Source organism: Pan troglodytes, chromosome 23, assembly GCF_028858775.2.
Source record: "Pan troglodytes isolate AG18354 chromosome 23, NHGRI_mPanTro3-v2.0_pri, whole genome shotgun sequence".
Classification (NCBI taxonomy): domain Eukaryota; kingdom Metazoa; phylum Chordata; class Mammalia; order Primates; family Hominidae; genus Pan; species Pan troglodytes.
Window position 1 is genome coordinate 39,444,841 of NC_086016.1, and position 140,049 is coordinate 39,584,889.

At 53.7% G+C, this 140,049-nt stretch overlaps 4 protein-coding genes and 1 long non-coding RNA gene across 19 annotated transcripts in view; 1 reads left to right on the forward strand and 4 right to left on the reverse strand.

Moving 5' to 3' along the window:
• Positions 1–31,431: 31,431 nt before the first annotated feature.
• LOC134809670 (uncharacterized) lies at positions 31,432–34,788 on the reverse strand. Its single transcript, XR_010155967.1, has 2 exons — positions 33,537–34,788; positions 31,432–33,385 (listed from the first exon to the last, which is right to left on the reverse strand). It is a non-coding gene; the product is annotated as an uncharacterized LOC134809670 (long non-coding RNA).
• A 1,151-nt stretch (positions 34,789–35,939) lies between these two features.
• Positions 35,940–53,708, reverse strand: MFNG (MFNG O-fucosylpeptide 3-beta-N-acetylglucosaminyltransferase). 9 transcript variants are annotated; one of them, XM_016938746.4, is made up of 9 exons: positions 53,199–53,708; positions 47,579–47,627; positions 47,055–47,157; positions 46,203–46,356; positions 43,751–43,836; positions 41,379–41,544; positions 39,310–39,395; positions 36,819–36,906; positions 35,945–36,189 (listed from the first exon to the last, which is right to left on the reverse strand). In XM_016938746.4, the coding sequence occupies exons 1-8, from the start codon at positions 53,451–53,453 to the stop codon at positions 36,840–36,842; spliced, it is 966 nt and encodes a 321-aa protein (XP_016794235.1). In that variant the 5' UTR covers positions 53,454–53,708; the 3' UTR covers positions 35,945–36,189; positions 36,819–36,839. The 9 variants fall into 9 exon arrangements, with proteins under 9 accessions (XP_016794232.1, XP_063663570.1, XP_063663569.1 ...); XM_016938743.4 differs by lacking the exon at positions 39,310–39,395 and having other exon boundaries at positions 35,940–36,189; positions 53,199–53,697; XM_063807500.1 differs by lacking the exon at positions 39,310–39,395 and having other exon boundaries at positions 35,940–36,189; positions 53,224–53,678.
• Positions 53,709–57,639: 3,931 nt separating this feature from the next.
• On the reverse strand, positions 57,640–87,937 carry CARD10 (caspase recruitment domain family member 10). 3 transcript variants are annotated; one of them, XM_054675924.2, is made up of 21 exons: positions 87,833–87,937; positions 86,690–86,941; positions 85,695–85,832; positions 83,695–84,020; positions 77,841–78,050; positions 76,094–76,249; positions 75,397–75,708; positions 73,761–73,952; positions 72,203–72,337; positions 71,754–71,869; positions 70,753–70,781; positions 70,164–70,287; positions 64,587–64,746; positions 64,018–64,129; positions 63,329–63,572; positions 63,086–63,155; positions 61,659–61,761; positions 60,197–60,355; positions 59,988–60,103; positions 59,308–59,420; positions 57,640–58,671 (listed from the first exon to the last, which is right to left on the reverse strand). In XM_054675924.2, exons 1-21 carry the CDS (start codon positions 87,870–87,872, stop codon positions 58,437–58,439), a joined length of 3,342 nt encoding a protein of 1,113 aa, XP_054531899.1. In that variant the 5' UTR covers positions 87,873–87,937; the 3' UTR covers positions 57,640–58,436. The 3 variants fall into 3 exon arrangements, with proteins under 3 accessions (XP_054531899.1, XP_054531898.1, XP_016794612.2); XM_054675923.2 differs by lacking the exon at positions 87,833–87,937 and adding an exon at positions 87,067–87,282; XM_016939123.4 differs by lacking the exon at positions 87,833–87,937 and adding an exon at positions 87,067–87,278 and having other exon boundaries at positions 75,397–75,522.
• A 40,816-nt stretch (positions 87,938–128,753) lies between these two features.
• CDC42EP1 (CDC42 effector protein 1) lies at positions 128,754–137,714 on the forward strand. 4 transcript variants are annotated; one of them, XM_016939126.3, is made up of 4 exons: positions 128,754–128,891; positions 133,909–134,031; positions 134,381–135,121; positions 136,417–137,714. In XM_016939126.3, the coding sequence occupies exons 3-4, from the start codon at positions 134,659–134,661 to the stop codon at positions 137,127–137,129; spliced, it is 1,176 nt and encodes a 391-aa protein (XP_016794615.2). In that variant the 5' UTR covers positions 128,754–128,891; positions 133,909–134,031; positions 134,381–134,658; the 3' UTR covers positions 137,130–137,714. The 4 variants fall into 4 exon arrangements, with proteins under 4 accessions (XP_016794615.2, XP_016794614.2, XP_016794616.2 ...); XM_016939125.3 differs by lacking the exon at positions 133,909–134,031; XM_016939127.4 differs by lacking the exons at positions 128,754–128,891; positions 133,909–134,031 and adding an exon at positions 129,222–130,118.
• An 842-nt stretch (positions 137,715–138,556) lies between these two features.
• The window catches only part of LGALS2 (galectin 2), a 15,322-nt gene continuing 13,829 nt past the window's right edge, over positions 138,557–140,049 (reverse strand). For both annotated transcript variants that reach the window (XM_009438352.3, XM_525588.9), the window contains 2 exons: positions 138,885–139,044; positions 138,557–138,721 (listed from right to left, as the gene is read on the reverse strand). In XM_009438352.3, the coding sequence (XP_009436627.2) occupies positions 138,572–138,721; positions 138,885–139,044 (310 nt within the window). In that variant the 3' untranslated portion in view covers positions 138,557–138,571. The remainder of the gene's footprint in view (positions 138,722–138,884; positions 139,045–140,049) is intronic.

Consider the following 140,049-nt stretch of genomic DNA (forward strand, 5'->3'; position numbering starts at 1 on the left):
GCCATGTGCTCTACATGAATTAAAGTCTCTGTGAATAATGACAACAATCTACGAGGTACTTCTGTTATTCTCATTTGACTGCAGAGGCTCAGAGATGCTAAGCAATTTGACCAGGATCACACAGTGAAGAAGAGGCAATGATTCCCCCAGGCTTTCCTGCTGATGCAGCCAGGCTGTGGCCACGAGACGCTGGGGATATTTTAGGCTCAAAGCCCCATTCTTAGCCCTACAATCGCTTGTCACTTCCCAGAGTCATGCCTTTCCTGAGGTTCTCTCACTGTAGAATCTGGGGGACTGACGGTCCCTGGGGAGGGGGATGCATTGTATATATTCCCAAGACTCCATGGCAAAGGGAGGGTTTGTGTGGCTGCTACCAAGTTACTCAGGCTCAAATCCCAGATGCTACCTGAATGCCACCTGGATGCCACCTGGGCTCCTGTCAGCTCTGCCTGCTAAACCTAGCCCCTCCTCTCTCCCTCACTGCCACAGAAGCAAAGGCAGGTGGGTCCCATTCACCTCTGCGTGCTCAGGGTCTGGCATGCAGATGGCACTCCAAAAATATTTGCTATGGAAAATGATCAAGTGTATGCCTGCGTGAACAAACGAAGGAAGAAAAGAAGAGGGAGTGGCCAGCATGAGGAGAGAAAACGGATGGGTGAACAGGAAGGCCGGTGAATTCAGCTCTGCCCTAGGGACCAGGGGTGGGCACTGGGCAAAGGAAATCTTCACACAAGAAGAGATGCTCCAGGAACCTGCCTGACAGGTGGGAGGAGCACGCAGGCAGGTCACCTGGAAGGGGCAAGGCGTAGAGGAAGCTTTGAGAGGGGGCAGTAAGAGCAGGCCACAGAAGAGGCCTTGGTCTCACTCAGATCCTTCCGGTAGTTCTGACTGGTTTCTCCAAAATCTCCCCATTTTCTCTCATCTCCTGCTTTCTGTCTGCCCTCATGCTTGGAGGCCATGGAACTCCAGCTCACGTGGCCCATCACAACTCATTCTCAGAGCAAGCACTGGCACAGCCTTGGCATCTGACACCTACCTGTGCCTTAGTTCTGCCAGGTCTGGCCAGGGCGGTGATAGGGACTTCCCCTCTCTTCCGCCATAGACCCAGCTCTGGTCACAGCCAAGACCCCAGCTCCTCACACCCAGAGGAGAAGGCTGGAGCGGGGCCTGGAGATGGGAAGGGATTTGTGAGCCAAGCGGGCTCCTTTGAAGTGGGACCTCTCCTTCCTACCAGGGGCTGAGTGGGACCAGGAGGGGAGCCTGTGTCAGGGCCACAGCCATGCAGGCTGGAGTCCAGGGCGGTCCCCAGACTCCTTGGAGAGGATAACAAGACCCCTCACCACGTAGGAGCGGCTCCTTTGTGCCAGGTTGTAGATATGCCACCATGTCCTCACGACAACCTGAGGGGAGGTCATCAGTCCCCAGGATTCATTGGTCGTAAGTGACAGAAACCCAACTTAAACCAGTTTGAACTGGATTACACTCAAAGATGATATCTCGACTCCCATAACAGGGCAGGCTGCCTTGAGGAAGACTGGGAAGGAGGGCGAGGCCATCTTGAATGCCATCAACATCCTCTCTTTGTGCTGTAGTTCTCTCAGGCCCACTGTCCCTGCTGCAGGAGAACCAGGAGCCTCCACAGGCCCAGACTTACGGCCTGACAGATTCATGGCCAGAGTGGGAAGAGCTTCTCTTCCCATTCCAAGCTGAACAATTCTAGGAAAGGACTCTGATTGGCCCAGCATGGGTCACATGCTTATCCCTTGGACCAATTGCTGTGGCCAGGGTGACCCAGCCTGGGTCAGGTACCCCCGCCCTTGTAACCAGGGAGAGGACCTGTCAGCAGAGGAACTGGGAGGGACCCTGGCCAGACAACAGCAACAGCAGCAGCGCAGGGACTTTTTAAAAATACATGTTTTATTTTGGAGTAATTCTGGATTTATGGAAACAATGCAAAGATAGCACAGAGAGTTCCCGGATACCCTTCACCCAGCTTCCCCTGAAGCCAGCATCTTACATAACCGTGGTACCTTTGTCAAAATTAAAAAATTAGCATTGGTGCATTACCATTAACTAAACTCCAGCCTTCATCCAGATTTACCTGGTTTTCCATGGATTCTTTTTCTGTTCCAAGATCCTATCTGGGACATGACATTGTATTCAGCCATCATGTCTCCTCAATCCTCTAGCCTGGGACAGTTTATTGTACTATGCTTGCTTTGCTTGACCTTGACAGTTTTGAAGGGCCAGATATGTTGTAGACTGTCCCTCAATTTGGATTTGTCTGATGCTTGCTTTTTTTTTTTTTTTTTTTTTTTTTTTTTGAGACAGAGTTTCGCTCTTGTCTCCCAGGCTGGAGTACAGTGGCACAATATCGGCTCACTGCAACCTCCACCTCCTGGGTTCAAGCAATTCTCCTGCCTCACCCTCCTGAGTAGCTTGGACTACAGGCATGTGCCACCATGCCCAGCTAATTTTTGTATTTTTAATAGAGACGGGGTTTCACTATGTTGGCCAGGCTGGTCTCGAACTGCAACCTCAGCTGATCCGCCGGCCTCGGGCTCCCAAAGTGCTGTGATTACAGGTGTAAGCCACCACGCCTGGCCTGTCTGATGCCTTCTTATCATTAATATGGGTCACAGTGGGGGAGAACAGCCCAGAGTTATAGTACATTGTCACTGCTACATGTCAGGGGGTACAGGATGGATCATTGGTGATACTAACCCTGGTCACTTGGTTAGGGTGGGGCTTCCTTCGCTTAACAGATAGGCCTTAAACTGAGGCCTGGAGAGGTGAAGCTGCTTGCACTGGAGTGATGGTAGGGCAGGAGGTGAACCAGGCCCATCTGACTCCCATTATCCCACATTCATTGGAGTTTTAGGCAGGGAAACTGAGACAGAAGCCCAGCTCTAAGAGTGGGAAGGTGAAAAAAGCTGTACCATGGAGCCTATTCGGTACGCAGCAAGAAAACTGAGCCCAAGACTTCTTTTTTGGGGGGTAAGGCCCCATCAGAATGGGCCTGGGGGCCTGGAAGCCATGGTAGATGCCAGCCAAGAGGAGTGGGGAAAGGAAACGGGGGCAGGCACGAGGACCATGGGAAGGAAGAATGAAGGAAGGAGGGAGTGGTGAGCACAACTGCTGGAGCAATCCAGGAAGTCTCCTTGGAAGAGAAAGCCACAATTTTAAGAACAGTCAGGAGAGCAGCTCAGGTGTGAGGTCCTTCCCAGGAGACAGAGAGTAAAGTATTTAAGACCACAGGCCAGGCTGGGCGCAGTGGCTCACACCTGTAATCCCAACAATTTGGGAGGCCAAGGCAGGTGGATCACTTGAGGTCAGGAGTTCAAGACCAGGCTGGCCAACATGGTTAAATCCCAGCTCTACTAAAAATACAAAAATTATCAGGGTGTGGTGGTGGGCATCTGTAAACCCAGCTACTCAGGAGGATGAGGCTGGAGACTTGCTTGAACCCAGGAGGCAGAGGTTGCAGTGAGCAGAGATTGCGCCATTGCACTCCAGCCTGGGCGACAAAAGCAAAACTCCGACTCAAAAAATAAGACCACGGACCTTGGAGTCCGAGAGGCCTGGGTTTAAACCCTTGTGCTACCACCTCCTGACTGGTGATCTTGGGCAAGTCACTGCTTCCCAAATTAATGGGGTTTTCTAGCCCCCAGGTCTTGCCTGTCCTGCTCACCTGTCTGAAACGGTCATTCCTGAACCAGCCCCTGACCTCCCCAGCCTGAACCAGCTACCGCTTTTGTGAAGCTCAGTGAAAAATGAAAATCTGGACTCTGGACTCCTTGTTCAAAAATTATTATGAATTTCAAGACAGCAATAGCAGAGCATTAAACCAAGCACGGGATCCTTCCAGGTGGGGAGCCCTGAGCGACTGCGCAGGTTACATACCCTTGAGGCTGGCCTCGTCCCCGGCCTCAGTGACCACCTGAGCCCTGTGATCTGATGTCCATATTTTCTCTGCAGTTCCTTAACTGTTAATCACAAGCTGTCTGCCGCAGCTGCTCAGACCGTCATATCGAACGGTTGCTTCACTCACACATGTGTTTTCTTGTCTTGCCCTGGGTGGAAGGTTAGATGCAATGGACTCCAAGGTGCATCCAACAGTTAAATTTGATGTCCTTTAATTTAATGGCTCTAATATTTTTCACCGGGAAGCTTCTGAGCTTAAAATGCTGAGTCAAGGGGTCAGAGCTTCCCCTGTGCGGTCTCAAAACCCTGATGATCCCCAGGCAGTTTGGAGGTTTCAGATGAAAGAAGGTTGTTAGAATTTCATTCACTGACATTTTGCAAATTTGAAATGTGAAATTAATTGTGATTTTTGCAGGAATTGCTCAGTTCTTCAAGGTGCTGTGTGTACTATACAGTCCATCCATCCAAAATGGGTCCAAAGGAAACCGGGTGCCATGGCTTATGCCTGTAATCCCAGCACTTTGGGAGGTCAAGATGGGAGGATCATCCAGCTCAGGAATTTGAGACCAGCCTGGGCAACACAGTAAGACCCCATCTCTACCAAAAAAAAAAAAATCAATCAGGCACGGTGGTGTGCATCTGTAGTCCCAGCTACTTGGGAGGCTGAGGTGGGAAGATCACTTGAGCCCAGGAGGTGTGGCTACAGTGAGCTATGATTGTACCACTGCACTCCAGCCTGGGTAACAGAGCAAGAACCTGTCTCCAAAAACAAAAACAAAAACAAAAACAAGGGGTTCCTCAACAGCCCTGAGCCTGGCTGGCACATTTTTACATGTTTTGCATAACTACTTGTTAACTTTGCATTTTCTCCCCTTATTATTGTCAAGAGGCAGAATATTGGAATCAACTGTACTCATCTCTTATCTCTTCCATGAGAACATATGCAAGTTGCTTAATCTCTCTGGGTCTCAATTTCTTTATCTGAGAAATGGAGATTAAATGAGTTCTATGTCTTCTGGTGATCGTTGCTAATTAGAAATTCTAGTGGTGCGAAAAAAAAAGGCACACCTGCTTTATTTTGCTCAAAATTTTGTGGGTCAAGAATGGAAGGGCTTAGCTGGGTTGTTTTTGCTTGGGGTTTTCATGCAGTTAGCCTCAGATGTCTGCTGGAGCTGCCATTATCTGATAGCTCAGCTGGGATGGGTACAATCAAGATGGTTCACCCGCACAGCTGGCACCTGATGCCTGCCATCGGTTGGCAGCTCTGTTGGAGCTGGTGACTGAAGTGGCTATCTGCAGCAGAGCAGAACCAGAGGAGCCGGGCTTATTACATGGCAGCCGACTTCCCCCAGAACAAGCATCCCGGGAGAAGCAGGAGGAAAACACTTGCCCTTGGAAATGACAAAACATCACTTCTGCTGTTTTCTATTGATATAATAGAGTCACTAAGTCCAGCCCACAATTAAAAGGAAGGGACATAGACTCCACCCTTCAACAGGAAGAGTGTCCAAAATTGGGGTCATGTTTTAAAACCACCACAGTATTTATAAAAAGCACTTAGAGCTGGGCGTGGTGGCTCATGCCTGTAACCCCAGCACTTTGGGAGGCCGAAACAGGCAGATCACCTGAGGTCAGGAGTTCAAGACCAGCCTGGCCAACATGGTAAAACCCCATCTCTACTAAAAATACAAAAAAATTAGCCAGGTGTGGTGGTGTGCACCTGTAATCTTAGCTACTTGGGAGGCTGAGGCAGGAGGATCACTTGAACCTGGGAGGTGGAGGTTACAGTGGCCCAAGATCATGCCACTGCACTCCAGCCTGGGCAGCGAGAGCAAAACTTCATCTCAAAAAAAAAAAAAAAAGCACTTAGAATAGTGCCCAGTACATAGTTGGCCCTACGTATTTCCTGTTGTATTAAGCCCCAAATGACCAAAATGGGTGGATAATGCAAAATGGTTGTTGAAACATCAAAGTGGGGATGAAAATATTAACAAAAATTCTATGATTCAGAATACAACACAATCATAAGGGCTAAGTAGGATTTTTATATGCCTGTGGAATGTGCTGGTTCGGAAATGTATGATTTTGCACAAACAAAGAAGAAAAATAAAAATAGAAAGTGCAACCCTAAATACCTGAAAGAGGAGACGCATCATACCTCTGACCGGTGTGGGCTCTCTTATCTCAGGTGGCTGGTGGTGGCTGGAAGCCTTTGAAATGTTTTCATGTTTCCCCTACAAAACAAGGTATCACTCCAGGGAACCATTGGAATTTTTTTAGAACAAGCACAAAATAAAACTTTCCAGTACAAAATTGATGACTTCCATCACTGAAGGCAGAGAAGCGACCAAAAGCACAGAGGTATTATTCAAAGTGGCTTGCCGTGTAGAAAAGCCAGGTACAAGCCATTCTATTGCCAAGACACTTATAAAGCTAGTCACACACTGAGTGACAAGTCAGAGAGAACAGGTTAGGCTACTGGCAGGTAACACTGCTGGTGGAGAGGGGCTTGAAATTCATGGCAAACAATATGGAAGGTCCATAATTGTCATATGTGCATGCCAGCAGATATTTCACTAGCAGATGAGCAAAGCTGCTGGTGAACAGGACGTATCAGACTTGGGTGGCAGGCACATCCCCCATCTTTCTCTTAACGGAGCCCTCGAGGAGGCAGTGCACCCTGTTCTAAGCCAGTCTTGAGATCCTGGTTCCTGATTTCCCAGCCTCCCTTGCAGCTAGGGATACCCATGTGACCCAGTCTGACCAACGAGATCTAAGCAGAAAACAGCTAGTGCATTTCTAAAGAAGTTTTTTCCTTTCCTTTTAAAAGACATGAGATACAACCAGTGGGGCCCCACCTTTCTTCCACCTTCTTCCTGTTTGGAATGCTGGTGGTGATGCTGGAGCCCACTGTGGAAGCCATCTTGTCCCACCTTGAGGCTTCTTGTCATGTGAGGAAGCCCCAACCCCTGCAGCAGACAGATGCCTCCTCTGCCCCAAAATTTCCTACTGCTCTTCCCCATCTTCACTCAAGCCATCCATGACCTTGCTTCCCATTTCACTGAGAGAGCAGAAATTATCCAAAGAGCCTCCACCAACACCTACATTCCTCTTTCCGAGCCTGATCCATCAACTCTGCCCCTCACGAAGGTCCACTTCCACTGTGCCCTATACCCAGCCCTCTTACTTCCTTAAGGAGGGCACTCCTGCAGTGTGTACCCTTCTTTCTCCTGCATTTTCATTTTTCTTTTTCCTTTTTTTGAGACAGGGTCTCTGATGCCCAGGCTGGAGTACAGTGGCATCATCATGTTTCATTATAGCCTTGAACTCCTGGTCCTGGGCTCAAGCGATCCTCCCACCTCAGCCTCCCAAGTAGCTGGGACTACAGGTGCACGCCACCACACCTGGCTAATTTTTTTTTTTTTTTTTTTTTGGTATTTTTTGTAGAGACAGGGTTTTGCCATGTTGCCCAGGCTGCTCTCGAACTCCTGGGCTTAAGCGATCCGCCTCAGCCTCCCAGGTAGCTGGGACTACAGGCATGAGCCCTGTACCCAGCCCTCCTGCATTTTCATTTTTCCTTCTCCAGGTTCATTACCATCATAACCACATGCATGTACTGCCATTTCTCCATCTTAAAAAACTTGTCTCGCGCATGCCTGTAGCCCCAGCTACTCGGGAGGCTGAGGCAGGAGAATCGCTTGAACCCGGGAGATGGAGGTTGCAGTGAGCTGTGAGCCGAGATCGAGCCACTGCACTCCAGCCTGCTGACAGAGCAAGACTCCATCAAAAAAAAAAAAAAAAAGTCTCAACAGCACATCCCCAGTTCTCTCCTTTCCTTAATAGAAAGAAGATATATCCAAAGGGCTCCCTTTTTTTTTCACTCCAATTCCTATGCATTAGGAACTAGACTCTCCAGGCTTTGCCCTTCCATGTCACTGATATGACTTCATCAAGGTCTCCAGGGACTCCAGCGGCCAGACATTCACCCTGCCTCTGACGCGCCCGTCAGCTACAATAGACTCAGCTGGTCACCCCCTCCTCCTTGAAGTGCTCTCCTTCTGGCTTCCAGGACACTAGGCTCTCCTCTCACTTGAATGTAAGCTCTGGAAGAAACAGGATGTTTGTCATCTTGCCCACTGCTGTATCCTCACCACCTAAAACAGTGCTTAGCAATGGTGGGGGCTCAACTCTCTTCATTGAATTCATGAAGAGACTGCTGGTTGTCCCTCAATATCCACTCTCCCCTTCTTCTACAGTAATATTAATAGTTTTAGCTGAGTCCATGGCTGCCTAGATAAAGACTACATTTCCCAGCTTACCATGCACTTGGGCATGGCCACATGACTGGATTCCAGCCAATGAAATGAGGGCAGAAATGAGTTGTGCAATTTCCTGTTCATGCCCTCCAAAGAAAAGGTATGTTCCTCCCTTTGTTTTTCTGCCCTTTCCATGGGCTGAAATGCAGATGTGATGGCAGGAGCTGCAGCAGCCATCATAAACCAGATGGTGAAGCCACCTGCAGGTTGAGGAAGATGGGTAACAAAATAAAAGGGACACCCGCTCAGCGTTGCTCACATTATGTTCAGATTGTCACTGACAGAGAAGTAAATGTCTATCTTATTTAAATCATGGTGATTTTGGCTTTTGTTACAGCAGACAGACCTGTACTCTGAGGAATGCACTGTTATTTATTAAACCAATTGTAGTTTGATTTTCCATAACTTGCAACCTGATCCATCCATCCAGGAGGGAAATGGGTACCACTATTTCTTTGGGTCCTGTTCATCACGTAACAGTGATGCTGTAAGGGAGGACATTTATGGGGTAAGTTAATGAATACTTTGTGAGATGGAAAGGGACTCTGGGAACCGGGCCGGCAGAGTGCCCCCCATGTGGGCTGCCAGGAAGGGCACCGCTATGTGGATGGAGGCACCTGCTCCAGAATGTCAGCACTCGGCACTTATTCACAGCGAGCAGCTGGTGGGCAACAATGTGCCTCCCAATCTTCATGCAGCACAGAGAGAAACTGAGAACATTACAGTTAAACCCAGGCCACTGAGTGGACATCGTTTTAGCCAGCTGTCAGAAGAGACGGGCAGAACAAAACTGCTTTTCCAACCTGAGCAACTCTCACTGTGGAATAAATGTGCATGTCAAGTTTTTTTAAATGAGGGGCAAGATTTTTTCAATCTTTTTAATCTTGCTTTTTAAAAATTTTTTTAATTTGTTTTGTTTTGTTTTGAGACAGAGTCTCACTCTGTCGCCCAGGCTAGAGTGCAGTGGCGCAATCTCGGCTGGCTGCAACCTCTGCCTTCTAGGTTCAAGCAATTCTCGTGCCTCAGCCTCCTGAGTAACTGGGATTACAGGCATGTGCCACCACGCCTGGCTAATTTTTCTTGGGGTTTTTTTGTGTGTTTTTTGTTTGTTTGTTTGTTTAGTAGAGACAGGATTTCGCCACGTTGGCCAGGCTGGTTTTGAACTCCTGACCTCAAGTGATCCGCCCACCTTGGCCTCCCAAAGTGCTGGGATTACAGGCGTGAGCCACCGCACCTGACCTAAATTTTTTTTTAATTTTTTAAATCTTGCTCTGCCAGGCACCATGGCTCATGCCTGTTTTCCTAGCACTTTGGGAAACCAAGGCGGGAGGATCACTTGAACCCAGAAGTTCAAGGCTTCGGTGAGCTGTTACCACATCACTGTACTCCAGCCTGGGCGGCAGAGTGAAACCTGTCTCAAAAAAAAAAAAAAAAAAGTCTCTGTCTGACACAATAATGCCATTGAAAACCATTCCTTTGATTTTAAGAAACATGACTCAGTGACACAGTCAGCACCTTGAATATTCTGACTCTGTCGCCTTGGAGCTAAAATACACTTTTCACATTTGATAAACTGTGGGGCAAACTTCTTGATCCCCGACAGCCTGACTCTGTCCCAATACTACATGTTTTTGTCCACTGCTCGGGGGAAGAAATCAATGACACGGCAATGAGTGTATTAAAAACCACATCCAAGCACTGCTGTCAAACAAGAAGGAATCCTCTCCAGTGTGAAATATTAAATACAACCAAAGCAGGGTCCAGGCCGTTTGTCTGGACAACTTTCCAGTTCTTGAGTGTGCTGTGTGGGATGTCTCCTCTTCTGACAGGTACTGGAAGGAGGCTTCCATGAGAAATCACCTTTTTGTCACTTCTGAGGCTGTGTCTAATCCCCAAATCCCAGAACAGGCACTTGCGGGCGCCATCTCTGACCACCTGCAGCCTAGCAAGGGGCTATTGGCTTTGGGGAGATGAAAAGTGCAAGGAAAGAAGCTGTCTAGATAGGAAACATGAGCTGCTGGCCGAACTAGCTTGCCATCGAGACAGCCGGGACCATTTGTCCACTCAGCAAACAATGATTGAGGACCTACTACATGCTGGGAACACAGGGCCTGGAGGCACGAAGGTGAACAGAAAAAAAAAAAAAAAAAAGACAGAAGGATTGCAAACAGAATCATCACTCTCAGTGACACAAAACCTTGTTTAAAAAATTGTGATAAAGGGCTGGACATGGTGGCTCACACCTGTAATCCCAGCACTTTGGGAGGCCAAGGTGGGCAGATTGTTTGAGCCCAAGAGTACAAGACCAGCCTGGGCAACATGGTGAAACCCCGTCTCTACAAAAAAAAAAAAAAAAAATTAGCCGGGCATGGTGGTGCGTGCCTGTAATCCCAGCTACCTGGGAGGCTGAGGTTGGAGGATGGCTTGAGCCCAGGAGGCAGAGATTGCAGTGAGCCAAGATTGTACCACTCCACTCCAGCCTGAGCGAAAGAGCCAGACCTTGTCTCAAAACAAAAAACAAACAAAAAAATTGTGATAAAATATACACAACATAAAGCTTACCATTTTTAACCTTTTTAACTTTTGTTTGTTTGTTTGTTTTTGAGATGGAGTCTCGCTCTGTCACCCAGGCTGGAGTGCAATGGTGCGATCTCGGCTCACTGCAACGTCCACCTCCCTGGTTCAAGCGATTCTCCTGCCTCAGCCTCCTGCGTACCTGGGATAACAGGTGTGTGCCACCAGCCCAGCTAATTTTTGTATTTTTAGTAGAGACGGGGTTTTACCATGTTGCTCAGGCTGGTCTCGAACTCCTGACCTCAGGTGGTCCACCCACCTTGGCCTCCCAAAGTGCTGCTGGGATTACAGGCGTGAGCCACTGCGCCGGCCCATTTTCATCATTTTTAAATACACAGTTCACTGGCATTTAGTACATTCGTGTTATTGTGCAAACATCACCACTGTCCAGTCCATTTCCACGCCTTTTTCATCATCCCCAACATAAACTCTGTACCCATTCAACGATAATTCCCCAGTTCTCCCTCCCCACCGCCCCAGGTAACCCCTGGTAACCTCTGTTCAACTATCTCCATGAATTTCGCTATTCTAGGTACTTTATATGCATGGAATCATATAATATTTGTCCTTTTTTTTTTTTTTTTTTTGAGATGGAGTCCCATTCTATCACCCAGGCTGCAGTACAGTGGTGCGATCTCGGCTCACTGCAGTCTCCACCTCTTGGGTTCGAGCGATTCTCCTGCCTCAGCCTCCCAAGTAGCTGGGATTACAGGCGCCCGCCACCACCCCTGGCTAATTTTTGTATTTTTAGTAGAGACAGGATTTCGCCATGTTAGCCAGGCTGATCTCGAACTCCTGACCTCAAGTGATCCACCTGCCTTCGCCTCCCAAAGTGCTCAGATTATAGGCATGAGCCACTGCACCTGGTCAATATTTGTCCTTTTATGTCCGGTTTCTTTCACTTAGCATAATATTTTCGAGGTTCACTCATGTTGTAGCATGCATCAGACTTTCCTTTTTCAGGCTGAATAATACTCCACTGCATGTCTACACCGCATTTTGTTAGTCCGCCCTGTGTTGATGAATACTTGGGCTGTTTCCACCTTTGGCTATTGTGAACAAGGCTGCCACAAACATAGGTGGACACATCTGTTTGAGTTCCTGCTCCCAGTCCCTTATGTGTCTAGGAGTGGGACTGCAGGATCATATGATGATTCTATATTTAACTTTTTTTTTTTTTGAGATGGAGTCTTACTCTGTTGCCCAGGCTGGAGTGCAGTGCCACGATCTCGGCTCACTGCAACCTCCACCTCCCGGTTCAGGCAATTCTCCTGCCTCAGCCTCCTGAGTAGCTGAGATTACAGGCACCCGCCACCACGCCTGACTAATTTTTGTATTTTTAGTAGAGACAGGGTCTTGCCATGTTGGCCAGGCTGGTCTTGAACTCCTGACCGCAAGTGATCCACCCCCCTCAGACTCCCAAAGTGCTGGGATTACAAACATGAGCCGCCACACCCGGCCCTATATTTAACTTTTTAAGGAACTGCTAAACTGTCTTCCACAGCAGTTGCGCCATCTACGTTCTATTATTAATTTTACATGTTATATTTGATTTAGTTGTTTTTTTTTTTTTGAGACGGAATCTCACTCTGTCGCCCAGGCTGGAGTGCAGTGGCACGATCTCGGCTCACTACAAGCTCCACCTCCCGGGTTCACGCCATTCTCCTGCCTTAGCCTCCCGAGTAGCTGGGACTACAGACGCCTGCCACCACGCCTGGCTATTTTTTTGTATTTTTTAGTAGAGAAGGGGTTTCACAGTGTTAGTCAGGATGGTCTCGATCTCCTGACCTTGTGATCTGCCTGTCTCGGCCTCCCAAAGCGCTGAGATTACAGGCATGAGCCACTGCGCCCAGCCCAATTTAGATTTTTTAATGATGACAAATCTGAGTTTACCTAATTGGTGGTGCACACGGGCACCCTGTGCCATCCTGTAGTCCAAAAGGTCACAAGTTTACGCGATGCTCCTCTGGAGTGTTTCAATTCTAAGATTCTGCAACTGAAGGCTGAAATTCTAAGATCTTTTCATGCTAGGATTAAGACCTGTGGCATTCCATTCTGAGGTTCGGAGAGACAGGATCTGTGAATTCACTTCCAGACCACCATGGTGTACATGGGCTCAGCCTGCCCTGTCTTCTCCACACTGCTTGGGAGGAAGGCTGCCAGAGGCTAGGCAGCTAGGGAGGGGCAAGAACTCACCACCACCAGCAGCTGCAGCCATGGAGCTGGGACTGTGGGAATGGAGAGGAAGAAGTGGAGATGGGGACAGATGGAGGAGGAAAGAGCAAGACCTGGGGACCCACTGGAGAGAGGACAAAAGTCCCAGATCCCCTACCTGCCTGACTGGGGCTGGTGCAGTCAATAGGAAGGGCTGAGAGAAGAGAAAACCATTCACTCATTCAACAAACATCCACTGAGCACTGGGATGCCAGCTGGGAGCGGGGCCTATGGGGATGGAATGACCCGGCCCTGCCCTGTGCCCACTCTTGTGTGTCTCTACTTTCACCGAGTCTAAGCAGCCTGCCAAAGGTCTCCCCAAAAGAACCACTGCCACTCAATCATAGCCACCATGCATGCGGGGTTCACCCCATGCCGGCTTCATTCTGAGCGCTTTACCTAGATGATGAATTCTCACCACCTGCGCTACTTTACAGGTAAGGTGACCACAGCTTAGAGAGGCTGAGTAGCTTCCCCAGGATCACACAGCTGGGGAGTGAAGGAACCCACACTCGCCACCCCAAACTGCCTCTCTACATGCACAAGCCTTCTCTGAGGATCCTGAAGGTGAGACGTGGGAAGGGACTGACACACATTCCACAGAATCGGAGGTTTCCAAGTCCTCTCAGGGGGGTTTCCAAGTCCTCTCATCAATATCCCTCCATCTAGCCCCCTCAGGCTGTCTCTGGGTCCCCCTTCCTTCTGCCCAGATCCCTGCAGCACCCACCCCACCCTCTGCAGCAACAAATTTCTCTTCCTTCTGGAAAGCAGTGGCTGATATGCCCAACCTACCATGGCGGCCTCCACAGAAAGCCAGGTCCTCTCACTCCCCGTGAGCAGTCAGGGCTGCTAAGAACAAACATTTTTCCCCTTTGTCACATAGAGTAATAGACTCTTGAAAAATCACATTCTGGGAGGCTCATGGCTGAATCTTATAATCTGAGACTCTCCATCAAAGAACCTCAGAGCCACCGACTAATAGAATCTCGAAGTCAGTGACTGGAGAATCCTACGATGCTGCACTCTCTCCATCACTGACTGGACAACAGCTGGTGTCACAGAGCAGGGCAGGCAGGGAGGCTGAGGGATCGGGGGGGCAAGAAAGCCTTGGGGTACAGAGGACAGGGTGGGGTGCTGGAGGGAGGCCCAGCCTGTTGTCATGCTGGAGGAAGCAGTTGGTGGGTGAGGCCTGGCTTTGTTACTGATGGTTTTTAATTATGTAAATCAGCCCAGGGCCTGCGCCTGGCACAGGCTTGGCATTCATCAGCTGGCAGCAGAATTAATCAATAAACAACCAGCTGGATGGGCCTGGGCACGAACACCCAGCCACGCCCCCACCACCCCTCCAGAGGGGTCCTCCCAGGTGGGCAGGGGAGGAGCTACATGGAAGCTGCCGCTCCCGGCTGTCAGTGCAGTTGCACACACGCACGCACATGCACCCCACGTGCATCGGCAGCTTGGACTCACTGTGCATTTGCACAGGTGAACACACCTGCACCTGCACATACAGAGAGGTGTGGCATACAAAGCACGCACTCAGACCCTCCACCCCCGCAGCCCAGCACACATGCAGGAATACAGCCGTAAGAGGCGAGGGCCTCGTTACAGCCTCACATTTCACAGCTCACAGCCACGCCATTCCCCTCTACAACCCGCCCTGGGAGGCTGGCTGGGATGGGCTGGGCTGGGCTGAAGCCCTCGTTTTACAGATGAGGAGACTGAGATCTAGAGAAGGGACTTGCTCAGCATCCTCCCCAGGGGTCCTTCCTCCCAACCCAACTCACTCCAAGGTACAAAGGGGCTGCAGGCCCAAGAGAACTGAGGAAGGAAAGTGAGAGGCACAGGCGCTGGTGGCCCCAAAGCTTCTAAGGCAAGGTCCCCTCCCTGAAAGCAGGGCCCTTGGTGACCTGGCAGAGAACAGGGCAGGGCAGGTGACCCAGTGGGGGCACAGGCGGGGGCCGGGCAGGAGCAGGCGGTGGAGCTGGGCACCAAGGCCCTCTCTGCTCTCCAGGGAGCCATGATGGATGGCTGCCTCCCAGCCAGCGTGCTCACTCCTGCTCCCGGGGCTGCCCCATAAATCAGCTCCCTCATCTCTGCCGTGGCTGTTCCTTGATCGCTTTTCAGCATCGAGGGGAGAGGGGGAAGTTCACCATCCCTAGCGGCAGGAGGGGGCTAGCAGAGAGGATCATAAAATTAATAGAAAGGTTTTCTCTTCCCCTTTTTGCCTTCTCTCAGCTTCCAGCTTTCTGCCAGCCTCTACCCCTCTCTGGCTGAGGCTCACTAAATACTGAGTGAGGAAATAGGACCTGAGGCATGGATGAATCTCCGAGACATCTAGCACTGTGTGTCTCTGCCGCAGCCTCAGCCATGGGGTTTCCTAGCAGCCCCCAAAGACAAGGAGAGGAAGCAGGAAGGTGTCCTTCCTGGTCCGAGCAGATCTCAAGTAGCTCTGGAAGGAGGCCAGGAAAGGGCCTTGAGTGCTAGGGACCCCTTTTAGAGATCAGCCTTTTGGAGCCCCCCACCCCTTGGAGAAGCTGATGAAGGCTGTGGGTCTCTGTGAAGGCCCTGGGAACTCGACGCCACACAGCGCAGCAGTCAGTAGTTCAGCCTCTGCGGCCAGCCTCCCCAGTCCAAGTTCAGGCTCTGCCACATAGTAGCTGTTTCACCATGGGCAAGCTGCTTCCCCTCTCTGTGCCTCAGTTTCCTCATGTGCAAAGCAGGGTGAGTTACAGGACCTGCATCCTAATCAACAGATACATATTCTTTAGAAGAGTCACTGGGGATTATAGAGTTAAATGCTCTAAATATTATCAAGTGTTATCATTATTAAAGACACTGGCTCTCAGATCTTCGTGTTCATTCGCTGGAGGCTTTTCAAACCCTGATTGCTGCCCCCTGCGTTCCTGTCTCAGTAGGCCTGGAGAAGGGCCCAAGGTTGCATTTCTAACAAGTTACTGGCTGATGCTGGGACACTGGTCCAGGGGCCACACTCAGAACCCACTAGAGCCCATGTTGGTGTCGCTGATCCAGCTCAGCCCCCTCACCACTCTACATCTTAAGAACTGAGGCCCAGAAAGGTGAGCTTGTGCCCAGGGCCATACCCAGTAAGGGTGGCCTAGGCCTCAGTCTACCACGGGGAGGGGTTCTCAGCAGGAAGTCGGAGGAGGGGACCTGGAGGTGGAGGCGGCTCCATCATGGCCACCACCCGCCCTCCTTCCTCCCCTATTCCCCCCAAACCAGCTCCAAGAGCAAAGAGGCAGAATTTGCCTTCCTGGCCAGAGGTAATCTTTTAATCTCTTTGGCTTTAATCTTGCAGCCCAACATAAACCCAAATCTGTACAGGGGAAGGAAGGGGGTGGGAGATACAGATCTCCTTTCCTGGGGAGGGGGTAATCTAGGCTTTGCCTTTCACTTTGCCACAGATCTCCCATACCATTTCCACCTTCCCCACTCCTGCTTCTGGGAGCACTGGGCTGGGAGGCAGATCCAATAGGGCATGAGGAGGCAGAGAGAGCAGCCAGATGGGGTGAGGCAAGGGAGATTCACTTGTTAAAAGGAATCCACTTTGATAGGCAAAGCTTGCTTAAACAAGACATGAAAAGCATTAGACATAAAAGGAAAAAATTACAAATTGGGCTTCCTTACAATTAAAAACTTATGTTCAGCAAAATACACCATCAAGAGAAAGAAAAATCAATCCACACATGCAGAAAAGATATTTCAGTACATATATCTGAGAAAGAACTAGTAGCCAGCATAAATAAAGGACTCCTACAAATCAATAAGAAAAAAAAAACAATTTTTAAGTGGGCAAAAGATATGAACAGGCACTTCACAAAAGAGAGTATCAAAATGCTCAATATATACTTGAAAAAGACACCAACCATGAGCAAGCAGCAGAGATACACAACTTGAAATTACCTCAAGCTGTCATTCACACTCGCCAGACTGGCAACATTTAAAAGAACAAAAACATCAAATGTTGGAAGGATGAGGATCAACTTTCTTATACAGTGAGTGGGAGTGTAAATGGTTCGGCCACTTTGAAAAACTGTTTGGCAGTTTCTTCCTGCTATGGTTTGAAGGTATGTGTCCCCTCCAAAATTCATAGTTGTCAATATGAGAGGACTAAGAAATGAGACCTTTAGGAGGTGAGGAAGCCATGAGGGTGGAGCCCTTCTGGATGGGAATCATGCTTTTATAGAGGAGGTTCAAGGGAACTGTTTGTCCCTTTTTGTCCCTTCCACCATGTGAGGATGTAATAAGAAAGCCCAGGCCCTCACCTGACACTGAATTTGCAGGCATCTTGATCTTGGACTTCCCAGCCTCCAGAACTATGGGAAATACATTTCTCTTATATGAATTACCCCATCTCAGATATTTTGTTGTAGCAAGAGGAAGGGACTAAGACACTGAAAAAAACTAAATAAACACCTATTCTATAACCTAACCATTCCACTCCTAGGTATTTACACAAGATAAATGAAAGCAGGCCAGACACTGTGGCTCACACCTGTAATCCCAGCACTTTGGGAGGCCAAGGCACGAGGATCACTTGAGGCCAGGTGTTTGAAATCAGCCTAGTCAACAGAGTAAGATCCCATCTCCACAAAAGAAACGTAAAAAGAAATTAGCTGGGTGTGGTGGCATGCGCCTGTAGTTCCAGCTACTCAGGAGGCTGAGGTGGGAGGATCGTTTGAGCCCAGGAGGTCGAGGCTGCAGTGAGCCAAGATTGTGCCACCTGTCACTGCACTCCAGCCTAGGCAACAGAGTGAGACCCTGCCTCAAAAAAAAGAAGAAGAAAAAGAAGAAATGAAAGCATATGTGTATACAATGAATGCAAATTCTCACTGACTAATTTTAGTCCCAAACAGAAAACAACCCAAATGTCCATCAACAGGTGAATGAATAAACAAATTCTGGTCTATCCCCACAGTGGAGTTCCAGTCAGTGATTAAAAAAAAAAAAAAAAAAAAAAAAAAAAAAAAAAAAGGATCAATTCCAGGCCCGGCGCTGTGGCTCACGCCTGTAATCCCAGCACTTTGGGAGGCCGAGGCAGGTGGATCACAATGTCAGGAGATTGAGACCAGCCTGGCTAACACAGTGAAACCCCATCTCTACTAAAAATACAAAAAATTAGCCAGGTGTGGTGGCGGACACCTGTAGTCCCAGCTACTCGGGAGGCTGAGGCAGGAGAATAGCATGAACCCGGGAGGCGGAGTTTGCAGCGAGCTGAGATCATGCCACTGCACTCCAGCCTGGGTGACAGAGCGAAACTCCGTCTCAAAAAAAAAAAAAAAAAAAAAAGGATCAATTCCTGACATACAAACCACAACCCGGATGAATCTCACAAGGCTTATGCTAAGTCCAAGAAGCAAGAGAACACTCTTTATGAATCTATTTATTTGAGGTGTAAGAACAGGAAAAACCAATTTCTAGTGATAGGGATTATAAAAGTGGTTACCTTTGTGGAATGGGAGGTCAGTGGCTGGGAAGGGACACAAAAGGAACCTTTTTGGGGTTTTGTTTTTGGTTTTTGGTTTTTGGGGTTTTTTTGAGATGGAGTCTGGCTCTGTCACCCAGGCTGGAGTGCAATGGTGCAATCTCAGCTCACTGCAAGCTCCGCCTCCCCGGTTCAAGTGATTCTCCTGCTTCAGCCTCCCAAGTAGCTGGGATTACAGACGCCCAGCTAATTTTTTGTATTTTTAGTAGAGATGGGGTTTCACTGTGTTGGCCAGGCTGGTCTTGAACTCCTGACCTCAGGTGATCCACCCGCCTCATTCTCCCAAAGTGCTGAGATTACAGGCATGAGCCACCATGCCCAGCCAAAAGGGACCTTTTTGGAATGCTGGGCATGTTTGATAAATGTATGTATATCATCGAACTAAACACTTAAAACCCATGCATTTTCTTTGCTTTTCTGTATGTACACTATACCTCAGTTGTTGTTTTTTTTTTTTAAGTTAAAGTAAAAAAGAAAAGGCACCACATTAGGAAATGCACTCAGGCCATCCCCCACCCCCTCAGGAATAAAGGACGCAGGGACCCAGCCCAGCTCTGCCGCGTGTGACTTCCACCTCATTCTTTAGCCTCCCTCAGCCTCTGCCTCTCCACAGTCTCCCCATCTGTCAAACGGGGATGAAAATCTCTGCCCACCCTACCCAATGTGGAGAGGACCAATGGGAAAATGGAGGCGAATGTCCCTTCATGATTAAATGTTCCCTCTCATTGTCACAACCCTCATGACACTCTCCCAGGGCCCAGCAGAAAGGGTGAGGAGCCAGGAGCATGGGCTTGGTCACTGGCCCTGCCGCAGAATCTCAGGAAGCCATTCCAGGCGGCCTGCCACCTGCGGGTCACCGCATCCGCAAGACCCCAGGGTCCCTCTATCCTGACCTCCCAGATGGACCACCCAGACCTGCCAACTCAGAGCGATGCCTGGAGTGCCAGATGACTGTACTGCCACTGCTATCGCCACAGTTCCTCTCGGAACATACCTGCAAGGCACAGAGCCCCATGCCTGGCAGCCTTCTCCTTCTCTCCTTAGACCCCTCCATGACTGTCCAGCAGTCTTGGAGAACCTCCCTCCCCAAGAAAGCAGAACCTCCCTCCCCAAGGCTGGAACTGCCACAGGACACTAAAGGAGAAATAAAACCCCGAACTTGCAATCAGCTGAAGGGGTAGGTTTCCAGTGCTCGCCTGTGGGACTCCTTCCCCCTCACCTATCTGGCTGTTTGAGCTGAAACAGTCACAGCACTTGGACAAATAGACAGGTTGTACCTTGCGGTACACAGGAGTCTACTGCGTGCTGTGGCAGAGACTGTGGGGGGCCCCTACCATATCCTGTCTCCCACCTGCCTTAGCAACAAACACTTGGATGGCAATGTGCCTGGCCAAAAGGTTCCGTTTCTCAGCCTCCCTTGCAGCTAGGAGTGGCCACTGAGGGCCAAGTGTAAGCTGTCAGGTGGGACAGAAGGGAACATTGGGGCCAGTGTGTGCCCCCAGTCCCTGCTGAAAGTTAGACGTGATGATGGAGGCCCAGCAGCCATCTTGGATCATGAGGTGACCTTGAGGATGGAAGCTGACTGCTAAGGCGGGTGGGACTGAAAGAGAGGAGCCTGGGTCCCTGAAGACACCATTGGGGCCCCCACCAACCCAGGACGCCTACCCCCGACGTGTTAGGTGAGAGAGTGAGAAGTCTGGATATGGTTTAAACCACTATTATCAATATTTCCAGCCTCTGTTCTCAGCAAAGGGAAATAAGCCCTGACTGATACCCAAACCCCGTGAGGTAGATACCACTGTGCAACCCCTGCCCCTTGCACCCCCGTTTTACAGATGCACCCCCAGCCTCCCTTCCTCCCTCTGTGATGTCCGTGATGCCCAAAAGACCAGCATTCCATTCCCAGCCCCCTGACGCTGTGAGTCAGCCTCTGCCAGACCTGGAGTGGGCCCCACGGCTGCAATGTCAACGGTGCTCCATGCAGATGGCTGCGGCTCGAGCTGGTGACACGAGCGCTGTTGAGAAAGCAAAGTGCTGTCATGGACAGCGTGCCCTGCTGTAGAGATCAAGGGGAAGCCGGAGAATATTTACAAACCACAGAGAACAGACACACGAAGTGAATACCAGTTGGGTATAGTAAAAGCCTCTTTTAAACCTGTCCTACTCTTTCTTTGCCATGTGAAATCAAGTCGCTGGCAAGAAGCTCTCCGGTAAGACTAAGGTTTGCAGCTCTGCTGCAGGAAACACCATGAATTCCACACCGTGACCACGTGCGGGGCTGCCCTGCAATGCAGGGCACAGTGGCTAGGTACTTGGCAAGGACCCTAGACAGCCTGGGCTCACATCCCTGCTCCGTGAACTGGTTAATCTCAGGGCAAATTACTTCACTTCTTTGTGCCTTAGTTTCTTCATCTGTGAAATGGGCAACAGAGGGCGGCTGATCTGGGAAGAGCTTAGAGCGGTGCCTGCTACACAGGAGGGGCTATTAAGGATCAGCACCATTCTCAGGTTCACGGTGAGAACCTAATTTCCTTATTGTCTGTTTGTTATAGGAAACTGAATTTACTCACCAGCATTGGAACATTCCATCCGCTGAGTCACACTCACTTCTCTTATCATCATTAACCCTGCGTAGGGGCTCCTGGCGCCAGAAGGAGCAACCCAAAGCTCTTCGTCTTGGTGAGGTTGATGCAAGTAAAAATAAGTGGTGATTATAAGTGATTCATTTGTCAAACGCAAGGTCAAGGGTCCCAATTTGTACATGTCACTAAGGCAGCATCAAGAAGCTCCCCACATCCCAAACTGTCTCCCCTCTGACACTAGTGGAAATTTCACTATCAGAGCCAGAGAACTCCGAGGAGGAGAAGCAATTTCAGAGCACAGCGTCTTAGAGTAAATGAACATATCGAGGTCAGCTGGGGGGCTTCGAATCATGGCAAGGAAAGGGAGGGAAGGCCAGGGGCAAGTATTTGGACCCTCTCAGGGTGGTTGAGGATTCTGCAGCCACTAAAGGCACACACACACATACGCGCACGCGCGCGCACACACACACACACACACTGGTAATCGCTTTACCCCAGCAGTAGGGGCTTAAGCCTCTATCTAGGCTAGCCCCACCCCCGCCCCCTGCTGCATTAGCCACCTCTGTCCCAAGGCAGGATCCCCAGAGGTTCAACAAGGAAACCCTGCAGGGCTGGAAGCCGAATGCAATAGAGAGTTAGCAGCCACCAGTGGTCACACCCAACTCACACACATACACACTCACTCATGCACTCATACACACAGACAACACACTAGACTCAGACACCCACCGAGCTGTCTCCCCAAAGTCATGACAAATCCAGAGAGAGGTCCACAGAATTGTCCTATCCCAGAGAAAGCCACAGAAACACAAGTAGCTGGCACCGAGATACTCACACTCTGCCCCTGGGATCTCTCTGCCTGGGTGCCCCCGTTCCTGCCCCTGAATAGACAGACATTCTGCCCAGGGGGAGCCAACCCCAGTCAGGGTTTCCTCTCCCCACCTCTCCTTTCCCAGGTACGCAGGCCCCCAGTACGTTTTCGCCTCCTGTACCTCCTCCATTCGTGCCCCTCCTCGCCCGGGGACTGTGAGTACCCAAGAACAAGGACAGTCTGCCATTTTCCTGTGACCTCCCCAGCTCCCATGGCAGGAGCCGCAAACCCCCGCGACCCTTCTCGTAGGGTTCACGCCTCATCCCAGCTCCTCGGAGAAGCTGGCGGCTCTTCTCATTTTCCAGTGAGTGCGTGAAAATACAGATTAAACCAATTAGGGAAAAGTCGTCAGAGGGCAAGGCGAGAGCCACCACTGCACCTAATCATCAGCTCCAGCAACGCACAATGAGACAGACTCACAGATTACAAATGCACACAAATTCCAAAGTAGGAAGGGGGTGGCAGGATGGGGGCAGGCGAGCTCCATTTTAGATTCCCTTGTTTTTGTTTAGATGGCTTTCCTCTGTTGGCAACACACTTCCACCTTCATGCTCCCAGGAAAAGCAGGTAGGGTGGGAATGATTGCAGAAGGGGAACATGAGGCCCAAGGGACTGGTAAAGGACAGTTGCAGAAGGCCCGGGCCACCCAGACTGGTCTTCTCCTGGCTGGGCTGGAGGTGGGGATATGAGGGCCAGTCCCCAGGAGAGCCCCATTGGCCTGAAGGTCTGCTCTCTGTCCCACTCCTCTCCCTACAAAGAACCAGCATGTGCCTGAGAGGCAACCTTGCCCCTCACCAAATGGCAGGATTATTTAACTGATGGCTGCTGTCCCCCAGATGGTCATGTTTGTTAAATCTGGTAAGGAGACGTGCTGTGTGCTTTTCTTCCCCCTGGCTGGGGAGGATTTTCTTAGAATCTGAGTGCAAGGGGCCCACTTTCGTGCCCTTTTATCCCATAAGGCCCCTCCCAAGCCTAGCCTGGTCCCCTCAGTGGCACCCCAGTCATGTTAACCTTCCAGCCAGGCCTGCCTTGCCCTGGTCCAGGTGAGAAGCCAGTGGTGATGCATGAGTGCCCCCTGCTGGTGATGTTCTGCACTGTCCACTGGGACTCCTACCCCGGATCCAGCCAGGTAGCAGCATTCCCCACACACACCTCCAGGACTGCCTGGCTGGGTGAAGGAAAGGGTGGGCACCTGTGGGAGGAGCACAGAGCCCTAAGAATGTGCTTCATAAAGGCCCAAAGAAGCTGGGAACAGCTCCATTCCTGTTCCAGCAGCAGGGGGTGTGACTGTGGGTGGCAGGTAGACACTGAGCATTTTCCAGCAGGGGGCAAGGGAGGGTGCCTGTCATTGCGTATGGACTGTCAGAGAGACTTAGCATATGTGGGATGGAGGAAGGAAGGAATGAGTGAATGAAGGAATGAATGAACTCTTTATTTCCTAAAAGGTCATGTGAATAACACTAGTAAACTATCAGCGTAATTTTTAGATAATAGCGATGAACTTCTTTAAGAGTTATGTATCTAGTTTGATTGTATCTGATCCATCAGATTCATTAATATTTAAAACGAATGTCTTTAGATACAAAAGGGTCCATGTAAAGAAAGACATTAGGTAAATAACATGTATGTACTCTCAGCTCCTAGCATGGGTATTCAATAAATGCTAGTAATGAATGAAAAATAAACAAATGCATGTACAGCTGACAAGGCAGATCATGGATGATCAGTATAGGGCAGTAGGTCCCACACTTAGCTGTACCTTGCCATCACCTGGGGAGCTTTAAAGATTATCTCTGGGTGACTCTGTGTCTCTGAATCTCAGGGGACTGGGGAGGAAGATGGTGCACCCTGGGCAACGCTCAGAGGAGGAGAAAATCACCGGCTCCCAATTTGGGCAGCGAATCAGAAGCAGCATGGATTCACTGCCTTTTGAAATAGTGAAACTGCCATCATTGGAGAAAGGCGAACTGTGGTTAGGCGACCTGGGATTCCTCCGCTGGGAGAGAGGTTGAACTAGGTGAACTTGAAGGTTTCATGCAAGGAAAGAGAAGTGAGCTGATATTTATGTAGACCAGCTTCCAGATTGACACTAAGTACAAAGCTAATGTGTATTTACTATGGCTTTAATCTATACTGATTAAGAATGTCTCATTTATTCACCTGCACCTCATGTTTTACTTGGCATGTATCTTTATTATAGTTAATATAAATATTACATTAGCAGCTTACAGAACATATAGAATTTGCTGTCCTGAGTTTATTTACAAGTTAGTACCTCATTTATGAGACTTTTTACCCCTTGAGAACATCCGCCTTCTTCTTGAAAACTGTGACTGGTTCATTATAAACATATATTCGTATAATGGAGTTAATGGGGTTATCATCTGTTTATCTCTTTTAATTAGGCCCTGATTTGCCCAAACAATTTCAGTTACTTTCTTGATTACAGTTGGAGGAGCATGTGGTTTGGTGTGGGCTTGGTAAAGAGCTGCTGTCTGCTTCTCTAAATCCACATATAGTATCATATGTGCAGGCTGAATTAATATTTGATATGTGAGTTGTTCCCTTATCTTGTTAGATACTCTTGATAAAAGAATTCCCACTTATGAATTTTCACGGATATACCTCTGGAAAGGAATTGAGAAAAATAAATGTTGTGCTATTTGGAAAGGTTGGGAGACACATTGCAATCGAGTCTGAGTTTTGATATCAGCTTAATGGTATTCGAATAGTAGCTTTTTTTTTTTAGCTTTGAGCGGATTTTTAAAACATAAAGCATAAATAGATTTGTCATAGTGCAGGGTCAAAATTAGTTCTGTTGATGGCAAGTTATGCAATATTAATTGTTTTATGAACAAATGCAATTAAGTTGCAAATCCCTTGACAGAGTGCAATGTTAGGCCAATGTTTTCATCAGTATGAGGAAATGTCAGATTAGCTTCCCCAAGGAAGACGAAATCTTTGGCACCATGCCGAAAACATACGTGTTTGTTTTATAGCTGCGCCATGCTCTCTTACATGACTGGTGGGAATAAAAAGGGACACATTCACTCTCAAGGACAATTGGACAGCGTCTACCGAAATGATAAATACACCTTCTTTTTTTTTTTTTTTTTTTTTGAGATGGAGTCTCACTCTGTCACCTAGGCTGGAGTGCAATGGTGCGATCTTGGCTTACTGCAACCTCCGCCTCCCGGGTTGAAGTGATTCTCCTGCCTCAGTCTCCTGAATAGCTGGGATTACAGGTGCACACCACCACGCCTGGCTAATTTTTTTTGTATTTTTAATAGGGACACGGTTTCACCATGTTGGTCAGGCTGGTCTTGAACTCCTGACCTCGTGATCCACCCGCCTCGGCTTCCCAAAGTGCTGAGATTACAGGCGTGAGCCACTGCGCCCGGCCATAGATGCACCTTCTCTTTAATCCACCAATCCTCCAATATACTCACATCTGCACTTAATAACACGTGTATGAGAAAATTCACTGTAGCATTGTTTGAAAAGCACATGATTGGGAAAACCATCCAAATGCCCATCCATAGAGGACTGACTGGTCAATAGAAAACTGTACATCTATTATGTGGAATACCATGAGGCTGTCAAAAAAAGAATGAGGACTCAACAACAACAACAAAACCACCTGAATAAAAACTGGGCAAAAGAGTTGAATAGACATTTCTCCAAAGAAGTTATACAATGGGTGGCCAATATCACCTGCAAAGATGTTCAACATCCCTAATCATTAGGGGAATGCCAATCAAAACCACAATGAGGTGCCACTTCATACCCAAGACGATGGCTATTTTAAAAAAGATAAACAGGCAAATGTGGTGGCTCACGCCTGTAATCCCAGCACTTTGGGAGGCTGAGGCAGGCGGATCACCTGAGGCCAGGAGTTCGAGACCAGCCTGGCCAACATAGTGAGACCCTGTCTCTACTAAAATTGCAAAAATTAGCCAGGTGCGGTGGCACTCACCTGTAGTCCCAGCTACTCGGGAGGCTGAGGCAGGAGAATCACTTGAACACAGGAGGTAGAGGTTGCAGTGAGCTGAGATCATGGCACTGCACTCTAGCCTGGGTGAAAGAGTGAGACTCAGTCTCAGGAAAAAAAAAAAAAGAAAAGAAAATAATTGTTGGCCATGATGTGGAGAAATTAGAACACTTGTGCATTGCTGGTAAGACTATAACATGATGCTCTCCTATGGAAAACAGTATAGCAGGTCCTCAAAAAAATTAAACATAGAATTCCCATATGACCTAGCAATTCTGGCTATATGCCCTGAAAAACTTGAAAGTGGGGACTTAGACAGATATCTGTATACCCACGTCATACCAGCATTATTCGCAATAGCCAAAAGATGGAAGCAAGCCAAATATCCATTGACATGAATGCAGGAGCAAACTGAGACATATCCATTCTATGGAATAGTATGCTGCCATAAAAAGGAATGAGGTGCTGATATATGCTACAAACATGGATGACCCTTGAAAACATTATGATTAAACATTACAAAAAAGTTGTGGTGATGGTCACACAACATTGTGAATAAAATCAATGCCACTGAATTGTACACTTAAAAGTGGTTAAAGGCCAAGCACAGGAGGATCGCTTTGGCAGGAGGATCGCTTGAGCCCAGGAGTTCAAGACCAGCCTGGGCAAAATGGCAAGACCCTGTCTCTACAAAAAAAAAAAAAAAATGTAGATTTAAATTAGCCAGGGTGTGGTGGCATGCCCCTATAGTTCCAGCTACTCAGGAGGCTGAGGTGAGAGAATGACTTGAACCCAGGAATTCAAGGCGGCAGTGAGCTCTGATTATGCCACTGCACTCCAGCTTGGGCAACAGAGTGAGACCTCGTCTCTTTAAAAAAAAAATGGTTAAAATGTTTAAAATGGTAAATTTTGTTATATATATTTTAATGCAATTTTTAAAAATTAATAATGTCATTTTTTAAAGCGTGGAAGTCTAGGGCCGGGTTCAGTGGCTCACACCTGTAATCCCAGTACTTTGGGAAGCCAAGGCGGGTGGATCACCTGAGGTCAGGAGTTCAAGACCAGCCTGGCCAAGATGGTGAAACCCTTTCTCTACTAAAAATACAAAAATTAGCTCTACTAAAAATACAAAAATACTAAAAATACAAAAACTAGCTGGGCATGGTGGCATGTGCCTGTAATGCCAGCTACTTGGGAGGCTGAGGGATGAGAATCACTTGAACCCGGGAGGCAGAGGTTGCAGAGAGCCGAGATGGCTCCACCGCACTCCAGCCTGGGCAATAGAGCAAGACTCCATCTCATAAATAAATAAATAAATAAATAAATAAAGTGAGAGTCTAAATCCCCTCCCTTTGAATATGGGTTGACCTTGGCTACTGGATTCTAACGGCATGATGCTGCCTGTCTTCCTAGGCCAAGTCATAAGAGGCCCTTTGGCTTCCACCGAGCTCTCTTAGCTGGGAGCCCTAAGCCAACATGTAGGAGGCCAGCTACCCTGCAACAAGATACTAGAGAGCCCTCATAGTCGTAGGAAATGACGTCTGCCCAATGCTGGCCCGATAGGACCAGCTGTTCCAGCCCCAGCTATCAGGGTCTGCCCGGCCTGGGCCTCAGACAGGTGAGAAAGCCTCCAGATTGTCCCACCCCACTTGGGGCCACCTCAGCCAACACAGTGCAGAGGTGGATGGAGCAGAGAAGAGCTTTCTCACAGAGCCTGCCAAATTGCAGATTCATAAGCAAAATGAATGTTGGTGCTGTTTTATGCCATGAGGTTTGGGGGTGGTTTGTAATGCAGTAGTAGATAAATGGAACAGTGAACATATTACTTATGTATTTGAATTTGTTTCAATTTAATTTAAAAAGCATCAGATTTAAATAAAATGAATTTAAACTACATAAATGTCTCTTGCAAACCAATTGGTAAATTGGATGGTTTTCATTCTCATGGTTTGCATCTTGCCTCTATAAAGCTATTAAAGGTGCAAAAATGTTTTCACCTGAATACTGATAAAAGCTTGGAGTTGGGGGGTGGTCAGTGAGGTGGAGTGAGGGGGAATATAGTTCTGTCGGAGGGCTCTCTACCCAGAAGGCAAGGGCAGGAAGGAGAAAGGTAGCTGGGGCTACATACCATGAAGGGGCAGGTTTCCAACCTAGAAAATTAAAGACAAACCTGGTCAGCAGGTCCTTGGAATAAAACCCAGAATGTGGAGGAGTTAAGTGAGTGATTGATACATCACCTGAGATGGGGTTTCAGGAGGCTTGAGAAGGGAAGGAAGTTATATGGCCTAAGACCAGGACCCCTGAGGAGCTAAAGGTATTCATTAAGCGCAGGTGGCTCCTGCCTGTAATCCCAGCACTTTGGGAGGCCAAGGCAGGTGGATCACCTGAGGTCAGGAGTTCGAGACCAGCCTGACCAATATGGTGAAACCCCCATCTCTACTAAAAATACAAAAATTAGCCAGGCATGGTGGTGGGCGCCTGTAATCCCAGCTACTCAGGAGGCTGAGACAGGAGAATCGCTTGAACCCGGGTGACAGAGGTTGCAGTGAGCCAAGATCGTGCCACTGCACTCCAGCCTGGGTGACAGAGCAAGACTCTGTCTCATAAAAAAGAAAAGCAAAGAAATCCATAATGTATCCTCCCCAAGGATTCTCCACTGTCCCCTTCCTGTTTATTTCCTTCATCACCCCATCATCTCTGAAATTCCTGCTTGTTTGCACCTGCTTGATATCTGTCTCTCTGTATTTGTCAGGACAGGCTAAGTGCTGCAACAAACACCCCAAAATTTAGGGCCTCAACTCAAGACTAGTATGTTTCTGCTGCTTGCAACAGTTCAGTGCCACTATTTGATGAACAGACTTCCTCCTGCTGTTTCGGGTCCTGGGCCCCTCCCGCCTCCAGGCTCTGCCCTTCTTGCACCCAGAGGCTTCTCTCACCAGCCAGGGAAGAAGACGAAAAGAGATCATCTCATGGGGGAGGGCTTTATGGGCCAGCCCTGCAAGTGGGGCACATCCATCAGGCGGAACTCAGTCACATGGCCACCCTCACTGCAAGGGAAGCTAGAAATGTCGCCCAGCTGGGGGCTCAGGAGAAAAAGAGGAGCCATGTCTGCCTACTCTCCCAGTATCAGATCCCAGGGTGCTAGCTCTCATCCACCTTATTGTCCGTGTCTGGCACTGTAACTGGCATATAATGGGTCTTCAGCAAATGCAGAGTCTATGAGTAAATGAATGGTGCTCAGGCTGGGTCCTGGGAACCAGGCCAGGTGGGCACTTTCCTAGTACATGCTGGGGGGCGGGGCGGGGATAGAGGGAGGGATGCAGTCACTCCCAGTTCTCAGATCAGGAAACCGAGGCTCTGAGAGTGAAGCCACATGCACAAGGCCACGCAGCTTGTCAGTGCCAGTTCTCAAATGCAGGAAGCCTCTGCCACCAAATGTCTGTTCTCTCCACTCCCCTGGCTGCCTCTCTAACACGCACACTGACTGGACTCAGGGTCTGGTTATCTTCAAGGCTGCTCTCCTTTCTAACAACCAATGAACCATGTTTGACAAGCTGCAGGTGGCTTGAGGCAGCGGCTGTATCTCTCTCTCATCCCTACATGCCCTGTGGCTACCAGCACAGCCCTTGAACACAGTAGGTGCTCAAACCATGTTTGGGGGATTAATTTGTTCACACAGGCTCAGGCTTCATGCTTTGCTGCTTGCACAGTATGGGGGTCACTTACAACTTATAAAAGAGATCGAGGGGATATTTATTATACGGCCCCTCCCTGTGCAGAGTCGAAGCTGTCTCTGCAGCGAGACCATTGTCCTCCCTGAAACTTGCTCCCGAAGCAGGGACCGGGGCTGCGTCATGTGGGGGTCAAGACCACAGGTGTCACCTGGCCCCCATCAGGATTAGACTGTGGATCCCTGCCACATACAGAGACTGACCTTCCTTGCCCCCAGCTAGTCAGTCCCAGGAAAGAGAGTCGATGGAAGCGGCAGTGTGGCTCTGTCCGCGGTGCTGAACTATCCTCTAACTCCCTCACCTCCTTCTGTAACCCAGCAGCAACTTATGACCTCCTGGGTGGGGGGCAGGTAAAAATACAGATTCCCTGGCCCTTTCTTTAAAGATTTGGGTTCTGAGGGTCTAATATGGAGCCCTGGGATCTGTTTTAACCAACTATCCTAACTGCTTATGATTCTATCCAGCCATTTTGGTACTGGACTGAGTTTGAACACTGACCTCAATAATCAGCTGGTCTTCATGGAGTGCCTGCTATGTACCCAGCACTGTGCCAGATACTGTAAGGCACAGAGCTGCATCAGGCAGGGTAGACGTGGGGAGGGAGGGAGAGAGGCAGCCCCTTCTGCTTTGTGTAGACACAGCACCAGGCACATACCTGGCCTTTATCCTGCAAGATGAGATACATAGGCATGTGAGAACGGTAGTTATCATAACCATAACCAGCATCTGTATCTTTCCTTGGAGTCTCCACGGCCCTATCTGCAAGGCACAGTATGACACATTCTGCTCCTTCAGATCTCGTGGCCTAGGACCCAGACACAACGCCACTTCACACATCAATGTGCCTGATTCCTGCCGCCCTGAACCCCCCAGAATGTAGTCCTCCCTCCCTGCACCATACGGTTGCTGATTATCGTTGTTTACATGATGTGCTATGTTTTCTTTTTTTTTTTTTTTTTTTTTTTTTTTTTGAGATGGAGTCTCACTCTGTTGCCTGGGCTGGAGTGCAGTGGCGTGATCTCTGCTCACTGCAATCTCCACCTCCCGGGTTCAAGCGATTCTTCTGCCTCAGCTCCCTGAGTAGCTTGGATTACAGGCATGTGCCACCACTCCCAGCTAATTTTTGTATTTTTAGAAGAGATGGGGTGTCACCATATTGGCCAGGCTGGTCTCGAACTCCTGACCTTGTGATCTGCCCGCTTCGGCCTCCCAAAGTGCTGGGATTACAGGTGTGAGCCACCGCGCAGCTGCTATGTTTTCAATCATGTCCCAACTGGGATTGGGACTCCCTATTGAGGGCAGGGCTTGCACCTGATTGTCCCATGTAGCATCTGACACAGGGACCCATCCCATCCCCACTTCCACCTCCCTGACCCCTGCTAGAGGAGGCGAGCAATTATTGGAGGATGAGTAGGGAGAGGAATGTGCCCAGGGGATGTGCTCCTGGGTTACACAGCAGCTGAGACAAGTGCTCAGAACCCAAAGAAATCAGGGTGGGCCTCTGGGAAAGCAGGCAACAGGCCAAATGCAAATCAGGCAGGAGCCAGAGTTGAGTCAAGGCCTGGCTTTCCTTTCTCCGGGTGTTTGGGGCTAACAGGAAGTGGGGTCAGGACAGCTGTGCCTGGTAAAAACAGATGTTCTCTGGGCCTGAATGTGGGGCATGGAGGAGGGGGGAACTGGAAGGAGAGGGCCACAGCCAGAGAAATGAAATATGCACAGACCGACTTTTATTTATTCCATTTTACTTTTATTATGGAAAGTCTCAAACCCCTACAGAAGTAGAGGGACTGGTATGAGGCACTCCCACGCACCCATCACCCAGCTCTAACTGCCATACCCACTTTGCCATTCTCATTCCATTCCTCCCTCAAGCCCCTTTTTAACAAAAATGTCAGACATCAGATCATTTCACCCATGAATATTTCAGAATGTATCTCTCACACACTAGCACATTTCTAAAAATAAGCCCAACATCATCACCATACCTAATACAATGAACCATTCCTTAAGATCCTCTAATATGCAGGCCATCTTCAAATTTTCTCGTTTTCCTGAAAAATGCCTTTTTAGGGTTCGTCTGCTTGAATAAAGATCTAAACAAGGTCTTGTTTCCCAGGCTGGAATGTAGCAGCGTGATCTCGGCTCACTGCAACCTTTGCCTCTGGGTTCAAGCAATTCTCCTGCCTCAGCCTCCCAAGTAGCTGGGATTACAGGTGCCCACCACCACACCTGGCTAATTTCTGTATTTTCAGTAGAGACAGGGTTTCTCCATGTTGGCCAGGCTGGTCTGGAACTCCTGACCTCAGGTGATCGGCCCACCTTGGCCTCCCAAAGTGCTGGGATTACAGGTGTGAGCCATGGCACCTGACCCATACATTGCATTTTGGTGCTTTATCCCTTAAATCTATTTTCCTCTCTAACAGTCTTTTCTCTCTTCCTTTTTATGCCCTTTTACTTGTTGAGGAAACCAGGCCCTTCGTCATGTGAGACTGTCCTCATTGTTGATGTGGCAGACCGAACCCTCGTGGTGTCATTTAACATGTTGCACTGTCCTCCTGCTTCCTGTAGACTGGTGTTTAGGTCCAGAGGGTTGAGGTGATGTAGGGTCAATCATTCTAGCAAGCGGACTTCCTGGGAAGTGCTGTGTCCTTCCTATGGGATCACATCTGGAGCATACTAAGAACGCTTTCTGGGCGATACTAAGAAGGCTTGGTGCGTTCTGGTATTGCCAGCCTGATCCCTCCATTAGGAAGCCCCACTGCATTGCCTCAGTTATTTCAGTACCTTCCACAGCATCTTAAAACACTGACAGAGCTGGAAGAGATCTGAGAAGTCCGTTCACTTATGTTTCTGTTCGTTCCTCAAATATTTGTTGAGGATCTACTATGCCAGGTCATGAGCTACAGGGAACAGAACCAAGGGGATCCCTGACCGTGGAGCTCACAGCCAGGTGGGAGTAGACAACAAATACCTGGAAGGCAGGTCTGCAAGGGTGACGGGTTATGAGTGACTATAACAGGAGGTGATTGATGACCACCAGGTGGCTGCTGTGTGATGGGAGTGGGGAGCCTCCCTAAGAGGTGGGACATGGGAGCTTGACAAGAACAAGCCAGCTGTGCAGGAGTGAGGGTTGCAATACAAGGAGAGGCAAGAACTGGTGCTGGCAGAGAACGTGGCACCTGCCACAGCAAGCAAGGAGGCCATTGTGCCAGGAGCCAGTGAGCAGTGGAGAGAGGACTACAGGAGCAGCGAGGAGGCTGCTGTGATAACAGCCAAGGTAGGGAGTGGAGGTGATGGCCAGCCCAGTACCCCAACCTCTTACTGCTGATAACGTGAGCTCAGCAAGGACAGAGAGGTGCTACTTACTGAACAACTACCCCGCATCAGGAGCTTTCTATGCAGCATCTCAAAGCCTCACAGCCTGCTGCATAGGAGCCACTGTGCCCATTTTACAGATGAGAGGCCAGTGAACAGTGAAGCCACCTGCCTAAGGGCATAGAGCCACAGGTGGGCAGCAGGGTGGAGCCCAGGCCTGAGGAGGTTGTCCAACTCTTCAAAGTTGTCCCGCAGCGAGATGACCACTGCAGAGCCAGGCTGCCTCCAACCTTGGCTCTGGCACCGAGAAGACCTGTGACCTGGCCCAAGGACCTTCTCCCCTTCTGTGCCTCAGTTTCCCAATCTGTAAAACGGGAATAACGATTGTACCTACTTCAAATAGGTGGGAATGAAATGAATTAATTTATATCAAGTACTTAGAACAGTGCCTGACCCCCAACATGCATTTGATGGTAGATATGTATGTTTATAGTTCTGCTGGCATCAATACTTACAGAAGGGCAAAGCTGAGATGATAGGTCACCAGCCTCCCGGGGTGGAGTCCACCTCACTCACAGCAGGAGCAGGTGCATCAATTAAAAGATTGCCAGGGCCGGGCACGGTGGCGCACATCTATAATCCCAGCACTTTGGGAGGCCGAGGAGGGCAGATCACTTGAGGTCAGGAGTTTGAGACCAGCCTGGCCAACTTGGCAAAACCCTGTCTCTACTAAAAATGCAAAAATTAGCCAGGCGTGGTGGCACGTGCCTGTAATCCCAGCTACTCAGGAGGCTGAAGCCCAAGAATCACTTGAACCCAGGAGGCAGAAGTTGCAGTGAGCCAAGATCATGCCACTGCACTCCAGCCTTGGTGGCAAAGTGAGACTGTCTCAAAAAAGAAAAAGGTTGCTGGGAGGAGAGGAGACCTACCTTGGGCCCCTGCACACTCCTTGCTGGGGATAGGGGCTGGTTGAGGGAGCCATAGACCCCTATAGGAGATCTCCAGGTTCCTTCTGGTGTCTGCCCCAGGCCAGGGCTCCTGTTCTGGAGTCACTCTCTGTCCCTGTTATCATGGGGGCCTACCCTCAGCCACCTAGCCGAAGGATCAGTGACCACCCATGGTCCTCAAAGTATCCCATCCACATGCACCCTAAAATGGGCAGGCAGAGCTCAGGCTAAACGGGAGGAAGCTCAGCGGCAGCTATGTGCCCAAGGGGCATGGCAAGGCCAAGACTAGGTGGTCTAACCTTGCTACCCCACCCCACACTCAGCCCCTGCTTCTGGGGCCCAGATGGGTCACTTCAGCACAGGGCACAGGGAGCTTCCTAACTTCCCAGGCAGACACGCAAAGAGTTAAACTCAGACTCCCTCCTTCCTTCATCCCAATTCTGATCCTTGCTGACTCTGCTCCCCCTCCCTACCCCCAGCTATTCTGGGACAATGGAGGCAGCAGATGGCCCGAGTCCTGTTCCCTCCACCCGACCCTCAGGATCTGGGAGCAACCCGAAAATCTGCTGCCGCGTCTAAATGCGGGCCGATGAGCAGCCTTCCCTGGGTGGGGTGGGGAGGACGGCGACTGTGGATGGCACCATTCCAGCCCCACGGGGCTGCAGGGCCGGGGGCTGCCCTCACTCGACTGGCATCCCATAAACCCAGCCCTGGGCCAGCCCAGAAAGAAGCGGGGCTTTGGAGAAGCACAAGTGGCCGGTTGCACCCAACTCACTGTGTGACCACAGCACGTGGCAGTCCCTCTCTGGACCTCTCCTCCCTGGAAAACAAGGGGCTGGCTTCAGGTGCTCAGTGGTTCCAGATGTCCCCAACACAGATGTAGCCAGAAGACAGTTTCTGATTCTTCAAGGGTGGAGCCCCTAGCCCTGGCTCCCTGGATCAGGGCCCCTCTGGCCCTCGGGATCTCTCCTCCTCCTTCCCCATCTGAGAGCCCCACTGTGACCCCAACTCCGAGAGCATCACTGGGCATGACACAGACCTCCCCTCTCTAACCCTCCCCTGCCTATGTGCCACCATGCCTGAAATTTCACCATGATCACTTTCATTCATCCATCCACCTCCTTGGGATCCGAAATTCCAAGGGCACTTGCATTTATTCAGTTCCTGCCCTTGGCTGTCAAATCGCCCTTTGGCACCATTATCTGATACCTGAGGCTAAGTCCCTCAGCCCTGAGTCTCCATTCCGCCTTCCCTGATTCTCTGACCTCCCCCAACCCAGGCCCTGGGGGCAGAGAAAAGGAGGAACCACTCCACACCTCACAGCACACACGCTCACATGTATACATCATGTACACATGTGCGACACAGCCACAAAAACACACACCACAGGCCGGGCGCGGGGGCTCACGCCTGTAATCCCAGTACATTGGGAGGCCGAGGCAGGCGGATCTCAAGGTCAGGAGATCGAGACCATCCTGGCCAACATGGTAAAACCCTGTCTCTACTGAAAATACAGAAATTAACTGGGCGTGGTGGTGCACGCCTATAATCCCAGCTACTCGGGAGGCTGAGGCAGGAGAATTGGGAGAACTGCTTGAACCCCGCAGGCGGAGGTTGCAGTGAGCCAAGATCGCGCCACTGCACTCCAGCCTGGTAACAGAGTGAGACTCTGTCTCAAAAAAAAAAAAAAAAAAACACATGGACATCTTTATGCACAGACACATGTAGAAGGTACATGCCACACACACACACACCTGTGTACTGCCTCACACACCAGGACTCACAAACCCACTAGTAACAGTCACCATCCACTCTGCCCTTCCTTTCTCTGTGCCAGGCTCTGTAACATGGTCTTTGCACACATCATATCACACCACCAAAAGTGATCACCATCTCCACTGTGATAGACAGATAAAGACCACACCCCGTCAGGAACAATTTGGCTGCATGTAACAGAAAACTGGACCAAGAGAGACTTAAACAAATAAGCATTTAATTTTCGTACAGAACCAGATGCTGGAGGGAATAGCTGTGGATGATTGTCTTGGCCTTTCCTTCATGGTAGCAAGGTGGCTGCCCCAGATCCAGCCATCACACCCACATTTATAGCAGGAAGATGGGGAATGGGCTGCAAAACCTTCCCCAGAAACATCTCTATTGGATTTGCTTAGTTCCCTCTGGCCAGAGCTGGTCCCATGGTAGCCCCTAACAGCAAGAAAGGCTGGGAAATGAGCAAAAAGGATCATCACAATTGGCTGGGACCCGTTATGCTCCATCATCTGGGCCCCGGCATGCTGAGGCTCCAAACAAAATCTGGTCCTGTTCACAAGGGGTGGGGAGCAAGGAGCTTTGGGAGACTGGTTGGCAACAACAGCAGGTGCTGCAGACCCTGGATTCTGCCATCATTCCACCCATGTCCCTTCAGGAACTCGGGACACAGATGAGGGAGGCAGGAGTGGGCGGCCCAGCGCTTGAGCCCCAGGGGAATGACTGAGAGACATTAGCCAGGGCCAACGGCCAGACCCCACCCAGAGGCCATGTCACTGCCTAAAGGGTTAGGACCCCTGAGCCCCAGCCCAGCTCAAGTGCCCCCTGCCCTTTTTCAATTCAGCCTCCTGAGGGAGTCTAGCCCCTGGAGCCTCTCTGGCCACCACCTGGTCCACCTGGTCCCCTGGGCTGTCTAACTCACCTCCCAGGGGCCTGGGGTGCCTTCAGTGCCAATTGCCACTCAGATCCTGGGCTTGCCAACCACCCGAAGGCCCTGCCAGGGACTGCCTATCACAAGACACTTGCCAGGGACCCACAGTGCCACCTCGGGAGCCAAGGCACACCCAGAAGTCTCTGCCCAACCTTTGCCCAGCAGTTCAGGATTCATCGGGCACCCAGCTGGGGACACCAGGGTGTATCTGGATAGAGCAGACAATGGAGGGAGCGAAATCTGCAGAGAGACCAGAAAAGGACAGGATGGTCACCCCCCACTTCTGCTCTCAGCCCACTCTCCTAGGTGGACACATGCCACAGAGGCGGTTTGGAGCAGGGTTTCTCTACCTCAACACCACTAACACTTAGGGCCAGAGAATTCTTTGTTGTGGAGCTGTCCTGTGCCTTGCGAGATATTTAACAGCATTCCTGGGCTCTACCCACAAGATTCCAGTAGCATCTTCCTGAATCATAAGAATCAAAAATGTCTCCGACATTGCCAGACGTCCCCTAGGAGACAAATCACCCCCACTTGAGAACCGCTAGTTTGGAGAAACTTCAAAAGCCAGAGAAGCCATAAAGAGACCTCAGCTGAGGCCAATCATCTGATCACATGCATCTGAATCTCTAGGTGGCTCCAGATCCATTTGGCAGTAATCTATGACTTCTAGAATCTTCGAGCTTTGAGGAAATTTAACAGCAATTCTTAAACCTCTTGTCAGTATAGCTACGGCTTACACACTGCTGACGGAGAGCTCATCCTACTAGAAGGCAGCTTCGTTCGTCTTGGAATTTTGAATTTTTGTTCCTATATCGAGCCAAATTCTATCTCCTTGTAATATCCAACTTGTTCAACGCAGCCTTGGCCGCAAGGGCCCTCAGCATCATGGGAGCCCTCTGCCCCAGGACAGGCAGCACTGCAGAACGTCAGGGCCAGGGGCCCTGGTTCCTCCAAGCATCACAAGCGTCCAGACAGAGCCTACAAAGGCCTTGGAGAGGCCCCTGCCACATCCCCAACCAAATTTGACACCATTCCCTCCTCTTCTCCACATTCCAGTCACACAGTCTCCCGTTCCTACCTTGAGCAGGTCAAGGCCTGTCTCCTGCTATCAGGCCTTTGCATATGCTGTCCCCTCTGCAGGAGTGATCTGCCACCTGCTCTTCTCCTAGCGAACTCCTGCTAGCCCTTCAGGTCCTTCACGTTACCTCCTCAGAGAAGCCTTCCCCGGCCAGCCCCTACTCCCCAGTCAACATCAGGGCTCTGACTTACTCTCCCATAACAACCTATACTGGCATACTCACCCTACACACACAGTGTCCCAGACTCCCCGTCCCCCAGGACTCCCTCTGGACAAGTCTCTGTCACTCAAGTGGGCCCAGAGTTCACCTCATGCCCTCCTCTACTCGTTACCTCCCTGAGTCCCTGCTAAGTCTCCAAAGGCAGAATCAGGGCTCCTTCCCCAGTTCCCAGACCCATTGCATGTCACTACAAGGAGCAGAAATGCAAATAGAAGGGTTGGGGCTAGTCCAGCTGCCCAGAGATGGAACAGACTGCCACAGGAGGGAGGAACTCCCCATGGCTGTAGGCATGCAAGGTGAAGCCAGCCCATCAGTTGGCAGAGATGCTGGGAAGGGGTCAAGCATCAGTTCTGGGGTTGGACTGATGGGCCCAGAGTCCATGTGTCCCCTCCCCCAACTCCTCTCCACCCCCATCCCGCCACCCCTGGCCAGAATCACAAGTCATAGCTGGGCCGGGGGCAGCGGCTCATGCCTGTAATCCTAGCACTTTGGGAGGTCAAGGCAGGCGGATCACTTGAGGTCAGGAGTTCGAAACCAGCCTGGCCAACATGGTGAAACCCCGCCTCCATTAAAAACACAAAAATTAGCCAGGCATGGTGGCAGGCGCCTGTAATCCCAGCTATTCGGGAGGCTGAGGCAGAAGAATTGTTTGAACCCGGGGGGTGGAGGTTGCAGTGAGTCGAGATCGCACCACTGCACTCCAGCCTGGGCAACAGAGCGAGACTCCATCTCAAAAAAAAAAAAAAAAAAAAAAAGCCACAGCTGGCAGGTGCTGGTGCATGGAAAGGAAGCTGCATATCACAGGCTATGCTCCAAGACTGCTCTAGACCAGTCAGGAGCGGATTTGGGTGGCCCATCTCCCCGTGGCCAGTTCTGGGCAGAACTGGAAGGTGTTATTCCAACCCTTTACCTGCCTAAAAGAAGCATTTAAGAGTATCAAAGAAACAAGGAGTCCAAAAGAGATAAAATAAAAATCCCCCACCAGAGCCTGAAGTTCCACCATGAGAGCGTTGCCTGTGCTCAGGGAAGGCAATTCAGCCTTCCAGGGACTCCCAAAGAACCCCAGAGGATTGGGGCTGGGAGAGCTCTTCAGATCCATCATGGCCAGCCTCCAGGTGTTACTAATGGGAGACTGAATCCCAGAGAGGGCAAGACACTTGCCCAAGGTCACACAGCAAGCCAGTGGCAGGGTCAGAAACTGAAATCCACTCCCTCCACTCCTAGCTCTGTGCTGTCAGCCACCAAAGCCTGTCCCACTCCACTCCCTCCCAGCTCCCCCATGTTTGGATGCCTGGACTCAGCCCCCACTCCTCCCATCCAAGGTTCCAGCCCCCAGACCCACCTGGAGGGGTCCTCCTCCGGGGAGAAGGGGCCCTGTAGCTTAATGACGTTGAGTTTCCCCTCAAAGACACCGTAGCTGAGGGTGACCTGGGCAGGGAGATAGAAGAGTGTTGGGGCATCACACTGGGGATCCCCACAAGGGGGCAGCATCCTGGCACAGGTGGAGGAGGGGTTTTAAGCTGCAGGGAAAGCTGCCCGGGAACCTGAAATTCCCCGCTGGTGGTGGGAGCCCACCCCACGCCCCAAGGCACTTCACAGCTGGAAGAGCACTGCCATGCCCTTAATCCCATTTGCTCCGTCAAGAGTTGAGCTCCCCTGAGAAGCTGGAACAATACCCCCATCTACAGATTTGGAAACTGAGGCTCAACAGGAAAAGGCAGCTTTCCAGTAAGCTGCAAGCCTGGACTAGAATGGAGGTTTTCTGAGACTCACTGGAGGGCCTTGGCACATCCCTCTTCACCCGGAGCCCCTACTCCACCAGGCAGTGACGACATGGATCATGATTTCAGCTCAGAGGCTGTAGAGCACAGTGGTTAAAGACTGTGGGCATAGGGACCACCCAGCTAGGGTTCCAGTGCCCCTCTGCCCCATATTAGCTGTGTGCCGTGGTCAGTTCAGCTCGCTGGGTCTCATTTTCCCCATCTATAGAATGGGGATAATGTTAGTACTGACCTCATGTGACTACTGTGAGGAACCAGAGAGTTAAAGAAGGGTGGCTGGGTGCGGTGGCTCATGCCTGTAATCCCAGCACTTTGGAAGGCTGAGGCAGGTGGATTACTTGAGGTCAGGAGTTCAAGACCAGCCTGGCCAACATGGTGAAACCCTGTCTCTACTAAAAATAGCCAGGCATGGTGGTGGGTGCCTGTAGTCCCAGCTACTCAGGAGGCTGAGGCAGGAGAATCACTTGAACCCGGGAGGTGGAGGTTGCAGAGAGCCAAAATCGTGCCATTGTACTCCAACCTGGGCAACAGAGCGAGACTCTATCTCAAAAAAAAAAAGAAGGGAAGGACCCCAGTGTGGTGCCTGGCATTGTGGGTACTCAGGATACCCTAACCATTAGGATGCCCTGGTTTGGGCTGCCTCAAATCTGCCTCTCTTTCCTGGCTTCAGGCCCTGCCATCCTAATGGGACCAACCTCACACCCCAGTTCCAGGCCTGGCCAATCAACACTAACTCCAGGTGCTGGTAGGAGATGGGTCACCTGACCCAAGCCCAGTCATCAAATCAATGAACGCCAGCCCGGGGATCTGAAGGAAGGAGGCGCTCTCCTCCGACAGTGGGGGGAAAGCTGGGGCTGCCATCTTGCCAACATGAGGGCTGAGCCCACCTGAGGATGGGCCAACTTGGGGGAGAGCTTCTCAGTTATGTGAGCCAACAATTTCCTTTTCAGGTTAGCCAGTTCATGTTGAGTTTCTGTCACACTGTTGGGCAGGAGATCCCGGGGACGCTCCCAGCCAGGACCATCTACAGTGTCAGAGGGCAGCCTCTCCGAGGCAGAGCCAGTTGGACCTGTATCACCTGCCAGGTGGTGGGATGGGGTCCCCCTCCTCCCCCAGCCTAACATAATGCTGAGCATCCCCCCAAAGACCCATTCCATCCCGGTAACCTCAGGGTTGGCAGGAACAGCACTGAGCAATGGATAGGGGAGTTTTGATGAAGGAAGGGGCTCCTAACAGGTAAAATTAGAAGAGCCAGCTGGGCTCCCCGGGAGGAATGTGGGGAGGATGGAAGACTGAGTAGAGGTATGGGTGGAGAGCAGGGTGGTGGAAACCTGAAGACAACCTCATCTCATTTGTTCAGGTCCTTCCCGGCATTTGAGGACCAGATCAAAGAATTTCAGCTTCACAAATGCTAATCCTTGAGGGTTAGAGGTGAAGGGGTTGAGTCCCTGTGTACCCTTAGGGTGTCCTTTGCCACCCTAGGCCTCAGTTTCCCCATCAATAGGGAACACCCAAGACCCATAATCTGGAGTTCCAGGTTTCTTTCAAACGACAGGAGGGAGGGTTGGGGGGACCCCATGTTCCTTTGGTTCCCCTTCCCATTTGCCACCTGCCCCCAAGGCCAGCTCACCTGTTCTGGGAGCTGTGCAGTCCTCAGCAGCTGCAGGGTCTCCAGGTGGGAGTGAAAGAGGGGGCTGGGCTGCAGGCGGCCGCCCAGCTTGCACTCAATGATATAGCCCATGGTGCAGTCATCAGGCAGCCGGATGAGAGCAGATGTGTCCATGAAACGGGAGCCACTGAGGGACAGAGCCAGACTGCAGACGCTGGCCCAGGCCCTCCACACCCAGAGCCGTGGGCCACCCCATGAAGGCCCTCCACTGGGACAAGCTGGCAGAGCAGAGCACCTGCCTCCTGCATACTGTATGACCTTGAGCAAGTCAGGAACCTTGGGGAGCCTCAGCCTCAGTCTCCTGTTCTGTGAAATGGGGATGCTAATGGCCGTGTCTTCGTGGAGCTGTTGTGAGCATTAAACAGGGAATGGGAAGGTGATGCCCTTTATAAATGTAGCCTTTCCTTCTCTCCCTGTCTTGTCATTCATTCATTCACTCATTTATTCATTGCTGGTGCCAGATACCATGCTAGGGCTGAGGATACAGAGATGAGAAAGAAACGCTTCCTGCCCCCAACAGCAGCCCCTATTCTGGCGGGAGACAGAGCAGGGAGCAGGTCTTTCAAAGAGTGGTGCTAAGTCAGAGGGAAGCATGCTGCCTGGGGCTACAGGGAGAATCAGGCGGGCTTTCCAGAGGAGGTGGCGGCTTTTTTGTGTTTTCATTTGTTTGTTTGTTTGTTTGTTTGTTTTTGAGACAGAGTCTCCCTTCATTGCCCAGGCTGGAGTGCAGTGGTGCAATCTCGGCTCACTGCAATCTCCGCCTCCTGGGTTTAAGCAATTCTCCTGTCTCAGCCTCCTGAATAGCTGGGACTACAGGCACCCGCTGCCATGCCCGGCTAATCTTTGTATTTTTAGTAGAGACAGAGTTTTACCACGTTGGCCAGGCTGGTCTTGAACTCCTAACCTCAAGTGAGTCACCCACCTCAGCCTCCCAAAGTGCTGGGATTACAGGCATGAGCCACCTAAACAGAGTCTTGCAGGATGGGCTGGAGTCAGCCAGTGCTGAGGGGAGACAGGAACAGAGTCCCAGGCATGGACTTCAACTGGCCGCGTATACCCCATTAATGCCGCTGCCCTGGATGCTTGTCCAAGGGGCAAGTGGGTGTGGAAATCCAGCCTGTACTCCCCTCCCCAGCCTGCACTCCTCTCCCCAGCCTGCACTCCCCTCCCCAGCCTGCATGCCCTCAAGCTGCACCTGCAGGAGTTGGAGGGAGAGGGCTTTTTCTAATTCACACAAAGGTAATTTAGAGTTGGGCAGAAGCCTGGGTGGGGGCACCCCAGGCACACGGATGACCCTGGTCATGTGTACACACACAGTTCTGTGGACATGCCCCAGGACAATGAGCCCGCTCTTGTCCAGTATGAATTGCCTCCCAGCCAGGGCAAGGCAGGGCAGGCTTGGGTAGTAGCGAGGCTTGCAGACCTTGGAGCCAAACCCAGCAGCTGAGTGACCTTGAACCTGGCTGACCTCAGACTGGCTTAATCTCAGTGCCTCAGTTGCCTGAGATCTAGAAACAAGACTAACGCCACCTTCTCCCCCAGGTGTTGTGATCCTCTTGATGGAGCACAGAGCTGGCTCAGAGTCAGTCCTCAATACAAGGGAGTGGCTGCTGATGGTGCTGTTAATAATAATAATAGCCCGGAAAGACCTCCAGAAGCCAGGCCTCGCCACTTCTAGAACACCTGTGTCCCACCCCCACCCACACTGCGGCCTCCACTACCCCTGAGATCCCCTCATAATATTAGGAGAAATATCATCTCCCTTAGATGATATTATGAATAATATCACAGGATGTACACCCACTGTGATATTAGGAGTAATATCATCTCCCTTAGATGGCCCAGTGTATACTGGACTGTCCCAGCTCAAATACCACCTCTTCCTGGAAGCCTTCCCTTCTTCCCTCACCCAGAAGGCCCTTCTCCCTCCTCTGAAGACCCTTAGATTTGGCCTTCACCTCCCCTACGGCATTGACCAGTCAGAAAAGGGCGGTAAATAGCACCTACCAGGGCCAGCCCAGACATTTTCTCATTTAACCCTTACTACACCATTGGCCACTGCATTATCAGGTCCATGCGCCGACGGGGGACTGGGGCTCTTGGAGATGACATGACTTGCCTGTGAGTGGCACGTCATGCGCTCAGCCGTGCAGCCCCTGAGGGCAGGTGGCAGGTGGCTTGTTCACCACCAACTGCCGCTCTGTGACACACGCAAATGAGGAGCAGCTTCTCCTGAGCTCACTCTCAAAGCCCTTCCTGCTGCAAAGGCCCCTCCTGTACCCCAGCTGCCACCCCCTCCCCGCCTTCCTGCCCACCCCTGGGTCTCTGCTTACCTGGCCCACGGAGCCATCTTCAAAGCCAGTCTGCGATTGATGCAGAAGCCAGCACCCCCAGTGGCAAACCAGAACTGTACCAGCCTCTGAGGGAGAGGAAGGCCAAGGGGCAGAGTGAGCCTGGTGGCAGTTGTGGGGAAAAGGGACAGCCAGACCACCCTTCACCCCCAACCAGCATGGCTCAAAAGCCCTTTATTTTGAATCTCACTAGAGTCTTGCTACAACCTGGCATTATTGCACCCATTCTATAGATAAGAAAACAGAGGCCCGAAGTCACATAGTTAATTATGAGTGGTGAGGTCACTGATCAGACTCAAGTCCAGCTGAATTCCAGTTAAAGGGGACAGGTGTTGTTTTACCCACCCAGCCACCATGCCCCTTTCCCCTGAGAAAGGTCTCTACCTCACTCCATGTGGCTTGGGAGGGGCTGCCGAACATGGCACCTGCTCTCCTGGGCCACAGAGGTGGGCCTAGGTTGACGGGGCCTGAGTGTGCATAGGAAAGATGTGGCTGGGAAACAAAGGTCGGGCTGTGTCCAATACAAATCACTAACACTTTTTTTTTTTTTTAAGAGACAGAGTCTTGCTCTGTTGCCCAGGCTCAAGTGCAGTGGCACCATCTCTGCTCACTGCAACCTCCGCCTCCCAGGTTCAAGCGATTCTCCAGCCTCAGCTTCCCAAATAGCTGGAACTACAGACCTGCGCCACCACGCCCAACTAATTTTTGTATTTTTTAGTAGAGACAGGGTTTAACTATTTGTTGGCCAGGCTGGTCTCAAACTCCTGACCTCAGGTGATTCACCTGCCTCGGCCTCCCAAAGTGCTGGGATTACAGATATGAGCCACCGCGCCCGGCCTCAGATCACTAACACTTTCTAGTGTTGACTTCGTGCCAGGTCTCATTCCAAGGACTTGGAGAGATGACCTCATTTCATTCTTTCTTCTGTGTTCACAACCACTCTTTGAGTAGGGGCTGTTATTACCCATTTCACAGATTAGGAAACTGAGGCACAGAGAGGTGAGGTGACCTCAGTCAAGGTCACAAAGCCAGGAGGTGGCAGGGCTGCCGTGTAAACCCAGGGAGTCAGGCTCCAGCGTGCAGTTCTCCACCCCAGAGGCAAACTGCTTAGGCAGAGGTGAGTCGCCAGCAGTGAAGTGGTGTGAGAGCCTGGGGGACCCCCTGGCTCCCCTGGAATCACTCATACACAGAGCCCTAGGGCCCAGAAGAATTTAATTAAGGCTCAGAGGCTGATTAGCTACTGATAATTAAGGCTCTGTGTTTTCTGCTCTTGGTTTTCCTAATGAAGCAGATGGGGACCTGGGAAGGGAGGTTGAGCCCTGCTGTGTGCCCAGCTCCTGCACCAGGCACTGCCTCCAGAGAGGGACCTCCCGACCTGCCTTCTTCCTGGAGCCAAGGGAGCCCGAGGGCCAGGACCACTCTAACACCTGATGCCCAGGGGGTCCTGGGGACAGGGAGAGAACCATGCAATATTTGGGACATACTTATACTAAAAATTTCCTCATTATTTATGAGAAAGTCAAGTTTAACTGGATGTAGTGGTTTTTCATTTATTTGTTTAATGAATCTGGCAACCCAAATCAGTGTCCATCCAGGTCAGGAACTGAGGCGGGTACAGAGCCCCCTGTTTTGCCAGGTGTCGACTCTTCAGTCACAGGCTAGTGGAGGTGTCTGGAGAGAGAGGGTGCCCAAGGAGGGGAAGGTGGGGAAGGGTTCTGGGGCTCAGGTGGCAGCAATCACCCAGCCACACAGTATTCAGCAATTTTCTTTTTTTTTTTTTGACGGAGGGACGGAGTCTCGCTCTGCCGCCCAGGCTGGAGTGCAGTGGCACAATCTCAGCTCACTGCAACCTCCGCCTCCTGGGTTCAAGCGATTCTCCTCTCTCAGCCTCCCGAGTAGCTGGGACTACAGGTGCCCGCCACCATGCCCAGCTAATTTTTGTATTTTTAGTAGAGACGGGGTTTCACCATATTGGTCAGGCTGGTCTCGAACTCTTGACCTCAGGTCACCCACCCACGTCAGCCTCCCAAAGTGCTGGGATTACAGGCATGAGCCACTGCCCCCGGCCATTCCAGCATTTTAACAACCTGCACACCTACATGGGGACACCAGGTGACTGGGAGCCCTGCTGTGGTGTCACGCAGCCTCAGCTCACCTGGATGCTCCCTGAGTGACCAGGACAAGCCGTGGTTCCTGGGGGATGGAGGCCTCACTATGTACTGTGTCTGTGCCACGACTGCATGATCTCAGTCTCCCCATTTCACAGAGGAAGAGACTGAGGGTTGAAGAGGGGAAGCTACCAGCCCAAACCCACATAGGGCCAAACCTGAAACCCAGAACCCCTCTCACCTCTCTAGCACAGCCCCACCCCCAGGACCGGCCCGGCCCTTGGGATCAGCGGGCCAAGGGGCAAAGGAGGAGGAGAGGGACCCACCGTGCGGTTGTGGGGCTGTGGCTCTGAGGCATGGATGGGCCGGTTCAGGCTGGGCCTTCCCACGTAGACGTCGTGGGCCAGCGGGAAGGCTCTCAGAAGCTGCAGCAGCGCCCTTGGGTTCACGTAGTTGTCATCGTCCACGTGGCAGAACCACCTGTAGGGATGAATCGGGGACAGTGAACTTGTTGGGGGGGTTCCAAGCCAGGGTCCCCAAGCACCCCCACAGTCGGTCAACAGTGATGGAATGGGGGTAGGGGTGGGAGAGGCTGACATTTAAGGCATCTGTTTTGTGCCAAGTTGCATATTGTGTAAGCTCATGAGGAGAGTACCCACTTCACAGTTGAGGACCAAGACTGAGAGGTTAAGACACTCGCCCTGGCCAGGTGTGGTGGCTCACGCCTGTAAGCCCAGCACTTTAGGAGGCCGAGGCAGGTGAATCACCTGAGGTCAGGAGTTCGAGACCAGCCTGGCCAACACGGTGAAACCCCGTCTCTACTAAAATTACAAAAGTTAGCCAGGCATGATGGTGGGCATCTGTCATCCCAGCTACTTGGGAGGCTGAGGCAGGAGAATTGCTTGAATCCAGGAGCGGAGGTTGCAATGAGCCGAGACTGCACCATTTGCACTCCAGCCTGGGCAAGAAGAACGAAACTCTGTCTCAAAAAAAAAAGCCATTTTCCCAAGGTCACATACCCAATCATGAATGTCAGGACTGGAACCCAGCTGGACTTCCCAGCCATCTGCCCACTGCCTGCTAGAGGAGTGGGGGCTGAAGTCAGACCCCAGGAGGCCCAGGGGTTATTTTCACTGGGCCCAGACCACACTTATCCCCAGAGACCCAGGAACACTCGCCTAAGCCCACTGGCCAAGAAGGTGTCGAACTCAGCAGCCATCTTGCAGGACAGAGCTGGGTGGCTGTGTTCCGCGGAGCAGTTGGTGACCACAAGGTGGGACCCTGGAGAAGTGAGGAGGAGTCAGGGGACCCTGCCCAGGTCCCCCCTTCAGAGCCCTGAACACAGAATACAGAGCAAGGCTGGGCTACAGGGAGTCTGGAGCAGCCCACCCACTCCCATTTTACACATGGTAGGACTGAGACCCGGGGAAGGCAGACCTGCCCAGGACCACAGAGCTAGTGGACAGCAGGCTGGGCTGGGACTCAGGTGTCCAGGGCCTTGTCCAGCACCGCTCTTCCCCATACCCACACCCACACCAGTTTCCAGGGAAGAGGCCCACTTCCCTCCTGGGCAAAGGGGAATCTCCACATGCCAAGGGTGGGCAGCCCATTTCCTGGGAACCCTCAGGCCAGGGCACAGCCGCCCCAGCTTTCCCAGGCAACAGCTAAAGTCCCCCACCACACCCAGGCCGGGCAGAGTTACCCAGTCTCTCCTGGAGGCCTTTGTCTGGGCTGTCGGTGAAGACAAATGTCTAGGAAGGAGAAGAAGGGGTCAGGACTCACATCGGCCCAAGGGACACCCCAGACCAATCCACAGCCCACCACCACCAGGCCCCAGATGGACTCTGTACTCCTCCAGTGACAGACACACCCCTCTCATGGTCACACGCTCCTTTAGGACAACATACAACACACACAACCCAGCTTTTGTAGACACACAACTTCAGGGTGTACACAGCCCACAGTCTAAACACATACACTCACCCCCTTTCCAGAGCAGCACCACAGGGACCCAACCACAGCCACACACCTGGGCAGCATCTCACCCTCTTCTATCACACACACACACAATCACACACACACACACAATCACAGCTGCACTCGGCTCCTCCACAATCACATAACACAACCTTAAACCCATTTTCAGGACACAAACTCTATGTGAACAGACCACGCCCACACCATGGGACACCACGCCACTAGGGAGACGTCACACCTTCACAGCCACACAAACCCCCTGTGCAAGCCATCTCGGAAATGCTGCCTCACAACCCAGTCCAGCTCTCCCAGATTGGACACGCACTTGCCCGCAACGACCCTCAAACCTCACGAGGCAGGCGTTGTCATCTGTTCCCTTCCCAGATGACAAAAAGGAGGCTGAGTGATGGACCAGGATTGGCAAGTGCCAGGCTGAGATTCAAATCCGCAGGCCCTGGACCTCTCCCCACCGCCTCCCAGGCAGCTAAAGCTGCTCAGCCCCTACATAATCCAAGCTCAGACTCTGAATGAGAGGTAGAGGAAGTACATGGATGTGACAAAGACAAGCCAGGCTGGGGACAAAGACAAGCCAGGCTGGGGACTGGTGTCCTTCCCATTCCACGCCCGGCCCAACATGGCAGAGCTTCTCAGCTGCCCAAGCGGGTCCTCTCACCCATTGAGCATCAAGGGCCTTTGAGGGCCTCCCCGGCCCTGGGACTGCCCGGCCCAGGACTCAGGACAATTCCGGACCCCTTCTAAGTGTCCCACCTCTTTAAAGCCCTCCGACTCTCTCAGCCCCCACTGGGGCCACACTCGTGGCTTAACCCTGTCCTCCCTTGAAGCTCACCGCCTCCAACTGCAATGCTCCCCTCTGCTTACCCAAAATCCCCTCCCTCCTTTCCAGGAATTAGCCCTTCAGATCAGAACAGTCCCCGCCTTGATCCTCAGTTTACCCATCTACAAAAGGGGGACAGTAGTGGCTGTGAGAATACAACAAGATTGTGTGTAAAAGAGCAAGGAAGAGTTGACAGTGAAGTCAGGCTCAACTACTTGTATTTCAAGGGAAACTGAGGCATAGGAGGCCAGGAGGCCAGGAGCCAGATTTGACACAGGAAGGGGCAGGAGGGAGCCAGGCTATCTCCCAAGGCCCATGGCCACATCCCTGCTTCTGAGCCACTATCACCTCTCACTGGACTATTGCAAGACTCTGCCTTATTCCCTCAGATATGTTTCCCTGCCAGGACCAGAATCGAGTAACACCCAACTCCACCCACCAGCCACTAACACCTTCCATGGCTCCCTACTACTCTTGGGATAAAGGCCAGCCTCCCTAAGTGTGGCCAGTGAGGGGCCACCTGGCCACCCTGCCTGATGTAGTCTGATCTCATTACTTCCTGTCCACCCCTGGGGCTTCTCTCTCTGTCTCTCTCTCTCACACACACACACGCACACACACGCACGCACGCATACACACACACACACACGCACGTGCGCACGCCTCTGATCCTCTGCACATGCTATGCCCTCTTTCCACCCTCTAGCTCCCAGCTCAGGCATCACCTCCCCCAGGCAGCCTTCCCTGACACCCCTCCAGCTACTTTAGAGGCCCCTGCTATGTGTTCCTCAGCCCTCTGTTTCTCCTGTCACTAACAGCAGTTAGCAAAACTCCCTGGTTACAGAAATTTCTCTCCCCGTCTCTTCCACCAGACGATGGCAACCTGGAGGCCACAGGCTGGGTCCAATTTGTCTCCTTGTTCCGGCACCTGGCTCTCCTCAGGAAGGCCTGTGCAGCATCCACCCTCTGAGCCTCTCTCCCTGGGGTCTGTCTCCCACCGTCAGATTTAGCGAATGCTGGAGGTCTCTGGATTTCCGCAGGGGGAAATGTTGGTGGTCCAAGCCTAGACCCTGGTCCGCTTCTCCATGAAGCCCACTCCGTCAGTGACGCCATGCAGCCTCTCAGCTTTAAACACCATCAGGGAGCTGGAGACTCGTGGACACCACCAGCCCTAGCCTCTCCCTGAGCTCCAAACTGTCAAATCCCCTGAAACCATGACGTCTCCTGGGGGCTTAACACATCAAGACTGAGCCCCCGTTCTCCCCAAGACCTGCTCCTCCCTCTCACTGGTTGGGACCCAAAACCTCAGACTCCCCGCTCCTCCTCTCTTCCTCTCACACCTCTTCCCGAGCCTATCATCAATTCTGCTCACCAGCCTCCAAATCGTCTGGGACGCTGCTCTTCCCTCCAGCCCACCCGGCCACCTAGTCCCCGCCACTGTCGTCACCTGCTGCCTGCTTTGCTGCAGGCCCTCCTCCCTGGCCTCCCTGCTCCCTGCCTCCACCCCAAGTCGGTTTTCAACACAGCCTCAAGGGATCCTATAAAAGAAACCAGGCCTTTCCTGCCCTGCCCTCGACAAACTTTTGCCACCAAACAGCCACCAGATAGTGAAACACTCTCAAGCTTGGAGCATGGGCCAAATGGGCTGAGGACTGTTTCCCGGTGAAGATCTAGTAAGCCTGAATAAAGCAGGAGAATAGGCACTTTGGGAGGCCAAGGCGGGTGGATCATTTGAGGCCAGGAGTTCAAGACCAGCCTGGCCAACATGGCAAAACCCCATCTCTACTAAAAATAGAAAAATTAGCCGGGCGTGGTGCGCATGCCTGTAGTCCAAGCTACTCAGGAAGCTGAGGATCACTTGAAACCAGGAGGCGAAGGTTGCAGTGAGCCAGGATCGTGCCACTGCACTCCAGCCTGGGCAACAGAGTGAGACTCTGTCTCAAAAAAAACAAAATAAAACAAAACAAAACACCAGCAGCCGTGAACAGAGTGAGGGAGAGAGCCGGGAAGGGGAGTCCAGGTCCAGAGGGGGCGGGGGCACAGGAGAGGGCAGTGAGGCTGGTGCTTTCAGTCCCTGGGAATCCTAAGGTTGGCACAGAGCGATGGGCAGAGTTTCTTTGGAGCCAAGGGCTGCATTTGACTTGTTTAAAGAGGGGACCTGACAATGGTGAAAACTTCACAGGCAGCCGCGGGAAACAAAGGGACACGCAGCCTGCTGGGGCAGGGGAGGGGTGGCCGGGGACCATCTGCTGCAGAGGAGGGGAGTGGTGGGGCTGCTGCCACCTCTCCCCCCAACAAGGGGACCATAGGGAGGAGAAAGGCTCGCCTTGAGCACAAAACCCGCCTCCCCCAGCCCACCCCCTCAGCCCAGGACAAAGGCCGGCACACGAGTCCCGGCCCCTGCCACAAGGCCCACCTGCCACCCGACCGCCCTTAACCAGCCAGGCGGGCGCCCAGCGCTGCAGTTAACCAGCTCAGGCCCGGTCCAGACACTCCTGCCCCGTGCAGATGGGGAAACTGCGGGCCGAAAGGGGAGGGCCTTGGCTGAGGTCACAGAGAGAAGTGAGCCAAAGGGTGAGAGACGTGGGGTAGCGAGCGAGGGCCTCCCTGTCCTTCCACCTCCTCCTCCATCTCAGCATCCTTCCTTCTTTCAACTGCAAGGACAAGATTTCTAGAGTCTGCCCCTCACCCCTTGGGTCCAGCTGAGTGGATTCATCTCCCACTTCGGCCGAACCCTGCTCAATGTTTGCACTATAAGGCGGGAACATCACGGCCATCACAGCCAATCTCTGGGGCTTACTGTGAGGGTGAAACAAGCAACTCGCCTGGTCTACAGCCCTGAGCAGCGGCACAGCTGCCAGCACCCCCACTCCCACCCCACTGCCTGATTCACATGTGGGATCGAGCTTGGGACATGAAAGGGGTTGTTCTTGTCTGCATTTGCTGGCCTGGTACTGCCAGGCACAGCCGCCCAGGCTGAAGGCCAAGGACCCTCTCCTGTAGCCCAGTGACCCAGGCCTCACAGGGTTCCCAAGTCTCAGCAGGGGAGAAAAGCACCCAACCAGGAGCAAGGTTCTAGGTCCCACTGGGCTCTGTCCCCTCAGGCCTTCTGCGTGACACCACGCCAGCCAGCACTTCCTCCTCTCTGGCCTCAGTTTCCTCATCCGGGGCAAGGGCACCACCACGGTGATGGAGACAAGACAGGAAAGGGCCGTGGGCCACGTGAGGCCACGCTCCCGGGTACACAGACGCATAAACAGGAAGGCCTGCGGGAGGGCCCGCCTTGGCGGCTTCCGCAGGAAGAACCAGGATCTCCCCAAGATGAGAAGCCGTGTGGGGCCCAGAGAAGAGCTGGGGTGCTGGGGGCCAGCGGGGGAAGAGTTAATCCCAAGTACGAGGGCAGAAATCAGGGCAGGGTGCCCCTCCCCAGGAGGGCCTGGCCTCTGCCAGCCATCCTCTCCCCCTCCTTTTGGTATTCCAGGAGGTCTCGACTATCTCCAAAGACTCAGTCACTTCCTCCCTCTGAGCCAGCCGCCAAAGAGGGGACGGGTGTGTGTGTGTGTGTGTGTGTGTGTGTGTGTGTACCCATTCTCCACCTCCCCCATCAACGGTCCCTAACACCGACATCACTAACTTTGCTTAAGGAAGATACTGGATGCGAGGAGGGAAAGGGCTGGAAGGGACTTGGCTCGCCGGAGCCGCACAGCCATGTGACAGACATGCCTCTTGTCACACACATCTAGCACACTCCAGCTCCGTGCGTGTGAGCACACACACACACACACACAATCCCACGTGCCAGGCAGGCCTCCCCGACCTCCGGCCCACCACTGCCTCAGCCGCCACCCTCGTGGCACGCGCTCTCCTTCCCTCCTTCGGAAGCAGTCCGCAGGAAGCCAACACAGGAGGCCAGACATGGCGGCCTCGGCACACCCGGGGCAGCAGAGACACAGCGGCAGGGGCTATCGGGAAGGCCGAAGGGATGCCTCCCCCAAGAACAGACCCCACCTAGACATTCTCCTCCCGTCCTCCACCCTCAGAGCCTGGGCAGGACAGCACCTAGGGCCTGGGTGGGACAGCCTGGCCTGGGCACGGGTCTGGGTCAGGACCTCTTGGAGGCCTCCACCCCAGCTGCCCAGCACCCACCATTACCCCTGATGCCAGGCTGGGCCTGGGTGGCTAGGAGCGAAGCCCTCACGGGAGCGGCTAGGAATAGAAGAACCCCCAGGAGGGACCCGGGAGCCTGGAGCAGGGGCCCAGCCTGGCCCCCAAAAGTGGTGGAGCGGTAGGACCTGGGTGCACCTGGAGTCAGGACCAGTACAGGGCACAGGCAGGGCCGCAGGCAGCCCCTAAAGCCCGGAAGAAGGAGAGAGGAAGAGGATCCCTGATTAGGCAGGTATTGGGCAGCTTCTCCCATGAGGCAGTCAGGGACCCCAGCCCAGTAGAAAGGCCTCTGAGAACCCCTTAGGCCAGGGGCCACCCCCAGGGCCCAATGTCACCCACTTGTCACCTGTTCCCTGGTCCTGGAAACCCACGTGTCAAGCAGCAGCTCCAGGCGCAAGCGGTGGAAAGCCCGGGTCGTCTTCACTGCAATGAAGACATCGTGTAGCTGTAGCTCAGGGGGCCCCGGGTTCGGCTGGCGGAGCTCGGGGGTCTCCTGTACCCGCTGCGGGGACAGGTTCAAGTGGTACCGCAGACACAGGAGCCCCATGCACAGGAGGGTGAGGAGGGCTCCAGCCAGGCCCCGCGGGAGCCGGCACTGCATTGGTTGGCCCTGGGACCCCAGACAGCTCAGCCCCCAAATCCCAACCAGACAGGGAGGGGAAGCTGGTCAGGCAGGGGCTCCAGCAGAGGCAAAAGTCTGGCAGGCATCAGGGGCTGGCAAGGAGGGAAGAGGTAGGAGCTGAGGCTCTGGACCCAGAGGCTGAGCCATGGTAGCACGATCTCGACCGCCGCCAGTCCTCCACCTGCTCCCGCTGTCCGGCCTGCCGCAGCCTCCGGGACCGCCTGGCCCCGCCCCGCTTAGCCCGAGGGGCGGGGCCAGACGAAGGGAACCCCAGACAGAGGCGGCTGAAAGGAGGCACCAGCAGAAAGGGCAGCCCCGGCTCTGCCAGCTGCTGCGGTGGGAGGAAGTCACAACAAACCCTCCGTGCCCGGTGGAAGGGAGTGTCCTCCAGCACCGTCCACTCCCCCAGAGAGCTGTCAGCTCGGCCCATTCAACACCCATTACTTTGGTGTCCTGCTTCACCCAGCCCCCAGCTTTTGCTCACAGGTTTCCTCCGGGATGCTCTCCCATCTTCCATCAGCCTCACCCACATTCCCTCCACTAGGCTGAGTTCTATCTGGACTTCAAAGCTTAAGGGTTCCCTCCTCCAGGAAGCCTTCCGTGATAACCTCTTAACCTCTGGGGCTCCCACAGTTGTTCGCTCAGTTCCTGAGGTCTTCACAACAGCACTGGGACTGTCGTTCCCAGTTTATAGCTGAAGACATAAGGCACAAAGGCACAGAATGAGCAAAAACGATCCAGCAATTCAGCCGCAGAGCTGGCAGAACCCAGGTCTCTCTGTTCCTCATCTAGTTCACAGGAGGTCCCCTGAGGGCACCTGTCCAGCTGTGCCCCAGCCCATACCCGACCTCACTCCGCAGTCTCTGGAGCTGCCTCTCTCCCAGCACCTGACCAGTGGACAGACAGAGGGCCTTCTCCAGCCACCACCTCCATCTTGATTCGCACAAGCTCACTCACGCCTCCTCCCTCCTCCACTCAGAGCCTGCACTGGCTCCCATTTTCTTCAGAACAAAAGCCAAAACGCACACAGCAGCCCACAAGGCCCTGCGTGAGCTGGCTCCCAAGTTACTCCCACCCCATCTCCTGCTACTCACCCTGCTCCACTCCAGAACCTGGGACCCTCGCTGGCCCAGGCACCTGGCCACCACAAGACCTTGGCACTTGCTGTTCCCACCTGGGCCCCTCCCTAGAGACCTGCACGTCTCACTCCCCCACTCCCTTCTGGTCTTTACACAAAGGTCACCGTCTCTGTGAGGCCTTCCCTGACCACGTAATTAACATTGCAACCCCTCGCCGCCTCCTTCCCAGCCCCCCAGGCCTGTCCCTCTCAAGCCACTTCACTGTTTTCTTCATCACACTTTTCATCTTCCAACATTCTGTATGTTTAACTAAGTTTCTGTCCTCCTCATGAGAATATCAGGGCAGGATTTATTTTTTGATCACTGAGTCCCTAATCCCCAGTGCCTAGAACAGTGACCAGCAGACAAGAACTCAATCAATGTTAATTCAACACAACAAAGTACCAGGTGGCTGGCAAAGGGAAGTGGCCCTGCCGGGCTCAACCCTGCATGAGGACAGCTGGGGGAGAGGAAGGGAAAACCAACCCTTTGAATGACCTTCTCATGGGCCAGCCCCCAGCCAGGCCCCTTCACAGGCCATATTCTCAGAATGGTGATGATGCCAGCCTTGGTGATGATCCCAGACTCTGTACCCCACAGACCAGGTTTAAATCCTGACTGGGGGCTGGGCGCCATGGCTCACGCCTGTACTCCCAGCACTTTCGGAGGCCAAGGCAGGCAGATCACTTGAGGTCAGGAGTTCAAGACCAGGCTGGCCAACATGGTGAAACCCCGTCTCTACCAAAAATACAAAAATTAGCTAGGCATTGTGGCAGGCACCTGTAATCCCAGCTACTAGGGAGGCTGAGGCAGGAGAATCACTTGAACCTGGGAGGCAGAGGTTGCAGTGAGCCAAGATAGCGCCATTGCACTCCAGCCTAGGCAACAAGAGTGAAACTCCATCTCAAAAAAAAAAATTCCCAACTGGGCCACTCACTGGCTGTATGACTCTAGGAAAGTTACCTTCATCATTTCTAAAATGGGGACAAAAATATGACTTGGTGACGATTACAGGATGAGTGGGCTTCTCCACCCCACAGAAAGGATGCTTGACACGGGGAACAGGCAAAGGCAGCCAAGTCACAGGGCCCCTGCCTTTCCCCAGGCCAAGCACTGGGCCAGGCTCACTGTGGGGCAGGGGGAGGTTCATGTACCCAAATGCACACAGCCCAGTTTCCATGCCCAGAAAGCCACAGACATCGAGAGAGAGCCACACAGACACCCTCGTCCCACCACAAGGCAGAACATGGCACGGGCCAGGAGAAGTCCCAAGGGCTGGGAGGACCTGGTGGTGGGCTTCATGGAGATACGTAATATCTCAGCCAGGCTTCAAAGATCAGGAAGATTCAGGCAGGGAGAGCAGCCCAGGCAGGGGCCACATGAGCAGAGGAGCACAGCTAAGGGTAAACTGAAAGGCCACTGCCACTGCCCGCGGTGGGGAGGATGTGGCTGGGGGGATGGGAGAGTCAACACCTGGGAAGGCCTGGAGTAGAAAGCGGCATTGCCGCTGATTCCCATGCAGGGAGGCTGCCCTTCCCCCAGGGCACCGCCTTTGCCACTCAGGGTCCAGCTCCCCAGCCCCTACCCCAGTGGTGACAGACTGGCAGGCCTCCAAGTCCAATCTGCACCTTGTTAAAGACACCCTGTTGTAGAGAGTGAGAAGACCTTTTCCCAAGCAATGGCTCAGCCCCAGCCACACGTGCTCACCTAGCCGTGGCCAATCCGTACCTCCATGCTCACTCCACCATCCTGGCCTCCACTCCACAGGGGAGGGCCCTGGGCCCAGAGAGGCCACCCGAGTTGCCAGGGTCTCCTGGCTGACCAGAGCTTTGGGTTTCAACCAAACTACAGTGCCCTGCGCACCCTGCACTCCATCCTGGGAAAGCCTCTCTGGGTTCCCGGGACAGCCTGGGCCCACCGTCCACCCTGGCCTCATACCCAAGTACCATCATCCTGCATGGTCCAGTCTCTGAGACCCTCACCACCTCTCCCCTACACCCACTCCTTGTCTCTTCCCACTAAAGGTGGGGCTGTGGCCCCCTGATCCACACCCCAATCCCCTCTCCCAGCTTCTCCATTCCCTTCTCCACCCACCACCCCAAATCCCCAGCCCTGACCCCTTCTTAAGCATTTTTCTTGTCAAACATGGAGATCCAGACCCACCCCTGGAGGCCACAGAGCCCCTCCTTCCTGTCTGCTCCTCTCTCCTCCACTGTCCCTGCCCCCCACCCCCTACTCCAATTGGCCTCAGCCCTCTCTAAGTCAACTCCAAACCAGAGCTCCCATAGCCCTGCTCCCACATCCTGAGAGGCTCCCACAGCATCCAGGGCACAGCCCAAGCTCCTTTGCGCTCCCAACCCCACCCCTGGACTTGCCCTTCCCAACCTCATTTCCGACCCCATCCAAGGTGGCCAGATCCAACCCATGTGCTGCCTCTGAGCTTTCGCCCTTGAGGCTACCCTACCTAGTTAGTACACCCACACCCCAAGCCCCAGGGACCTCCCCAGCCTCATCACTGTGGCTGAGGACAGTCACCTGCACTTGGACACGTAGGTCCAATAAGTGGTTCTTGAAGAAAGGAATCCCAACTCCCAAGCTCAAGTGGCACTTCTTCCAGTAAGGCTGCCTGGATTGCTCCCAGTGGGAGCAACCATCCTCTCTCCAGTAGAGTTGTCTCAGGAACCTGCGTGCATACCAAGGGTTTGCTCTTGAGCTCCTGGGCTCAGCAGCCAGGCCCCTTCAGTCGGAGGCCACACCCTGCCAGTTTTGGTGCCCTGCTCCAGGGGACACTCCTCTGATGATCAGCTGTGGGCAGGGCTGAGCGTTGGGGTGGCCCATCTGTGGGGCCCTCCTCTGGTCATTCAGGGGCAGGTAAGGTGACGCCAGCACAGATGGCGGGCGGCTCTGGGAAGAGGCAGGCGGGAAATCCAACCCTCCCGACAGGCAAGCCGGGACCTGAAAGGTGGTATCCGCCTGAGCTGGGAGACAAATGAGGAGAGTGATGGGGGCCCAGGCCAGGGATACAAGCAAGCAGAAGGCCACCAGCATCTATGACAAAAGTGTTTAATGTTCCATAATGTGCAGCTTCTAAGTGAAAAAGGCCCGTTAATCATCCACGGGCCGTACATTCTCATGACAGAGCAGCCGCCCTCCTCGGCCCCCCAAGAGGGAGGCGTAGGCAGGGAGTGGGCCTTGTGAGGCACGGTCCTGAGTGTGCCCGCCAGGAACGCACGCGTGTTAGTGCCCACATGAAACAGGGGTGGGGCGTGACATTTACACAGGAGAGAACCACAGACACCCATGTGAGGAGACACGAGGGGCACAGGTGACCGTGGGCCAGGGAAGACCCCAGTCCATGCATGGCTGAATCCATGAGGAGCGTGAGCTGGATGGTGGGAGTCACGCGGTAACGGGCTCGGGTCTCCTAGGAGCAGAACAGGCCCAGGTCCTCAGGAGACCTCGTGCCCAGGGCAGCGGGACAGACCTGAGCCTGCCCATGAGAACTTGAGTGTGCAAACCTGCGCACAGGTGTGAGAACAGACTCCAGGGCGAGTGTTTAAGGAGAAGACACAGACACACATAAGACCCACTAGTGGGAATGTGGAGACCCCAGCAAAGGTGGGGAGGCCCAGAGCAGCAAGTAGAGGGGGGTGGGCGCTCTGTCCCGGGACTCCCACAGGCTCGGCAGGGCCAGAGACAGCCTTGGGGGTGAGAGGCCAGAGCCAAGGGCCCTGCATCTGAGAGTCCAAGGGTCTAGGAAGGCTCAGGGTGGGAGGGCCCAGCTTCACCACAGACACCAGGGTCCACGCTGGCTTGGGAAGAAGGTGCAGGTATCAGATGAGCCTCAGGCCTCACTGCTGCTGGGGCAGCCTCTGCTGCTGCCGCACTCCACCCACACGAGGCGGGCCTGCTCCTGCAGGATGCGGCCGCGCACCACCTTGGCCAGCTCCTCTGCGTGTCCCCACTCATGGGCGGGCACCTGCACCCAGGAGCAGGGCAGCCCCCAGAGCACCTGCTCTGAGCCACGGCACTGCCGCAGCAGCTCTGAGTCCCGCCAGCCCGGCCGGCCCAGCAGACCCCTGCCGAGAGAAGAGTGAGCAGCGGTCAAAGTGGGGGACCAAGACAGAGAGACAGGGAGAGAGGGACAGACAAAGGGGGAAGAGTCAGAGAGAGAAGATGGACAACCAAAGAGAGACAGATGGCAGATGGAGATGGAGAGAGAGAGAGAGAAGGGGAGGGAGAGACAGGGGGAGGGAGGGGGGAGGGAGAGAGAGGGGGAGAAGGAGGGGGGAGGGAGGGAGGAGGGGGGGAAGGGAAAGAGGGGGAGGGGAGGAGACAGGGGAAGGAAGGGGTGGAGGGGAGAGAGACTGGGGGGGAGGGAGAGAGGTGGGAGGAAGAGATGGGGGAGGGAGAGAGAGGGGTAGAGAAGAAGGAGGGGGTAGGGAGGGGGATAGAGAAAGAGGAGGGGGAGGGAGGAGGGAGAGAGAGGGGTAAGGGAGAAGGAGGGGGGAGGGAGAGAGAGGGGAGGGAGTGGGGAAGGAGAGAAGGGGGAGGGAGAAGGGGGGAGGGAGAAGGGGAGGGAGAGAGGGGGAAGGAGAGAGAGGGGGAGGGAGAAAGAGGGGGAGGGAGAGAGAGCGGGGAGGGAGAGAGGCATCCTCAAGGAGGAAGCTCTCAGGTCCGAGTGCCCTGCCCACTGCCCCACCCACCCACCTCACCTGACTTCCCGGACATTCTTCTCAGTCACCTCCACGTGGATGACGATGGGGTAGATCTCGTTCTGCACCAGCTCCCGCACACCCCGAGCACCCAGCTCCAGCAGGCAGTGCTTCTGCTCGGAGGATCGAGGCTACATTGTACTCCTGGGCCACAGACATCAGCCTCCCATGCTCTGCCCCCAGATGGGTCCCCTATCACCGCCTTCCCAGATGCAAGTCCTGCCTCCCCACCCAGAGGGACCCTGGCAACGAGGAAGGAGCCCAAAAGTACAGACAAGAGGCCTGGGCTCATGGGGCAACCTGGAGATACAGACCTCCCCCTCAGGACCTAGGCCTCCCCACCCGGAGGATGGAGCTGACCCAAACCCACCCACCACCCGCCACCTTATAGCTGACTGCCAGCTCCCAGGATAGTGGCAAGTTCAAGGATAAGGATGTGTAGGTGAGCTGTGTCAGCCAAACACCTCAAGGGGGGCCCACATGCAGTCAACTGCCCCCACCCACCCAGGCAACAGGTGAGGAAACTGAAGGCCACAGGAGGGAAAGAACTTGGCCAGGGCCGCCCTGCCAGTGAGCAGCAGAGCATGGCCCGCACTCAGACGCTGGCGCTCAAGCCCAGAACAGCAGGACCCGCTCTGGGCCACCTCTGTGAGCACCCCAGGCCAGCCCCCAGCACCCACCTTCCCAACAGACTCCTGGATGGCCCGGATCCTGCTGCCTAGCCCAGGGGTGGCAGGCTGAGCCTTGGGGGCTCCAGGCGCTGAGGATGGGCACAGTTCCTCCCCAGAGAGGCTTTCTGCACAGGGAGTGGAGAGGGAGAGATGAAGGATCCATGGGCCCGGCTGCCCAGAGGGGCACCCAGCCTCCCCTCCCCGGCACATAGTCTCACCCGCTGGGCACACTTGGAAGTCCAGCCGGGAGCTGGGCAGGTCTAGCAGGTTACGGATGAGCCGGGGCGCCAGGCACTCAGGCAACAGCACCACGGGCCGCAGGGCAGACACCAGTAGCGGCCGCACCAAACTGTAGGGTCTGAGGCTCCGCTCCGGCTCTGTGGCAGGGGAGGGGCGCAAAAGAGATAAGGGCACAGGCAGGCAGCATACCAGCTCCTGATACCCCAAAACCCACCCCGCCACCCATCCCTTCCTAAGTCCTGCTGCTGCTCCTCCTACACATGCACGCACACACACATACCCCCCCACACACACACACCCTTAGTAGGACCGACGGTGGCAGTAGGCTCCTCCCTGATTCTCCGCCTCATCCCTGCCCCCTACAGGTCATTCTCCATCCAGCAGCCAGAGAGGCTTTAAAAAGCAAATCAGATCATGTTAACTCCCCTGCTTTCAACACACCAGTGACTTCCCAGATTCTCAGGAATAAAAGCCACATCCCCCACGTGGGTGACGCAGTCCTGCCTGAGAGCCTGGGGAGGCTGCCAGCCACTGACCCCACACCACCAGCCTCCACTCTCCCTTCAGCTGCCTCCAACCACAGGGCCTTTGCATGCCCTGGGGCTGCCCAAAGCCCCAGCCCTGCACCACTCAGCCCAGTTAACCCTTGCCCTCCCTTCAGAGCCTAGGTCACACCTTCCCTGGTCCCCAGACAGCAGGGCCCCTGGCATGTGCCCCACGGCCCCCAGTTCTCCACTGCACACCTCACACTCTCTCATTGTGTTCATAGGTGGGATTATCTGACTCTCTACCCCCTAATTAGACAGCAAGCTCCATGAGGGCAGGGACAGTCACGTCCCCAATGCCTGACAGAGCTGGTACTCAATACTCACCTGCTGTCCCCAACACCCTCCAAGCACACCACACACAGCCATGCCTCTGTGCCTTCTGCCTGGAACGAACTCCTCTTTAACTTTGAAGGACCCCATGGAAACTCCCTCTCTTCCAGGAAGTCTTCCCTAACTACCCGCTCCTCTTGCCCCAGATTTGCTACTCCCTCATCTGAGCTCCCCCAGCCCCTTCTACCTGTCTGGCCTAAGGCCTCACCCTACTGCCTCCGGGAACCCCCCGGGTCCTCACAGCACCTGCCACCACACACGTGTGAGAAGCACCACTACACACACTCTGCCAGAAAAGAACAAGCCAGTATGTGTGCAAACCCACAGTCACAGCCACGTCTGCATGCACCTCCCCGCAGGGTCTCCCTCAACCTTGGCAATCACCATGGCAGGTGGGGTGGTCTTGTCTCTCAGGCCCCCAGCATGACCCCCACTCCTGTTGGAACCCTTACAACAGGCCCTTCCAGGCCAAAGAGGCCACCCAAGCTAAAGGACACCCAGCTGCACACATCCCTGGACAATGGGAGCAACACGGGATACAGCTTTGCCCCCGCGCACTCACCTGCACAGGGCTCCAGCAGCAGCTGATCCGGGGAGTCCGCTGCAGGCGCCCCCACGGGCTTGGGCCTCACCAGCCGCAGTTGGTCCAGGGCTCTCTTCTTCAGCTGGGAGGGTGCAGGGACAGAGGAGCATCTGAGAGCTCAGCCCCGCCCCCTCAGGGAGAGGAGGAAACAGGACCCCTGGCAGAGCGGGCCCCATTGCCACTGTGGTCCAGGCTTGCCGGAAGAGCCCGGGTCAGCAAAGATGTCCTTCTCCACCAGGCCCTCCCCTGCCCCTCCCCAGCCCAGCACAGTCCCCCAGGCAGATGAGAGCAGCCATCCCTGTGGCCCCAGGGAAGCCAGCCCGTCTGAGCCTGGTGGAGGAGCCTTAGGTATACCCCCCAAGCTACAGATGGGGAGACTGAGGCCCAGAGACCAAGAGGAACCAAATGTCACATACGAGGCAAACTTTAGGGTCTCTTCCAATGAATTAGCAATGTGACCTTGGTAGGAAAATTAATGAAACCAATAAAGATGGCACTGATTTTACCAGTACCTGACAGGTCTCAAATGCCTACAACATGACAGACACTCACTAAGCCCCTGAGGGGCACTAACTCACGGAAGTCATCTCCTGCCACGCACAGCCTGACAGGCAGTACAACCCCCGCACTTTACAGATGAGGAAACAAGCCTCAAGGAAGGTTCAGGTGATTGTCCAAAGTCACACAGCTGATAGGTGGCAGAGCTGGGGTCGAATGCAGGCTGCCTGGCTGGGGCCCTCGCTCTTCCTTTATCTGATGGCTCTGAGCCTCACTTGCCCATGTGCACAGCAGCGCTGGCCACGAAGCCCAGCCACCATCCAGGCGTTGGAAAAGGAGACATGACTGCTGGTTTGTTTGTTTTTTTTTTTTGAAACGGAGTCTTGCCCTGTGGCCCAGGCTGGAGTGCAGTGGTGCGATCTTGGCTCACTGCAAGCTCCGCCTCCCGGGTTCACTTCATTCTCCCGCCTCAGCCTCCCAAGTAGCTGAGACTACAGGCACCCGCCACCACGCCTGGCTAATTTTGTTTTTGTATTTTCAGTAGAGACGGGGTTTCACCGTGTTAGCCAGGATGGTCTCGATCTCCTGACCTTGTGATCCGCCCGCCTCGGCCTCCCAAAGTGCTGGGATTACAGGCGTGAGCCACTGTGCCCAGCCCGTCAAATGCTTATTATGTACCAGGGGTACTCCTGCATACTAGGCACGCTTTACCTCATTTCATCTCTAAACTACCCTAGACGGTGAGCTCTGCTGTTCTGTTTGCTGGGCACATAGTAGATGACCAATTAAATCACCAGGGAAGGAGGGAGGGAGTGTCTTCCTAGGTTGCCAGAGAACAGAGCCTGCTAGCTCCCTTTTGGACCCCACCCTTGGGGCCCCCCACCCACTACCCGCCCAGCCGTGCTCACATTACTGCGGGGGCCTCGGTGCCGGCTGGAGGGCAGGCATTTCTCCTGAACTTCTAGGAGCTGCTGGGCTCTGTGGGAGGGAGTGACATCATGTGTGTAGGAAGAAGGAAAGTTCCTCATTTCTCCTCGAACCCCCCGCCCTGTCCCAGAGGATGGTGAGGGAATGCAGGTGGAGGGAGAGCACCCCCATCTGAGCCCTGGCTCCCAGGGGGACCCCATCCCCAGCTCCTGGCTCTGCGTCACCTCTGATAATTGGGCACGGTGCCCCGGTCCAGGTCCCGCAGAGTGAGGGGGTCAACCCGGGTGCAGAACCATTCCTGCCTCCGCTTGTATGCCGAGTCCACCAGTCGAAGGATCTCTTGGGCTTTCACGCAAAGGGCATGGGGATCTGCCCTCTCAGGTAAGGTGAGGTTGGCACGAATGTAGAAGGGCTCGGCACCTGGTCCCTTTGCCCAGGCTTCTAGGGCCTCGTGGAAGGACTGGCAGGCTGGGCATGGATGGGGCAGGGGGCAGCAAGGAGGACAAGAGGAGGATGGTGAGGTCCAGGATCGGCCTTGGTGGGGCCATAGACATGGCCCTCTCGAGGCCTGAGTTCTCAGGACCCGACCTTCACCTTCTTAGAATGACTTAGGTCCAGAGGGGGCAGGGACTTGCCCAAGGCCAGTGCCTTCTAGAAACAGAGCCAGGACTCAAACCCAGGTCTCTGGACTCCTAATGTAGTGCTCCTTTCACTGTAAGCTGTTTACAGAGGGAGGCATAGAGAAAGGGCACAAGGACAGACAGAAGGAGGCATCAGCAGGCGGGGAGCCAGGAGAAGGGCAATTGGGGCAAGGCTGGTCCCTTCTCAGGTCCTTGGTCCCTCCCCACCCCATGCACCACGGGTTAGAGGACCCCTCTGGGGCCAACAGCTCCGACTCCCAAGACAGACTTACCCTTCGAGTCCATCAGGGAGGGGAGTGTGGACCCCTGATTCCAGAGCAAGGTTCTCTGCTGGGCCTCGGCTTCCAGGCACGCCCCCTCCAGACCAGCAGCTTCCACCCTTTGCTGGGAGAAAACCCAGGCAGGGAGGGAAAGAAGTGAGCCTCTGAGAGTAGAGCAGCCCAGGGGCTGGAGGAAGACCAGGTGTGGGGGTGTTTCATGCCTCACAGTTCAGATAGCGCCCCCTCAGAAACTGCCATGCCCAGCCCAGTCAGACCCGTCCCCATCCACAGGACGCCCCCATCCACAGGACTCCCCAACCCGCCCAGCTCATCCAGGTCTTTCTCGACTTGAAGCGCAGGAATGTAATGTGCTGTCAGTTGGCTCCACCTCCCAGTCCCTGCCCAATCAGACTTCAATTAAGCCTGGCTGAGCAGGCAACCACAGCTAATCACTGAGCCCGCTTCGGCTTTGACCAATCCCCAGAAGCTCCGCCCGGTGATCTTGAGCCACCAATTAGGGGATGTCCAGCCTGGGCAAAAGCACTGACCCCACCCCCCAAGCTCAGGAGGCGGGGCCTCACCTCTCTTGGTTCCATCCTGGCCGACCCAGGCCCAGACAGCACCCTGCGCACCACAGCCCCAGACCATCTGTCCCCATAAAACGACAGTCCATCTGGTCCCTTGTCCTGCGGCTCTGGGCCCCCTGGGGGGCTCCGGCCAGACACCCGAATAGCCAGAGACCTGAGAAAGGAGAAAGGAGATGAGAATTGGAGTCCAATCAGTACTTGGATTCAGTTCAGCATTCTTGGAAAACCACAGTGATTTCATTTCCCAAGTATGCCATGACTCCCACCCCCAGGCCTCTCCATCTTCTGTGCCCTCTTCCTTGCCTTCTCCACCTGGGAAATGCTGATCATCCTTCAAATCTCAAGTCACAAGCAGCCTCTCCCCTGGACCTGGGCACACGGTGCAGTGGAGCCTGCGTGCCACAGAGCACTCCAACTTTGCCTTGCCACGGCCCTTTTGTTTCCTCCATCAGAACAAACACCTTCAGGACCAAACTTCTATACTGTTCCGCTCTGTAGCCCTGGCACCAAACCCAGTGTCTGGCACACAGCAGATGACTAATAAAAGCTTGTTATATAGCCAAGCGCGGTGGCTCACGCCTGTAATCCCAGCACTTTGGGAGGCCGAGGCGGGCGGATCATGAGGTCAGGAGTTCGAGACCAGCCTGGCCAACATAGTGAAACCCCATCTCTACTAAAAATACAAAAAAATTAGCTGGGCGTGGTGGTGGGCGCCTGTAATTCCAGCTACTTGGGAGGAGAATTGCTTGAACCCAGGAGGTAGAGGTTGCAGTGAGCCGAGATCGAGCCACTGCACTCCAGCCTGGGCAACAAGAGTGAAACTCTGTCTCAAAAAAAAAAAAAAAGCTTGTTATGCTCACAGTCTGAGGAGGGAGGTCACCATTAGCACGTGGCACAGATCCAAAGGTGGTTACAACCAGCCGTGGAAGCAGAGAGAGGCTTCCCACGTAAGAAGTACCTAGGCTACACGCTGGTGAAGAATAGATGCACTTTGGTGACAGATGGAGGAAACAGAGTTCCAGGCTGAAGGAATATATCAGAGAAAAGGTGTGGAGGACAGAACACAGGATGCGTGGAAGAATTTAATAATAACAATAGCAGCGAACACTTCCTGGGTGCTTTCCATGTGCCAGACACCATGCTGAGCTCCTTGCCCTAATTCTTATTTTACATCCTGGGAAGCAGCTCCCAGGAAAGGCAAGCTGGAGCCACCCTTTGGAGGGCGTGGAACAGAGGCGTCTGGTTTTCCTCCCATGGGCAGGAGGACCACTGACAATTAAGACGTCACCAAAATCCCCATCATGGTAGGGTTCTCCCTGTCCCTGGATGAGAAAAGGTGAGGCCTTGTGGCCAGGCTCAGAGACAAATGGACCCCAAGTCCCCTGCCAGACACCTTGGCCTGGAGGAGGTGGGGAGACCAAGGTCAGCAGGTGTGCTGGCTGGAGAGGCAGCGGGGCGAAGCATCTCCATCCACCCCAGCAGCTGCAGCCCAGACACAGCTGCACTGCCCCCTGCTGCCAGCCTGGGGAGGGCAAGGCTGCAAGGACCTCCCACCCAATCGGCACTGCTGGGGAACAGCCCCGCCCTCTCAGGTAAGACACAGAGCCAGGCCGAGGGGCTGGACAGATGCAGGCATGGGAGGCATCATTCAGTGCCGCATGTCCTGGCTGCATCGAGGTGGCATGGAAAGGGGGCAGGCCTGAGACCTGGCCTGGCTATGCTGGCCCTGGCTTTGTGGCTGGAGCACACGGTCCGCTCCAAACCCCAGGGCAAACTGCACCCTAGCCGGGGCAAATGAGCCGGCTGCTGAGCGTCAGTTACCGCATGCATAACACGAAGCTGACAATGACACCCCTTGCCCTCTGTGGGTGTTGGGGGGTGGGTGGGGGGGTACATGAATAAAAGATAATGCAGGGAGAGGTGGAAACCAGAGGACTCTGGGGCCTCCAAACTGCAGGCCTGGCCCTTAGTGGCTGGTAACATTCACTGGGTTGCGACTGGGACAGCTGGATAATGCTATGGAATAGAAAGTACAATGCTATCCCCCACCCCGCTCCCGCCACCCCAGGTAAATCCAATTATTATCTCATGACCTTTTTGTTCCAGGCGTGTGTACCGGGTTTCTCTCACTGTGGGTTGTGGTCAGATGGTCCGAGAAGCACAGCACGCAGGGTGCCAGCAGGAACTCTGGGGTCAAACGGCCCAGCTGCTCAGCCGCTTGAGCCTCAGCTCCACCCGCCTCCCTGGCTACTCGCTGAGTTTAGACATGGGCAGCTCTCAGAACAGGGCCCAGGAGACACTAAGTGCTCTGTCAAAACTAGACATTTACTGGCATCAGGTGTGATTCACAACAAATCACCTCTCACTTGCCTCAGTTTCCCCACCTGTTTCAAACCCACAGACAACTGACCATCATGGCCTCTCCAGACCAGAGCCCAGTAAGCAGCTGGCATCCAGGCTCTTCCACCAACCCTACCCACCCCACCCACCTCTACTCGCTCCCTCCCCCACACCTCTCCCCTCTGCAATGCAAGCATCAGGGCTGACCTCAGCTTTCAACTCAGGTTTTTCAGGCTCTTCTTGACAACTCCTGCAGCTCCCTGAAGACCCAGCTCAGGCGCCCCCTCCTCCAGGACGCCCTTGCCAACCTCCTCAAAGGACCAGTGACTTCTCTGAGCCTCTGCAGACCAGGAATACCTGCTCCCAGCACTCCTCGGAGTCTGCAGAGCCCACAGGGGCTTGCCCAGAGCAGGGTCCAGATAGGGTTCCTCCCAGCCCCCCGCCTCAGCAGACAAGCAGGAGGGGTAGAGAAAGGACACAGCAGGGAGAGGGGCTGCCTGCTCCCCGCTCCTGGGACTGGCTGACCAGCTGGCTGCCTGTGGGGTACTAGGAAGCACAGTGTCCTTAGCTACCAGCTCCCGGCCCCCTCCCCAGTCAGGTCAGGTCACAGGCAGACAGGAAGGGGGCAAGTCTGCCAGCTCTGCCAGCTCTGAGCAGTGACAGGCCACATGGACTCAATGAATGTCCCCCAGGGCCCCGTGGGAAGATATCTGAGTAGCCTGCGTGCCTGCTTGGTACCAGGTCAAGGACCTGATGCTGAGACTGAAGCATGCCACACAGATCACCTCAGTCAATCCTCCTGACAACCCGATGGTTGAGATAAGGGAAACTGAGGCACAGGAAAGTTAACTTGCCAAGAATGGGCACAGCTAGTGGGCCGTGGAGCCAGGCAATGACTTATGGGAACCCTCTCTTTGCAAGGACAGAAGGTGCCAGAGATCCCCTGGGGCCACGTGAGCGAGCTGGGCAGTGGTGAGGCTATGCTGGGGAGACGGCACCCCAAAACCCTCCAGTGCTCTCCATGCTCTGCCTCTCTCACCCAGCACCTCACTTGCCCCATGAGTTCTCCCTTGCTGTCCCCCACCTGACTGTCAGCCCAACCCCCGGTCTGCCCCAGCCCCCCACTATCCACCATCCCCTCCCGGCACCCAGGCTCCAGGAGCTGAGAAGGGCAGGGCAGAGAGGCTGAGGGCAAGAGATGGGCAGGAAATGGGAAAGAGGAGAGAAAATGCCCAACATGGTGCCCAGTACAAAGTGGGCACACAATACGGATGTGAGATCTCCAACAGCTGAGACAGTGGGGAGGCACATCGGAATCTCCAACCAGCTCCGAGGGGCCTGTGACTTGGGACCAATTTCTAACTGTCTCTGCACTTCAGTGTCCTGGTCTGTGTAACGAGGTTAAAATTCCAGCCTTGCAGAGCTGCTCTGGGGATTAAACAACAATGGCCACAATAATCATAGCTAACCGCGAGCATATGCTGACATCCACCGTGAGTGTGCTAAGCATTCTAGAAGGGATACTCAAACCCCCATAGTGACCCTAAGGGACAGGCACTATGTGAGCCCATTTTACAGAGCAGGAAACTGAGGCACTGGGAAATTCAGAGACATGCCCAAGGTCCCACAGTAGCAAGTGCTAGCACCAAAGCCAGCTCTTCCCACCTCGCCATAACACAACCCCAGGAGACACACAAGTTGCCCCGACCTGGGACCTGTCCGGGCCCTCATCTCCCTCTCCCTCTCCTCTCCGCCTGTCTGCCTCTCTCTCTCTCTTTCTCTCTCTCTCTCTGCCCACCACCTCTGCACCTTCCCCAGCCTGTGTTCTTCCCCAGGAACCTCTCTCCTCCCCAGGAACAGCATGGGCAGCAGAAGTGGCCCCATGTGATCGTGGGGCCTGGGCGGGGCTGGGACGGAGGCTCCTGCTCCCTGGCTGCATCCTGGCGCCCCCTGGACAACAGCCAGGACCCCTGCTGCAGCCCAAACTGGAGGAAGGGAGGAAGGGCCGAGGCGAGCAGGAAGGGAGGCGCCTCCACCCCTTCCCCGAGAAGCACGTCCTGCACAGGCAAAAACAATGTCTCGCTGAGCCCACTGCCGGGGGCCAGGTGGGGGCAGGGCCTGGACACTGGCTGACCAAGCCGCTCCGGAGGCCAGAGGCCCTGGTCCTATGCTGTACCCATCTGCTGCGTGACCCATCCCTCTGCACCCAACACCTCCACATTCCAGCGCTGACAGTCCATGTTTCCTATGCCCTTTCCAAAACCCAAATCTGATCAGGTCACTATGAACCCAGACCTGGTACTTCCCAACTGTGGGACCCTGGGCAAGTTGCTTAACCTCTCTGAGCCCCAGTTACCTCCTCTATGGAGCAGAGATAATCGTCATTATGCCTACTCCCTGGACAAAGAGCATGTTGTAAAACAGCCAGCAGCTGGCCTTGCAGTTAATAACTAAACCCTCCCACATTTCCCAGAGTGTACAAGCCAAAGTCCACACTTTCCCAGCCTGACTCAGGAAGCCTTGACTTTCGCCCTTCCCCCTCGCTCCTCCTCCACAGTCACCGGATGCTCTCCCTACCTGCCCTCTCCTCACAGCTGAGTTCCAAGACCACAATGGCCGTGCAGCCCCCGCTCTGCCCCACCCCTCCCTCAGATACACTGGCAGGTGTGAATAGCGGCCACGCACCGGCCACACTAACAGCACGTCGCCTACAGTGCACTCTGCACTAATGGGCTTTGTGACTCCTGTTATGGACCTGTGGCTGGCCCGGTCACAGGGGCTCCTGAGGTGACCCAAGCCCACCCACAGCATGAAACTTTGCTGGGTGGCTCAGTCCCAGGGACTCAGAGCCAAGGGACTGACAGGCAAGACATTGGGACAAGGACAGCTTGTAAGTGACAACTATTACTAAGCACCTGCTACATGCCTGGCAGAGCTGGGTGCTTTGCTTCTGCGAGCAGAGCCCTCAAAAGACCTCCATGCAAAAAAGGTCATCATCTCCCTTTAGCTACTGAGGAAATGGAGGCCCAGAGAGGTGAAGGGACCAGCCCAAGTCACAGGGACGATCAAGAGCGGCAGCAGGATTGGAATCCAAGGGCTGCCAGTGTCTACAGATCTTAATCTTCCAACAGTTGCATAAAACAGGGGCGAGCCAATTGCTCCTCCCACCTCACTCCTGTTCCCCTCTCAAGCAATCACCCCAGCTCCACCCACCGCAGGCAGCTACAGTACCTGTTGAGGAAGTCCAGGCCACAGCCCCGAGCCAGGAGGCCTTCCGGCTTTCCCAAAGGCCACACGCTGTCAGAGGATGAGGACGAAGAGAGGCCAGGGGACCAGGGCTTAAGTGTCACACTCCCTGGGGAAAAAGAATGAGGTTCAGGGGTCTGGCACTGGGAAACAGGGATGGCCAGGGTCCATGACAGGGACTGACCCCCCTCCAGCCCAGGACCCAAGAGGCCTTGGCAGGTTTGAGGCCCCAGGAGCACATCAGACCCACTGGGCTCAGAGATAGGTCAGGGCCCACCAGGCTGACCCCGCAGTTTCCCAGAAGAGGGTGAAAGGTGGCCCAGAACTGAAGAGCCTCATACATCACAGCCGGGAACAGGAGTGAGGCCCAGGACTGGGCTCGGGGTGAGAGGCTGGAACCAAAGTCCCCAGGGGCCTCCCAAGCACAACCTTCCTGCCTGGCAGGGGCCACGGCGGGGCTTCAGGGAAGGGGATGCAGGCCAAGGGTAGCGCAGGTGGTGCAGGCTTCAGGTGGGCTGCAAAGCCACCTCCCCCGACCAGAGGAGCCCTCCCCACGGAACTCAAGGGCTGTTACCTGTGATGTCTGACATGCTGCTGAAGGATCTGGGCAGAGAGAGGGCAGGGAGGGGGCAGGAGGTGAGGCACAGTGGGCACTCTGCCCCGCTCCCTCCTCCTGCCCCCACACCAGATAAATGTCTCACAGCCCCCAAGCAAATGCAGGCTAGACTCAAGGCAGGGTCCCAGGTACAGGGCACCCATGCCACCTGGCTCCCCTAAACTCCCAGGGTAAGAAGTTAATGTCCTGGCCTCTGTCCAATGTTGTTCCACCTACAATGCCCTGGCATGCCCTTCAAAGCCAGCTCTTTCAATGCCACCTCCTCCTGGAAGCCACCCCTGATCTCTCACCCCTCACCTCACCCTCACTTGCCACCTTTGTGGTTTGTGACTCCCAGGTACGCCTCCTAAATTAAACCATGACCTCCTCATCAGACGCCTCCTTGGGACAGATTTACGCAGATCAAGGCCATACTGACCACAGCCTCCCAGGGCCCAGCCTCTCACCAGTAAAGGAATAAATCAAGGGCTGCTTACAGGGGAAAAGCAGTGACAAGGATCGCGCCCCAGGAGGCAGGCTATCTCCCGCCCTTGGTCTTGCCACCAGAGGGTGCGCCTTGGTTTTTCTGGTCCCTATTTGCTGCTGATGCCCAAACCTGGGGCCTGGCTTTCTTGCCGGAGGTCCCTGATACCTTGAAACATTCTCCACGCCCCCTAGTCCTGAACCATCAAGCTTCTCCTTGGCTATAGGATCTTCAAGGCTTGACCCCCAGTGACCCTCCTGCCAGGATGCTTGGCTAGGACTGAGTGCGCTCTGCCCATCGGCCTTGTCTTAAGCCTGACCTTGGTCGCCCCTGTGACTCACAGGACCTGGGTTTCCAGAGCTCCAGCCATCTGAGGGTAATAAAGGGAAGTGACTGCCTGGACCTGACTTTGGCATTGCAGATTCTGGGAGGTGGCTGTTCGGGAAACGGCAGCCCCACCTCCCTGGGTGTCTACTGCTATCCCCAGCCATCTCACCTCTTAGGGGGTGCGGGGTCTTCCTCACGCTGCCGGCGGAGGATGGAGCCGGCACTGGGGGGGAAGGGCAGGATGGAGAGCCGGTTGATCTCCTTTTCACTGTCTGTGGCTTCCTCCTGCAATGCCATGAAAGGGCCTGGGTCACCCCCACTGCCCAGCATCATCCCAGTCCTCAGCACACCTGGTTTGTGCCCATTCCACAAATGAGAAGTAGGGCCCAGAGCAGAAGAGCGGGCTCTGCAAGATTATAGTGTGCGGGTGGCTCCCCAGGCCTCCTGGCACCTATGCCTGGCAAGGAAATGGTTCTGGGTGAGCTTCAGTAAAGTACTTGGCCTCCCTGCACCTCAGTGTCCTCACCTGTGAAATGGATCCTTCAGAAAGCACTCTCCACATTAGTAATAATGCTATAGCAGTGTCCCCCCTTATTTGGGATGGGGCAGTTGTCTTACCGAGTTGTGAGGCTCAGGTCCCCCCATGAGAGCTGCCTCCCCAGTTGCTTCTGGGCCTCCCAGAGGGGAGGGGAACTCGCTCAGGCTCCAAGTGCTGCTGAGGTTGGAGCACAGGGAATGGGAGGAGGCACAGGCCTGGAAGAGGGAGAGGAGAGGAAGGAGGTGAGCAGTGCTAGGCCCGCGCCAGTCACAGTCTTTTACTGAGCACCTGCCATGTGCCAGCACAGGGACAGATCCCTGTCCTCAGGGAGCTCACAGCCTAGAGGGGGAGATAAACTGTAAACCCAGCAGACATGTGAACACAATAGCCCCAAGCTGAGACAATAGCAGAAGGAAGGTGCCCGGGGCATGGAAAACACACAAAGACCCCACCCAGCCTGGGAGTCCAAGTACTCTCCAAAGAAACTGTGGTTTGAACTGAGAACTCAAGGGTATAGAGGCGCTAAGTAGGTCAAGCTGGGATGGTCCAGGCAGATCAACAGCATGTGCAAAGGCCCTGAGGCAGGACTGTGATGCATTCCAGTTGAAAGACTGGAACCCACAGAACCAGGCGAGAGGACAAGAGGAACCCCACCCGCAGGGCCTCTTGGCCATGAAAAGGGACTCTGTCTTTACCAAACAGCAAAAAAGCCACTGGGGGTTAAAAAAAAAAAAAAAGTCTTGGATTAATGCTGACTTTTCCTATATTCCTCCAGGCCCCAGTGCTTCAAACACCAGGCCTGCGGAGCTCACTGTCAGGAAACTCAAAATAAGAAAACGCAGGCTGGGCGTTCGCACCTCTAATCCCAGCACTTTGGGAGGCTGAGGCAGGAGGATCCCTTGAGGTCAGGAGTTTGAAACCAGCCTGGCCAACATGGTGAAACCCCCATCCCTACTGAAAATACAAAAAAAAACTTAGCTGGGTATGGTGGCAGGCACCTGTAATCCCAGCTACTAGGGAGGCTAAGGCACGAGAATAACTTGAACCTGGGATCCAGCCTGGGTGATACAGCAAGATTCTGTCTCAAAAAAAAAAAAAAAGGAAAAAGCAGAGCTCCCGGCAGCAGCCTGAGGACCACGATCCAATTTACAGTGGGTCTGGAACTCCAGCTCCAGTGCTAGCTGGCTGTGTGGCCTTGGGCAAGCCCCTGACCCTCTCTGGGCCCTGTGTGATGAGAGGATTAGACCAGCTGGTCTCTGAGGGATGCTTAGGCCCATGTTAGTCCTGACTAGCTGGTCTCTGAGGCCCAGGTTTTGCATTCTAACATGCACACAGGCACTCAGGCAGCCAGCCTTCCCCAGTTAAATGCAAAGACCAGCTCCAAACTATTCTTAGTGTCCCAGAAGCAACCCCAGAAACTCAGAGACCAACATGCCCCCCCGCCTGCTCACCAGCCCACACCCAGCCCAGCCTGGGTTCAAGTTCCCGCCCCTAACTGAGGACTCTTCCCACTTCCCCCAGGCTTCCTCCCCTGGCTGAGGTCTCCCACCAGGGCCGGCACGTTCCCAGCCCTGGCCAAGAGCTCCTGCCAGGACCCCAGCCTTCCTGCCAGGACCCCCACAATCTTGACCCACTCACCTTGAGGCAGGTGCCACCCTGGGCCCGCTGCAGCTGCACCTCCAGCAGAGCCTTGGTGCCCTCCAGGCTGGTGAGCGTTGTCAGCAGCTCATCCCGCTCCGCCTCCAGGCCCCGCACCTGCTTGCGGTACTGGTCCTTCTCGATGAGGCTCTGTGAGTACTGCAACTGGATCCGGTCACGGCTCTGGATGGCCTAGGGTTGGGGGAGGGGAGGCAGCAGCTGAAGGAGCCACCTTGGCCCAGCTTTCCTGGCCTATGACTTGGAGAATGGGGACAGTAAGGAGAACGGCAGCTATCACTTACTGAGCACTGTGTGCCGGGCCCTGAGCTAAATTATCAGCTCATTTAAATATCTTCACACTAACTGGCTAAGTTAGATACTATTAATATCATTATTCTCATTCTGCAGACTGGGGAAACCAAGCCAGGAGCGACAGAGCTGGGATTCAAATCGGGCAGTCCATCTGCAGAATCCAGGCTCTCACCATTTCACCAAGAACTGAAAACTTTTCCACGAGACCTGCTGTGTGCCAGGGGCTTCACTCCCAGCATCCCAGTCAGTGGAGAAGCCAGGAGTCAAACCCAGCCCACTGCATCCACAGTGAAGACCAGGGGCTCCAAAGCTGGGCCCATGGTCCAGACCTGTCACCCATGCCTCAGAGAGAGCCGGGGGCAGCCCCATAAAATGCAGATTCCTGGGGCCCACCCCAGACCACCTGAATCAGAACGTCCAGAGAATGAAGCCCCAAATTTGCACTTTCAAGCTTGCCAGGGGATTCTGAGGGCATTTCTAATATGCAGACTCGGCTGGGCATGGGAGCTCATGCCTTTGATCCCAGCACTTTGGGAGGCTGAGGCAGGTGGATCAGTTGAGCCCAGGAGTTCAAGACCAGCCTGGTCAATATGGTGAAACCCTGTCTCTGCTAAAGATACAAAAATTAGCCAGGAATGGTGGCATGCCTGTAATACCAGCTACTTGGGAGGCTGAGGCAGGAGAATCACTTGAATCTGGGAGGCCTCAGTGAGCTGAGATTGCACCACTGCACTCCAACCTGGGCAACAGAGCTAGACTCAGTCTCAAAAAGTAATAATAACAATAATATATAGACTTCAACTCCTCTAGTGGGATTCACACCTGGTTAAGGACAAAAACCTCCTGCCCTTCCCCGCTGCACATGGAACCTCACACAAGGAGGCTCGGGGGCCTGGTGGCACTGGCCGGAGGTCCTCAGCCCACCCCACAACCTTGGCAGGAGACAAGGGTCATAGTGCCCAGGGACTGAAAGCCAAAACTTTTGAGAATTTCTTCATCGGCTTCTATTTGTAAGCACCCCCTCTGTGCTGGCCTTGTCTTTGAGATGGAGAGAACAAGGGATTCAGAAATGAAGACACCAGGACCAGCTTCTGTAACTGCCACAGGAGCTCAGATGAGGCCAGTGGGTCCAGGGTGTAAGGTTGGTACCTCAAGGGCTCCAGGTCCCCTGTCTGGTTCCCCCAGCCTTTGTGCCCCGTCCTAACCCAACAGGGAGCGGCTAACGTCTCTTTCTACCATTCTAGTCCCCTCCATTGGTCCTTGTCTCCTCCCATATGGGAAGCAGCAACTGGCCCAGGGCCTCGTACACGCAGGCTGGGCTCACCTGGTCTCGCTCCTTCTCAATCTCCTCCAGTTGGGCCAGGACAGTGGCCATGCGGTGCTTGTACAGGTCACAGTCCTTCTGCAGCGTGCGGTGCTTGAGCCGCAGGTCTTCCATCTCCTGCAGGTACTGAGGGTGGCACGGGGCGGGGTCAGACCACAGGGCTGGGGACCACGAGAAAGCTAACCAGCAGGTGCCCAGGAGGGCCAGTGAGAGACGCTCACCAACAGTCTGAGACCCAATAACAAGTCCCCTCCTGCCCAGTGGAGTGGTCTGAGCCACTGACTTTACCTCACAGGCCCTCAACTGCCTAATCTGTAAAACGAGAAGAATGATCATCATTTCACCCATCCGGCCACCCTTGGCCTCCCCACTCAAACTGCAACCGGCCCCTTCCCCAGCTCTGCATCTCCCACGGCGCTCATCGCCTTTGACTACATGAAATAGCTGACGTGGGACTGTGTATCTCACATACTGCCGGTCCCCCTGCTGGAGTTCCCCCTCAAGGAAAAGGCACCTTTGTTTTGCTCACTGCGGCGTCTCAAGCACCTAGAAGGGTGCCTCCGTCAACATCTGAGAACGAATGAATGCAGTTCTCAGCGCGGCGCCTGCATCAAGCAGATGCTCAGGGAAGGCGTGAGCACACTGGCCCTGCCTGACACCCTCCCGCACAAGGGGCAGGGCACGGGCAGGGCCCCACCTGGTCGCGCAGCTCCTCGGCCCACTGCAGCTCCCCCTGCACGGCGTGCAGCTTCTGGCACAGCTCCTGCCTGCTGTCCTGCGCCTCCCGCCAGTCATGCTCTAGGATGTCCAGCAGGATGCGCTCGGAGCCCGGGGCCCCCGGCCGGCTCGCCTCCTGGGGATCACAGGGCAGGGCCACCTCAGGGTCTGGCTAGGGGCCCACCCTGGGTGTGGGAAGGAAGGGGACACGCAGCTCTCAGCCCTCCAAACCCACCTGACCAGCTCTGCCATGCTGGCCCGGGGCCTCGACCCTCTCTGGATCTCTGTCTCCCCATCGGCAGAGTGGGTGTGGCCCCACAAGCCCTACCCACCCTCCAGGGAGTATCTGGGGTACAAGTAAGCTAATAAGCTAAGTGGATGAGGGTGTGACTGGACAAGTTCAGCCAGGATTATTCCTAAACAAGCACCAGGCACACACTCGTGCTCTGGCCCTCACCCACCATCCAGGGCAGCAGACGGAGGCCATTCCCAAGGCCTACTCCCACCCCCATGACTAGGGGTCTTCAAGGGGCTGAGCCTGGCCCATACAGGTAGACCCTGGGCCCAAGATCTTGCCCCCAGACCCACACCCCAGCCAAGTGCCCCAACCCCATGAAACGCACTGGCTCCCATCCCCCACTTCCTGTGTGGAACAATGGCCAGGAGGCAGGCCCATGCAGCTGCTGACCTGCCACTGACCTGCCGCAGGACACTAAGCAAGCCCTAGGGCCACCAGGCCACACCCTCTACAAATCAAATTAAAGCTGGGGCCCTTTCCCCAGAAAAATGCTCACACTCAAAATCAGGGGGGCAGTTTTAGGGAGTTTGGGGACCTTCTGGAGGCTGCTCACACACCCTAGACCAGACAACCAGGGACAGCCACGTGCTAAGGGCCCTCAGCTCAGAGCTTCAGGCAAGAGGCTACCGGGACTCCATCCAGATCTCAGATCCCTGGTTCTGAAATCCTCAGCTTCCCAGGCCTTGGGAGGATAAGCAAACAGCAAGAGGGCCTGTTTTCCGGGTCTGACCCCCACCCCCACTCCATGTCCACGAGCCCTGGCCCTAGTACCTGCTGCAGACCCTCCTGACCTCCCCCCAGCCTGTGCCCATGAACCCTGGCCCTGGTACCTGCTGCAGGCCCTCCTGACCCCCCCTCAACCCCCATGCCCATGAGATGAGCCCCAGCCCTGGTACCTGCTGCAGGCCCTCCTGACCCCCCCTCAACCCCCATGGCCACGAGGCCCAGCCCTGGTACCTGCTGCAGGTCCTTCTGACCTCCCCCGACCCCCATGCCCATGGGCCCCAGCCCTGGTACCTGCTGCAGGCCCTCCTGACCTCCCCCAGCCTGTGCCCACGAGCCCTGGCCCTGGTACCTGCTGCAGGCCCTCCTGACCTCCTGCCAGCCTGTGCCCACAAGCCCCAGCCCTGGTACCTACCGCAGGCCCTCCTGACCACCCCCCACCCCCGTGCCCATGGGCCCCAGCCCTGGTACCTGCTGCAGGCCCTCCTGACCCCCCCAGCCTGTGCCCATAAGCCCCGGCCCTGGTACCTGCTGCAGGCCCTCCTGACCCCCGCTACCCAGCCTGTGCCCAGAAGCCCTGGCCCTGCTACCTGCTGCAGGCCTTCCTGATCCCCCACCCCGCAGCCTGTGCCCACAAGCCCCAGTACCTGCTGCAGGCCCTCCTGACCACACCCCAGCCTGTGCCCACAAGCCCTGGCCCTGGTACCTGCTGCAGGCCCTCCTGCAACTCCCGCAGCGACGCTGTCAGCCGCTGGTTCTCAGCACGCAGCTCGGAGACAAGGTCCACATTGTCTGGCTCCTTCTCCTTCTCCTTCTCCTTCTCCTTCTCCTCTGCCCCAGGGGGCGGGCCCCTAGCCCTTCGAAGCAGTGCACACTCTTCCTCCAGCCGACTCACCTTGAGCTTGAGCTGATCCACCTGGAGCCCAAGACATGGGTCAGCCCAGAGGGAGACACACTGGGAGCCACGGGTTACAGGGGTGGGAAGACCTGCTCCCTCACTCCTGGGTGCCTCCCAGATTCCCACAGAAGCCGAAGCAGGAGTCCTCCCCAGGCTTGTCTATGAAAACAGGACAGGCTGGACAGATATAAAACAAACAGGGCTGAGGAAGGAGCAGTGGGTAGCAAGGCCAAGGACACCCTCCCAGGGGAATCCACTCTAAGAACTTGTGGGCGGACGTGCTGCATCACGACACGCTGTCTGTCCCGCACTTCTGACACTGACTCCCGTCAATTTAGCCCAGTATTCTCATGGCAGAAAAGGAGGAGGGCCGCGTCAAGAAGAAGTGGGGCCAGGCACAGTGGCTCACGCCTGTAATTCCAGCACTTTGGGAGGCTGAGGCGGGCCCTCAGCGGATCACCTGAGGTCAGGAGTTTGAGACCAGCCTGACCAACATGGTGAAACCCCGTCTCTACTAAAAATACAAAAATGAGCTGGGCGTGGTGGCACATGCCTGTAGTCCCAGCTACTAGGGAGGTTGAGGCACGAGAATCATTTGAACCCAGGAGATGGAGGTTACAGTGAGCCAAGATTGCGCCACTACACTCCAGCCTGGGCAACAGAGCAAGACTCTGTCTCAAAAAAAAAAAAAAAAGAATAAGGGAAACCAGGCCTAACACTTTAGAAGGCCAAGGCGGGCGGATGGAGACTAGCCTAGTTAACACAGTGAGACCTCGTCTCGACAAAAAAAATTTAAAACATTAGTTGGGTGTGGTGGTGCGCGCCTATTATCCCAGCTACTCAGGAGGCTGAAGCGGGAGAATCACTTGAGCTTTGGGAGGTTGAGGCTGCAGTGAACCATAATCGTGCCACTGCGCTCCAGCCTGGGCAACAGAGCAAGACCCTGTCTCAAAAAAAAAAAAAAAGAAGAAGAAGAAAAAGAGAGGAGGAGGGAGGAGGAGGAGGGAGGGGGAGGAGAAGGAGGTGAAGAGGAGGAGGGGGAGGAGGAGGGAGGGGGAAGAGGTAGAAGGAGAAGGAGGAGGAGGAGGAGAAGGAGGTGAGGAGGAGGAGAGGGAGGAGGAGGGAGGAGGAGGAGGGACGGGAAGGAGGAGGGAGGGGGAAGAGGTAGAAGGAGAAGAAGGAGGAGGAGAAGGAGCAGGCGGGAGGAGGGCAGAGTACGAGGAGGAAAGAAGGAAGAAGAAAGAAAGAAGGAGAAAAAAAAACAAACAGGGTCAGACCCCAGCTCCGTCTCTAGCTCAGTGTGACCCTGGGCAAGTCATGGCCCCTCTCTGTGCCTCAATCATCTCATCTGTACGGGGGGTGTGAGGGGAGAGGAGAGGGCAATGGTTTTGAGAGTTGAGGGCCTCATCCAGTCCGGGAACCAGATGCTCCCCGCAACAAGCCAACATCTCACCTCAACACACTCTCAGAGACTCAGACTTGGTCTGGTCCACCCTGAAAGGAATTCCTAACAGAGCCTCCACTCCAGAAGATGTGGCTGTTGGTTCATCTCCCTCAAGAGCTCCACGTCCAGGATTCAGGTTTCAATTTTGCTGCTTCTAGGCTCTGTCATCCTGAGCAAGTCACTTACCTCCTCTGGGCCTCAGTTTCCTCATCAGTAAAATGGGCCCAGTCAATCTCCTGGCCCCATCATTTGCCTCCCAAAGGTGTTGCAAGAATCAAACAAGACAGCAAGTGGGCAGAGGCCTCTAAACTGTGAAGGGCTACAGAGCTGCCACAGTGTGACCGTGGCTATCTTCACAGCTTCAAATAAAATCCCGTGCCCCTAACCAATCACCAGTTCGGAGTGTGCAGCCAGAAGTTGGCCTGGTATGGGGGGTGGGCAGCTGTGGGGTGACCACCAAGCTGGGAGCAGACGTGCATGGCCAGTTTGCTGGACTATGAGTGCACTCAGCCAAGCGTGACGCATGTGGGGTCTGAGGTGGCCAGACAGTGACAAGAGTGGCAGCAGGTGGCAGGCCATAAAATGAAGTCATTGTTGGGAAAAGGTCACAATGACTTCTGGTGCTACAGTCAGGCATGCAATATTTGGTGCCCTAGGAGTCCCCTGGCCTCTCTTGGAAAGTGACTTGCTAGTCCCCCAGCCTTGAGAGGTTAGAATGGCACCCCCACACACACACACACACACATACACACATACACACACACACACACGGGTCTGGAGGCTGGGTCAGGCAATTCTACAAATTAACAGTCCACTCCTCCTCCTCCGCAAGAGACTCAGAAAGAAATTCATGACTCCCGCATTCCTTTCCACTCACAAAACATGCTTTGTGAACAGCCAGAGAAAGACAGCTCGTTACAAGCACAACTGTGGTCACACCCTCTCGGCAAACCGCAGCCACACACCAGGGCCTCCTGCCTGACCCCTGGCCGGCCGGCTTCCCTGATGAGCTCAGAGGACAGGACACCTGGGAGTCTCCGACGAGCAACAGGAAATACGGATGCATTTAATCCCGGCGTACAAACTCACTGAGCACAAAATTATAGCGTTCATTCCTTCAGTTTATGTTGCTTAGAAATAACAGCTCATTAAATTTGCACCTTATAAAACAGGGTATTAAATCCCAGCCGCCACACACCTGCCTATGGGAGGTGGGGACGCAAGCTGCCAAGCCAGGCACGATCAGGTGCTCTGTTCAGATCCATCTGCAACACCTTTGTTAACTTTGGAGCAGAAAAGCTCCAAACATAAATTATAAATTAAGGTCAATTTATAGTAGCTAAGTTTAATTTCACTTCTTTTTTGTTGTTGTTGTTTTTTGAGACAGAGTCTCGCTGTGTCGCCCAAGCTGGAGTGCAGTGGCTCAATCTTGGCTCGCTGCAACCTCCACCTCCCGGGTTCAAGCAATTCTCCTGCCTCAGCCTCCCGAGTCCCTGAGACCACAGGTGCCCGCCACCACGCCCGGCTAATTTTTTGTATTTTTAGTACAGACGGGGTTTCACCACGTTAGCCGGGATGGTCTCAATCTCCTGACCTCATGATCCACCCGCCTCAGCCTCCCAAAGTGCTGGGATTACAGGCATGAGCCACTGCGCCTGGCCAATTTCACTTCTTAGGTCCCTAAAATAGGAAAAAGCAGCCACTCTGCCTAGAGGCAGATGACCTGCAGACTACAGAGGCACCTCCGACCATCTCTTTTCCATCCCCCTCCCCTGTCCCAGCAGCCCCCAGATGGCCACACACGCAGGACATCTCCCAATCCCATCACACCCAACCCAAAGGTGGGACAAGCCGTGAGGGCTGCAGCCCCTCCCAGTACCCCCAGCCTGCAGCCCTCACGCCGTCCTCTCTAAGCAGCAAATTATTTCTTCTGAGAAAACCCTACAGCAAGCCCCATGTCTGTTTCAGAAAAAAGGGGAAGCCCTCTGGGTAAAGAAAGGGGAGCACTCCTACCTGCCAGCCACCGCCCCTCAGCAGTGCTGAGAGCCAACTCAGAAATCCTTCAATCCGGCTGAACACAGTGGCTCATGCCTGTAATCCAGCACTTTGGAAGGCTGAGGCAGGCAGATCACCTGAGGTCAGGAGTTTGACACCAGCCTGGCTAACATGGTGAAACCCCATCTCTACTAAAAATACAAAAAAAAAATTAGCCAGGCATGGTGGCACACACCTGTAATCCCAGCTACTCAGGAGGCTGAGGCAGGAGAATCGCTTGAACCTGGGAGGCAGAGGTTGCAGTGAGCAAAGATCTCACCACTGCACTCAAGCCTGGATAACAAAGCAAGACTCCATCTCAAAAAAAAAAAAAAAAAAAATTCCTTCAATCCCAGGACATTGGGAAAGTGCTCTAACCAACTTCTCTGTGCCTCAGTTTCCTCCTCTAGAAATGGGGAAGATAGTGTTGTCCACCCCAGCGTAGGGTGGCTGGAAAATTAAAGGGGTCTGTGCATGGCAAGCACTGAGGATGGTATCTATAAAGCACAAGGCCATTTTATAATTGTTACATCATCCTTATCTGTGATGAGGATGAGGAAACTGAGGCACAGAAAGGAAAGCCTTCCCCATGCCACATGGTTTTTCGCAGTAGAGCAGGCCTGGGACATGTCCCTGTCCCTGCCCATCACTCCTCAGAAAGCCTCCGTCTCCTGCCACACACCAACCAGGCCCTCGAACGATAGCCTCAAGGTCATCTCACAACCTCAAACCAGCCACCTACATCCTCAAGCAGGACCAGCAGCCTGGACCCTTCAACTGGTGGCCTCAACACCCCCATCAGGGCTCACCTCCCCAAGATATCGACCCACCTGGCGTGCACAAACCGAGGACTGGCACACCAGTGCACCCACATCTACAGCCTCACAGCCACCTGCAATGCTGTAGCCACGGCCCAAGGCTCCTGGGGTAGGGAGGCTTCAAACTCCACGGTCAGAACCCACTGTGCAGCCTCGAGCAACATGGCTGGAGAGAGCCTCCTGCGTGCCGTGCGGCTGGCACTGCTAAGCCCTTGACGTGGATCAGCTCATTAAATCCTTGGAACAACGCCCTGTGGCAGTCAAATACTGGTATTATCCCCCTGCTGAGTCCCAGTCAGAAACCAAGAAAGTGAGATGCAGTAGGAGGCACAGCCTCACTTGCTGCTGGAGGGAGTCAGGTGAGACTTCCCCACACAGGGAGTAGGTGGAACAGCAGCGTGGGAAGGGGGCTGGCACTGGAGCCAGCCGGACCCGGTTCAAATCCAGGCTGTGCCGCTTCCTGGCTCTGTGACCTTGAGCAAGTCCTTTCACTAATCTGAGTCTCAGAGTCTGTATTTGCAAATGAGGGCTTGGCGTATGGTGCTTTGGTGAGGATTAGAAGACATGATGTTTAACCTATGTGGCTCTTGATAATAATATCAACAATGGCTACTGATGACACAAGTTGTGAGCAGTGTGCTAGGGACTGTACATGTTTGAAACTGTGTCTTAAACTCACCGGGCCAGGTACGGTGGCTCATGCCTGTAATCCCAGCACTTTGGGAGGCCGAGGCAGGCAGATCACCTGAGGTCAGGAGTTCGAGACCAGCCAGGTCAACATGGTGAAACCCCATCTCTACTAAAAATACAAAAATTAGCTGGGTGTGGTGGCGCGAGCCTGTAATCCCAGCTACCCGGGAAGCTGAGGCAGGAGAATCGCTGGAACCCGGGAGGCAGAGGCTGCAAGGAGCCGAGATCACACCACTGCACTCCGGCCTGGGCAACAAGGGTGAGACTCCATCTCAAAAAAAAAAAAAAAAAACTTACCAAATCCTCATAACCCAACGTTTCTCGACCCCGGCCCTACCGATGTTTTAGGCTAGGTAATTCTTTGTTGGGGACTGTCCTGTGCTCTGCAGGGCATTTGACAGCATCCCTGGCCTCTACACACCAGATGCCAATAAATCCCCACTAATTGTGACAACCAGAAATATTTCCCAGACATGGCCAGATGTTTCTAGGGGGTCAGAATCACCCCCCATTGAGAACCAGTCATAACCCAATGAAGTAGGTACACCGAGCACTAAAAGGACTTATCCATGTCAAAGAGCCAGCAATGGTGGCTCTGGGACACAGGCTGGCTGGCTACTACATTGCAAAAGCTGCCCCTTCCCTTGCCTCCCCAACCCATCTCCCCAGGGCCTACCGCCAGCTGCAGGTCACGGCTGCGAAGTACAGCCGAGTTCTTCTCCTCACTGAGCTGTGCCAGGCGCATGGCGATCATGTAGTTCTCATCCTTGAGCCGCAGCAGCTCCAGGCTGCCCGCCTCCCAGTCCTCCCGCAGCCGTTGACAGCGCTCCTGAGCCTGCTGCTGGTCCCGCAGCCGCTGCTCCAGCCCTGCCCGCTCCTCCTCGAGCACCCGGCCCCGGGCCTGCAGTTGCTGCTCCCGCTGCAGCTGGCTCTTGCGAGCTTCCCGCAGCCGTCGCACCTCTGTCATCAAGAATTGGGTCAGGCCCTCAGGCCCCTCCTCATCTGCCAGGACAGAACAGGGGACAGAATAGGGAGCTCAGGCAAGTAAAATCCAGGAGATAACATACTGTGTCAAAAAACTCAAGCCATAAAAACACTAGAGGGAAATTCTGGAATATATTTGTAGAATTTGGGAGCAGGGGAGGTCTTCCTAAACAACACACAAAATCCAAGAGTTATAAGAGAAAAAAGATGGACAAATCCATATAAAAATGTTTAAACCTTTGAAAAATGAAAGATGTAACAAAGTTAATAAGCAACAGAGTGGGAGAAAATATAACAAGAACTCAGTGCCATAATATATAAAGAGCTCCTACAAATCAATAAGATCAACAACAAAATAAAAATATGGACAAAAACTATCAATAGGCAAGTCCCAAAATAAAAATAGTTAATAAATACAGGAAAATATGCACCAACCTATCAACAATAATTACAGTAGCTACTAATATTTGTTAACTTCATTCTTTGTGCTAGATATATCTTAATCTTTATGACAACACTATAAGGTAGGTACTATTATTGTACCCATCTTAAAGACAGAAAAACTGAAGCACAGAGCAGTTATTTACCCAAGGTTTAATAACTAGTAACCTGTGAACTGTATCACTCAATGAAATATAAACTTAAAACAATAACATTATTTTTTACATATCAGAATGGTAAAAACGTTTAAACATGATCCCCAGGATTCAAATGGGCCCTTACACATTCCTGGTAGGAGGTATGTTGATTTAACAGTTAAAATACACAGACTCTTTGAGAAATTCTTCTCAGAACCTCTTCGCCTGAGACACATTTGCACAAAGACGCACATACAAGGATGTTCCCGCATCGTTGTAATAATACAAAACTGGAAACCTAGGTATCCATCAACTGGAAATGGGTTAAATGAATTATGTCCTAACTTCACTAATGAACAGTATGCAGTCACTTAAAACAAGTGTATGTAACAGAGGTGAAAGAATCACTAAAATCAGTTGTTCTAAGAAAAAGCAAAATACACACGTAGGCGTGTGTGCGTGTGTGTATGTGTTTGTGTTTTTTATATAAAAAAATTCAGCTAGGCGCAGTGGCTCACGCCTGTAATCCCAGCACTCTGGGAGGCCGAGGCAGGCGGATCACAAGGTCAGGAAATCAAGACCATCTGGCCAACATGATGAAACCCCATCTCTATTAAAAATAAAAATACAAAAATTAGCAGGGCGTGGTGGCTCATGCCTGTAATCCCAGCTACTCGGGAGGCTGAGGCAGGAGAATCGCTTGAACCTGGGAGGCGGAGGTTGCAGTGAGCCGAGATCACGCCACTGCACTCCAGCCTGGTGACAGAGCAAGACACTGTCTCAAAAAAAAAAAAAAATTCAAAGTCACCTGGAGCCTCTGTATTTTTTTACATAAAAAACTATACATCTGTGTATGTCAGACATATGTCTGAAAACAGTATCACGAAGAAAGAGCCATCTTAAGCATGTGGCTCTGAACTTGGAATAACGGCACTAGCACCCAGCCCCACCCTCAGCCTACCGTGGGGCCCTGGGCAAGCCCCTTCAGCCTCTCCATGCCTCAGTTTCCCTTACTGTTCAACAGGCATGGTGGAAGCGCCTCCCTAACAGGGATGGGGAAAGGAGCCTGTGCACTGGAGTCCGAGGTGCCAGCATCCACCGCAGATCCACTCACCGAGGATCATGGAGCAGCGCTGGGCGGGTTCCTGGCCCGTGAGCAGCGTGAAGTGTTCGGGGTAGTAGAACTCCAGGGCTTCCAGGAAGGCCTCATAGCCCCTCTTGCCACGGCAGCGCAAGATGTCCATCAGGCGCCCTAGAGAGTAGTGGGGGGATGTACCCAGGGTCTAGGGGAAGGCCTCCCCAGGTGCCTGGTTGCTTCTGCCCCCACCATGCTCCAGGCCCACGTTCCCCAGATATTTGAGCCAGTGACACACACAGGGGCCTGTCCCAACACATCGGGGAAGAGAAGAGAGCCATTCTGCCACAGCCAGGGGAGCACATTCCCTCATGACTCCTGGGCTCCCAGAGCTCCCCAACACCCCCCACAGACACAGATGCTGGCCCGCAAATGCAGCCTGCCTTTTCAATGGCACAGAGAAGCCCCCTCTATCCCCAGAAGCAAAGAAAATACTTCTCCCATTGGCCATGCCTGAAATTCCACCATTAAAGACCATTCCATCATGCCTTTGTGAGTTCTGGTTCAAAGGCACACCCTGTGGGAGTGGGGACCCACGTAAAGCTGAGACGGATCTTGACACTTGAAAAAGGACTCCCCCAGGAGTGTATGGTGCACAGAGGAGGGGACAGACAGAACTCGGAGATCAAAGAGCGCAGGAAAGGTGCCAAGTCCACCGGCTGTGACCGGGAGGTCCCAGGCCCAGCCGGCCCTGGCAGCCACATCCAACCTTCTGCTCTAATGTGGACCCAGGAAGTGGGAGAGAACCCCAAGAGACAAAACTCTGACCCCGGTGTGGGCAACGCGGACCGCCAAGGCGCAGTGGTGGGTGGGGAGGAGGCAGGCTGGTGGGCATACCCAGCCGGCCCACTCTACTGATGCGGAGACCGAGCCCCAGGGCAGCAGAGCCCTAGCTTCGCGCTACACGGCTGTGGGCCCTGCGCCCAAGGGCACGGCCGGCCCAGGTCGTGGCCCACTCGGGACCCGCGGCTCACCGGTGCGGTTGACGCGGCACGGGAAGCGGTAGGTGCTCAGCACCTCCTCCTCGTCCTGCTCGTCGATGACCCGGCACTGGCGCAGATACGGCGTGAGCTTGGCCGGGTTCAGGGCGCGAGCCAGCCGGTGCCGGACGCCCTCGATTCGCTCCCACAGCGCGTCCTCCTCCGCCTCGGACCCCGAGCCGGCCCCGGCCTCCTCCTCGGCCTCCCCCGCCTCCGCCCGGCCCGGCATGGCCGTGTCCTCAGGGTCTGCGGGCAAGAGGCGCACGGGGGTCGACCAGGGCTCCCTAGGGCTAGATGTGCGGCCAAGCACCCCCGGGGCGTCGTCCGCAGACCCGCCGTCGGGGGCGCGCCCCGAGCTCCCCGCGACTCACCCCGCACGCTACAGCCGCCTCGGGCTCCCGGGTCCGCGCTCGGGCGGCGGCTCCGCCGGCGCAGGGGGGCGGTGCCCGTGGCGCCCCCGGCTCCGCCCCCGTCCCCGCAGCCTCCTGGGCTGCCCGGGCCTCCCCACATTGCCGCCCGCCCCGGGTCGTGCGTCCGGCCCCCGGCCACCCCGCGCGTCCGTCCGCACGCCCTCCCTCCCGGCCGTCCGGCTGCGCCTCCCCCTGCTTCCTGTTTCCCGCCGGCTCTCCAGCCCGGCTCGGCGGGGTCCTGGCCGCCCGCCCACACCTGCCCGGCCTCTGGGCGGGGCGGGGGCGGGCAGGCGCGCTCACACCCCCCGCGCGCCGCGACACACCTTCCCCGGGCCACGCGCATCGCCTCCCCACGCCCACAGCGCGCCCGCCCGTGCGGGGCTAGCCGCTCACGCCCGGCGCAGCCCGCGGGCACTCAAGCTGGGCTTGCCCTTCCCGGGTCCCCACATGCACTGCAGGCGCGGGAGCTTCCCTGGAGCGCAGGACAGCCCCGGGGGGGACAGCAATGGGCAGAGGTCATGGGGGCCTTCTGCAAGATGGGGGTCTGAACCTGCAAGGCAGCACTGCCAACTCCCCTCTTACGCAAACTCCCGTGGCACTTGAGGACCAGGGACCCCACAATTCTCAGAGGGTATTCCTCCAGGTGTTGGTCCCAGAGATGCTGGGGGCGGGCTGTGACTAGCCATCCATACTCCCGCTCCTGCCTGGGAGGCCGGTGGTCTCTTACCATGATACTGGCCGAGTCTACACGGTATCTGCTGGTGCATGCGATACAGTCTCGCTATGCATTAGAAGCTGCCAGGTGGGAGGCCGAGGCGGGCGGATCACGAGGTCAGGAGATCGAGACCATCCTGGCTAATACGGTGAAACCCCGTCTCTACTAAAAATACAAAAAATTAGCCGGGCGTGGTAGCGGGCGCCTGTAGTCCCAGCTACTCGGGAGGCTGAGGCAGGAGAATGGCGTGAACCCGGGAGGCGGAGCTTGCAGTGAGCCGAGATCGCGCCACTGCACTCCAGCCTGGGCGACAGAGCGAGACTCCGTCTCAAAAAAAAAAAAAAAGAAGCTGCCAGGTACCTGCTGCCAGGGAGGAACAGAGGAGGCACAACCGGTACAGGAAAGAGGTGTGAGCTCCCTAATCGCCTTCCACAACTTCTGAATTAGATGCCGTGGACATATGTATTACTTATCCAAAGAATTAAGGTTTCAATCAATAAAAACTCTGAAAAGCCCTGCTTAAATTAAGGCCGGGGGCGGTGGCTCATGCCTGGAATCCCGACACTTTGGGAGACCGAGGCGAGTGGATCACCTGAGGTCAGGAGTTCGAGACCAGCCTGACCAATATGGCGAAACCCCATCTCTACTAAAAATATAAAAATTAGCCAGACGTGGTAGTGCGCGTCTGTAATCCCAGCTACTCGGGAGGCTGAGGCACGAGAATCGCTTGAACCCAGGAGGCGGAGGTTGCAGTGATATCGTGCCACTGCACTCCAGCAGCCCGGGCAACAGAATGAGACTCCCCCTCAAAAAAAAAAAAAAAAAAAAAGCCCCAGCAGTAAAGAAACAGATTTAACTTTATATATCCTGGTGTCCTTTTCCAAACTTAATTAACCACAGCCTTTTTTTGGCTTGCATTTGTTGTACATTTGTTTTTGTTTTGGGTGTCACCTGTTCACATGCAGAAGAAATGCTTTGGGAGAACTGAATTCTAGTGCAAATTCCTCAATTAACAAAGGAGGAAGCAGAGCTCAGAGAGGGCAAGGAACTTGCCCAAATTCACACAGCGAGGCCACAATGGGAATAGGCCGGAGCCCAGCCCCTGGCCTCTGTCCTCTCCAAGCCCCGAGTCCAGGCACACACCAGACCTCCCTTTCAATACGTCCTTTCCCTCTCTGTGGCCTTGGTTGCCCTCCCACGCAGAGCGGCAGCTCCTCCCACCAGCAGCCCTACTCCTCGTGAATATTTTTAACTTGGCCAGCAGAGCGGGATGGACGCCTTGGAAAATGAGGCTATGGTTAATTATTTTTTCATCGAGAAGCTAAGCAGGGCCTAAAGATAAGGCACAGAAGCCAAGAGGTCTCTGCAGATAAGTGGACAGAGAAGTGAGGGCACACTGGGTCTGAACAGGCAGGTAGCTGGGTACACCGAGTGCCCCTGGTGCCCAGCATTCCAGGGGAAGCGACAGAGTTCCTTTGGGTACCACACTCCCACATTCACATGTACAATTATACAGGCATGCACACGCACCATCACATACACATGCACACATACACACCCACCCACTGTGGGCATCAAGCCAGGCAGGAGGCAGACAGGGGCGTACCCACTTCCCCACAAACATCTGAGCCTCCTCATCTTTCCCCTGTCCCCGGGCGTCCATAGCACCGAGTGTGCAAGCGTGTGATTAGGTACCATGTTCATTATTGTCCTCTTGTGAGTTCTGCTACATTCATCTTCTCTCTATAGCTATGCCAGGAAGGTGGGCAGGGACTACAGCAGGGACACCGAGAATCTAGACTTTGTACCAGGGGCCCTGGGTTCTATCACGGGCTCACTGCTATGAGTATTGTTCTTCTTTGAGTCTCCATTTCCCTGTCTGCAAAAGGCAGGCGGTGAGTAGTCCCAGCCACACCTACAAAGGCAGACAGTCCAGGAACGGAGAGTACCCTGGAGACCAACATTCAGCCTTAGCTGCATCTACTCGGACAAATTCCTCCCCCTCTCAACTTCTACATCTGAAAAGTGGACAATAGTCCCCCATGTGCAGGGACTGCCTCTGAGTTGCAGTCTCTCCATGTGTGAAGTGGGTACAGGAATGTCAGTCCTCTTCCCAACTCATTAAAAGGCATGCCTCCATGTTTCAAACCAGTCTGCGTCCTACTGCCTGTAGCCCCACTGGTCCAAGCCACACATACCCCCACAAACTCCCACCCACAGTGCTATGGGCTATGGCATGTTCTCCACTCTGCAGCCTTAATGATGTTTGTTTGGTTTGGGAGGTTTTTCTTAGACAAGGTCTGGCTCTGTCACCCAGCCTAGGGTGCAGCGGCCCAATCATAGCTCACTGCAGCCTTGAACTCCTGGGCTCAAGCAATCCTTCTGCCTCAGCCTCCCACATAGCTGGGGCTGCACATATGCACCACCATGCCCGGCTACTTTTTTTACTCTTGGTAGAGAGGGGTCTTGCCACGTTGCCTAAGCTGGAAAGAATGATGGTTTTAAAAACAGAACAGGTTTTTCTCTGGCTTAAAACCTTTTAATGGTTTCCACCAAACTGGAATAAAATGCAAACTGCCCCCAGACCCTGCTGGCTCCCCCGCCTCCCACTTCCCACTGCCCCACTCTCTCACCAGCCTCATTCTGTTCCTGGAACCTGTCAGCTTTTTCCACGTCAAGGCCCTTGTCCACCCTGTTGCCTCTGCTGGGACTGCTCGTCCCTCCACTCCTGGTATGGAGGGTTCCTTCTAGCTTTTCAGGTCTCAGATCAAATTCCCCCTCCCTTGATTCTGGAGCACCCTCCAGCAGGGAGTTCCATACACCCCATCCAAGCCATTCTGTGCTACGTAGGGGCCAAAGGACAGCTTCTCCTTCTCCCTCTAGAGGTTTGCCGGAAATGCACTGACAATAGGCAGATAAATAGAAGAAAAAAAGCATAAAAAATGTATTTAACATGCCTAGCACAGGGGAATCATAGGAGAATGATTACCCAGTAATCCATTGAGGTCCAGACGTTTATATCCGCTTCTTCGCTGGGGAAGGGGAGACGGGGCTGTAGGAGTGAATGATTGTTACGAGGCATTAATGGGCCTGGGAGGCAGACATTATCTTACAGATGATTTTCTTTGGAAATTGAATGGGACCGAAGAAGATACACTCATTTGGGACAAAGTTTGTCTGGACTCTAGATGTGGTGTTTAATTTTCTCTTCCTCTGTGAAATGAATTTTAATCTCCAGTTAATGAAATTTCAGGGAAGGGATCGAAAGCAATCGTGTTCCTCTTTGGGGTCCAGTTTCTAGCAGATAAGGGAACTTCGGAAAACAGCCTCCTCCTGTGCTTTGGGAGAGACAGAGGATTGACAGAGAGGATGGGGGAAAGGTTGGCAGAGAGACCTTGAGGTTGCGTCTTTATTCGGCCTGTCAAAGCGCCTTATTTGGCAGGTATCACTTTCTGAGCCCCGAGTGCTATTTCCTCTCTATCTGACATTTTCCTGGTGCTTGCTTTGCTGCACCAGGAAAATGTCAGCAACCTGTGTGTTGCCTACTTCCATCCCAAGAACAGAGCCGTCCTTGGCTAGCAGGAGTGAGCTGGAATGTTCCAAGAGTGGTTAGGATGAGGAGTGGAGCAGGGGAGGAGAGGAGGTTGAAGGAGGATTGGAAGTGGGGCAGACAGAGCAAAGGCCTTGAAGGTCATTATGAGGACTTTGGCCTTCACTTTTCTCGGTAGTAATACGCTGCTATCATTGTCTTCCACAAATCAGCCACAAAGGCCACAGAAGCAGGGATCCACCTTTTTGTTCATTCCTTCAAGGATGCCCCTGGCCCAAGCAACCCTTCCGTTCCTCTTTGTCAGCCTCTGATTGCATCCAGGAATGTGGGTCTGGAGTTATCTAGTCCATAAGTCTGGGTGCCTGGTGAACCTGTGCTCCCTGACCCCAACCCCCAGCCGCATCTTGCCTCCTCTGGCCATCTCTTCACTAGGATCAGGGCCTGGGCCGCATGGATCCCAGCACAGGACCTGGCACTCAGGTGTTCAGCAGGAGACGAGTGAGTGGGCCCAAGAGTGGGGAGAATTCCTGTGATGAGCTGCACTACACCACAGCCAGAACGCCCAGGGTTCAAATTCCAGGACAATGTGTGCCTGTGATCTTGGTCAAGTTCCTAAATGTTTCTCTACCCCTCATCTGAGGGACTCTAGCACAGCCTGAGCACAAGACAGATGCTAAATGCCTATCCTCAATTGAATTCGTCCAGAGATGTCACTTCCCCTCCCCATTGCCCAGTGTCCCCCGGGGCACCTTTACATAGCAGCCTTCCCTAGGTCCTATTCCTTTTTTTTTTTTTTTTTTTTTAGACGGAGTCTTGCCCTGTCGCCCAGGCGGGAATGCTGTGGCATGATCTTGGCTCACTGCAACCTCCGATCCCTGAGTTCAAGCAATTCTCCTGCCTCAGCCACCCTAGTAGCTGGAATTACAGGTGCCTGCCACCACACCCACCTAATTTTTGTATTTTTAGTAGAGATGGGGTTCCACCATATTGGCCAGGCTGGTCTCGAACTCCTGACCTTGTGATCTGCCCGCCTTGGCCTCCCAAAGTGCTGGGATTACAAGCGTAAGCCACCGTGCCCGGCTCCCTAGGTCCTATTCTATGGGACTGGGGAGAGAAGGGGCTAGGGAGGCTATTGTGCCCAATCACAAGAGTCTATGCTGAAAGGATCCTTAAGACCTTTATTTTATAGCTGGGCACAGTGGCACACACCTGTAATCCCAGCACTTTGGGAAACCAAGATGGGCAGATCACTTGAGGTCAGGAATTCGAGACCAGCCTGGCCAACATGGTGAAACCCCATCTCCACTAAAAATACAAAAATCAGCCAGGTGTGGTGGCGGGTGCCTATAATCCCAGTTACTTGGGAGGCAGAGGCAGGAGAATCGCTTGAACCCAGGAGCCAAAGGTTGCAGTGAGCCAAGATGGTGCCACTGCATTCCAGCCTGGGCAACAGAGCGAGAGTCTGTCTCAAAAAAAAAAAAAAAATTATTATTTCATACATACTAGGGAAACTGAGGTTGCAGTGGCCCAAGTGAGCCCTGGGTTCCCCAAGGCAGGGAGAGCAGAGCACAAGGAAGCGAGATAGGAACAGCCAAAGGGATGGTGCTGGCCCTCCAGTATCAGGTGACTGCATCTCCCTGAGAACCGGGGACTCCTGCAGGGGCCAGAGGAAGGGTGGCCCTGTCCCCACCTTCCCTTTCTCCCATGGCTACCCCCAGCAGCCTTGACAGCAAGGAGTAGAAATGCTGACCCACCCTCACCCTAATTCAGACCAGTTACGGAGATGTGTGCCTACTGCCTGGCCTTGGGCTGGGCAAGGAGCTGGGTTAGGCTGGGGATATCCAGGGATGGGGCAGGAAGCTGTGCCAGGAGGTGAGAGATGGGGCTGGGGCAGGCTGGGAAAACACAGAGAAAACTGAAGCTGGGCTCCCCAGACCTGGCTCCCATCGCTGAGACTGTGCCATCCAGCCCCGTCCCTGCCCCTCTCTGTGCCTCAGTTTGCCCCTCTGCACCACAAGGTGGTTGGAGGGAGATGCTCACCCTAGCAAGCCCCCTGCACCTGAGAGGAGCTCCCAGGGGGCCACAGGACACAGCCAAGGGTGGCCATGGGAGCTCAAGCCACCCACCAGCATCTCCATGGAGGAACTCTGCCTGGGGCCCTGAATTCCAGTGTGCCTGTGGAATCACTGGGGCTGAGTCAGAGGAAAGGGCGGGCCAGGGGAGCCACGGCTCTGAGTCACTGGGGCTCCGCGGGCTGGCGTGCCTTCCTCTGCCGCCCACCCAACCACCCACCCAACGATGGAGTCCCAACCACAGAATCATCCTGACCTGGATTCAAATCCCAGATCAGTGAGGTCGTGAGGTCATGACCCTGGACAGGACTGATGTGTAGAGACAATCATGGTTGTGTCTGATTAAATGAATGACTTTATGTGAAGTGCTTGGCACAAAGTTGGCACTCAGTGACAAACACTTTGCTCAGTAGCAAACAGTTTTGAGCCCTTACTATGCACCCAACATATGACATACCAGCATTTTCCAGGGTTAGCTCCTTAAATCTTCCTAATAAACCCAGGAGGTAAATCCTCCTATTCTCCCCACTTTTCAGATGATGGAACAAGTTTGGTGAGGTCCTACAGTGGGCATGTGTGGACCTGAAAGGGAATTATCACAGATGTTAAGTGTGGGAGGAGGGCCTGCCTTGCCCTGCCCCTCACCCTGCAGCCCAGGTTGTGACATTCCCCCACCTGCCAGCACAGTCCCCTGCCAGTCTCTGTGCCCAGCCCTGTTTGTTGCCCTGAGGATCCAAATGAATGGACCAACCCAAGCACTGCTTTGAGGAAGCAGGTTCATACCCAACCACTTTTAAGTTGCTGGCAGCGATCAGAGGAGGAAATCCTCGACTCTGCCCAGAGGCATCAAAAACTAAAGCAGAAGAAGAGGCAAAAGAGGAAAGGTGCTCCAGGCAGGAGGAACGGTCAGTGCAAAGGCCCAGAGCCCAGAAGTCTCATGCCAGGCTCCCACAGGGATCCTCGTCCTTCGCTTGCTTTAACTTGCACAGTTTCAGTCCTGTTCGTCCTTGTTCCCATGACTCAGGCGCCCCCCGCACAGGGGAGGAGGAGCTGGTGAGTGGGCCATCCCTGCCTGGAAGGCTAGTGAATAATTGTCCCACTGGGGTTCACACTATGGACTGTGCCAGGTGCCGAACTCATTCCATCTCACGCTACCCCAGGGGGCGGGGCCTGTGACTACCCCAGGTCCAAGTGAGGAGGCCCAGGCTCAGGTAAGGGCACGGGCAGAGTGCCCCGGTCCCACCCAGCCACCTATGTCAGCCTCAACGCACTCTTGGGAGAATGAGCAGCCTCTGTGGCTGTGGAAACCCAAGTTGAAATCCCTACTCTGCCCCTCTTTTGTTACTGGACTTTGGGGAGTTGACACCTCCTTTCTGGGCCCCATTTTCCATCCCTGTGCAGTGGGGGCAGCCTGAACGAAAGGGACAGCGGCATGGCCTGGGGTCAGGAGCACCGGCTCTGGAGCCGGAGCACCTGCATTCACACCCTCTCTCTGGGCCTCAGTCTCCTTATGGGGAGGATAGGAGTAGTGTCAAATGACAACATGCTTAGTTTAAAGATCTAAATGGCTTTTAGGGCCGGGTGCAGTGGCTCACACCTGTAGTCCCAGCACTTTGGGAGGCCGAGGCAGGTGGATTGCTTGAGGTCAGGAGTTCGAGGCCAGCCTGGCCAACATGGTGAAACCTCGTCTCTACTAAAATACAAAAATTAGCTGGGTGTGGTGGCAGATGCCTGTAATCCCAGCTACTAGGGAGGCTGAGGCAGGAGAATTGCTTGAACCCGGGAGGTGGATGTTGCAGAGAGCTGAGATAGCACCACCGCACTCCAGCCTGGGCAACAGAGTGAGACTCCATCTCAAAAGAAAAAAAAAAAATCTAATTGCCTTTTATTTGCAATTCTAGAATCAGCCAACACCTCCCTCTGTGAAATAGAAGGGAGATTCCAATAAGCTGAACAGAGGATGTTAGCTTTTTTATAGGCAGAGAGGCGCTAAAGAGGGCAGAGACAGAGAACGAAAAATGGAATGGTTGTTTCACAGTTACTTTCCTTGTAAAGGGTTACAGCAGAGAAGACTTCCTTAGGCCAGTGACTCAGGTTGACTGGAAGCTCCTGTTCTCTAGAGAAACAGACCCATTTCAAAGTTCAGTTTGAGCACGGAGCTCTTAGCACAAGTGACTCCTTTCTGATTTGGTCTGGTAGGATGGGCCTAGTACAGGAGGCTAGTCTGAAACAATGGCCTCCTATGCATTTTATTTAACAGCACCTACCGGATAGGGTTGTTCCGAGGACAGAATGAGTTAATACACATAAATAGCTTAGTACGGTGGCCTCCACATAGTAGGTGTTCAGCACAGTGCTGGCTGTTGTCATCTATGAGTATCCTATCTGCTGGGACAACCCATGACCAGCAATCGGGGTGGCAGCAAATTCTGCTCATTCCTCCCACCCCCCCACCACTCCCGTGCCCATCCTGGCCTAAGTCCCGCACACCTGGCCCCAAAGACACCTCTGGACTAGCTCCACCCCTCTGTCTGGAATGCTTTTCCCTCCCCTTTCCTCATGCCTGGCTCCAAAACACCCTTTGGTTCTCTGCTCACAGGTCCTCTCCTCAGGGAGGTCTCCCTGCCCACCCAGTAGGAAGGAGATCCTCCAATTATTTTATTTTATTTTATTTTATTTTATTTTATTTTATTTTATTTTATTTTGAGACGGAGTTTCACTCTTGTTGCCCAGGCTGGAGTGCAATGGTGCGATCTCGGCTCACTGCAACCTCCACCTCCCAGGTCCAGGCGATTCTCCTGCCTCGGCCTCCTGAGTAGCTGGGATTATAGGCACCCGCCACCACACCTGGCTAATTTTTTGTATTTTTGGTAGAGATGGGGTTTCACCATGCTGGCCATGTGGGTCTCAAACTCCTGACCTCAGGTGATTGACCCACCAGGACCTCCCCAAGTGCTGAGATTACAGGTGTGAGCCACCATGCCCAGCCCTCCAATTAGCTTTTTTGTCTCCAGCCCCTATTTTTCACTTTGGTACTCTCATCAAAATCTGTCAACTCTTTTATGTATTTGTCCACTTCCATCTCTATAAAATGTAAACCCCTGAGGGCAGAGGTGGTGTTCGCACCTCCATCGCCGCATCCCTAGAGCCTAGCTCAGTGCCTGGCGTGCAGCTGGTACTCCAGAGATATAGGTACAATCAATTAATGAATAGTACGTAGTAGTTTCCTAGTAAATCCCACACACTAAGCCTAGCTCATCAGTGACTGGCATACAGGTGCTCTCAAGAGATATGTGTAAAATGAATTAATTAATAGTATGAATTAAGTTCCCAATGAGTGGGCTCCCAGAGTGCAGGATAGGACCCTAGTGCTTGGGGCAATATAATAATTGCTAACATTATGGCTGGGTGAGGTGGCTCGTGGCTGTAATCCCAGCACTTTGAGAGGCCAAGGCAGGTAAATCACTCAAGCCCAGGAGTCTGAGACCAGCCTGGGCAACATGATGAAATCCTGTATCTACAAGAAAAGTACAAAAATTAGCTGGGTGTGGTGGCACATGCCCATAGTCCCAGCTACTCGGGGGGTGCTGAGGTGGAAGGATGGCCTGACCCTCCGAAGCGGAGGTTGCAGTGAGCCGAGATCGCGCCACTGCACTTGGGGCTGGGTGACACAGCAAGACCCTGTCTCATAAAATAATAATAATAGGCCAGGCTCGGTGGCTCATGCCTGTAATCCCAGCACTTTGAGAGGCCAAGGTGGGCGGAACACCTGGGGTCAGGAGTTCCAGACCAGCCTGTCCAACATAGTGAAACCCCGTCTCCACCAAAAACACAAAAATTAGTCAGGCGTGGTGGTACATGCCTGTAATTCCAGCTACTTAGGAGGCTGAAGCAGGAGAATCCCTGGAACCCGGGAGGCAAAGGTTCCAGTGAGCCGAGATCGCACCATTGCTCTCCAGCCTGGACAACGAGAGTGAAACTCTGTCTCAAAAAATAATAATAATAATTGCCAACATTATGGAATGCTCGTTATATGCTAAGCAGCGTTCTGAGCACCTTTCCTCCCCACAACGAACCTGTGAAGCAGTCACTATTTATATATATATATATATATATATATATATATATATATTTTTTTTTTTTTTTTTGAGACTGAGTGTCACTTTAGTCACCCAGGCTGGAGTGCAGTGGCGTGATCTCGGCTTACTGCAACCTCCACCTCCTGGGTTCAAGTGATTCTCCTGCCTCAGCCTCCTGAGTAGCTGGGATTACAGGTGCACACCACCACTCCTGGCTAATTTTTGTATTTTTAGTAGAGACGGGGTTTCACCATGTTGGCCAAGCTGGTCTCAAACTCCTGACCTCAGGTAATCCACCCGCCTCGGCCTCTGAAAGTGCTGGGATTACAGGTGTGAGCCACCGTGCCCGGCTAGCAGCCACAATTTCTATCCAGATTTCATGGATGAGGAAACTGAGGCTCAGAGGCAAGTAACTTGCCCCAGGGCACCCAGCTATGTGACCTGGAATTTGAACCTAGACACACTCTGGTTCATAAAGTTGGCTTGCTTTTCAACACTGCCCACTACTGCAAGCAGGAAGACTTCCTGGAGGAGATGTGGCAGAAGCTGGGCCTGGGAGAGTGGAACAGATTCCTACAATAGGGAACTGAGTCGCTGGGTGCAGCAGCCGGCAGGAGTGGAGCAGAGAGGGCACTGGGGAATAAAGTTGGCAGGTGTTTCAGTTATCTATTGCTGATAGGAATTCACCCAAAAACATGGCAGCATTGACTTAGCAACAACCATATACTTAACTCAGGAATCTGCAACTGGCAGGACTCAGCAGGGACAGCTCATCTCTGCTCACATGACATCAGTCCTCTGTGGTCTCATTACCTGGCCTCTACAACATGGTGGCAGCAGGGCAGCCAGCTTCCTACATGGTGGTTTCAAAGACACATGTCAAGAGACAGCCAGAGGAAGCCATCGCCTTTTATGATCTGGCCTTGGAAGTCAGCCAGTGTCACTTCTGTTATATTATATTAGTCAAAATACAAGTCTGCCCAGGTTCAGGGGAAAGCGGAGGACTGGATATAGCCTGTTTTGTACAGTCTGATAGATAGTTCTGGAGGCTGAGAAGTCCAAGATCAAGGAGTCAGGAGATTTGGGTCCGGTGAGGGCCCACTTTCTGGTTCATTGATGGTGCCTTCTTATTGTGTCTTCGTGATGGAAGGGGTGAGGGGTCTCTCAAAGGTCTCTTTTATAAGGACACTAATCCCACTCGTGAGGGCTCCACCCTCGTGATCTAAGCACCTCCCCAAAGCCCCACCTCCTACTTTTTTTTTTTTTTTTTTTGAGATGGAGTCTCGCTCTCTCGCCCAGGCTGGAGTGCAATGGCGCGATCTCTGCTCACTGCAACCTCTGCCTCCTGGGTTCAAGCAATTCTCCTGCCTCAGCCTCCCAAGTAGCTGGGATTACAGGCGCCTGCCACCACACCCGGCTAATTTTTTGTATTTTTAGTAGAGACAGGGTTTCATCATGTTCGCCAGGCTAGTCTCGTACTCCTGACCTCAAGTGATTCTCCTGCCTCAGCCTCCCAAAGTGCTGGGATTACAGGCATGAGCCACTGCGCCTGGATGCCCTACCTCCTAATACCATCCATCACCTTGAAGGTTAGGATTTCAACATATGAATTTTAGGAAGAAACAAACATTCAGACTATAGCATGATGAAAAAACAGCATTTAAGTGTTATAAACCCTGAGAAAGCAAAAATAACATCAACAATAATAGTAGGAGGGGAAATAGGGAAAAATGTAAAAGAGCTTTCACCTTTTGTTAGAAAGAACCGATTCATACTGATTAAATTGAAACATGTAGTTCTTTTTTAATTATTCCAAATATTCCAAATAAAAGATAAGACTGTCAGGATGAATAAAAGTAACAAACTCCACTATATGCTACTTACAAGATATATGATTTAAATATAAGAGCACAGAAGGCCCGGCGCAGTGGCTCACGCTGGGTGGGTGGATCACGAGGTCAGGAGTTCAAAACCAACCTGTCCAAGATGGTGAAACCCCATCTCTACTAAAAATACAAAAATTAGCTGGTGGTGGTGGTGGTCACCTGTAATCCCAGCTGCTCGGGAGGCTGAGGCAGAGAATTGCTTGAACTTGGGAGGCAGAGGTTGCAATGAGATGAGATCACGCCACTCTACTCCAGCCTTGGAAACAGAGCAAGACTCCGTCTCAAAAAAAAAAGAAAGAAAAAAAAGAAAAGAACACAGAAAGGCTGCGAATTTAAAGATGGAAAGAGATCTATCACCCAAACAATAACCACAAGAAAATCTGCTGTACCTGTCCCAAAGTTAAAGAGTAGAATTTAAGGTAGGAAGCATGAGCAGAAACTTCATTTCAGTTAGGAAGGTATCAGAATCCCAAGTCTGTATACATCCAATAGCAGAGCTTCAAAATACAAGTAAAGCCCAATGGAACTAACAGGAGAAATGGGCAAGTCTAGTCATGGAAGGAGACTTAAACACACATCTCCAGAAAACTTATGTGGATTTAACAAAGTCACTAGATATGGGTTCAATAGATAAGATCAACTATATCTCTGTCTACTAGCCACAAATATAAACAAAGTTTTTTGTTTGTTTGTTTGTTTTTTGAGACGGGGTCTCGCTCTGTCGCCCAGGCTGGAGTGCAGTGGCACGATCTCAGCTCACTGCAAGCTCCACCTCCCAGGTTCACGCCATTCTCCTGCCTCAGCCTCCCGAGTAGCTGGGACTACAGGCGCCTGCCACCACGCCTGGCTAATTTTTTTGTATTTTTAGTAGAGACGGGGTTTCACCGTGTTAGACAGGATGGTTTCGATTTCCTGACCTCATGATCCGCCCGCCTCGGCCTCCCAAAGTACTGGGATTACAGGCGTGAGCCACAGCGCCCGGTCTATAAACAAAGTTTTTTAAATGAACCCATTAAACTCCTAGCAGATAATATGGAAGAAAATCTAGATGACCTTGGGTTTGGCAATGACTTTTTTTTTATTTTTCTTTTTTCGTCGTTGTTGCTGTTTTTGGTTTTGTTTTTGGAGACAGGGTCTTGCACTGTCACCCAGGCTGGAGTGCAGTGGCACAATCATGGTACACTGCGGCCTCAACCCTCTGTGCTCAAGCAACCCTCCTCCCTCAGCCTCCGGAAGTACTGGGATTACACGCGTGAGCCACCACACCCAGCCTTATTTTTCTTTTCATTTTTTTCCTTCTGGTTTGTCACGGGCTCAGAAAGAGGGCAATGACTTTTTAGATAAAACTGCAAAGCCATGATCCATAAAAGAAATAATTGATGAGGCCAGATGCAGTGGCTCACGCCTGTAATCCCAGCACTTTGGGAGGCGCCAAGGTGGGCGGATCATGAGGTCAGGAGATCGAAACCATCCTGGCTAACATGGTGAAACCGTGTCTCTACTAAAAATACAAAAAATTAGCCAGGCGTGGTGGCGGGTGCCTGTAGTCCCAGCTACTCAGGAGGGTGAGGCAGAAGAATGGTGTGAACCTGGGAGGCAGAGCTTGCAGTGAGCCAAGATCCCGCCACTGCACTCCAGCCTGGGCGACAGAGCGAGACTCAGTCTGAAAAAAAAAAAAAGAAAGAAAGAATTGATGAGTTGGGCTTCATTAAAATTCAAAACCTGTGCTCTGAGAAAGACACTGCCAAGAGAATAAAAAGGTAAGACCAGGAGAAAATATTTGCAAAAGACATATCTGATAAAAGACTGTCGGCCAAAATATATGAAACTCTTAAAACTCAACTATAAGAAAATGAACAGTGGAACGTGCCTATAGTCCCAGCTACTCAGGAGGCTGAGGCAAAAGGATCACTTGAGCCCAGGAATTCAAGACCAGCCTGGGCAACATAGAGAGACCCCCATCTCTTAAAAAAAAAAGAAAAAGAAAAAGAAAAAAGAAAAGAAGGCGGGGCACAGTGGCTCGCGCCTATAATCCCAGCACTTTGGGAGGCTGAGGCAGGTGGATCACCTAAGGTAGGAGTTCAAGACCAGCCTGACCAATCTGATGAAACCCCATCTCTACTAAAACTACAAAAATTAGCTGGGCATGGTGGCATGCGCCTGTAGTCCCAGCTACTCAGGAGGCTGAGACAGAAGAATTCCTTGAACCCAGGAGGTGGAGATGGTAGTGAGCCGAGATCATGCCACTGCCATCCATGCCATTCCAGCCTGGATGACAGAGTGAGACTCCATCTCAAAAAAAAAAAAAAAAAGAAAGAAAGAAAGAAATGTGTTATCAGGCCATGAAAAGACATGGAGGAAGCTTAACTGCATATTGCTAAGTGAAAGAAACCAGTGTGAGTAGGCTATATACTGTGTGATCTCAACTATATGATATTCTGGAAAAGGCAAAACTATGGAGATGGCAAAAGGATCAGTGTTTGCCAGGGGCCCCGGGGAAGGAGGGGATGATTAGGTGGAGCACAAAGGATTTTTAGGGCAGTGAAACTATTGACTGTGATACTATAATGGTGGATACATGTCATTATAATTTGTCAATTCCATAGAATGTACACCAAGCATTTACAATGAAGCTTATGTCAACTATAGGCCTTGGGTTAAAGATGTATCTATCCATGTACCTTCACTGATTATAGCAAATGTGCCACTCTGGTGTGTGATGTTCATGGAGAATTCTGAGTTAGGGGGGTGGGTGTTATATGGGAAATCTCTGTACTTTCCACTCAATTTTACTATGAACCTAAAACTGCTCTAAAAAATAAAGAAAGTCTATTTTTAAAATGAAGCCATTTATGGAAGCATCAAAAACATCAACTTGGTAGGAATAAACCAAACAAAAGATGTGCAAGATCTGTACACTGAAAACTACAGAACGTCGTTATGTATGAGTCACTAGGAAAAGCAGATCCAAACCACAATCCGATACCACTTCGCACCCACTCAGATGGCCGTAATCAAAAAGACAAACAAAACAAGTGTTCGCCAGAAGATGGGGAAATTAGCTCCCTCACACATTGCTAGTGCGAATGTACGATGGCACGGTTGCTTTGGGAAACGGTTTAGCAGTTCCTCAAAAAGTTAAATATAGAGTTACCATATGACCCAGCCACTTCACTCCTAGGTATCAAATACCCAAGAGAATTGAAAATACATGCCCACACATCATGTTCATTACACATGACGATGTTCATAGCAGCATTATTCATAATAGAACAAAAGTATCAACAATGCAAATACACATGCATGGGTGAGTGGATAATAAATGTATCATTCCAGCCATAAAAATAAATAAAGTTCCAATATGCGCTACCACATGGATGAACCTTGAAAACATTACACTAAATGAAAGAAGTCAGACACAAAAGGCCACAGATTGTATGATCCCATTTATATGGAAAGTCCAAAACAGGCAAATCCATAGAGACAGAAAGGAATTAGTAGTTGCTAGGGACTAGGGGAAGGGGAAACAGAGAATGACAGGAATGGAGGGTGACGGGTGGTGTATGAGGTTTTGGCGGGAGTGAAAACATATCTGGAAATTAGGTAGTGGTGATGACTGCACAACTTTTTAAATATACTAAAAACCTGGCCAGGCGCAGTGGCTCACACCTGTAATTCCAGCACTTTGGGAGGCCGAGGGGGGTGGATCACAAGGTCAGGAGTTCGAGATCAGCCTGACCAACAAGGTGAAACCCTGTCTCTACTAAAAATACAAAATTAGCTGGGCATGGTGAGAGATGCCTGTAATCCCAGCTACTTGGGAGGCTCAGTCAGGAGAATTGCTTGAACCCCAGGAGGTGAAGGTTGCAGTGAGCCAAGATCGTGCCATTGCACTCCAGCCTGGGCAACAAGACCCAAACTCCATCTCAATAAATAAATAAATATACAAACAAACAAAAACCCACTAAATTGTACAGTTTAAAACAGGTGAATTTTATTGTATGTGAGTTATATTTCAATTTTTAAAATTAATAAAATGACATTATTGTGGGAAATTAAATAAGATCTAAATACATCACTGGGCACAGTGACTCACTCCTGTAATCTCAACACTTTGAGAGGCCAAGGCAGGAAGATTGCTTGAGCCCAGGAGTTCCAGACCAGCCTGGGCAACATAGTGAGATCCAGTCTCTACAAAAAATAATTTAAAGATTAGCCAGGTATGGTGGCACATGGCCTGTAGTCCCAGCTGCCGGAAAGGATCACTCAAGCCCAGGAGGTCAAGGCTACAGCGAGCACGAGAATCGTCTGAATCTGAGAAGCAGAGGTTGCAGTGAGCCAAGATCACACCATGGCACTCAAGCCTGGGCGACAGAGCGAGACCCTGTCTCAAAAAATAAATAAATAAATAAATAAATTTTAAAAGTGGTATATTCACACAGTGGAGTGCTACTACACAGCAGTGAAAATAAATAATAAATGTATAACTACAGGCAACATCGTGGACGAATCCCATAAACATAATGTTGAGTGAAGGAAGCCAGACAGAAAAGAGGACAGGATTCCATTTACGCAGAGGACAAAACCAGGTTAAAATCTGCAAGATCAGGATAGTCCTTCCTTGTGGGAGGAATTGTAGAAAGTGGGCTCACAGGGGTTCATGGGGGCTGGCTGTGTTCTGTGTCTTTATTTGGTTTCTGGCTACATGGCGTGCTCACTGTGTATACATTTATTTCATATATATAATATTTCAATTAAAACTGTACCCCTGCTTCTCTGCCATGGGCTGATGTGCGCTCCCCAAAAATCCATATGTTGAAGTCCTAACCCCCAGTATCTCAGGATGTGATCATATTTGGAGGTAAGGTCTTTAAAGAAGTGACTGAAGACTGGGTAAGCTGGGCGCGGTGGCTTACGCCGGTAATCCCAGCCCTTTGGGAGGTCGAGGCGGGCAGATCACCAGAGGTCAGGAGTTCTAGACAAGCCTGGCCCACATGGCAAAACCCCATCTCTACTAAAAATACAAAAATTAGCTGGGCATGGTGGTGCATGCCTGTAATCCCAACTCCTCAGGAGGCTGAGGCAGGAGAATCGCATGAACCTGGGAGGCAGAGGTTCCAGTGAGCCGAGATTGCGCCACTACACTCCAGCCTGGGTGACAGAGCAAGACTCTGTCTCAGAAAAAAAAAAAAAAGACTGGGCGAGGTGGCTTACACCTGTAATCCTAGCACTTTGGGAGGCTGAGGTGTAAGGATGGCTTGAGCCCAGGAGTTCGAGAACAGCCTGGCACCATAGTGAGACCCTCCCCCCATACAAATTAGCCAGGTGCAGTGGTACCTGTCTGAGGTCCTAGCTACCCTGGAGGCTGATGCAGGAGGATAGCTTGAGCCCAGGAGGTCAAGACTATTGTGAGCCGTGATTGTGCCACTGCACTCCAGCCTGGGCAACAGAGCGAGACTGTCTCTAAAAACAAAAACAAAGCATAAAGAGGTGACTAAGTTAAAATGAGGGGCTGGGCGCAGTGGCTCACGCCTGTAATCCCAATACTTCGGGAGGCCGAGGGGACACTTGAGGACAGGAGTTTGAGACCAGCCTGGCCAACATGTGAAACTTCATCTCTACTAAAAATACAAAAATTAGTTGGGCGTGGTGGTGCATGCCTGTAATCCCAGTTACTCGGGAGACTGAAGCAGGATAATCACTTGAACCGGGAAGGCGGAGGTTGCAGTGAGCCAAGATCATGCCACTGCACTCCAGCCTGGGCAACAGAGCGAGACCCTGTCTCAAAAAAAGTTAAAATGAGGTCTTTAGGGCAAACCCTAATCCAGTATGATTTGGGCCTTTATTCGGTTACTGGCTACATGGCGTGCTCACTCTGTATACACTTATTTCATGTATATAATGTCAATCAAAATAGTACCCTTGCCTCTTATAGGAAGAGGAGATTTGGACACAGATGTGTACAGAAGAAAGATGATGGGAAGACGGCCATCTACAAGCCAAGGAGAGAGGCCTGGGAAGAAGCCACTATTCCCATCCCTTGATCCTGGACTTCCAACCTCCAGACTGTGAGAAAATCAATTTCTGCTATTTCAGCCCCCCAGTCTATAGTAGTTTGTTAAGGAAGCCCAAACTAATACAACCCCCAAAGGTAAATTATATGCAGTCATATGGAATAAATGCAAAAATGTCATTATGTGGAAAAAGACAGTACAGAATTGTATATCGTATGCCACCATTTGCTTTTAAAAAGAAGTGGGGGAATGTGTGTGTGGTGTGTGTGTCTGCATATACTGTGTACATGTACATACATATATACATATATAAATCATCCCAGATCATCTCTGGGAGAATATGGAGGAAACTGCCATCAGTTATTGTTTTTCATTTATTTTTTTTTATTTATTTATTTATTTTTTTTTTTTTTTGAGATGGAGTCTCGCTCTGTTGCCTAGGCTGGAGTGCCATGGTGCGATCTTGGCTCACTGTAACCTCCACCTCCCGGGTTCAAGCAATTTTCCCTGCCGCAGCCTCCTGAGGAGCTGGGATTACAGGCACCCCCCACCGCTACCACATCTGGCTAATTTTTGTATTTTTAGTAGGGGTTTCGCCGCATGGCCAGGCTGGTCTCAAACTCCTGACCTCAGGTGATCCGCCTGCCTCAGCCTCCCAAAGTGCTGGGATTATAGGCATGAGCCACGGTGCCAGGCCTTTTTTGTTTGTTTGTTTTAAATAGAGACAGGGTCTCACTATGTTGCCCAGGCTGGTCTCGAAGCCCTGGCTTCAAGTGAACCTCCTGCCTTGGCTTCCCCAAAGTACTGGGATTACAGGCGTGAGTCACTGCGCCCAGCCAGCTGTTGTCTTTTAGAGGGGAACTGGAGGCCTACATAAAGTTGGTTTCGTTTTCTTTTGTTTTTTGAGACAGTCTCACTCCATCGCCCAGGCTGAAGTGCAGTGGCACAATCTCGGCTCACTGCAACCTCCACCTCCCCGGTTCAAGCAATTCTCCTGCCTCAGCCTCCCGAGTAGCTGGGATTACAGGCATGCACCACCACAGCCGGCTAATTTTTGTATTTTTAGTAGAGACAGGGTTTCACCATATCGGCCAGGCTGGTCTCAAACTCCTGACCTCAAGTGATCCGCCCACCGTGGCTTCCCAAAGGGCTGGGATTACAGGCGTGAGCCACTGCACTCAGCCCTACGTAAAGTTTTAACCCAGTTAAGTATATTTTTTAAATCACTAAATAGTTCACACATATGCAAATGTTTAGAGAAAAACAATGAACACCAAAATATTCAAAAAGACTAATGTTTGGAAAGTACTCAGAATTGTATTCCCCAAAAATTCATTCCCCCAAGACCCACAGGCCTCAGGGGTCTGCAGGTTTCTCTCAGGGCCAGAGACGGGGAAGGGGCCACCTGGCAAGGGCGGTCCTTGGCACCTTCCCCCCTTTACAGAAGAGGTGTAGAGATGAGGGTCTCACTATGTTGCCCAAGCTGGTCTCGAACTACTGGGCTCAAGCAATCCTCCTGCATCAGCTTCCCAATAGCAGGACACCCTGAGAAGCTTGAAGGCTCACACCCGGACCCATGCACAGGTCTAGTTTTTGTCCACAGCATGGCGTGGGTGTGGCTTTGGAGTTGGCGGCAGCTGAAGGCTGGGTGATGTTAGCAAGGTCTCAGCCTCAGTCTCCTCATCTGAAAAACTGGATAGTAATTCCCTCTTTATACTGCGGCCATGAAGAAGAGGGCTGATGTGGGTGGAGTGACTGGTGGGGCAGGCGCTCTGTAAGTGGCTGTCAGCAGGGCAGGGGCTGGGCTCAAGCCTGTGACCACACTGCTCCAAGCTGGACACACGGTGGCGCCCTCGTCCCACAGGTGCAGCGCCGGTTCTAGCCTCTGGTGGCATCGGTTACTGGAGGGAGGGAAGAAGAGAGGAACTGAGTTATATTTGCAAACACACTGCCCACTCCGGGCCCCAGGGGTGGAAAGGTGAATGAGGACCACACAGTTCCTACTCAAGGAGGCTGGATTGGAGGGGCTGGGAGCCCCAAGGAGGAGAGGAACGTGGGAGAGGGCACTGCCTGGGGATTTTGCAGTGGGTTGACCGGTGGCCCCCCTGCAAAAGACACGTCCACCTGGAACCAGGGAATACAGTCTTATTTGAAAAAAGAGTCTTTGCGAATGTAATGAAGATAAGAATCTCGGCCGGGCGTGGTGGCTCACTCCTGTAATCCCAGCACTTTGGGAGGCTGAGGCTGGCGGATCACCTGAGGTCAGGAGCTCAAGATAAGCTTGACCAACACAGCGAAACCCCCTCTCTACTAAAAATATAAATAAAAAATTAGCCAGGCGTAGTGGCGGATGCCTGTAATTCCAGCTACTTGGGAGGCTGAGGCAGGAGAATCGCTTGAACCCGGGAGGAGAGGGTTGCAGTGAGACCAGATTGCACCATTGCACGCCAGCCTGGGTGACAAGAACAAAACTCCATCTTAAAAAAAAAAAAAAAAGTAAGGATCTCAAGATGAGATCGTCCTGGATTATCCGTGGGGGGCCAAATCCACTGACAAGTGTCCTTACAAGAAGAGAAGATGCTGACACAGAGGGAGCTACACGGAAATGTCGGCAGAGGCAGGAGTGAGGCTGCCATAAGGCAAGGACACCTGGAGCCTCCAGAAGCGGGAAGAGGCAAGGAAGGATTCTCCCCTAGCACCTTCAGAGGGAGCGGGGCCCCTCCAACACCTTGATTTCAGACTTCTGGATTCCAGAACTAATCGTTTTTGTTTGTTTGTTTTTCAGTGACAGGGTCTTGCCCTATTGCCCAGGCTGGAGTGCAGTGGTGTGATCATAGCTCACTGCAGCCTTGACCTCCTGGGCTCAAGCGATTCTCCCACCTCAGCCTCCCAAGTAGCTGGGACTCCCAGCTCACACCACCATGTCCAGCTAATTTTTTAAAGTTTTTTGTAGAGATGAGGGTCTCACTATGTTGCCCAAGCTGGTCTCGAACTACTGGGCTCAAGCGATCCTCCTGCTTTGGCTTCCCAAAGTGCTGGGATCACAGGCGAGAGCCCTGCACCTGGCGTGGAGAGAATAAATTTTTATTGTTTTAAGCCACCAAGATTGTGGTCATTTGTTACAGCTGCCACAGGAAACTAATAGAGATGTTTAAATTTTCTTCCTGCCACTCGGTTCACTGACTCCCACTCCCAATAGCCTACAGGATTGTGCCCAAGGCCCCAAACTCCTGGCCCCCCTACTTCCCCCCGAAACCCAAACTCCACCACACCCGCTGCTCTCCAAACACACAGGCTCTTTGACACCTCTGCACTCTTGCTTTGGTGGCTCTCTGTCTGGGATGCCCTTCCCTTGCTGATCCCCTGGACGACTACTACAGACATTTCAAAGTCCTCCTTCAACATCCCCTGCTAAGTATATTAGTATCTTCTGAATCAATGGCTTCCAGGACACCCACACTCCTCCATCTCCCTCAGCCCACTGTGTTCCTCGCTCCTTGTTTCATCACCAGCAGCTCAGCTACATGCCCCACCCCCTCCACTAGTCCTCTCCTGGCCTCTCCATCCCCAGAACTAATGCCCTCGTTCAGGCCCCCCATCTCCCACCAGGCTTCTTGTGCCGACTCCTAACTGGTCCCTCTGCCCTGGTCTGGCCCCTCCAGTCCATCACCACTCTGTAGCCCTGGCGTTCAGCTCTACCATGTCACTCCTCTGCTCAAGAGCCTTCCACGGCTCCCTGCTGCCCTGAGAATATCCAAAGGGAATGATAGTATCTTCAAATGCTCCTTCCCACCTCTCACCCCACCAGTGTCCAACACATCCATGTGCTACACACCTCTGGGCATTTGCACAGGCAGTGGCCTTCCCCTGGCATGTCCTCTCCCTGTCTGCCAGGCATGCTCCAACCCATGTCTTGGGCAGCCCCTCCCACAGTACCCACCATTCAGCAGTGGCATCAGCTAAAACATCACAAGGCTGACCATACACCAGGTGCTGTCGTAAGCGCTTTACATGTGTTAACCCTTTGGATTCTCATAACAACACCAGGAAAAAGCCACCATTCCTGTGTCCAGCTCACAGATGGGAAAACCAAGGCCCAGATGGGAGAAGAACCATTCAGAAGTGGCAGAAGGAGGCCGGGCACAGTGGCTCACGCCTGTAATCCCAGCACTTTGGGAGGCCGAGGCGGGCGGATCACAAGGTCAGGAGATCGAGACCATCCTGGCTCACACGGTGAAACCCCATCTCTACTAAAAATTCAAAAAATTAGCCAGGCGTGGTGGCAGGCGCCTGTAGTCCCAGCTACTCGGGAGGCTGAGGCAGGAGAATGGCGTGAACCCGGGAGGCGGAGCTTGCAGTGAGCCAAGATCGTGCCACTGCACTCCAGCCTGGGCGACAGAGCAAGACTCTATCTCAAAAAAAAAAAAAAGAAGAAGAAGTGGCAGAAGGAGCCAAACCCAGCCTGCACTGTCAACCCTCCTGGTAGGAGCCTCAGAATTGCTAAACCTCCCCTTACCCACACCAAGCCCGAATGCACCACCCTCTCCTCCGTGGATTCCAAATTTTGTAAACACATCCCTCACTGTGCTGTGCAAGGGTTACCCCGATTACACGGTGGTCTTCCCCTCCCAGAAGCCCCCGGAAAACTTCATTTTACTTGTCTAGGTCCCTGGTAACTGGCACAGTACAGGGGTTTAATAAACGAGAATGAATGAGCTCATGAGCAAATGGTTTCCAGGGAAATTGGGCCCTGGGGATTTCTCACCCTCCTCAAAGAACAAATTATGCAAATTCTCTGGGACCAGGCCCTCTGCTTTCCTCCTCCCCACTAGGTTTCTGGGAGGGTGTCTGGGCTCACCAGAAAGTGCCCCGGGCTCTCTAGTGGCCCGTTTCCTGATTACAAATGAAACTAGGGCTTAAAGCTGGTGAATCACTAGCAACTGCCAGCCAGGGCGTGCTGGGTGTCAGGTGGGGTGGATGGGAGAAGGCAGGCTCACAACCAGACTTCCCTACTACTCCTGCCACCCCCAACTTTGCCATCGCGGCATGACCTCCCCAGCCACTGATGACACTAGCTAGGAAAGAGCCTAGCTTTGGGGGCTAGACAAGCTTGAGCAACTCCTGGACTGTCCACACTCCTATCCCTGAGCCTACCACCCCTGGGTCCCAGGAACCCACAGCCTGAACCATTCGCAAACCTCTTTCCCAAGCCCAGTCTCAGGTAACTCAGGGATGGTATCCAGGGAGGTACTGTATCCCCATTTTAGAGATACAGAAACCAAAGTTCAGGGTGAGGGAACTACCCAAGACCACCCCAAAGAAAGTAAGTAGGGCCTATGAAGTTGAACCCCAGTCTTCTGCCTCTCCAGTGGGGTTTAAAGCAGAACTGGCCTTTTTTTTTTTTTTTTTTTTTTTTTTTTTGAGACTAGGAATTGCCCTGTGGCCCAGGCTGGAGTGCAGTGGTGCAATCATGGCTCACTGCAGCCTCCTCAAACTCCTGGGCTCAGGCGATCCTCCTGCCTCAGCCTCCTGAGTAGCACCACCATGCCCAGCTCATTTTCTTTTCTTTTCTTTTCTTTTTCTTTTTGAGATGGAGTCTCGCTCTGTCACCCAGGCTGGAGTGCAATGGCATGATCTCAGCTCACTGCAACATCCGCTTCCCAGCTTCAAGCAATTCTCCTGCCTCAGCCTCCCAAGGAGCTGGGATTACAGGTACCTGCCACCACACCCTAGAGATGGAGTCTCACTGTGTTCATTAGGCTGGTCTCAAACTCTGGGCCTCAAGCATTCGGCCATTTCTTGATTCAAACGTCACAAACTTAGAGGGCAAAAGAGTGAAAAGTAAGGATCCCAGCTCCTACCCAAGACTCCTGGAGGAATTTCATCAAGTGTTCAAGGACCCTGAGGCAGGTTGGGAAACTGCAAACCAGTGGGTAAGAGCCCATGTCCAGGTGGACGCCTCACAAGTCACAGGGTTTTTGTGATGTTGGGCAAGTTTCTTAGCTTCTGTAGGTCTCAGTTTCCCCATCAGTGAAATGGGAACAAATCTTAGTACCTACTGCAACATAGGATTGTGGTGAGGATGACATGAATCAACACGGATGAGGCTCAGAGCAGTGCCAGGCGGGCAGTACATGCTCAATAAACAGTAGGGTTTTTAAAAGTATTTTGAAAGATTCAGGCCGGGCACGGTGGCTCACGCCTGTAATCCCAGCACTTTGGGAGGCCAAGGTGGACAGATCACCTAAGGTTGGGAGTTCCAGACCAGCCTGACCAACATGGAGAAACCCCGTCTCAACTGAAAATACAAAGAAATTGGCCAGGCGCGGTGGCTCACGCCTGTAATCCCAGCACTTTGGGAGGCCGAGGTGGGTGGATCACCTGAGGTTGGGAGTTCGAGACCAGCCTGACCAACGTGGAGAAACCCCGTCTCTACTAAAAATACAAAATTAGCTGGGCGTGGTGGCACATGCCTGTAATCCCAGCTACTAGGGAGGCTGAGGCAGGAGAATTGCTTGAACCTGGGAGGCGGAGGTTGCAGTGAGCCGAGATCACACCACTGCACTCCAGCCTGGGCAACAAGAGCGAAACTCCATCTCAAAAAAATAAAATAAAATAAAATAAAATAAAAAATTAAAAAAAAACACAAAAAATTAGCCAGGCGTGGTGGCAGATGCCTGTAGTCCCAGCTACTCAGGAGGCTGAGGCAGGAGAATGCCATGAACCCGGGAGGTGGAGCTTGCAGTGAGCCGAGATTGCACCACTGCACTCCAGACGGGGAGAGAGAGCGAGACTCCATCTCAAAAAAAAAAAAAAAAAAAAAAAACTGGCTGGGCGTTGTGGTGCATACCTGTAATCCCAGCTACTCGGGAGGCTGAGGCAGGAGAATCACTTGAACCCGGGAGGCAGAGGTTGCGATGAGCCGAGATAGCACGATTGCGCTCCAGCCTGAGCCAACAAGAGTGAAACTTTGTCTCAAAAGAAGGAAAGAAAGAAAGAAAGGAAGGAAGGAAAGAGACAGAAGGAAGGAAGGAAGGAAGGAAGGAAGGGAGGGAGGGAGGGAGGGAGGGAGGGAGGGAGGAAGGGAGGAAGGAGGAAAGAAGGAAAGAAAAGAAGGAAAGAAAGACTCACTTCCCAAGGAGAAACCATTTGGGTGAGTCCTTGTCATCAGAGAGGAATGCTCCCCATACCTGCCTGGTAGAAGGCTCAGGCCTGGGGCCTCCTTATAAATCCCAAGACCTGTCCCACCCAGACCTGCCCAGTCAGAGACTTGGAGGAGGGGAGCTGATATTTTGGGTTTATTCGTTTTTGTTTTTGTTTTTGAGGCAGAGACTCGCTCTGTCGCCCAGGCTGGAGTGCACTGGTGCAATCTGGGCTCCCTGCAACCTCCACCTCCCGAGTTCAAGCCATTCTCCTGCCTCTGCCTCCCGAGTAGCTGGGACTACAGGCGCACCACCACATCTGGATTTTTTTTTTTAATAGAGACAGGGTTTCACCATGTTGGCCAGGCTAGTCTCAAACTCCTGACCTCAGGAGATCCACCCCCCAACCGTCGGCCTCTCAAAGTGCTGGGATTACAGGCATGAGCCACCGCGCCCGGCCAGAAGCTGATGTTTTGAACCACAGCCCCAGGGAGTTTCTTGGATCAGGCAAGTCTGGGAATCCTAGAGGCTGCGTATCAGGTCCTTCTTTGAAGACTCTTCTGGTGAAACACCTTCCGCCCACCTGTCAACATGTCCTTGGGGTAAAGCCAACTTTCTCTTCCTCTCAAGTAATAATAATGCTTCCTAACTAGAATTGGGCGCACACTAGTGCCAGGTGCTTTCTAAAATATAAATTAATTAATTTCATCCACCAATAGCTCTCTGGGGCAATTATTTTTAGCTCCATCTTACAGAGGGGGAAACTGAGGCCAGGGGCGTTCATAACTCACCCAAGGTTACACAGCTGGAAATTTGGAAGAGCCAAGACTCTCTTCCCCACCACAGAACAGCCTGTGCAAGCCGCCCCAGTGCCCCAGTCAAGCGCCTGGAGGCACCGACCCAGAGCGGGTCTCACAAGGCTGAAAACCTGGGGTCTTCCCAGGGCAGTAGGGCGGCTTCATGGAACTAGAGGCTGTAGTCCCAGTCCCAGTCCCCAGGCCCTTCCCCTCGCCAAGTCTGCATAGCCACATCAAATTGTGGTGGTTCCTTTACCAGGCTCCCCTCTGCCTTCCTGCCTGGGGCAAAAGAGGGCGCTCCAGAGCCACAGAAAGTCCACTGGGACAAATGACCTCATCCTTCCACCACAGCCCTCCACTCCCTAAAACCTCCCCTCCTTCCCTCACCTGTGCCTTTCTCCAACCCTATCATGTCACTAGCACTTCTCTAGAACTGCCATGCCTTTGGCCAGGTTGTTTCCTGGGCCAGGCACACTCTTTCCCAATTTTAGGCTTCTATATTGAGAGGGTGGCCTCCTTCCTCCAGGAAGCCCTCCCTGGCTGCCTCCTCTGAGCTAGCTAGCTCCAATGTGCCCCCACGGCCTCTGGGGGATGACTGCCCCAAGCATCAACCATGTTGTGCCCTAAGGGGCTGGGGTCCGGGAGGGGAGACGAGGACAGGGGTCACCTACCTCCTTTTGGGTTAGGTGAGGGAGGGTGTGGGGGATGGGGCAGGCCTCCCTCTGCCTGGCCTCTTCTGGACCAGCGACCCTGACCCTCAGGCCCTCGGTCAATACCCATTGGGCAACCACAGGATCGATCGGCTGGGGCTGCCTGGAGGGGGAGGTAGGCAGGGTTGTTTGCTTCCCCAGGGGCACCTTTGGCCAGCCCCACCCCTCCGTGGAGGTCTCCCCTGCCGGTCTCAGCCTCTTGACGTCCTCACCCCTCCTCTGGGATTGTGCAGGCAGCAGGGGCGAAAAAGAGGGAGGCAGCAGCAGATGGGGGCTGACCCGGGAGCTGGCTCAACGCCCTGCCCTAGGGATGGAGAGACTGAGGCCGCCAGAGCCTGGTCAAGCCAGAGCTGAAGCCTCCGGCCCCAGCGGGACGGGAAGGAATCTGGTCTCCTCCTTCCTGGCTCCCTCAGCCCCGCCCCCATCAGAGCTGGGGAGGCCCCGGGATGGGAGGAGAGGACTGGGGCGGGGCACCCAGACTTGGAGTGGGGCCTGGAGCCCGGGATGCTTCCTGCGGACCTTCAACTCCCACATTCCAGGCTGTTCCCAAGACTCCTCGCTCCTCCTCCCTTCTCTACCCATCCCGTGTTGCGGGCGGGGGCGCGGGTGTTAGTGGCCCGGGTCTGAGCTAGCTGCCTGGGGCCTGTGGGGGTACTCGGGGGCCCCTCCTAGGGAGGGATTAGATCTACACTAGAGGGGCTGCCCTGGAGGCCTGTCCAAGCACCACCCAAGGGTACTTGTGATTGTCGTAAACAGGAAGCCCCCCTTTCCCCACCGCACCATGTAGACAGGCCCTGTGTGTCCAGACGCTGGGCTCTGGAGGCCGGGGGCTCTTGACCTCCCCGGCTGCGTTTCCTGTTAGCTGAGCCAGAGGAGAAAGAAGGGGACTGAAATGGGCTGGACAGGGGAGGTGCCTGAGGGAGTGAGAGCAGAAGGGGAAAGAGCGGAGGAGTGAAAGGCCAGAGCCGCCTGGCACACAGTAGGTGCTCAATAGTCTGTGGCCTGAGGTTGGGTAAGAAGGGAGGGGCCCCTCTGAGGAGAGCCATACAGTTGCAGGGAAGAGTGGAGGATTCACCCCACTGCCGCCAAGGCCTGGCACATAGTAGGTGCTCAGGAAATATTTGAGATCCATGTTTAGAGTAGGCCGGGAGGAGGCGTTCTTGGAAGAGAGCAGTGTTTCTGGAGGAGAAAATGAGGCCACCCCGGCCTTGCAGCCCGCTGCGGGCTCAGCATTCCCCCACCGTCCCTGTCTGGCCCCCGCCCCGCCCCGTGGCTGCCTGGGCCAGGCCACTGTCTCAAGGCCCTTTATTTTTAAAATCCCTGCGGTGTTCCTGCCCCAAGACTAAGGAGCAGTGCCAGCCAACAGCTCAGCCTGCGGCCTGGGCTCAGGGCCTAAAGGCGCCAGGGGTGGGGCATCCGGCCACCCCACAGCTGCTGGCCCAGCCGGCCTGCCTGAGCAGGGTGAGGAGGCCCCTGGAATGCCCCCACCCTGGGCCCGAGGCATTAGTCCTTAGTCCCTGGTGAAGGGACAGAGGCCCACAAGGGTGGCAGGCAGGCTTTGCATGTTGAATATAGCAGCTTGTTCCTCCCACATCTTCCAAACAAATACGGGCACAGCACCTACTGTGTGTAAGGAGGAGGCGCGAGCTGGACCTCGTGGGGTGACAAAGGGGTGAGACATGCTTTCTCTTTTCCAGGGAGTCAGGGCCTGCAGAGGAAACAGGCATCGCAGTTGTGGGCATTTCTTGAAAGAGCCACGGACTGGAATCTAAGAGGCCTCTGGGCCCCAGTCCTGGCTCCATCCCTTCCCAGCTGTGTGGACTTGGGCAAGGCATTTGGTCTCTCTAAGCTTCTCTACAAAGGAAAACAATCACAGCTACCATGGAAGGCTGCTGTCTGTCACTAGACACAGCGATGAGCAACGCAGTCACCATCCCTGCCCTCACGGAGGTTAATGTCATGGGGGAAGGTGGTCCCCTGAACAAGGTCATGGCAGTCACCAGAGGCACAGAGCAGCAGCACGGAAGGGAGGGTGCTGGGGGGCAGGGGTGGGAGAGAACTTAATTTATGTGTTTTGGTTTTTTGAGACAGAGTTTTCGCTTTTTCTGCCCAGGCTGGAGGCAATGGCATAATTTCAGCTACCGCAACCTCCACCTCCCGGGTTCAAGTGATTCTCCTGCCTCAGCCTCCCGAGTAGCTGGGATTACAGGCACACACCACCACACCCGGCTGACTTTTGTGTTTTTAGTAGAGACAGGGTTTCACCATGTGGGCCAGCCTGGTCTCGAACTCCTGACCTCAGGCGATCTGCCCACCTCAGCCTCCCAAAGTGTTGGGATTACAGGCATGAGCCACCACGCCCAGCCAAGAACTTAGTTTAGATCCCTGGTCCCGTAGGCCCCTGAGGAGGGGACGTTTGAGCCGAGCAGAAAACAGCCTCTCACTTATCTGGGAAAAGAGTATTCTCTGCAGAAGAAAGAGTATTCTCTGCCAGGGCCCTGAGGCAGCAGGTGACAGGTATAGAAATGAAAGGACTTTGTAAACCCTTGAGGGCTGTGCGCCTGGTGCACAGGAGGTGCTATTATTATTATTATTATTTGTTTTTTTGAGAAGGAATCTCACTCTGTCGCCCAGGCTGGAGTGCAGTGGCGCAATCTCAGCTGCAAGCACCGCCTCCCGGGTTCACGCCATTCTCCTGCCTCAGCCTCCTGAGTAGCTGGGATTACAGGCACCTGCCACCACGCCCGGCTAACTTTTTTGTATTTTTTTAGTAGAAACGGGGTTTTACCATGTTAGCCAGGATGGTCTCGATCTCCTGACCTTGTAATCCACCCACCTCAGCCTCCTAAAGTGCTGGGATTACAGGCGTGAGCCACCACGCCCAGCCTATTATTATTTGTTGTTTTTTTTTTTTTTTTGAGACGGAATCTCGCTCTGTCGCCCAGGTTGGAGTGCAGTGGTGCAATCTCAGCTCACTGCAACCTCTGCCTCCCAGGTTCAAGCAATTCTTCTGTCACAGCCTTCAGAGTAGCTGGGATTACAGGTAAGCACCACCACGCCCGACTAATTTTTGTATTTTTAGTAAAGACGGGGTTTCACCATGTTGGCCAGGCTGGTCTCTAACTCCTGACTTTGTGATCCGCCCACCTCGGCCTCCCAAAGTGCTGAGATTACAGGTGTGAGCCACCGCGCCCGGCCAGGAGGTACTATTATTATCAGTGTCACTATGTCAAGCGGGGAGGAGGCAGGGATGTCAGGCAGATCACACCACAGCTAAGAGCTGCCCCTGCCTCCCCTTCCCTTCACTTGCTCCCCTAGAGAATGCCAGGCTGGCCAGCCAGCATGTGTGGGCCTTTGCCCTACAAAGGGAGTTCACTCCGGCCCAACTCGTTTTTGCCTTTGATCCTCCCAACAGCTGTGGAGTAAGGCAGGCAGGGTATATTATCACATATACCCATTTGATGGATGGGGAAACTGAGGTGGGGTGCAGGATGGTGGGGGTGTCTCACTAAGATCACCCAGCTCATTCATGGCAAAGCTGGCCAGGTGTAGTGGCTCATGCCTGTAATCCCAACACTTTGGGAGGCTGAGATGGGAGGATCACTTAAGCCCAGGAGTTCAAGACCAGCCTGGGCAACATAGCAAGCCCACGTCTCTACAATAATTTAAAAAATTAGCCGAGCTGAGCATGGTGGTATGCATCTGTGGTCCTAGCTACTCAGGAAGCTGAGGCGGGAGGATCGCTTGAGCCCAGGAGGTCGAGGCTGCAGTAAGCCATATTCATGCCACTGTACTCCAGCCTGGGCGACAGAGCAAGACCCTGTCTCAAAAAAAAAAAAAAAAAAAAAAAAAAAAAGACCAAGCTGAGCCGTGCAACCAAGTAGCCCAGTTCCCAGGCTAATCCATTTGCTCTGAGGTGGTCCCTTGGGAAGCCATCCTTGACTCCCCCCAAAAAACATTTCCTGCTTCACCCCAGCATCTGTCCCAGCACCCACAAATCAGATGAGCTTCTTTCCAGCACACAGACTCCACCAGGAGGTGCCAGCCACCCCTCAGGCTCCAGCCAGAGAAGAATGTGGCCTGACCCTCCCCGTGGGAGCTCTGGCCAGCAGGCCTTGGCAGAAGCGAGGCCGGCTGAGTCAACAAGAGGCTGGCAGGGGCTCAAGCTGCCCACTGAGGGGGAGTCAGAGACCCAGAGGGGGCTGCCCATTCTCCAACTCTCACTCTCTGCGAGATCCCCCTCCTGCTTGGTAGGCGCCAGCCAGCCTGGTTAACCCCTGCAGACCCAATCGGGGAATGGCCTGGTGAGAATCCACTGTCAATCTCCTTTGGAACAGTGGTGTGGGACTTCAGGTAGGTCGCTTCACCTCTCTGGGCAGTTTTCTTGCCTGTGAGATCCTCCACTTGCCCATGAGGATGTTGTCAGAGTCTTTATGAATTCATAAAGATGACTGCACATAAAACCCTAAACCATCGCGTCCCCTCTCTGCAGCCTGGGAGTGTGAATTTCTGAGTTCAAAGGCAGTGGCTGGGCCGGGCGCCGTGGCTAACGCCTATAATCCCAGCACTTTGGGAGTCCGAGGCGGGCAGATCACCTGAGCTCAGGAGTTTGAGACCACCCTGGGCAACATGGTGAAACTCCATCTCTACTAAAATACAAAAAATTAGCCAGGTGTGGTGGTGCGCACCTGTAGTCCCAGCTACTCCGGAGGCTGAGGCACCAGAATCTCTTGAACCTGGGAGGCGGAGGTTGCAGTAAGCCAAGAGTGCACCACTGCACTCTGGCTTAGGCTGCAGAGTGAGACTCTGTCTCCAAAAAAAAAGCCACAAAGGCAGTGGCTGTGCCCTGCTGCCAGGTGCTGAACTGGTGCTTCATGAGTGTTTGCTGTGATGTGAAAGTTAAGTCCATGAAACAAATGAGAAAAGTACAAGGAGTTTGAGCCTCTGCAATGATTATGACACACCCCCAACCTGTATTTCTAAAGCTCCTTTCGCAGACATGTTTGATCACAGGCATTGTTTGTTTGTTTGTTTTTGGGTGTTTTTTGTTTTTTTTTGAGACACAGTCTCACTCTGTCACCAAGCTGGAGTGCAGTGACGCGATCTCAGCTCACTGAAGAGCTGAGATCTCTCTCTGCCTCCCGGGTTCAAGTGATTCTCCTGCCTCAGCCTCCTGAGTAGCTGGGAATACAGGCATGCGCCACCTCACCCGGCTAATTTTTGTATTTTTAGTAGAGACGCGGTTTCGCTATGTTGGCCAGGCTGGTCTCAATCTCTTGACCTCGTGATCTGCCTACCTCGCCCTCCCAAAGTGGTGAGATTACAGGCGTGAGCCACCACGCCCGGCCCATCATAGGCATTGTTGCTCCCACTTGACAGATGAGAAAACTGAGGCACGGGGAGGCTAAAGAACTTGCCCAAGATCCACAACTGGTACTACTTGGAGCCAGGTCTTCTTCTGACTTTCTGCAAAGGGAAGCATCTGGGGAACTCTCTGTTCTCAGAGGTGGAAAGAGGAGCAGTGAGCAGAGGTTATGACGAGTTGATTTCTGCTCCATTTCAGGGAGAAATTCTTGGCTGGCAGAGCTGTCCTCTTGGGGAAGTGGTGAGCTTCCAGTCACCAAAGGGATGTAAGTAGAGGCAACAGCCATCAGTCAGGGTTGCTTCTGAACAATTCCTGCCCCAGAAGGATGTGTATACAGGACGTGAGGTTTCTCCTCACCCCTGGAGACCGGAGGAGATCATGGTCCCTCTGAGCGTGGTCCCAGAGCCTTTGCCCTCAAGGCAGCAGGCCACTGAGAGGCGACAGACCTGGACTCAAATCCAGCGTGACCATTTCCAAGCCATGAGAGGTTACTTCACCTCCTTGGCCTCAGTTTCCTCATCTGCACAATGGCGTTGTGAGGATCAGAGCAAATATAAGTGGAACTTCAAGCTCCGAGCTGTGTCTGGCAATCAGGAGATGCTCAGTTAATGCTCCTCCTGCTTCTGCTCTTCTTCTTATCATCAGTCCAGGAAAGAGAGGAGGAAACCAGGAGCTAGGAAGCAGGTTTGGGGCATAGGAGGTTGCTGAGTGAACCCAGGACCTAGAGCCAGGAGCACCAGGTCCGACTCCCAGCTCTTTGATGAACAGGCAGGTGCCATGGGCAAAAGGTGTGTTCCCTTGTCCATTTCTGTCTCTGCCACACAAAGGAGATCATGAACATGGAAGTGCTTCATTAACCAAAGTGGACGGGCTTTTGTTAGAAGAAAACAGAGAGATCCACGTGTCCAGGAATGAGCGCGTGGCCATGGGGGTGAGGAAGGCGCCCCCACAGCCCACCCAGGCAGGGCCACGTGAAGCCCCCAGGGCTGGGCCAGGCTGGAGGAGGCCATGCAGGAGATGGTCAGGGCAAAGCAGGACTGGCCTGCAGCCCACGGGCCTATCTCTTAGGCCAGGGTGGGCCACAGAGAATAGGCCATTGTTTCTGCTCCTCAAATGCTTTTCCTGTCCCCCCTCCATGCCCCTCCTCTCTCCACCCCACCCACCTCACAGTGAGAACAAAGGTCTCCCGGAGGACCCCTCCCCACCACCCTTCCATCCAGGCCCCGAACCACCTGGCCCAGGTCTGGAGAGCACATTTCTATCACCCAGGGACAACAGGGTCACCTGGCCCTGACCCCTTCTGCTGCCCCTCCCGCCCCCTCCAACTGCAGCCGCCGCGGACCCCCACTCCGCCCTCAGTCCATCCATCTGTCTGTCCTCCTCAGGGGTGGGGCTGGAGGAACTGTCCCCACATCCTTCCTCAACCCCCTCCAACTTCTTGCTCTCCAGGAGAAAGGGAGCCAGAGGGGTTGGGGGGGCCTCCCCACCCCCATTTCCCTGCGGATCAGTGAACAAGAAACCAGAGCTGGGTCGGCCTGGAAGGCTCCGCCTGAGAAAGCTCTTCCACAGGCCAGCCCTTTTCCCAGAGCCTGGAATTCCAGAGGCGTTTCCGGCTCTGACAGCTGTCTCCTGGAGACGTGCCCTCCCCGTGGGCCTCACAGCCACGCCCTCCAAAATGCCCCTGGGATTAACTCCCATCCTGACCCTACTGCTCCCAAGAATCTTTTGCACCCAGACATCACCTCAAGGAGCAGCTGGGTGACACAGATAGGGACGAAGAGCAGCTGGGTGACACAGATAGGGATGCATCTGCCATCACCCGGCACCAAGGCTACTCCCTAGCCTCAGGCCAGGCCCTGACTCCCGCACGTCTCAGCCATCACTGCAGCTGACACACCTTGGCCGCATATACCCGAGTCAGACACACACACTTAGAGTTTCCAGCCTGGCTCTCACTGTTTGCACACAGCCTCATACATCTATAGAGCCTCGCTCATCCTACCTCCTCCAGGCAGTCTTCCTGGAAGCCCTGCCAAGTCGGTGCTGAGCCTTACCTGTCTGTGAGCCTGTTTCACCCTGTTAGTCTGAGAGATGGCACACACTCAACAGATGCTCACCCACACTGAAGCCAGCCATGGAGTGTGTGGCAGCCCAGGACTCCACTGCACACTCGCATGCAACCCCGACAAGTCTATTCTCTCTGGGCCTCAGTGGCCTCAGAAGCCTTATTTTTTATTTTTATTTTTTTCAGTCACCCAGGCTGGAGTTCAGTGGCACATCTCAGCTCACTGCAACCTCCACCTGCCAGGTTCAAGCGATTCCTATGCCTCAGCCTCCCCAGTAGCTGAGATTACGGGCGTGTACCACCACACCCAGCTAATTTTTGTATGTTTAGTAGAGACGGGGTTTTGCCACATTGGCCAGGCTGGTCTCAAACTCCTGACCTCAAGCGATCTGCTGGCCTCGGTCTCCCAAAATGCTGGGATTACAGGCATGAGCCACTGCGCCTAGCACCCAGGAGTCTTCTGAGAACCCTGAAACCGCCCCCCCTCCCCCCACCAAGTGTTAACTCGTAGGGATCTGGAGTCAGAGGAAGGAACCAGAGAGCCGAAGGGTCCTTCCAGGAGGGTCTCCATCTCCTGGCTCTTTCAGAACACATTCCTGTCATCAAGGGCCACAAGGGGAAAAAAAAGCAAAACAAAAAACAGCATTAGGCAGGGTTGCCCCCAGCCTCTGCTAATGAGGAAGCCCCATCAAGGATCCTGAGTCACCCCTGGGTCTGTGATCCCCGAGGGCCACCATCACTGAGTGGGGCAGTGGCCCAGCCTAGCACCCGACACTACCCTCCCCGTGTGCGGCATTCAGTGCCTCTGCCTGCGTCCTCCACAGTAGACCCAACTTAACTTCTAGCCTTCCAGAACCAGATCATGAACTCAGGTGTACCCATTCCCACCTCCACCTCTCTGCTGAAGCCTGTTCTCTCCCCAACTTCACCTACAGACAATCTTACCCCAAGACAGAATGCCCAACTCAAGTGCCACCTTCTCCAGGAAGGCTCCCTGGCCCTCCTCAGTCGGTCTTCTGCCTCCCTGGTCCCTTCAACCGCTGCTTTGACCTTTCATCACTACCAGTCTCCTGGCCTCTGTCTTCCCCAGCAGACTCTAAGTATCTTGAAAGTATGGCCCACGTTCCTTACCGCTGCCCCCTCATAAGGTGCTCAGCCCAGGGCCTGCTGCAGCAACTACCCGTTTACCATGTGTCCAGGGCCTTGTCCAGGGCCTGCTGCAGCAACTACCCATTTACCATGTGTTCACGGAAACTGCCTACTGGTAAAGGAAAAATGATAAAGTCATAACAGGCCGGGCGCGGTGGCTCACGCCTGTAATCCCAACACTTTGGGAGCCTGAGGCGGGTGGATCGCTTGAGCCCAGGAGTTCGAGACCAGCCTGGCCAACATGGCGAAACCCCGTGTCTACTAAAAATACAAAAATTAGCCAGGTGTGGTGGTGCATGCCTGTAATCCCAGCTACTTGGGAGGCTGAGGCACAAGAATCGCTTGAACCTGGGAGGCAGAGGTTGCAGTGAGACGAGATCACCACCACTGCATTCCAGCCTGGGTGACAGAGCAAGACTCCATCTCAAAAAAAAAAAAAAAAAATGGTCGGGTGCAGTGGCTCACACCTGTAATCCCAGCATTTTGGGAGCCAAGACGGGTGGATCACCTGAGGTCAGGAATTCAAGACTAGCCTGGCCAACATAGCGAAACCTCGTCTCTACTAAAATTACAAAAATTAGCTGCGTGGTTGCGGACTCCTATAATCCCAGCTTCTCGGGAGGCTGAGGCAGGAGAATCGCTTGAACCCAGGAGGCACAGGTTGCAGTGAGCCAAGATGGTGCCATTTCACTCCAGCCTGGGTGACAGAGCAAGACTCAATCTTGAAAACAAAAAAAAAAAGGAAAGAAAAAAGAAAAAAAAAGTCGTAATAACAGCTACCCTTCCTTGACCATAACTACAGGTCAGGCAATGAACTTTATGGCTTATTACAGATAATGGAGTTGAGACCAATGCTGGGGACTGACTTATCCAAGGTCACTCTGCTAGTGAGAGACAAAGTCCTGATTTGCACTCAGGGTTGTCTGACTTGGGAATGCACACTGGGGAGAGCATGGGGGTCAGCCTTCTTGGCCCATCGCCAGTCTCCCCTAGGTGTGAGGTCACCTCTGGAGAACTAGGTCACAGCACAAACCTCTTGAAGAGTCCAAAGCTGCCCCCTTCCCCTGCAGTGCCCAGGTGTGCCTGAGCCCCTGCAGGGGTCTAGCCAGTGAGTATCCCTGGATTGGTCCCAGGAGGAGAGTACCTGCTCTCGTTTGGCTCAGTCAAGGAACGATGAACAAGGATTCCTGTGCTGGTCCTGATCATTCATTTTCCAGTGTGCCAGGAGCACAGAGCGTGCACGGACATCACTCTCTCATCAGCGATCTCACCAGGAAATAGATACCAACATGGAGGATGGACCGGATGCAGTGGGGAGGCTCATTTTGAAGGAGTTCTTCCAGAAGAAGGTGACATTTCAAAGCAGTCTTCAGCCGGGCGCAGTGGCTCACGCCTGTAATCCCAGCACTTTGGGAGGCCAAGGCAGGTGGATCACCTGAGGTCAGGAGTTAGAGACCAGCCTGGCCCACATGGCGAAATCCCATCTCTACTAAAAATACAAAAAAAAAAAATTAGCTGGGCATGGTGGTGGATGCCTGTAATCTCAGCTACTCAGGAGGCTGAGGCAAGAGAATTGCCTGAACCCGGGAGGCAGAGGTTGCAGTGAGCCGAGATCACACTATTGCACTCCAACCTGGGTGACACAGCAAGACTCTGTCTCAAAAAAAAAAAAAAAAAAAAAGCAGTCTTCAAGGGTATTTTGCCTCCAGGTAACCTGCTGATGAGGTGAGTGAAGTGCATGTGTGTGAGAAAGATGGGGACGTGCTCAGACACCCATACTGGTCAGCAGAGACCAGGCGTGAGTCAGTGTAAGGGCATTACAGGATGGAAGTGGAAGGAGTAGATGGACAGGTGGGTGAGTAGATGGCCACGGGTGTGGGCAGTGGATCAAGCGATGCTGGGTAGAGTGGGTGGGTGGGTGTACAGGTAGGTAAATGGATGATGGGGTGGAAGGATGCATGGGTGTGTAGGCGGCTGGATGGGTGCATAAGTGGATGGATGGATGAATGGGGGATAGGCAATGGGTCAATGGAAGGGTGGGTAAGTAAGTGGTTGAGTGATTGGATGTATGTGAGTAGCAGATCAAGACATGGACAGGAAGTAGGTGGGTAAATGGGTGCATGGAAGGGAGGGCAGATGGACAGGGGAGTGGGCAGTGGGTAGATGGATGAATTAGCAATCGCATCGATGGATGGATGGACCAGTGGACACTCAAGAGCTGGAGAACGGGAAAGACCAATCAGTGGGTCAATGAGCAGATGCATTAACTGACCAAAAGCCCAGCCAGACTTTGGGGTACAAAGGGGACATGCACCCTAGGGAGGGGCTGATAATTGTGGCCTCAGTTGAAGGCTCCCATCCCAAACCTCCCTGGAACCTGGAAGCAGCCACTGGCATTCCTGGGTCCCCAAGGAGGAAATACTTCTCCCTAGCTCTGCCCTGCCCCTCCTCCCTGGCTCCATAGACTGCTCCCTGCCCAGGACCTGCCTCCTTCCCTTAGGCCCCTTGCCTTGGCCAACCCAATCTGCTGGGCTGAGTGGATGGGGCAGCTGAGCCCTGGGACTATAGCCTGAGGAGCCTTGTTCCTTCAAGACAGGGAGGTAGGGGATCCTGAGCTCTGGGCGGTTGGTTCACCTAGCAGCTCCCCGTCCCCAGCTGGGAGGCATTTGTTCTGCATTCTGCATGGTGATTACAGCCCTGCCAAGGTTAACCCCTGCACTCCTGGGCACAGCCTCTCAAAGGGAAGGAAGGGGACCGCAGGAAATTGGGGGAGGAGAAAAGCATGATAAAGGGAGACTGCCCAACCCTGGATCCTTCTTGGGGATATTGAAACTTCTCCCTTTCTCCCGTTTTCCAGAGGGAAAAACTGAGTCAGATCCTTAAATCAGGAGTGGAGCCAGGAACAAGGGCACAGCCTACATGGAGATAGGTTTCTATCTGGAGGCAGGCTGCAAAGGAGGGAGAGGGCTCCTCTCTGCCTCAGCTTACCCAGATGTAAAAGGGGGCAAGAATTCCTGATTCACAGGTTGCCTGTCAATGAGCTGGAGAAGACAAAGCGTGTGGCATATATAGTAGGGAGGTTCTCAACCTCTTGTTCTTTCCTGCCTGCCCTCCCTGCCCACGGGTGAAGAAGATGGAGCAAGCATGAGGCAGGTTGTAACCACTTCCATCAGGACTGCTTGCTCAGTCATCTGCCTGGGGCTCACAACACCCCAACTAGTAAATACCCACACTGCTATTATACCCGTTTCAGAGATGAGAAACTTGAGGCTCAGATGGGCCAAGTGCTTTGCCCACGGTCAGCCACTGGGCCAGGATTTGAGCTCAGGGCCTTTGACATTGCACCAAACTGCCTCCTTTACCAGCCGCTCTAGGGATCCTCTGACTAGAGTGACGTGTAATTGATTGTCTAACCAGGTCACCTTTGAGAATGAAAGGAAGTGCTATTAATAATTACACTGGAACAGTATGTGTAATCTGGGCTGTCCTAGGCAAACTGGAAAGTATGGCCATCCTGCCAAAGTAGGGAGCTTTACGCAAATCACTTCACTTATCTGCAAAAGGGACACCATGGCAGGACTTTCCCTATGGGGCTCTCACAAGAATTAAATGTCATAATGCATGTTAATGAGCTACAGGACCTGGTATGCATCAGGTGCTCAATAAGTGCTGGTTACTACTGATGCTATTAATAGTAATAACCACAGTAGCACTAGTTCTTTGTTTCCATCACTGTCCTTCCAGTCCATTCTTCACTCAGTCAGATTTCTATTTTGCTTTTTGTATTTTTAAGATGGGGTCTCGCTCTCTCGCCCAGGCTGGAGTGCAGTAGCACGATCTCAGCTCACTGTAACCTCCGTCTCCCAGGTTCAAGCAATTCTCCTGTCTCTGCCTCCTGAATAGCTGGGATTACAGGCACCCACCACTATGCCCGACTAATTTTTGGTATTTTTAGTAGAGACAGGGTTTCACCATGTTGGCCAAGCTGGTCACGAACTCCTGACCTCAAGTGATCTGCTCGCCTCGGCCTCCCAAAGTGCTGGGATTACAAGTGTGAGCCACCGCGCCCGGCACTTTTTTATTTTTATTTTTTAAGATGGAGTCTCGCTCTGTTGACCAGGCTGGAGTGCCGTGGTGCGATCTCATCTCACTGCAACCTCCGCTTCCCGGGTTCAAGCAATTCTCCCTGCCTCAGCCTCTCGAGTAGCTGGGATTACAGGCACCCGCCACCATGCCTGGCTAATTTTTGTATTTTTAGTTGAGACGGAGTTTTACCATATTGGTCAGGCTGGTCTCAAACTCCCAGCCTCAAGTAATCTGCCCACCTCAGCCTCCCAAAGTGCTGGGATTACAGGCGTGAGCAACCGCGCCGGACGACAGTCAGTCTTCTAAATGTACACCTGCCAGTGCTGCCTGCTGGCTCACTGTCCTGATGCTGTTCCAATTCTCCATGGGACAAAATACTCCTGGGCCGGCCCCCAGGGAAAGAGTTCCTACTGCTGTGCCACTTGAGCAAATGCTAGAATGCTTTGTGCCTCTGTTTCCTCATTTGTCCAGCTGCATAAATAGCTCCTTCCCTTGGCGGCCAGCATGGGGATTCAGGGAGCCAGTGGAAGAGGCCTAGCCCCTGGGTGAACAGTAAAGACCTTGTCTCCTCCACCTGCGGGTAAATACAGCTCCTCATCCCCGGCCACAACAGCGCTCAGCCAGTCTCCTCCAGCCGGGTTTGCCTCCGCTGCAGGGTCCTCCACTCCCAACCTTTGCTGTGCTGTCCCCTGCCAGCTGTGCACTGTGCATTTCCACTGCCCTTCCCTCTGCCTACACGTGCTTTAAGACTTAACTCACAACCATGCAGTGGCTCACACCCATAATCCTAGCACTTGGGGAGGCCGAGGCAGGCGGATCACCTAAGGTAAGGAGTTCAAGACCAGCCTGGCCAACATGGTGAAGCCCCCTCTCTACTAAAAAATATAAAAATTAGCCGGGCGTGGGTGGGTGCCTGTAATCCCAGCTAGTCCGGAGGCTGAGGAGGGAGAATCGCTTGAACCCGGGAGGTGGAAGCTGCAGTGAGCTGAGATCATGCCATGGCACTCCAGCCTGAGCAACAGAGAGAGACTCCGTCTCAAAAAAAAAAAAAAAAGAGAGACTTAACTCAGGTATCATCTCCTCTAGGAAGCTTTCCTGAGCCCCCAGGCCCTGCAGGAAGTGTTAGGGACCTCTCTGTGCCCTGACAGCCCAGGGACTCTATAGTCAGATGGGAGTAGTCAGAGGAGGGCACAACAACGGGAGGCAGGGGCCAGAGATCTCTCTCCCCTCCTTGAGGATGGCACAGGGTCCCGGGTATGGCTGATTCCCTGCCCTCCATGGAGGTGGGCGGGGTGGGGGGAGGGTCTGTAAAGTCTCTGAGATGCGACTTCATTTACCTGCCGAGCAAGCCTCCTAGGTGCTCTTGGAGCAGGGAACACTTCACACAACATCTGACGCTGCTATTATCTATCCCACTTTCAGATCAGGAAACTGAGGCAGAGAAAGGTAAGTAGTGACTGAGGCAGGACAGGAGCCCAGGCTGTCCGGCTCCAGGGTCCCGGTCTTGACGGCCACTCTACCCCACTCTACCAGTCGCCCCAGTATGGCTGTCTTCCTCCTGGGCACCGCGGGGCCTGTACCGGATGGGAGGGAATGAGAATGGGAAGCAAAGGAGTGGGCATGTCATGCCTGTAAACATCAAGGTTTAAAGGCCCAGGCATTCAAGGCCTCAGATGGAGCTTCCCGGTTCCCCAAACTCCCGCAGGGCGCGGCTGGAGGGCCCAGGAGGGAGGAGAGTTCATCAGGCCTGGACGCCCCAAGCAAGGCCACGAGGGGAACCGGTGGAGGAGGGGTTGGCGGCCGGGGACCGGAGTCGCCTCCCCGGGGCAGCCCGCACGTTCCCCGGCTGGCCTTGTCCGGGGTGGCGAGCAGAGGCCTGGCCTGGCCCCCCAGCCGCGTCCCTGCCAGCTCTCGGCGGCCGCGAGGACGGTGCCGGGGAGGGGGCCGGGCCCCGCCCGCGGGCGGGAGGAGAGGGGCGGGAGGCGGGAGCGCCCACACCCCGCCCCCGCCCCCGGATCCAGCCCGCGGAGCCCGCGGCCAGGGCGGCGCAGACCGGCCCAGCGACTCTCCCGGGCTGCCAGCCGGGACGCGCGGCCGCCGCCGCTGCAGACGACGAGTCCGCCCTCGTCCCGCGCCCCCGGGGCTCGCGGAGCCAGGTAACAGCCCGGGCGCGCGGGTCCTCGGGGCGGAGGCCGTGGAGGCCGGCGGGTCCCGGCGCCCGCGGGGACTCTGCACCCTACTAGGCTCCCGGGGCCGGGACGGGGACGGGACCCGCCCGGGAGAGGCGCCCCCGGGTGCCCACGGGAAGGCCGGGCGCGGCCGCGGAGCCGCGCGAGGAAACTCCGAGCTTTCGGGCTTCGTGTCCCGTTCCAGGCTGGCGGAAGGGGCAGAGGATCGGACCGGGCTGAGCGGCCAAAATGCGCGAGGAGGGGGCGAGCCGAGGGGCAGAGCGGGGGCTGTCTCCGCGCCTTCCTGTGCGGGGGAAGGAAGGGCCGGGGCGGGCAGCGGGCGACGCGGCGGAATGTCTCCCCTCCGCCGAGGCCCACGCGGAGAGCGGGAAGTGGGGGGTGAGGGGCCCGGGGAGATGGACAGGCACCCTGCCCCCCTCCCCGACCGCCGCATTCCAGGCTGGAGCCGCAGATGAGGTCATCCCGTCCGGTTCCCCTCCGGCCAAGACAGCCGGTCGTCCCCTTCCCCCGCGGAGCGACCCTCCGCGTCCTGAGCCCCGTCCCCCCAGGGAATGTTGGATGGCCGAAGTCCTTCCCGGACTTCCAATCCCGGCCGCCCTCTAGATTGTTCTGCCTTTGCCCCAGCCGTGCCAGACCCGCAACATTCGAAGCCCTTTTCCTAGACCGGGAAACTGAGGCTTACAGAGTACGGGGGACTGGCCGGGAGGCCGCAGCGGCACTAAACGTGGCGCGGGGACCCGAGACGCGGCCCGCAGCCGCTCCGCCTCGCTCGGTCCAGGGCTGGTTCGGCTCTAACTCGGGGCGGTGGGCACGAAGCGCGTCTCCTTTCCACTTTCCCCGTCGCTCCCTAATGGCCCACGGTGCCCCCCTTGGAATACGGAGGACCGGGTCCCCTAGCGCGACTGCGAACAACTAGCTACCCCGTTCTGGCCTCAGTTTCCCCGTCTCTCCACCTTGAAGCGTCTGGACTTTGAGGAGCAGGAGAAGCCAGCCGCCCGGTTTAACCCCTTATCCCAGGGACCACAGCAGGTTTGGGGGAGCTGCCATAACCATGACCGGGACCCGCTGTCCAGCGGTGGGGGGGCGTCACCCAGCTGGATGCCCGCAGGAAGTGGGCTGTGTGCACCCGAGCAGTGGCCTCCAGGATGAGACGTGGGCCCCTGGCCAGCACTGCGGCCTGCGGGTGACCCCCAGGTGAATGCCAGGGTGCAGCCGCCCCCGCTCTCCTTCAGACCCGCCCTTGGCCTCCCCGCGACCACATGTGCCTCCACAGCGGCCCCTGTTGGCCCGATCCCGGCTCCAAAACTTGTTCTTGCGTCATTCCCACCATTGAGTGAGCTCAGGCCATGTGCCCAGGCCCTGACTATCCTCTATAGGGTAAATATAAGGACTCCAGGGACACTGAGGCTGTGTGGTGACCTCCTTGCCCAGGTCACAGGCAGTGAATCTGCAGAGCTGGGTCTCCTGTCTTCCCAGGCCTGCACCTGCACCCCACACCGGGCTCAGCACTGGGCATCCAAGCCCTCCAAATCCTCTTCCCCATTCCCCATCGTCTTCACCCCCACCCTGGGGCATTTACCAGCAATGTTGGTCTGTGACTGAGGGTAAATGTCTCTGAGCTTCGTTTTTTCCATCTGTGAAAGGGGTGTTCTGAACACTAACGGGCGGTGTTCCTGGGCAGGTGAGGGGAGGTGAGCCTGGCATCAGGACACTTGGAGCCCTGCTTACTCCAGTGCCAGGTGAGGCACACCTGATGGCCAGCAGTGCCCTGTGGTTGGCAGCAAGTGCCACGTGGCTGCCTCCGGGGTCCCTGGAATGAGAGATGTTAGTGTAAAGGTGTCAGATTTGAACCCATGGCTGCCCTGCTCCAGTATCTGAGGGTTTCATTACATTTTCTACCCTTGCAACTCCCCTGGGAGGGGAACTGCCTGGTGTGCTGTTCCCGTTTTCCACATGGGAAGACCAGGTCCCAATACCCTGCCCTCAGCTCCACAGCGCTGCAGAGTCTCTCGACCGCAGTAGGCAGGGTAGTGTGAGGGGTGGGTACTATTGGGGGGTGCCCAGAAACATTTGAAAGATGGGATCATTGCAAGATTGGGGAGGAAGCTGGTCCCCCAAGTCAAAAGTGACCATGGGGGTTCTGGGGGTAGGAGCCCCTTTTGCTGGGAGATGAGGTGCTGCCTCAAGAAGTCAGGGAGGCCAGGTGTGGTGTTTCACACCTGTAATCCCAGCACTTTGGGAGGCTGAGGCAGCAGGATGGCTTGAGTTCAGGAATTTGAGACCAACCTGGGCAATGGAGTGAGACCTTGTCCTTACAAAAAGTGGAAAAACTTAGCTGAGCCTGGTGGTATGTGCCTGTAGTCCCAGCTACTCAGGAGGCTGAGGTGGGAGGATCGCTTGAGCTTGGGAGTTCGAGGCTGCAGTTAGCTGTGATGGAGCCACTGCATTCAGCCTGGGTGACAGAGTGAGACCCTGCCTCAAAAAAAAAAAAAAAAAAAAAAAGTCAGGGAGCTGGGGTGGGAGCAAGTGGGTAAGGCCACATGGCAGACCCTTCTACAGGACATTGTACAGAGGAACACCCTCCCCGCTCCCATTCCTTCCCCCAGAGATGCATCCTTAATCCCTGCTGAGCAGGGAAACTTGGCCCTGCCATGAACCTGTCACTTAACCTCGGACAGGTCTCCCTTCCCTCCGAACCTCAGTGCTGCCTGTCAAATAGGCCACGCTGTGGCTTTGCAGGGTTGTGGGAGAATCAGATGACATCATGTAATGGTTGGCCAACTGTGGATCGCTTCAGAACTTCAGCAAACATTCCACGAGGACTTCTCGGTGCCGGGGGTGCCAGGGAGGGAAAAAGATGATTCAGAAGTTCCCCCCCACAAGGGGGAGGAGTTAGGGCTGGGGGAGGATCAGATGGTGGGAAGGGAAGAGAATGTAGTCAGAAAACAAAGCAAGCTTTGTCCTATTGGCTTCTTTGTTCTTATCTTGTTATTTAACCTATTTTGAATTTCAAATAACATTAGAAGGGCAGTATTGAGATTTTTATGCTTGGAGGTGGCAGCAATGGTTTTAAAAAAGGAAGAAGGCTGAGCCGCAGACATAGATGTTCTTGTTAAGGATCATTATTGACTTTTATCAGCTGAGGTCCCAGGTCTGTGTAGGTAAGTGACTTGCCCAAGGTCACATTGTGAGGACACAGAGCCCAGCCTGCCCTCCCACTCTCAGAAGGGGCCAGGGTGATGTTTTGGCATGCAGGTTATCATGGAGATCTGTGATTCAGCTGGCATTGATTTGGCACTTGTTAAGTGCAGAGCCCAAGCTAGATGCCCAAGGGAGAAAGGCAGGAAAATCCAGGCGGCCTCCCCACCCTCCAAGTGCATTGCCGATCTCGGGAGGCGAGACTGGGCTCCACAAGCCAGTCAAGGGCTTATGTGAGTCAGAGGCTCTGAGTTCAAGTCTCAACTAGCTCTGTGGATCTGACCTCTAGCCAGCTTTGCCCTCAGTGGGCCACAGGAAAAGCATAGGATCACAGGTGCGCTCTAGCCTGGACTTTGTATGACACTAGAAGGAGAGGGGTCAGAAGGAAAGGGATCAGAACAAGAGATGCTTAGAGAAGCTGGAGCAGGGGAGGATGTGTGTGTGTGTATGGTGCGGGTGGGGAATCAGGAAGGAGAGATGCGCAAGAAATAGCTTTTGGCACCAGCTGAGCTTTTTCCAAAGCTTGCTCCCTGACAGCAAGGCTCCTACGTCAATTTGACAAACTGTGATAAAGTCTTTTCCTGCGGGCCTTCTCAGAGCCTTGAATATGCTCACGCATGGAGGAGGCAGCTGGAAAAAGCCACTTTTGACCACAGGATCCTTATTCCAGGAAGCTCCTTGAAGGTGGATGGTTCAGAGGAACCTCTGCTCTGGCTGTTTACCCAGCTTCACAAAGCTTTGGTGAGGTGTCTGCTCCCTCCTGGCTTCGCTGCGTGGCAGAGATTTTAATGCACAGAGAAGGGAGGTGACTTACTCAGTTACTCAGCAGGAGGCAGTGTAGCCTGGGGCTCCAGGGCTCTGGGATGTGGGGCCTGTTTCACCATTTCTTACTACGTAGCCTCAGGCAAGTTACTTCACTTTGTGCCTCAGTTTCCCCTCTCTAATCTCATGCTGCCCTCAGGAGTAATGTTTTTGTTGTTGTTGTTGTTTGTGAGACGGAGTCTCTGTCGCACAGGCTGGAGTGCAGTGGCGCAATCTCGGCTCACTGCAACCTCTGCCTCCCGGGTTCAAGCAATTCTCCTGCCTCAGGCTCCTGAGTAGCTGGGATTACAGGCGCCCGCCACTACGCCCAGCTAATTTTTTGTATTTCTGGTAGAGACGGGGTTTCACCATGTTGGCCAGGCTGGTCTCTAATTCCTGACCTCGTGATTCACCCCCCTTGGCCTCCCAAAGTGCTGGGAATACAGGCGTGAGCCACCGCGCCCAGCCCCTCAGGAGTATTGTATGGGTTTAAACGATGAGGCAGGTGAGGTCTTGGCACTTAGTAAGTGCTTCATAAGTGGGCCCTGCAGAATAAGTGCTTTTTTTTTCCTTTTTTTTTTTTTTTTTTTTTTGAGACAAGGTCTCGCTCTGTCTCCCAGACTGGAGTGCAGTGACACAATCATGGCTCATTGCAGCCTTGACCTCCTAGGCTCAAAGGATCCTCCCTTCTTAGCCTCCTGAGTAGCTAGGACCACAGGCATACACCACCACACCCAACTAATTTTTTAAAAAATTTTTTGTAAAAACCAGGTCTCATTATGTTGCTCAGACTTAGAATGAGTGAATGAGTGCTTCTATTTTTTCCTGATACATGGCTTAAGTGTATAGCTCAATGAATTATTTGTCCCCTATTCAGTCAGTACCTGCTCAGAGGCTGCCATCATTCTGATTGCTAATAGCATCAATTGGTTTTGCCTGTTACTGAACTTCCTTGTTTTTTTTTTTTTTTTTTTTTTTTTTTGAGATGGAATATTGCTCTTGTTGCCGAGGCTGGAGTGCCGTGACGTGATCTTGGCTCACTGCAACCTCTGCCTCCAAGGTTCAAGCGATTCTCCTGCCGCAGCTTCCTGGGTAGCTGGGATTACAGGTGCGCACCACCACGTCCGGCTAAGTTTTGTATTTTTAGTAGAGACGGGGTTTCTCTATGTTGGCCAGGCTGGTCTCGAACTCCTGACCTCAGGTGAGCCACCCACCTCAACCTCCCAAAGTGCTGGGATTACCAGCATGAGCCACCGCACCCGGCTGTGTTCTTGAACTTTCTATACACAGACTCACTTGGGTCCCCGTGTGCCTAGCTTCTGCCCCGCGTCAGTTGGAGGCCTCCATCCGTGTAGTTGGGTGTGATCATCTATCCTCTTCAGCTGCTAATGTTTGGACCCCGGATTTCCTCCTCTGTCGCGGGCCTGCCGTCACCACCCATTCTGTCTTCCTTCCAGGTCTCCACCTCTGGGCAGGAGAGTTGCCGACCACCTCGGGGGTGCTTTCTCTGCGCTTGAACATCTATAGCTGCTTCTGAGGGGCTGGGAGCCGGGCCCCTGGGAGAGACAAGCCATGAACCCCCCACAGCCTCAGCATTTGGGGACCTCACCTTAGGAGAGTGCCATTTACAGCTTCCGCCAGGGCAAAGGAGCTGAGCAGCCATCCCAAGCCCAGCCCACCTCCCTCCCCCGGCCCCTGGTAGGCATGGACTAGCAGCTGTGAGCAGCCAGAGCTGATGCCCGGCCCCCAGGGGGGCAGAGGCACCCCCACCATGAGCCTGGGCAAGCTCTCGCCTGTGGGCTGGGTGTCCAGTTCACAGGGAAAGAGGCGGCTGACTGCAGACATGATCAGCCACCCACTCGGGGACTTCCGCCACACCATGCATGTGGGCCGCGGCGGGGATGTCTTCGGGGACACGTCCTTCCTCAGCAACCACGGTGGCAGCTCCGGGAGCACCCATCGCTCACCCCGCAGCTTCCTGGCCAAGAAGCTGCAGCTGGTGCGGAGGGTGGGGGCGCCCCCCCGGAGGATGGCATCTCCCCCTGCACCCTCACCGGCTCCGCCGGCCATCTCCCCCATCATCAAGAACGCCATCTCCCTGCCCCAGCTCAACCAGGCCGCCTACGACAGCCTCGTGGTTGGCAAGCTCAGCTTCGACAGCAGCCCCACCAGCTCCACAGACGGCCACTCCAGCTACGGTGAGGGCCTGGGTCATCTTGGCCCACTTTTCAGAGGCTGAGGCTGAGGCCCAGAGGGGTTCAATGGCTCCTCCAAGCTCCAAGTGAGCTCCAAGTGACCACAGAGGTCAGGCCCAAACCCCACATCATGGATGGGGAGGGGGTGCAGTGGTGGGAACAAGCTGACTCCCCAAAACACTTGAGGTTGAGAGTGAGGAGGTGGAGTTTGAGTTCTAGCTGCCCCTCACTTGCTGTGTGACCTGGGCAAGCACATCCCCCTCTCTGGGCCTTAGCTGAACCAGTCACCCACCCATTCTTGCCCCCTTCAACCAAAGCCTTCCCCTCATGTCGGAATGATATCATGGAGAGGTGAAGGGCCTGGGCTCTAGATTCCAATTCGGTTCTGCCTGAATTTCAGGAAGTCAATTGACCTCTATAAGTTCAAGTCCTCGCCTGGATAATGAGTCTCTCGGGGTCATTGCTAAGATTCAGTGCCAGGAGAGGCGCAGGGGGGCTGGTACTTAGTAGGTGCTCAGGACACTGGAGCTGTTGTTATCTGAACTTGGTTTCCTGTAACTCGACAAATTTGGAAAACCACTCACAGGAACCGCAAGCCACGGGCCTTCCTGCCCAGCCAGAAGTGCCACCTTGGCCATTTGGTCAGAGCTCACCTGAGAACCATGGGCCCCTGCTGCCACCTGGTGGCCACTCCCTGCCTTGCGGGAGTGGCTCTAACGCCCCTGCCCCAGGCGGCCGCTCAGAACCGCACTGAGGACTGGTCCACAGAAACCCGATTCTGTCTCAGGTCTGTAGTCCTGGAAGCAGGAGCTGGACGTGTCTGTCCTTCATTTCTATACAGTCAGACCCTGATTGCTGGTCCCATCCTGTGTCCACAAACCAGCTCACGTGCTATGGGTTCACCTGCAGCCATCGGCCAGCGTCATGGCAGGGAGCCGGTGGCCATGGCTGAGGTCACAGTTGGGACTGAGAGGAGATTTGAGCTCCAGACTTGATTCCACCTCGTCAGACTTCTATGGCCTTGGGCTAGCTCCTTCGCCCCATCCCAAACTGAGCCTCACTTTCCCCATCTGCATAATGGAAATGAGGATAATGATGATTTTCAGCTTTCGGGGTAGAGAGGAAGATCACACAGGTGACCATGGAGTGTATTCTATTGGAAAGATGGGAGAAACCGAGGCCAGAGAGGGGAGGGACTAGCCAGAAGCCACACAGCAAGCCAGGACTGGTCCTGTCTCCCCTCCTGAATTCCTGGTGAGGGACCCCAGCTCTGAGCCCACTGCCCATTTCTCTTCTAGGCCTGGACTCTGGGTTCTGCACCATCTCCCGCCTGCCCCGCTCGGAAAAGCCGCAAGACCGAGACCGGGATGGTTCCTTCCCCTCTGAGCCCGGGCTTCGCCGCTCTGACTCTCTCTTGTCCTTCCGCCTGGACCTCGACCTTGGGCCCTCGCTCCTCAGCGAGCTGCTAGGGGTCATGAGCCTCCCAGAAGCCCCTGCAGCTGAGACTCCAGCCCCCGCTGCAAACCCCCCAGCCCCTACTGCAAACCCCACGGGTCCTGCTGCAAACCCCCCAGCCACTACTGCAAACCCCCCAGCGCCTGCTGCAAACCCCTCAGCACCTGCCGCAACCCCCACGGGTCCTGCTGCAAATCCCCCAGCCCCTGCCGCAAGCTCCACACCCCATGGACACTGTCCCAATGGGGTAACAGCTGGGTTGGGCCCAGTGGCTGAGGTGAAGGCCAGCCCAGTGGGAGGGGGTCCCCGAGGACCTGCTGGCCCTGCCCTCGGCAGGCACTGGGGAGCAGGCTGGGATGGTGGCCGCCACTACCCAGAGATGGATGCGCGGCAGGAGCGGGTGGAGGTGCTGCCCCAAGCCCGGGCCTCCTGGGAGAGCCTGGACGAAGAGTGGAGGGCGCCCCAGGCAGGCAGCAGGACCCCGGTGCCCAGCACAGTGCAAGCAAACACCTTTGAATTTGCGGATGCTGAGGAGGATGATGAGGTCAAGGTGTGAGGGGCTGGGGCATGGTCCCAGGGCCCCACCTAGGTGCAGAGCCGGCCCCTCACCTAACAGCTGGTTCCTACCAGACCGGAGAGGGGAGAAGTCGTGTTGCCCCTAAACCCCTCCCCACCTCTGCAGGACAGACATGGGAGGGAGGACAGGGAAGGCCAGGCTTGCTCTGGGACTTTTATGCTCCCAGAGGCCCTGCCAAACTGACCACCTCCCCCGACTGCCACTCTGGACCTAATAGCTGTTCCTTAGGCCCCACTCCATGCCACCCCCACCAGCTGGAGGACCCAGCCTCACAGTGTGTCCTTTGTGCCGGACCAAGCGGCCCGTGGGGGGTGGGGGGCAGGGAGTGTACCACACAGGGCCATTGTCTCACCTCCCAAAGGGACCGCCTGCCCCCAGCTCATCCCAGAGCGTCCCTGCTGCAACCCTGACAGCCGTCTCCCAGGCCGCTTCCCCAACATCCCCGCCCCAGCCTCCCTCTTACCCCAGAAAGGTCAGGTATGACCTCCCGGGGAGGAATCCCACCTGCCTGTATACCCCAGACTTGCCTCTGGGGCCTGATTAAATAAGGCTGTTTTGATAAAAGGTGTCCTGCAAGATGCTTGGGGACCTGGGACAACAGCATCAGCTCTGTCTGCTTCAGTCCCCTCCCCTCCAGGGAGTTTAGAAAGCCAAGGATCCCCCATCAAGGCCCCCAGCAGGGAAGGGAAGTGGACGCGCCAAGGGGAGGGTAATGAGTAACCAGGCTGGAACGCCCCTGAGATAAGAGGCCCAGGTGGGAGCCCTTATCTGCAGTTCCGGGAACAGCCCCTGGCCCAGGTGCCTGGGACTCGTGTCTGCCCCATAATCCCACAGGGCAGCGTGGCATTTGCTCTGGCGATAGTGGGGGCAAGTAGACAGAAGCAAGTGCGTAGAACTGTTGGGAGCATGTCTCAGCCTCCCAACATGGCAGCCGGGTGTCCTCATATCTGTTTCCTCCTCAGTATTATGAAAATGCCAGGAGCATTAAAATGCACGGAAAGAGAAATGCCCTCCTTAGGTATCGGAAGACCGGTTAAATTTAGCCACAAACAGCTAACGTGAGGTGGTGCGCTCCCTGTCACTACAGGTATGCAGCCAGAGGATGTGTGGCAGGAGGCAGGATCACTACGGGACCTCAGGATCCCTGAGAGCAGGACATTCTGGATCATGGGGTGCCTTCATTCAGAGGTCCTCAGACCAGGGGTATCCCATGTTTTTGTAAACTTGAGGGATCCAAGAGAGAAAGGAGTCACAAGCCACAGTTCTTGCCACAGGAAGACTCGATAAAAACAGATTATTTTGTTTGCTTTTAGCCCTGGGGCAGGAACTGCAGGTAGGGATAGGGGAACACAGCCAAGCTCTGTTGATCCTGGTGTGACTCGGAAGAAGAACCAGGACAGAGAATCTCGGCTGGAAGTCTTTTATTCTTTTAACTTGAAAGAGGACATGTTGAACCCGCCCCTTATGCTCAGGTAGCTCAGGTGGCTGTGGCCCAGCCTGTTGGGAAAAGTCAGCTCGTGCCCATCTGGCAGCTTCACCTTGAATTTGTCACTCTCAAAGGTCACTGTGAACTGTGGGGAGGGAGGGTGTCAAGGAGGCAGGAGGCCCTGGAAATGGGCCAGGGCAGTGCCTGATGGCTCAAACAAGGCCAGCACCTGTGTCCAGGCCAGGCTCTCTTCCATCTGGGCCCTCCCCTTGACATCACCCCAGTGCCCTTTCCCCCTTTGACCTCACCTTGACCTCTGACCCTGGGCTGAAGCACAGGTGATCTTCCCGTTGTTCTTGCCCCCAGTTGCTGCCGTCCAATGAGTTGCAGACAATGATGGATTCGCTGAAGCGAGGGTTGAAATGCAGGTTCAGCTTGTCTGTCCCCTGGCCCAGATTAATTACAAAGCTGCAGGAGAAGGGGTAGCAGGTGAGGTTCAGGGCTCAGGCCTGGATAAAGCAGCTTGGGTTGGAGGACCTTGGTTGACCACAAGCTGGAAGAATCAAAGCTTGTGTTAGTTGAGATCTGTGCCTTAAAACAAGGGAGGTAACAACCTGCTCAGACTTAGCACTGTGGTAGCACATTCCATTTGGAGCAGGGATCACACTGTTGAGAGAAGGGTAACTGATAGTGACAGCTTCAGGAATTGGGGGTGGCTCTCCTGGGAGAGAGAAATGCTATCTCTTAGATATCTGAAGACCTATTAAATTTAGCCACCAGCAGCCAACCTAAGGTGGTGAGCTCCCTGTCACTATGGGTGTGCAACCGGGGTTGTATGACTTCTTGGCAGGATCACTACAGGAGCCTGGGCTAGACCTGCAGGGTTCCTGAAAGTGGGGCATTCTGGGTCATGGGGTGTCTTCATTTGGGAGTCTCAGACCAAGGGTATCACACATTTTGACAAACTTGAGGGACCCAAGTAGGAGAAATAAGTCACTTTTCCCTTAGCTCCTATGGCATGCAACTGCCCGCCCCCTCTCTAACCAAAAGTAGATAAAGCACAGTTCCAAGATGCGCTGACATGTTCTGCAGGCGAGAGAGCCCTTCGCTGGACTGTGACTCACGGAGGTGGTGAGGCCGCTGGTTCTAACCAAGAGGATGCCAGCGAGACCACTCAGCCTCCCCTGGTGGCTGCCCTGGTTTAATGCTCATGAAATGCCAGCCTGTGGCCATTCTGCTGGGTAAAGAGGGTGGTGTCTCTGGGGATTTGGGCGTTCCCTAGAGGCACCTGCCCCGCAGGGGGCCAGGCAGAGTTCCAGGGGCTTCTCCACCTGCCCCTTCAATGGCTGTTGGGGCAAAAGAACAGAGCATATGGCATCAACTCTGAAATTCTGCAGGTCCCCAAACCTAGCCTCAGACATGAAGTGGGGGCCAGCAGGGGTGTGGGGAGAAGGGTGTGAAAAAGGGCCCATT

Excerpts from the sequence above, each read along its gene's own strand:
- CARD10 (XM_054675923.2), bottom strand. The coding sequence starts at position 87,205 with ATGTGGGGAGGCCCGGGCAGCCCAGGAGGCTGCGGGGACGGGGGCGGA. Across the intron at positions 70,782-71,753 it reads GACCCCGCACCCCCTAAGAG|ATCCTTCAGCAGCATGTCAG; the intron begins GTGAGATGGCTG and ends CTCTCTGCCCAG. Across the intron at positions 58,672-59,307 it reads AAGAATGTCCGGGAAGTCAG|GGGTCTGCTGGGCCGGCCGG; the intron begins GTGAGGTGGGTG and ends TTCTCTCGGCAG.
- MFNG (XM_016938743.4), bottom strand. The coding sequence starts at position 53,453 with ATGCAGTGCCGGCTCCCGCGGGGCCTGGCTGGAGCCCTCCTCACCCTC. Across the intron at positions 47,158-47,578 it reads AGGCCTCCAGGAGAGACTGG|GGTCCCACCTTGTGGTCACC; the intron begins GTAACTCTGCCC and ends TCACTTCTCCAG. Across the intron at positions 36,907-41,378 it reads CTGCACAGCTCCCAGAACAG|ATTTCGCTCCCTCCATTGTC; the intron begins GTGAGCTGGCCT and ends GTCTCTCTGCAG.
- CDC42EP1 (XM_016939126.3), top strand. The coding sequence starts at position 134,659 with ATGCCCGGCCCCCAGGGGGGCAGAGGCACCCCCACCATGAGCCTGGGC. Across the intron at positions 135,122-136,416 it reads AGACGGCCACTCCAGCTACG|GCCTGGACTCTGGGTTCTGC; the intron begins GTGAGGGCCTGG and ends TTTCTCTTCTAG.